A 144,179-nucleotide genomic window follows, 5' to 3' on the forward strand; every position below is an offset into this window, starting at 1 on the left:
TTTTAACTCTTCATCATTAACTGATGATATGAAATAAATTTGAAAATATCTTGGTCAGTTTGTGCTGAAGATATTGCATAGATAGAGAATGCCAAAATGCAAGTGTTTCTTTGAAAAAGGTTTATTAATAAAGAACAGGACATTGATAAATAAATGTCACACAAAGTAATGTATTTAATGTATATTTGTGGAATGCAGGACCAGTCATGTCGTATACCTGGTGGTGTTTGCTTCTATCTTTTGAGCATGTTCAAACAGGTATTTTCTGTTTTACATCAGCGGCCACAAGAAAAAAACCCAACAAATAAAACTGTTTTGTCCACATAAGTGTGGACACCAAAAGGTGAATAATTGATTTTACTTTTTTAGTAAAATAATTTATTGGGCGATTTTAGTAAAAATGCATGATTTTGATAGACACAGAACAGTGTGATTCCTTTAAGCAGAAAGTCAGTCACCCACTGACAGATATGCAAATTGTCTTTTGACTGTGTAACTTGCACCCTTTTGAATATATTCATCACTATTCCACGTGTCTGCATTGCTGCTGTGCAGTTTGGGGAGGGGCTGGAGACTCAAAGACCTGCCAGGCTGGGATAATCCTAATTAAAATGGATTACATTGTATGTGCATTATTAGATAGGGTTTCACTATGACTTCAATCATGTTCTATTGTTTTTATTGTAAAAACTAGGACAAGCCCATAAAGTTCATCAAATATGGGAAAAGCCCTATTATGTTGAAGGATGTTTTTTTAATTAATTAAAAAAAACAGACCGCCATTCAAATAAACAAAACAGGCCTGAGATTAACATTTGTTAAACAGATGGCACCATGAATAGTTATTAATAAGTAATACTTTGCCCGTTTTTCTATTCTCAGTATGCTTGTTTTTGTTTTCTTGATGAAGAGGGATGTTGAGCGATGGTACCCTAAAGGGCCAGAAAACTGAGAGGAAAATATGAATTATATTTTTAGTGTACAACAAGAAATGTTAATCTTAATCAGAGAGTATTTTTGATGAACTACAAAGGAGCAATTTCGGCATACTGTACATTTAAACTGTCTATTTTTGCCTAATGTATCCTCCCAGGATTCATAAATTAATCATCACTGTCATGTTAATGGTGACTGCACCACATACTGTTATACTATATCTATGATAGTATTAATCATGTGAGTGGGTGATAAAAAAAGTGCAATTAAAATATACACAAGTCAGTCTAATCACTTGCATATTAGGCACTATTTACATGAAAGCCTTCTACATAAACTCTTTATATAAATATATAACATTGAGATTTGTATTTACATCTTTTGAAAACTGTAGTGCGGTGGTATTTGTGCATAGAGGTCATCAGTGCAGGCTAAATCCACACATGAATTGAAAGTCCAACTACTATCCGAATCAATTAATGTCGTTGCCCACAAAGAAACAGTCGGTGGCCGAACTGTGCTCAAAAAAACATTGCAAATTCTAAGCAACCACACACAGAGCACGGTTGTTTGTTTGACCCCGATCCTGTCACTCAAAAGTCAACGGAGTTCCCAGCAGCACACATAGGACCGTAGCCAAGCTCAAATGAAGCAGTTCAAGAGTTGGCACACTGGCTGTACCTGTGAGAGGCACCTGATGGAGTAGATAGAAAGGACAAAAAAATATCAATAACTGCCATAAACATACATGAGGATATATTTGTAGGTTTATTGCTTAAGCACAATCATGCACATGGTTTCAAACCATCCAGTTTGACTTATTGTTGTTCAAGGTCAAAGTCCCGTATTGTGCTGACGATAGCCTACCAGTGGGGAAGAGTTGAGGTGAGGAGGAGCGCGATTTCGAGGATGGGGAGCCCTGTCCTTCGTCACTGGACTGTGACCACTGTAGAAGTCATCCATACCTAGCAAACATATAATATAACCAAAGAAAATATCATCATCCGTCTGTTCAGCAACTTCATAGCCACACCTTTATTTTTGTCTGTGCACTCAAACTTACTGTATCCAAGTGATAAGAAAATTATTGAGCATAAGCATTCATGTTCAGACATACAAGAAAGTCACGTCAGCTGAAAACAGTAACATAAGCTGATCCCAAGAAGCCCACGTCAGCTGGTTTCAATAATTTCCTTTTAAATCTTTGATTGGTTCAGGCTCAAGGAGTAGTCAGTTTTGACAGGCAGGGTGGATGAATTATATAGTATGTGATGAAAATTATGATCATTTTAATGTTAAAAAACAAAAGGTGAGTTGCATTTATAGCCTTAACTCAGAGTGGTATTCCTTCACAAACAAACTTAAAGGATAGTCTTGACCAGCCCATCGAGGCAGATATGGTCTTAAAAAAGGGGCCTGATGGAGGTTAAAAAATACATTTAAAAAAACACCAGTGAACCAGGTGACTTGGGCTTCTGTTGCATTTAAGTCTGCAAATGGATTTTATCAGTTTAAACCATTCACTTGGACAACAAGCTGTACCTACACTGTAAATATCACAAACCTTGTACATGGTACATAAAAACCGTTCCACTGTTATGAAGCGGCAAACATGTAGATCCCTACACAAACTCAGGAGATCATATGCGTAGTAATATTTATTAAACAAAGGGACACAAGTGGAACAAAAACATCTCAAATTGAGTCAACTAACAACAAAAAAGAAAAGGCAAAATGACCTGAAAATTTCAGAATTAAGGAACAAAAAATCTATCAAAAACAAGGAAACAAAGTACGAAATTATCACACTAACAAATACTACCATACAATGCCCTGAAAACCGGGAGGAAATTTATGCTGCGCATAGCAGTAAGCAAAGTAACTGAGTTTGACAGCAGTCCTGGAATACTGACGGCTCCAAAATCAGTGTCACTTTGGCACTTCCATTCAGCTAACCCAAAAGAAAAAAAATCTGATAGCACGATACAGACATGAAAAATCAGAGATGGAGAGTGACAATGATTAAATAGTAATATAAATTTGTGATTTTTTTTGTAGACTGCAAATTCCAGGTCACCTTTAGTTCATGGCAATCAAAGGTTTTTGGCTCACAAATTCGTTCACGCCACCATTGCGGCACAGCTGGCATCCCCAGAGGACTGACATGAAGGACAGTGTACTTGCGACATACTTCAAACTGGCTAAAGAGGACAGATGGTAGGAAGAAAACACCAATTCTTTGGCAACTTTGCCTTTCTAAGCAAACAAATCTCTGCTGTTCAATTGTGATTTTAGATTAAAAACTTCTTCCAAAATAATTAAATAAAAAAGGAAGATGACAAAAGAAGTCTATGCCCACGGGTGACAGTAAGATTTCCGGGCAGGTGGAGGAGCAAAGCAATAAATCAGAACTTCAGTGACTCTGCACAGAATATACTGATTGCTATGCAGATAGGAAATTCCTAACAAAGGCACACACATATACACACACTTCTCTAACCATTAGTCTGAAGAACTATGCCTAGTTCCTGAAAGAAAATCGGTGTTTTGTCGCTGCAATTGATTCAAGGCCCAGAGAAACCAATGCAATCAGTTTGTGCCAACTTAACAGTATTGTGATACAAAAATGATGTCATCACTAAGGGCATGTTTACAGGACATAACCAATCTTTGTACTGACTCCTGCATTACAGAAGCCACTTGGATAAAAGAATTAGAAGCTATCTTTTTAAAAAATAATTTCTATTTGCATTCTACAAGGCTCAAATTAATTCATTTCATGAAATTATCAATTTTATAGGGGGTTATAAATGTTTTATACCACAACTGTCATTTTTTTCTAATATCGGTGCTCGAATAGTTAGCAAATCTGCTTCCCAGTTCTGAGATCAAGGATTCAATTCCCGTAGAGTTCTAACTTTCCTGCGTTTAGTTTTCATGTTTTCTTCATGCCTGCATGGGTTTTTCCAGGTACTCTGGTTTCCTCACACACCCAACAAATACATATGCCAGACTGATTGCACAGTCTTAATTCTCCCCTTGCACGAGTCTGAGCATGAATGGTTGTTTACGTCATTGTGCCCTGTGATTGGCTGGCAACCAATTCAGGGTTTCCCCTACCTACTGCCGATAGTTGGCTGGCATAAGCTCCATCACCCAGAATAACAACGCAAAAGGACAGGAATTATTAAACATTTAAAAGAAGCTCGACATCACAGTTTGATTGTCCACTTAATGTCTTATATCAAATGAATAAGGAAACTGACAAATGAGGCCCTTTTATGTCCACTGTCTTATTTTGTATGAATACATTAGCACATCCCCTGCCATCCACAAAAACACGCATACACTTACAAACACGGACTAAGAAGATGACCTTGAAAGGTGTCTGGATAGAATAACACATGGGTTTGTGGTTGGGTGTGTAAGTGCGTGGGTGGGTTGAGTGCAAGTATTTATTTGTGAGCATGTGCATGAGGTTGTGTATGTGCGCGCATGATCTCTTGTGTGGTTTGTGTAGTTTTGTAAATGTATCCTCAGCATTTCAAGCTGAATCAGTAATGAGCATTTCATTACTTTAGCCTCAGTTCCCTTGGGAGGAAATACACACACTTGCGACGCTCGCACACACACTAAAGTAGAGAAGGCGGTAGCTACAGATGATACACCATCTTTTCTATGTAAGTCAAAGGATTTAAAAGGGCAAGATACTAAGAAAGAGGTGCAAATTAAGGCAGCAAAGAAAGAAAACTAAAATATATTGATTACAATCTACTAGTACTTGGAGTTTAGACTAGATTTAGATATGGTATGGGTAAAGGTGAACGAGTAACAACCAACTACCACATTGATGCTGTGCATATTTATATGAAAATGGCATTGGTCAATAGGCATACTGATATTATTCTTATCATGTTTTTTAATTGCAGAGTTTATGGATGGACCAAAAAGGTAAATATGTTTTATGGTGCTGATCAATTTGAACCAAATACTTCCTCTGGGAAAATTGTATTAGTCTTTAGAGGGGATTGGATCATTCTCATCTCATCTCATTTTCTAAACCGCTTTATCCTAATTAGGGTCGCAGGGGGTTCTGGAGCCTATCCCAGCTGACTTTGGGCCAGAGGCGGGGACACCCCTCATTGGTAGCCAGCCAATTGCAGGGCACAAGGAGACAAACAATAACCCACGCTCACACCCATACCTTTGGGCAATTTAGAGTGTTCAATCAGCCTACCATGCATGTCTTTGTGGGAGGAAGCCAGAGTACCCAGAGAAAACCCACGCAGGCCCGCGGGAAAACATGCGAACCTCCCACAGGTGTATCGACCGAGATATGAATCTAGGTCCCCCACTTTGAGGCCGAAACGCAAACCAATCAACCATTTTCAACCAGATTGTTCTATATTTCATTATTATTTCTGATTCTAGAAGCTATAAAGAATGACATATTTAAATCAATTTAGCATGAGGCAATGGAAAATATCAGCATTGAAAATTTCAATAAGAGGGAGAAGAGAGGGAGAAGATGCATTTATTCTGACAAAAAGAAACAACATGAAAATGGAAATCCACAGGATTCTTGTATGTGATATGAGCAAGGGCATTTAAAACACCAAGCAAGAGTATAACAATATTTCTTGGTGCAAGATTTAGCCTTTTTTCCCCATCAAAGGTCATTTGGTAACCATGGTGACAGTGACTTACCTATTTTCGTAATGTTAAAAATGTTTTTTTTTGCGGTAAATAATATATATGGAATAGATCTATAGGATTAACCTGTACTTAGAAAAGAGTGTTACTTTCTAGAATCAAATATTATAAATTACTGTTGTCCAAGTTGTTATATAATAGTTTCTGATTCCACAAAGTAGAGAGGAGAGATAAAGCTGTGATTACATTTGCATTATTGATTTATAGAATGTCTAGGGAGGCAAAATGACTGAGGCAAGGATCATGCAGTGTCAGTTGGGGGGGGATCAATCAGTTTAATCTGTGAGGTGAGAGAAATTAGAACCGACCATATGAAGAAAGAAAGCTATAGAAAGGGACTCTCATATATATTACTGCTGCTCTTTATGTAATATCAACTGTGACACACCCATGTCGTCATGATGACAAATGGAAAGCAAACCCTTATCAGTATGAAATGTTCATTTCACACATAACAAGGTGGGGATGTTTGAGCCCTAACTAGAGACTGGAGGGAAGTGCTCCCCTCAAGTCAAATAGAAAATGGTAATGTGATCAATGGACCCTTCTTAAAATGTAATGTATAATAATAATGACTAAATTCTCTTCCAGTCTATGTAATGTGATATTATTGTTTTTTCCAATTAAAAGATAATGATAAGATCAGTTTTAAAGTGATAAAAAGAAGGAAATCCTCAAGAACATGATTCCAGGGGGATTTACCATTCAAATTCAAACCAGGCTGAACCACCATAACACGCCCCCATTATTGAGAGAAATAGGAGAGCCTTACATGGGTTCCAACATTGGATCTAGCATTTTCATGATGTTCTCTCTCCCTAAACCCATGCACCTTCTCTTAGGTCCTGGGCAGTTTTACCCTACATACTCAAAAACTCGAAATCTGGGCTTTTTGACCTTGTCTTTACAACTCCTAACCTTCATTGTCTGTATTATCTTGTCACTGCTTCCTATGAAAAACCTCAGCATCTTTGTTGCCGGTACTTCTAGATCCTGTCTTTCATCAGAGCTACTGTCTGTAGGCCATACATCATGGCTATTCTCATCACTATCCTGTAGACCTCTCCCTTCATCATCGCTGACATTCTACTATCCACATAAGACATCTGATAAGGGTTTGTCAAATTGTATGCTTCATCATACAAATCTGTCTGTGAAATGCTTGCAGGAAAGCATTCTTCAACATTCCTCTCCCATAGCTCATTTTCTTCTGCAAAATGCTGTGAATAGTTGAACCATGCACAATAACACCATCTGAAGCGGTGCTCGGACGTTTGGTCGCTGGTCTTTTGGTCGCCGGTCTTTTGGTCGCCGGTCTTTTGGCCGCCGCTCTTTGGTCACCGTTGGTCGCTGTTAGGGTTAGTGCTATGGTTGTCAAATGTACTTAGATATTAAACCCTAACCTAACCTAACCCTAACAGCGACCAAAAGACCGGCGACCTACGGGGACCAAAGAGCGGCGACCAAAAGAGCGGCGACCAAAAGAGCGGCGACCAAAAGAACGGCGGCCAAAAGACCAGCGACCAAACGTCCGGTCACGACTGAAGCAACCTCAGTTCTTAGGTCTCGACCTGGTCTAAGAGGTTGACTGCTCTCACCTTCCTTCACCTCTGTTTATCTGAGATTTTTCTTGGCCTGCAGCTCCTGCCCATAGCTTCAACTATGCCTGTAGTCCCTCATCTTCCCCCAATATTCCTCAAAGTGACAATTGATAGCTGACATATCTGAGCTAGCTCGGTGTATCCTTCCCATAAACCATGATGATTTCTTTTATCTTCATTTGAGTTGTTTTGAGATTCCCATAATGCCACTCTTCAGAGGAGATACAAAGAGGAGAAAAACTTGCAAGTAGCCACAATAAATACCCTTTCTGGTAATAGGCTTTACCTTTATGGATGTAAGTCGCGGGTCAGTGACTTTACCAAGCAATATTTGTCTTTCAAAAATGAGTGATACGTTTTCCACCAAGGAACAACCCCTTTACTATGGCCTTCTCTAGCTGGACATAGCATAACTGGTCAATAAGCAACTTTGGTGAACAAAACACATCTTTAGTCCACACATCTACATTAATTAATACATCAAATAATCCCATCTGTTTTTCCTCAATGTCTTACAATATGTAGTATAATTATGTAAATGAAGCTTTTCAATGGTTGTTAAATAACAGTAGAGATATTAAAATGTTGTTTAATTCAGGTGTGTGGGCAGTAAATTATTGATGAAACTTGTATATTGACCAAAATGAAGTATCGATCGATCAAGGGATGAATGAGCATTTAAGGGTTTATTTGAAACTTCTTTAACTTCTGGTGAGACTTACCATTCAACTCCCCAGAAGCATCACAACCGTCTTCGTCATCACATTCATTCCCACTGCCCATGTTCGTTTCTGCACTTCCTCCTTCGTCTTCCACACTCTTTCTTGTGGCTTTGCTCATCCAGCCAAGTTCCACTAAAAGTTCCTAAACACAAACACTTCATTTCACAGGTGTTTTCATTTGATTCATTTAATGACTGAACTACAAGAAACACTAAGTTGAACAATAGTAGTAGTAAAACTTAAAATGTCATTAGTATAACAGAGGTATACTTCTACTAAAGAACTTATAATTCATTCCAGCGGTGATTTTGTTACAGGGACATATTTTACATTGTTTTGTTCCACGGTCTTTAATACCACCCTCTAAACCCATTAAAAATTATATTCATTTATTCATTCATTTTCTCAACTGCGTTATCCTCATTAGGGTCGAAGGGGGTGCAGGAGCATTTCTCATCTGATATACGTATTTTCCAATGGGAAAATCAGTCTATACATTTCTGATACAGACACTTGTGTGAAGGAACAACTACATCCCCCACAGGTGACCTTTAAACCAAAAAACAACTTCATGCGCAGATAGACTCCATAAGACTTTTCTCTCTGGCCATTTTAATCTAATATCTTATTGTTTTAACTAATAGATGGATGCAAAGAACTGAGACCTCATCCACTCTTTTCTGTGTAAGCACAGCTATTACATTATGTTCGTCCTGATTGGCTGAGCATTATCCTCACAAGAGTCTCGAGAGCTAGCTACGGGCACTAGGGGGTGGACAGCCCCCTGAATCGGTGGCCAGCCAATCGGAGGGCGTAAGGAGACGGACAACCACTCACACTCACACTCATACTTAGAGGCAATTTAGAGAGTTCGACCAGACTAGTCTGCATGTTTTTGGGATGTGGGAGTAAACCGGAGTACCTGGAAAAAACTCATGCAAGCCCGGGGAGAACATGCAAACTCCACACAGTGAAAACCAGCCTGTGATCAAACCCTCAACCTCAGCACTGTGAGGCCGAATGCACTAACCACTTTCCCGCCGAGCCCCCTGGCTGAGCATGTAAACTGAGCATGTAAACTGAGCATAGAAATTCTAATTGCTTGAATAATGAATGACTAAGCTAACGTAATCCTATTAGACTGCAAAACTTGCATTAAAAAAAAAACACTGCTTCAAAGGTCTAATTTACACCTAAAGAGAGAATGGGGCCAGTAGAGGATGAGGAAGGTGAGGCAAAGAAAGAAACGACAAACCTTTTAAGTAAGGCTAATAAGAAAAATAATATTCCACAGATGCATCTTTGTTTAGTTTCTCTACTCACCCTTGCAATGTGGGAGTGTGGAAAGCAGAAATGACAGTCATGAATAATAATGAATTAAAGATGTGAATTAATGGCTGTCATTTAATTGGAGAATACTTGGGTGGCATGTAGATTCAAAGGTGACCTTAAAGTTGGTCACACTTACTAGCACAGTGCACTGCCCATATCACCAATGTTTAAAATAAAACAGTTTAAAGAGAATAAATAATACAAATTAAAGCAAATTACAGTATTTTTGGTATTATATGGCATTTGATGTATGCCACAATTCCAGGTATGTAATGTTAAATACCATGAATGTAATATGAAATGCCAAGAACAAATGCATTTTCAGACCAGAAATGTGTTCTGTCTACATGAAAATGTGTTTAGGGTATGAATTCACAATTATATCTTTTGTAAAACGTTATTTTCCGCACTCTTCGCATTTCACTGCGGGCATAATTCATTAATCTCTCGCTTGCGATTTATGTGGGTATTACAAATATTGCACAATTCTCCACCTATCATGAGGCAGGAGGGCCATGGACCATTCGTTCATTCATTCATTTTCTTAACTACTTTATCCTCACTAGGGTCTCAAGGGGTGCTGTAGCCTATCCCCGATGACTTTGGGCCAGAGGCGGAGGAAACCTTGAATCGCTTGGCAGCCAATCGCAGGGCTCGAGGAGACAGACAACCATTCACACATAGGGGCAATTTAGCATGTCCAACCCTTCATGTTTTTGGGATGTGGGAGGAAACCAGAATACCCAGAGAAAACCCACACAGAACATGCAAACTCCACACAGGTGGATCGCCCTAGATTCTAACCCAGGACCCCAGACCTGTAAGAATGACGCGCTAACCGCTCATTCGCCGGGCTGTCGTCGTGCAACATATTCATGATTTTTCATTCATTCATTAGTATTATTTCCAATAATGCCTATTGAAAAGGCTGGTGTAAGATACGAGGAATTTGAGTTAAGAGTACAATCACGAAAAGAAATAAACTGACAAGGTATCACTATTGATCAGTTTGAAGTGTTCACCAGTGTCACTGTCAATTAAGACTCATCAACACAACCGGTATCATTGCAAATGACCTTGATGGATGATATATGAATAGTTCTTCCAAATTCTGTCTGCATATTACCAACCTGTCAAAAGTGCTGAGAGTGCCACACATAAATCTGTAGTAATTGTTGAATTAATATCTCACTGAGCGTCATTCTCAATATATGCGTGCAATGGTGACATTTAAATGTATGGCATTAAGCAGCACTTCACTCAAGTGGTGATAACACGTGATTGAAAGCCAAGTGAAAGTGAAGACACTAAGACACATTATACACTCACTGACACACACACACACACACACACACACACACACACACACACACATTTGTCCTTCCAAAGTTGTGAGGACTTTGTTGACATTAAGCATTTCTGGAATTGCACTAATGAAAACTAAAGGTCCATTTATGATTCCTTCCTAAATAAAATCAAGTAGACTATAATGTAATGGGGAAATTATCTCTTTTTTTAAGTGCTGTTACAGAGATAAAAGAAAGTTAATGGAATGTGCCGGAAGTGAAATGCTGCACTCACCAAAGAGATTGAAGTATCTTTTCTTCACTTACAGTAATACAGCAGTGGTGGTCAATGAAAATGCTACACAGTTTTCAAGAATTAATCAATCTTGGAAGAGTTTATCCATTTACAAAAAATGGATGTTGGCTTGAATGGATTGGCTATTATTATTTGTGCCACATGATTGAGTGAATCTGACTTTGGATGGAAGTATGATTATTTCTCTCACATATCCTGTCTTATATGGCAGGGATTGTGTGTTTACCTCTGTTAACTGTTCCAGTCTTTGTTTTGCTGCTCTTAGGAGAGGATCTGTGTTACGGACTGTAAATTCCGGGTTGTCCCTTTGGGCTTTTAAAGTGCTGCCAACCACACGACTTGCATAACTGCAGAAAATGAAATAGATATTGCGGTGTTATATTATGTATCTTAGTTCATGGCTTAAGAATGGGAATGAGAAATAACAGTTTCTCAGTTAAACAAAATGCTTAGCCATCTTGTATGAATACAGTAATACCTTGTCACATCGCGGATTCACCACATAGCGGCTTGGCTCCGCCAAATATGCATGAGATGTTTTTAGTGTAGGAATAATAATACAAGCATAAAATGGGGAAAAGGGCACGTCACAATTGGAAAGTATTTCACTGGCCACGAGGACAGTGTCTACTTTCTGTAGTGTGACTTTAACTAGTGAGGAGGAGGAGGCAAATACAAAGAAAGGGAAATTTACGCTGCTATCGCTTGCCATTTTGGAGTAAATGAATCTAACATTGGCTACAACCAAGACGAAGCAAACATTAGTAAGATGTCTTGCGTCACTTTTAGTAAGAAAGCAAAGAGGGTTGTTACGTGTCATGACAAGACTAAGATACTACGTTGGATACCCGACTGCCGAAAAAAGAACATAGCATTGGATACAAATATCATCACATCAAAGAACTGTAGGTCTTTATTTTATTCAAATTTAAATGTTATTTCGCAGGCACTCTCGGTTCGATTCCCACGCAGTAGCGATTATGGTCGGTTGTTTGCTTCATTCGCTCCGCGAAAATTCGTCTAATTTTAGTTCTATTAAACACATTTTATTACTATTAAACCACTAGTTATGTGTTACTTTGTTAATAGATGGTGGATTAAACTTATGTTTGACTGTGTCTGTATATATTAATCCAAGTCCATTTAAATGTGTTTGTTCTGTTGATAGTGCATTATGTAGAGGTACCACTGTATTGCGTACAGCAAGTGCCAACATTGAAGCAAATCAGGGTCACTGTAATTTCACAGTGTATGTTTATTGCCCATGATTATTGTGTCAAAGTAGTGTACGTACTTGTACATTATGTCATTGTTTTTGTAAAAATAAGAGGGTTAAATTACATTCTTTTTGTCTCCCTCAATCAAGAAGACATTGCCCAAACGGCCACATCACTGCATGCTTGCAGCAAGACTCACACCTTCTCAATAGGATGAATAGCTCTTGATCAATTAATTGGACTTCTTTTGAAAGAAACCAGAAATACAACATTGGAAAGAAAATTCTATATGTATACAATCTAACCTGCTAATGATTCGATCAATTCATGCAAGACATAATGGCCAAGTTAGGTGAGAAGATTGTCTGTAAAATAGGAAAGCGATGGAGTGCTCTAAAATGAATGCCGTTAGCTATTATTGATTAGAAATTCAGTGAAAGTGACAGGTAGGCAAGCAGCCTGCAAATTGGAGTACAGTTACCAGGGTCAACGCAATCTGCACTTTAAGGCAAAGGAGCTGCAATCCATTCTCATGAGTTTTCTATGACAGATATAATGGAAGCGTATATCATTTATGCAGCAAAGTGTGAAAAAGAAAGACTCTAAATTGTTCTCTTATCAGGTGTCTTACGACATAGGGGCTTTGGGGAATCCTGTAAATAGGAAAAAAACTCAATTGCATAGCATATTTGGCTTAAATCATGTTGCTGGAAGTTGTTGTTGTAAGGGACAATGATTATTAGTATAATTACTTCTGAGAGTAACATGTAACATTTCTTTTACGGCTGTCCAAAAATTCATTAGAGAAGATGAGGAACACACTCATACGCTCTTTGCCGACATTTTATTTTCCCTTTCATCAAATTAAACTTCACAATTTGTTGAAGATTTTCCGAGTCAGCTTGTCGAGTCTAGGGTCATTGCGTCCCGAGTCGTGTCTCAGACCCCCCCGGCTAAAACAAGTCGGAGTCTTTGTTTATTATTTCTTCAAGTACAAGTTGGGTTCTACGTCATTACATTTGCGATTCAAGACTGAGTCCCTATAACTTGACACCATTTGTCTCGTAGACAGGACAATTTCAGTTGCTAAGAGTCCAAAGTCTAGAAATTACACTCATTTACAATGAAGTGATGCTTTTGTAACACGAACATAATTTTATGCTCCATATCCTGCACCAAATATATGAAGTGTTGTTGATATGCAAGGACAGACAGAAGCAAGCAGAAGTAGCCTACAGTAGTGTTAACACTATTCAATTGGGTATAATGATCATTTAAAAGGTAGTGTCATTAGTTTTGCAATGTAGGTACACAGTACATAGTGTCTGGTAAAATTTGAGGGGAGCCACAACAAAAAATAGTGGAGCATGTCAATGCAAAAAGTGCTCAAGGTTTATTTTAATCAACACCATTACAAGGCTACTCTCTTGTGGAATGAATGTGCTATTGCACAAAAATGGTCTAGTCCAGACCTGGCCAATTAATTCTAGAAAGGCACGCAGTGTGTGCAGGTTTTCGTTCCAAACCATTAGAGCAAACCTTTCCACCAATATGGTATGTTAGAAGTGCAATCAGTGCATTGCAGTCAGATTCTTCTTGTTTCATCAGAAATCGAATTAGTTAAACTGTCTGTGCTGGATGGGTTTGAGGAAAAAAAACCTGCGTGCCGGTGTGCCCAGGTCTGGTCTAGTCAGATCACTACATTACAGTTGCACTTTGTTACATATTCTGTTTGTTTAATCCAGAAATTCAGGAGTGCAAAAACCTCATGTCAGTATCTTGTGCTCATACTTTCTAATCATTCTATGAGATAGCTGGTTTATTTTCAGTGGGCTCTCTTGACAACCTCCAAGTGAATTGGGTCAGAGGCTCAAGAAGAAGAATGGAGGTCTGAATGGAAAGATGAATTGTGAGATGAATCCACAGATGAATAAGTAGATTGATAGATAAGAGAAAAAACGTAAGTGGTCGCAGAGATACTGACAGGTATGTTTCACAGTAAGCCCAAAGCAAGCCTAGAATACACTGACACTAACAGATTTCTCCATCTCAAAAGCTTTTTTTTTTTTTTTTACAATGAACATTTATATGGTTCATCACCTGGTCAAAATCTACAGTACATACATATAAACATGTACATATGTAGCCACTGTAGCCAACCAAGTATAAACACAAACACAAAAAGCTAAATTAACATTATGAGGTTTTCACATATTGTTTCTTAACAATATTCAAGTGTTAGTTCACCGCATACTCACATCTCAACGACATCTTGACCGCTCCAGCAGGTGTGCTGTTCAACCTCCATTTTACGCTCACACAGCATCTCAGGTAACTCAGAGAAAAATAATTGGTATCGTTGGATTGAGCTCTCAAACTCTCTGTAACAAGCAGATTTGTTACCAAAGTGATTAAGTTTTTGCTCTTAATTGAGTGGTAGAATTCCACTAATGGGACTGATTTTACCTTGATATTTTTTTAAGACTGCGACTCTTGTCACCTCTGGATCCTTTGAGAGGAAATGACCTGCAGAGAACCACATGGATAATATTAGAGTATAACCGCTGGTATGACTACAATGGACCACTATTTGAATGTTGAATTTTAGTTATATTTTAAAGGTTCTGTAAAGTCATTTAGATACTTAAATTTTAAATGCCTGACATCTGTTTAAAAATAAGGACTGAAAACATTGGCACAATTGGAGAACAGTTTTTTCAGAATTTATGAGTTATAGGGAGAAACTCTTTTTATGTGAATTTAAGTTTTTGTTTTAGGATGATGCTCTAGCCAAGAGTTGTCACCCCATTCTGGCCCATCCCTACCAATTTATGCAAAGTCTTTCGATTTTCCATTTTAGCAAGAATCAATACTAAAATGCCTTTAATATGCACATTTCCTAGATTTACACAATATACTAAACAATATGGAGACGTTATTTAAACTACCAAAAAGAAAGGAGATGAAAAAGACTTCATAAAGAAACACAGAAACGGAGACCTTGTTACAGGAGTTGATCCACTGTTAGGGTGGCCTAGCAGCTTGAGTGGTGGGCACGTTGGCCTCACAGCCCTGGGTTCATATCCAGGTCAGTCCACCTGTGTGGAGTTTTCTATGTTCTCTTGGTTGGGTTTTATTCAGATTCTCTGGTCCACACAGGAGGACAGACCTGTATTCGAAACCAGGACACCAGAATTGTGAGGCAGACACGCTAACTACTCATCCGCCAGGCCGCTCCCAACTCCAACAATTCATACATTTTTACTTTGAGTTTGCAGCACCTTTAACTCCTATGTCAATGCTATACAGATACTGATAACACTATTACCAACATACACATGCGCTCTTTGCATCTTACCTCTGCGACTGTAGCTGAAGACTTGGAAAAAAATCAGAGTCTGCTGGGAGAGAAGTCCTGGACACTGTCTTTGAGCTTTTGTGTGTCATCTGGGCTGTAGGTGTTGAAACATGTGAGCTACCAGGATGTCCACTAATCATCATGGGGCCAGCTAACTGTAAACCACACACCTTCTCTACCTGAGAGGACCAACAAGAGTGGAAAATGGTTAATGATACAATAACCTGCACCCACTCGAGGACCGGTTATCCCATCCCTGGCCTAGCCCCTATGGCAGCTGTGGGTTGCAGGATTTTGTTCCAAACAATTTAAGACACAGTTTAACCAACGGTTTCTGCGGAAACAAGAAGCACCTCTTTGCAATCCACTGATTGCATTTGCAGAACACCAGATTGGTGAAAAGGTGTCCTCTTGATTGGTTCAGACAAAAACCTGCATCTCACATAGGCCATGACGAGTGCTGGAGCTGATCCCGGCCAACTATGAGTGGCAGGCGGATGGAAACAGTGAATTGGTGGTCAGGCAATCGCAGGGAATGAAGATATGGACAAATATTCACAATCACACTCATACCTAGGGGCAATTTAGAGTGTTGAATCAGCCTACCAAGAATGTTTTTGGATGTGGGAGGAAATAAGAGTACCTGGATAAACCCCACACCTATATTACAATGCTGCTGTTAATTTTAGACTAAGATCATGTGAATTGTTCGACAGATTGGTTGTTAGTACAATCTTCAATGTGTAATGAATGGAAGACCTAATGAAACACTTAATTAAGTGGTATTCTCTATTTAGCACGATTACATGTCGGTGTGTTTGTTTATTTCCCAGGAATCTACTCCACGGAGTCCACAGTGTTCTCTCAAATGTTGGCCCGGCTTCTCTATTGCTTCCTACAACGGTGTGTGCGGGCTGTTTGTGTGCCGTCTGTTTGTCCAGAGATTAGGCACAGAAACGTTCTCATCACTCAGAAGCAAACAGCATTCTGGGTTTCGGTTGTCCTGCCAACCACTCTTTGTTTAACGCTGGATTTGAATTCACATGCACATTCACACAAAGACTCAAGGAAAGCCGAGATTCCCAAAAGAGTGAATCTGTTTTTAGAACATCTAGGTGTGAGGCTTTTGTAAAGAGGTCAGAATGACAAGTTGAAAGAGCTTTTGTGACTCTAGATCCGAAATTCTAATGCTTAGATAATACGTGTATGGAGGTGAACAGAATTACTATTATTTCCATTTACAATGAAGCCCTGTTGAATGGAGGATTGTGTAGATAATTGTTTTATTTAGTCAAAAATCTTAAAGTTAGACCAGCAGTCTGTGCGAATGCCTGTTGTCTCTCTCCTTACAATGGCAGTGATGCGAGGACCGTGCAGCTGGGCATGCAGGATGGCATCATTCACATGATTACGGACCGCCAACAGGGCAAGTTCCACGCTGTTCTGGTTGCTGCTGGCTGTTAACATAACAGCTAAACGTTGGAGCAATAGGACTAATTTTCTCCAGGGTACAGCAAGCTCTGATATCCCCACCTAAGAGAAATACCGACATTTCCAAATGGAAATTCATTATTATTATTTTTCACAATTAAAAGAAAAACAAACAAGTCTAGGCTCACACCAACACTTCCACCTTCTTTTATCATTCCAGTTGCTGTATAGCATTCCAATGCAATCACAGATCAGTTTTTAGCCTTTCCATGTTCTCAGCACTGCTAATTCTAGTTCTACAACTTTTAACACCATTTTACATAACAAATAATAGCAGGTCTTTACCATTCAAATTATTTCAAAGACGCATTTGTAGCATCTAGTAACTTTAACATAATTTGCTGTTACACAGCTTACTAAGTTACACTTTTTTTTTTGCAATGAGATAACCAACACACAAAAATATGTAATTATCATAATGAAAGACTGACACATTATATCATGCATTTCTGGCAAGAAGTACTAGCATACCAAGATTTACAAGTAAATATTTATATAATTTGCCTGATGACATCATAACCTATCCACATTCATCAGCTACTTAATTACAAGCGCTCTACTAAAATCTGTGAGAGACAAAAAAGGGGACACTTACCAGACATCCTCTCATAACATTGACACAGAGTCCAGTACAAGGCCTGATCAATGTTAGACCCCTACAATGGGAACAATACTGCATCCTTACTAAACCCCGTCCACACTCTCTGGATAATGTTGCCTTTTCTGTTGCATCTACAACATCCCCGGCCATTCTTAGCAATCGACTCAACGTCCGTCCTACTCCAAGTGCACGAGAAAGACTGGAGACGAGGAGTTGGGGATGTGGCCCGAATGGATTTATATCCTGCCGTGTCATCTGCAGGCAAGTTTCATAACTTGGCGAGGTGGAGGAGGAAAAAGACTGGGATGACGTTTGGCCAACTCCAGGGTTAAGAAGTCGACAGTAGACCAGTGGGAAGAGTTCATTAAAGAAATTCCCAACTGCGTGATCTAATGAGGAATTTGGGTCCCCCACAAGATGACGATGAATGTCACTGAAAAGCTGAAGTACATGTGGGCGACAGTCTGATGCAAGGCTGGAGTATGCACTATCAAACAGGGTGCTGGTCAAATTAGAAGTAAAAGACACGAGTGACTCAAAGGTATCTGGAAAACAGAGGACAGAAAAACATGTTTACAGCACTTTAGGAAACATATTTGTTCAATCATCCACAAACTTACTATTCTTCAAATTTAATATACAGTACATGTTTGCTCATTATTTCAGTTTTTGTTCAAATTCTAATTTGGACAGATCTATAGTATGCATGTTGACATCGGCCTGCATCTATTGGAATTATCACTGACTTCCCCCCAAAAAAAGTAAGATGTGAAAAGACTAAAAATAGTCATTCATAACTAATCCTGCACGAAGTACTTCAGAGATCACACCTAACACAATGTATTGTGCATGAAAAATAATTTTAATAGTGAACCAACAACCGTGTTCTTAATGAACCCAAAAGACTCATCAATATCAAAGATGATTATTTTTGGGAGTTGGAGTGCGGATTTTATAGTTGTTAGCTATTTTAGGAGGATATATGTGGGTGCACGTGACTATTACTGTATATAAGTGGTCTCCAAACTATTACACAAAGGGACACAGTGGGCGCCAATTCACCAATCTGGTGCCCTACAAGTGCAATCAGTGGATTGCAGTCCGGTACTTCTTGCTTTCTGCTGAAATCTCATTGGTCAAACTGTCTGTCCTGGATCAGTAAGAACAAAAACCTGCACCCACACCGGCCCTCGAGGTCCAGTTGGGAACGCCTGCTGTACAAGGTTAGTGGGCAAGTTAAAAATAATTATATAGCCATTTGAATCATTATCTTCACCAGGGAAACCAATATAAACAGCTCAACATTCACAAATATACATTTCTGACATTCCAAAACAAATCAGTGACCAAAATAGCCACCTTTCTTTGCAAGGAGACTCAAAAGCCTGCCATCCATGGATTCTGTCAGTGTTTTGATCTGTTCACGATCAACATTACATGCAGCAACGACGCAATATGACTGTGCAAGAGAATCCATGTGGATCAGCAGTTTCTCAAATACTCAGTCCATTTTAAAATAATAACGATAGCACGGTTAAAGTCAAACTAAATGCAATTTTTTCCATTCAGCTGCTCAATTTCAATAACAGCAGATTTTCATGACCATGTCCACATGCTTCAATGCACTGAGCTGCTGACATTTTATTGGCTGATTAAAATTTTGCGTTAACAAGCAGTGGAAAGTGGAAGATGATTATATGGTCGATTGTTGTGTCCATTCTGTATGCCAACATTGTGAATCTGTGTTTGAAACTTGGCATTCGAACATGCTGATGTCAATCCAATGGCATTCTTATGCATACACAAACACACACGTACATATAGAGAGAGGGAGGCGAGGTGGATTAACATACATGTTTGTGTGTGCTTAAACAAATTTGCACAGCTGTGGCCACCTGGCAACCCACATAATAGTGATATGGTGTGCATAAATGCACTATAAATCTACATATTTCAACAACAGCATATTAAAACAGTTTGCATACTATTTTTATATTCTCATCAACCACATTCCAACACATTTGTAAATTAATTAAAACTTCGACTACAGCTGAATGGTTCAGGATCAAACATTTTAAGTACTAAGTAAGAACGAAATCTGTGATTTGCATGCCCATGTCTTTGCAATAGGTACTCAAACACAAACAGCATCAAGTAACAAAGCTAAAACTGCTTGGTTCATGTGACCTTTGCCCCAGTCGAGGTGATTGGATGACAGCTGTGATGTGGGGGATAGGGCAATGGGGTCTATAGTGCTAGATGAAATATGCAGACAGCATATTTACAAGTACACTAATGCCCACGCACACCAGGGAAGTGGACACCTTGTAAAACAAAGTCTGACTAAAACCATTCTGGACATATCACAGTTACTTTGTGCTCTTTTATAAGCCATCCTTTGAGAGTCAGCTAGGGTTGACGTGTCAATTATGCATTCATTTTCTGAACCGCTTATCTTCACTAGGGTTGCAGGGGTCCTGGATCCTATCCCAGCTATTGGCACCAGGCCAATTGCTTGGCACAAGGAGACAGACAACCAATTACGTTCACATGCATACCTAGGAGCAGTTCAACCAAACTGTTTTTGGATTGTAGGTGGAAACCAGAGTACTCGGGGAAAACCCATGCAGGGCCACGGAGAATATGCAAAGTCCACACAGGTGGAGTGACCTGGATTCGAACCCAAGACCCCAGAACTGTGATGATTACACGATAACCACTCATCCGCCGGGTTGCTTCATTTTAACCACACACAATAAAAGATTAAATGTTTAAATTACAACACTTACATAGCCACAACTTCTAATAATAATTTATATTAATGATAATAGCAGTTACTAGGACAAAGGAAATTACATTTACGCTGGTTCTGTAAATTGGAGTAAGGTAAGTAACCCTTCTTGCATCATGCCAGGTCACTTATCTAAAAATTGGTGGCAAACAGCCTCAAAAATTGTTTCAATGTGTGATATATGCACCAGCACAAGAATCATTGCACCTGTTTGGAAATTTGGCAGTCTGCTCTGCACAAAGATGGGCGTTCCTGTGTAGCAACACTGTGTCTTAAAGGCTTCATCTTGTGGCTGCACATTTTGGTGGCAGTTTAAACCAGGCATGGCTCATATGAAACTTTCAGCATTGTTTCATGTTCATGTTAAATCGTCTGTTTGTCGAGATTACACTTTCCAAAACAAACTAATTTCACACAACAAACAGTGCATGCATGTGTACTTCTCAAATAAGGTTCTGAACTGCTGTGCTGGTCTGTGCCCCAGGTTACTAAGCAACCCAAAGAAAAGAAAACCCGTATGGCTTTATACAGAGACGGAGAAACACACGGAATGGACAAATTCCCGTAAAAACACATGGGCATATGTGTTCCACTTTGTGACTGTCCCGTATAAAATATGTATATAGAGACGGAATACTACAAAACTCAAAATCTCAATAAGAATGCTTAGAACCTTAATTTTTCACAAGAAAATATATATCCATCCATACCATTTTCGTCACTGTTTATCCTTGTCATGGTCAACAGGTATTTGCGCTTATACCAGATGAATTTGGACCAAAAGAAGACTACATCCTGCATTTGTCGCCAATTAGTCGCATGGCATACACACGCACACACGCACATACACACTCACAATTACACCACCAGTAAGTAGGACTCAATCCCACCGTTTGCACCATAGTCAGGCAAATGCACCATCACCATAACCTAACTTATAGTAAGGAACATGTGGTAATGATAACAATTTTGGCCAGTAAAAACATAAATACAATTAGGTTGGTATTTGTCGATACAGAAAGGATAATGCAGAGTTTAACGGTTTTAATTATCATTTCTTCATGGTTTAGGGGTTTCGATGCCCAGTGTACTTATAAGACATGCCAAAAAGAAAAGAAAAACGTTCTATATCTGCTCAGGTCTTATCAATTCTAACTCTCTAATAATGTGTGCACCCTATGCGAATCTTCAATTGTCACAATCAAACACAGACACACACACACACACACACAAACACACACACACACACAAACACACACACACACAAACACACTTACTAGTGAATAGTCCAGAGAGACAAGTGGACAAGAAGAGTATTCTCCGTTCTATTCAAAGAAGGCCGTTAGAGACGGGCTGTTGCCCATGACAACAACACTTTGGTCGGGATACGTACTGAATGTAAACATTCTTTGGCACTGGCACTTTCATTGGACACAAACAAAACCCGATTATCACAGCCTCAGATGCAGCTTGACACAGAAAGAGAGGCGAAAGATAGTAACAAAGTTTTCCACTTCTATTCTCTGTGAGAGTTTGCCTACTCAGAGACATTCGGACATCAGTTGTTTGTTTGCCTAGCCACTGTGGCGCCCCACTAAATAAACTGGTCACACACCATAAACCTGACACAAGCTACCTATTTCATGATGGACACACAAAGTGGAATGAAGCAGGGTCCTCTAAGCACTTGACAGAACTGTTTAGGCACTAAAATCGCAGAAGACACTTGAATTGTCCATGTCCCCTATGATATCTTTCAACTAAAATATGTTTAGGGCAACTTAAAATCTAAATACTTGATTTATTCATTGTCCAGTTGAACGGAATTAATTATATAGAGGACTTGTTTCGTAACTGTGATTTTTCGGAAGTAGAGCAGTATTTTACATATGTAAATTCTCAATTTCTTCCACGGTCCTCAAAAAAATTACCAACCATTCATTCAATAAACTTCATAAAATAACAGAAAAAACAAATGTGTTTACGTTTTGGGGAAATTCAAAACATAGCTTTTGTTTTCATTTCAGCATTTCCATATCAACATGTTTTGCAAACTGTATTTAGAGGAAAGCGAAAGTAAAGGTACCACTGTAGTATTCGTTTTATATAAGCATCGTTGTTTTCCTTGTTTCCTCGATGTATCCTGAATTCCTACCACACTGCTACAACATGTATGAAATTGAAAACTCTTAACTGTCAGTTGGTGTCATTAAGAACGGTTGTTTCTCCAGATTTTCCCACTGATTCGTTGACAAGTAAAACCTTGACATACGAGTCCCCCAACATACGTGAAATTTGAGATCCGCGGAAAATAAGGAGCAAATGTTTGCCTTAAATTTAAAATGTATGTTGTTACAAGCGTGTTGTCATCCATTACTGTACTTCAATGTCTACCTTGCATGTAAAACCGCAGCAGTTGGGAAAAGCTTTAATTCAGGCTTGACCGTAAAGATAAAAAAAAAATTCTAATATAGAAAAATTGATGGATAGATACTTTTTTATGTTAGTCATTGAGTTTTGAGCTTTTCCTCACCTTGGTAGGCTTTGCTGTGTCCAGCAATCAGGTACTTGAGCTCAAAACTGTAGGATCGCATCTTCTGCTGAGTCTCACTACGAACCGCAGCCATGTAACTGTCCTCCATCTTACTGGTGCAGCACCCTGGCCCAGAGTGGACACATACTCGGAGAGAGTCATCTAAGAAGATGAATATATAGATTTAGAATGGAGGGGGTTTATTTTCTTTCTGAAAAATACCATAAGCACCTTATGCTGTATTGTGACAAGTTATGTATTAAGGGAAAAGGGTAATATAGTCAGTGTGGTACTTTTGTTTTGGTAATTACTAGTAGTATCAGGCATCCATTCTTGAGTTATGAACCTCAGAATGTGTGATTTCACTAACCTGGGCTTTTATTCTATATAATGAATGTTAAATTTAAAATTGTTATTTGTGATATTTTTGTGTTTTCACTGAAAAACAATGGTTGAAATGTTTCACCTATTGAAACAGTGAGATAAAATTGTTAATGTACAAAAAAACAAAACAAAAAAATCTTCACTATAAATGGAAACAATGAGGGACTATGAACATAAAAGTTTTCAGGCTAGTCTAAAGTTAGAACTGCGACAAAAAAATATCAGATAAGATATCCATTTGTAAAGTTAGGCAATATGATCACATTAACAGCAGACTCTTCAGATACACCTCTTGTGGATCTGTACCGGGAGGGCCTCCATTTATTTTACCAGACACTGCACACATTCTGAAAATATCCATGATAGGTTGACGAAACAATCCAAATGATCAATTGTGTGTGAATGTGCGCATGAATGGTTGTTTGTATTTTGGTGCCCTGCGATTGGCTGGCACCCAATTTAGGGTGTGCTCATTCTCAGCTGGGAAAGGCTCCAGAAAGCCTGCAACCATTGTGAAGATTAGTATAGTATGAATAATGGATGAATGTAATCCATCATTCTATGATCTTCCGTTTCTCTAGGGTCTGGTCATGGGGGTAGCAACCTAAGCATGGAACTCTAAACTTCCCTCTCTTTAATCACTTTGTTTAGCTATTCTGTGGAGGTCCGGAGTTGGTCTCAGGCCAGTAAATACAAAGATGACAAAATTGTGTGCTCACTCTAACAGCTTTTATCTGCAACCTGTGGTAATTCTGCAAATGATTAGGATTCAGATCTGTGCTAAAAATGTTATTCATATTTTAAAGGAATGTTTGTACTTTTTGTAATTCTGGCTATTTTATTTGAAAAATAAAGGAAGCACAAGTACTACAAATAGCAAGTAATGGAGGAAGAAGCAAACTAATATTTTTTTTTCGAGGGCTCACAAAACAAAAAAATGGTGGCTCCAAAGATGTAGGGGTAGCCAGAAAATTCAAGGAGATTTGTCTAATTTATCTTGTCTTATTGTTTTCAGTCGTCAAAATTTGAGGCAGCCTACCTGAAAACAGTTCAGGCAGAAAACGACACTAGTTGTCACGTTTTTGTGAGTTGGCAAACAAGCAAGAACATTTTGAGTTGAATGGAGGCCTTTTTTTTCATGCAAATTATGTCATTAGTTTTTCTGTTTCTGATGCAAAGTCAAACTTAAGTCAATTCACAAAAAAACAAAAACAGATTTCTAAATATATGTTATGTTACAGTCATTTTAGTTTTTTTCTCATTTGAGTGTGTTGCATTAAAACCACTGCACATGCCTGTTTACATCTGCTATGCCATATATAAATGAAAATTAGCCATTGTAGTTTGTTGAGCCCTCACTGGAAACAAATCTGATTTAATGCCAATTAGTAAACCTCTGACACATATTGCATTGATACCCCTAATCCAATGTTCAATTTCTCAACAAAACATTTTCTGCAGAATCCTTGAATAGACCTTGTCAGGCAGGCTTAAGGGTGGGATTCCATTGTTACGGGAAAACATACTCCACTCCCCTTTTTTATATCCTTTTCAGTTGTGACTTCAGTGGACAGCTAGGTGATTATTTCTGCTCATTCATTCATTCTCTGAGCCGTTGATCCTTACAAGGATTGTGGGGCTGCTGGGGCCTATCCCAGCTAACTATGGGAATCAGGCAGGGGACACCCTGAATTCATGGCCAGTCAATTGCCGGCCATGTTTCTGATCGTCTCAGAGTTATAAAAACGATTGAAAAAAGAATCAGGGTGTAGATTTTCATAATTTTTGCATGAGGCTTTAATAGTCCAATCCAGAAGGAAAAAGCAGCTTAACTCCACTCAAGTGGAGTTGTAGATGTGTCTTTAGGTGATTCCAACTATATCTGCTTCAATCTTTTTTTCTGACAGAAAACTGAGATTCCACGTATTAAGTCCAAGTAAGAGAAATTGTATTCTACAATGTTGTGCATCATATGGGGTTCTGAGCAATTCTCTCTATAGGTGCCTCATTAAAGACCTTTTTTACTGAGTCTTCATACAGAAGCCTGGGAAAAAAATACATTTTTTTGTGGCAAAAATAAATTTTTCTCACCAAGTGAATCAATTTTAATTTTGCTGGCAAAGAAATAAATAAATTCAAAATTTAGCCGTCAAAAGCAATAATTGAAAATTATATTGCAATATATTTCAACTCCAGCTATTACATCTTTTGAAAATCGGTGTTTAACTTCAAAGGTTTTTTAAAAAAGTATTATTTTGATGAATTGCATGTTTAGTGTTTTTACTTTGTTTACAATGTGTAAAAATTTCAAAAAATCAACACAAGGTTCTGATAATCATAGTCTGCCTACTAACCATTAAATGATTCCCATACCAGGTCAAGTGGTCAGGGTTGTAGTCCCAAAGTTCCCATCTCAAATAGTTTTTGGGGATTTGCAGTTGTGGATTTACTAGGCAAAATTAATTTACTCCTCAAAGAGAAAAACTAAGGGGGATTTTCTGAAGGAGCATTAGATGAAATGATATGGGAGACAAACTCACGATCACAATTTAGCCGCTTTGCGATCCCGGGGATTAGGCATGCTGCCGTGTCTGTGCACTGCACACACTCACAGCATTTAACCTTGAGTGCATGAAGAAGTGCTAGAAATGTAAGTGCAAGTGTGCAGGTGCGTGTCTTGCATGTTTTTCTGTGCACATGCATTTGCAAATGTCTTCCGCGCTATGGAAAATGCCTGAGAAAAATGACTGCAAATAATTTTTGTTCAATGACTGATAATTGATCATTTTTCAGCGTGAAAACAGTCATATTTATATCACAAAAGCTCAACTGAAAATCTATTTATGGAAATATATTGCAATCATTTTCTACAAATTATGTATTGCTGACTCCTGCTCTGTACAATTTAGCTCCAACTTTAATCAGGACACACAAACAACTTTACCAGAAAAAAAGTGATGACATAGGAAGAATCTCACAATCCCAACTGAATTTGCATGTGCCGTTTTAACATAGCCTTTTAACTCCTTAACATGAATACAAATATATCCCTATCATGTCAGAGAAAGGGAATTACATAATCAAGACAATATGACCTGTCCGAAATTCTAAACTGGGCCTTCATTGGTATGTTGTTCATGAACCAGATTCATTACATACTGAGATGATGTCAGGCCATTGTTAACACAATTACATTACCGTATATGGATTCAGCCTCTTTTTTGGGATGCACATTCATGACCCAATTCCTAAGTGAAGACCTAAGATAAATGTATTGTTAGCAAAGTCATAAATTACAGTTATATTTAAGTCTTCAGAGTTACAGTAGATAAGCAATGTACTCAAGAGGTTATGGGAAGTTGGATATGTCTGAATGTGCCCAGGTTTTTGTGTTTTGTGAATTATGCGCATGTGTCCGTGTGTGTTTAGAACAGCTGACAGAGATCAAAGGCAAGGTGATGAGAGGAATGGACTATTTGGCAGTGTATGACCTGACACACATAAACCAGGTACCACCTCCCTACCCCACACATATATCGTCTACATGATATCCAGATTCTGAACTGACTTTAAAAAAGCAAAGCACTTGCGCTTTTAACTCAGAGTGATATACATATTCTTTCCTCATGTCCAGGGAAGATTTTTATCCATGACAAACACAAATAAACATAATAATAACTCCTATGATGATTAAAAAGAAAATAGTTTCACTGACCTTTTTGGGGTCTGTCTGGCACAAGGTCCACCTGGCCAATTTGTCGCATCATGTATGCTGTCTTCACCTCATGACAGCTGTCCGCATTTGCTGATCTCCAGGCTGGTGTGAAAGTTAAGTAGAAAAAAATCACCCAAAACAAATCGACGTGTTGTAAGGCAGCACGGAACATTGCAACATCTCAGAATAAAATTTAAAAAATAAAAACAAGGAAGAGAAAGGTGGACATGTGGCATATGAGTCCTGAAAAGCGTTTCAATCTCCACACTGATTGAAAACTGCATGTGAAGTCTGAGCCTGGCCGGTTCTCACTTTCAGCTTCATTGCTCCCCTGCCAGTAACCCCCCCTCTCTCTCCCTTTCTCTCTCACTCATTCTAGGTACTACATCAATTTCACCCATTCCAAAGGTATTTATTCTAGGTTTCCCAAGATATAAATTATAATTATTGATTTACTTTTTATTAGGAAAAATAAGAGCAGGAAGCATGATAATGTTTTATCTCGCCAGCCAGATTCTATGGACTTAGTTTTACAGTTTTATAAGTAAAACATTAAGACATTTCAGCATTGGCGCCACCAAGTGTGTGTTCTCTGGTTGGGCACCGAGTTTTCTCCTTTTTTCTTTCATTCCACAATAGGCTGAGAGCCCACTGTCCTTGCGGACAGAGTTGGTCATGGCAAATTTTGCACCCTGGGCAAACTCCCCAAAGGGGTGGGATATTTATCTTTCAGTAGATCCTATGCCAGTGGAGCCCAAGATGCATCTATCCTGGGACTGTGTCTCTCATTTTCTGAATCACAGTGGTCGTGTTGTGCTGTGGTTTGAACACTGACATTTTCAACCTTTCACAACAAGAAGCCACCATCCCACCCCGCCTAAAAATGGCCACTATCATCCCAGTGCCCGACAATTTATCCACAAAAAAACCTGGATGACTTCCGCCCAGTAGAAATCTCACCAATTATCATTAATTGCCTTGAAAAATGGGTACTTCCACACATCACTTTGCCTACCGGCCAAATAGATTAAAAAAAAGATGCAATAACTTCCACGCTGTACTGAGCTAAATTGAGCACAGAGAAGCTATGTCAGGATGCTCTTCATCGACTACAGTTCAGCCTTTAAGTGGTGCTAAAGATGTATAGAAGCAAACCGAAAAAGCCAGCAGAGGGTGATCAACACTACTCAAAAGACCCTGTCCATCATCTACAACTCCCAGTTCCCACAAAAGGGCAAAGAGCATCATAAAAGACAGTATACATCCCACCTTCCAGCTCTTCAACCTGCTGCCATCTGGTAGGGGCTACACGGTCATAGCAGCCAAATATATATTACAGACCATTGCCCCAAGTGAGGATTGGACTCACGACATTCAGATTATGAGACTGACACATTGCCTACTGCCCCATTGGGGCTTGTTTAAATGAGCAATTTGGAATAAAAAATCTATTTCTGGTTAGCCACCCTCCTTTTAATGGCCAATAGTTGTCAATTTCAATCTGGGATTAAAACTGTGTCGTATTTACCTTCACTGGAAATATTAGTAAACAAAACGTCCCATTGTCGTAACTCAGCGAAGTCCAATTCAAGTAATAATCTGAAGTAACTCTTGAGACGACAGTGGAAATAAATTGATTTTCAAATCTGAGGGGCCAAATTTACAAGAAATATATGATCAAACCAATGCCCCAAGTGAGGATTGAACTCACGTCCTTCAGATTATGAGACTGACACGCTGCCTACTGCGCCATTAGGGCTTATTTGTATTGTAAATTTGGAATAAAAAAATCAATTTCTGATTAGCCACCCTCCTTTTTATGGCCGATAGTTGTCAATTTTAATCTGGGATTAAAACTGTGTGGTGTTTACCTTCACTGGTAATATTAGTAAGCAAAACGTCCCATTGTCGTAATTCAGCGAAGTCCAATTCAGGTAATTATCTGAAGTAACTCTTGAGACGACAGTGGAATTAAATTGATTTTCAAATGTGAGTGGCCAAAGTTACAAGAAATATATCATCAAACCATTGCCCCAAGTGAGGGTTGAACTCACGACCTTCAGATTATGCGACTGACACGCTGCCTACTGCGCCATTGAGGCTTGTTTGTTATGTAAATTTGGAATAAAAAAATAAATTTCTGATTAGCCACCCTCCTTTTTATGGCCGATAGTTGTCAATTTTAATCTGGGATTAAAACTGTGTGGTGTTTACCTTCACTGGTAATATTAGTAAGCAAAACGTCCCATTGTCGTAACTCAGGGAAGTCCAATTCAGGAAATTATCTGAAGTAACTCTTGAGACGACAGTGGAATTAAATTGATTTTCAAATGTGAGTGGCCAAAGTTACAAGAATTATATCATCAAACCATTGCCCCAAGTGAGGGTTGAACTCACGACCTTCAGATTATGAGACTGACACGCTGCCTACTGCGCCATTGAGGCTTGTTTGCATTGCAAATTTGGAATAAAACAATCAATTTCTGATTAGCCACCCTCCTTTTTATGGCTGATAGTTGTCAATTTTAATCTGGGATTAAAACTGTGTGGTGTTTACCTTCACTGGTAATATTAGTATGCAAAACGTCCCATTGTCGTAACTCAGGGAAGTCCAATTCAGGTAATTATCTGAAGTAACTCTTGAGACGACAGTGGAATTAAATTGATTTTCAAATGTGAGTGGCCAAAGTTACAAGAAATAATTTATCAAACCATTGCCCCAAGTGAGGGTTGAACTCACGACCTTCAGATTATGAGACTGACACGCTGCCTACTGCGCCATTGAGGCTTGTTTGCATTGCAAATTTGGAATAAAACAATCAATTTCTGAATAGCCACCCTCCTTTTTATGGCTGATAGTTGTCAATTTTAATCTGGGATTAAAACTGTGTGGTGTTTACCTTCACTGGTAATATTAGTAAGCAAAACGTCCCATTGTCGTAACTCAGGGAAGTCCAATTCAGGAAATTATCTGAAGTAACTCTTGAGACGACAGTGGAATTAAATTGATTTTCAAATGTGAGTGGCCAAAGTTACAAGAAATAATTTATCAAACCATTGCCCCAAGTGAGGGTTGAACTCACGACCTTCAGATTATGAGACTGACACGCTGTCTACTGCGCCATTGAGGCTTGTTTGCATTGCAAATTTGGAATAAAACAATCAATTTCTGATTAGCCACCCTCCTTTTTCTGGCTGATAGTTGTCAATTTTAATCTGGGATTAAAACTGTGTGGTGTTTACCTTCACTGGTAATATTAGTAAGCAAAACGTCCCATTGTCGTAACTCAGGGAAGTCCAATTCAGGTAATTATCTGAAGTAACTCTTGAGACGACAGTGGAATTAAATTGATTTTCAAATGTGAGTGGCCAAAGTTACAAGAAATAATTTATTAAACCATTGCCCCAAGTGAGGGTTGAACTCACGACCTTCAGATTATGAGACTGACACGCTGCCTACTGCGCCATTGAGGCTTGTTTGCATTGCAAATTTGGAATAAAACAATCAATTTCTGAATAGCCACCCTCCTTTTTATGGCTGATAGTTGTCAATTTTAATCTGGGATTAAAACTGTGTGGTGTTTACCTTCACTGGTAATATTAGTAAGCAAAACGTCCCATTGTCGTAACTCAGGGAAGTCCAATTCAGGTAATTATCTGAAGTAACTCTTGAGACGACAGTGGAATTAAATTGATTTTCAAATGTGAGTGGCCAAAGTTACAAGAAATATATCATCAAACCATTGCCCCAAGTGAGGGTTGAACTCACGACCTTCAGATTATGAGACTGACACGCTGCCTACTGCGCCATTAGGGCTTGTTTGATTTGTAAATTTGGAATAAAAAAATCAATTTCTGATTAGCCACCCTCCTTTTTATGGCCGATAGTTGTCAATTTTAATCTGGGATTAAAACTGTGTGGTGTTTACCTTCACTGGTAATATTAGTAAGCAAAACGTCCCATTGTCGTAACTCAGGGAAGTCCAATTCAGGTAATTATCTGAAGTAACTCTTGAGACGACAGTGGAATTAAATTGATTTTCAAATGTGAGTGGCCAAAGTTACAAGAAATATATCATCAAACCATTGCCCCAAGTGAGGGTTGAACTCACGACCTTCAGATTATGAGACTTACACGCTGCCTACTGCGCCATTGAGGCTTGTTTATATTGTAAATTTGGAATAAAAAAATCAATTTCTGATAAGCCACCCTCCTTTTTATGGCCGATAGTTGTCAATTTTAATCTGGGATTAAAACTGTGTGGTGTTTACCTTCACTGGTAATATTAGTAAGCAAAACGTCCCATTGTCGTAACTCAGCGAAGTCCAATTCAGGAAATTATCTGAAGTAACTCTTGAGACGACAGTGGAATTAAATTGATTTTCAAATGTGAGTGGCCAAAGTTACAAGAAATAATTTATCAAACCATTGCCCCAAGTGAGGGTTGAACTCACGACCTTCAGATTATGAGACTGACACGCTGTCTACTGCGCCATTGAGGCTTGTTTGCATTGCAAATTTGGAATAAAACAATCAATTTCTGAATAGCCACCCTCCTTTTTATGGCTGATAGTTGTCAATTTTAATCTGGGATTAAAACTGTGTGGTGTTTACCTTCACTGGTAATATTAGTAAGCAAAACGTCCCATTGTCGTAACTCAGGGAAGTCCAATTCAGGAAATTATCTGAAGTAACTCTTGAGACGACAGTGGAATTAAATTGATTTTCAAATGTGAGTGGCCAAAGTTACAAGAAATATATCATCAAACCATTGCCCCAAGTGAGGGTTGAACTCACGACCTTCAGATTATGAGACTGACACGCTGCCTACTGCGCCATTGAGGCTTGTTTGTATTGTAAATTTGGAATAAAAAAATAAATTTCTGATTAGCCACCTTCCTTTTTATGGCCGATAGTTGTCAATTTTAATCTGGGATTAAAACTGTGTGGTGTTTACCTTCACTGGTAATATTAGTAAGCAAAACGTCCCATTGTCGTAACTCAGCGAAGTCCAATTCAGGTAATTATCTGAAGTAACTCTTGAGACGACAGTGGAATTAAATTGATTTTCAAAGGTGAGTGGCCAAAGTTACAAGAAATATATCATCAAACCATTGCCCCAAGTGAGGGTTGAACTCACGACCTTCAGATTATGAGACTGACACGCTGCCTACTGCGCCATTGAGGCTTGTTTGCATTGCAAATTTGGAATAAAACAATCAATTTCTGAATAGCCACCCTCCTTTTTATGGCTGATAGTTGTCAATTTTAATCTGGGATTAAAACTGTGTGGTGTTTACCTTCACTGGTAATATTAGTAAGCAAAACGTCCCATTGTCGTAACTCAGGGAAGTCCAATTCAGGTAATTATCTGAAGTAACTCTTGAGACGACAGTGGAATTAAATTGATTTTCAAATGTGAGTGGCCAAAGTTACAAGAAATATATCATCAAACCATTGCCCCAAGTGAGGGTTGAACTCACGACCTTCAGATTATGAGACTGACACGCTGCCTACTGCGCCATTAGGGCTTGTTTGATTTGTAAATTTGGAATAAAAAAATCAATTTCTGATTAGCCACCCTCCTTTTTATGGCCGATAGTTGTCAATTTTAATCTGGGATTAAAACTGTGTGGTGTTTACCTTCACTGGTAATATTAGTAAGCAAAACGTCCCATTGTCGTAACTCAGGGAAGTCCAATTCAGGTAATTATCTGAAGTAACTCTTGAGACGACAGTGGAATTAAATTGATTTTCAAATGTGAGTGGCCAAAGTTACAAGAAATATATCATCAAACCATTGCCCCAAGTGAGGGTTGAACTCACGACCTTCAGATTATGAGACTTACACGCTGCCTACTGCGCCATTGAGGCTTGTTTATATTGTAAATTTGGAATAAAAAAATCAATTTCTGATAAGCCACCCTCCTTTTTATGGCCGATAGTTGTCAATTTTAATCTGGGATTAAAACTGTGTGGTGTTTACCTTCACTGGTAATATTAGTAAGCAAAACGTCCCATTGTCGTAACTCAGCGAAGTCCAATTCAGGTAATTATCTGAAGTAACTCTTGAGACGACAGTGGAATTAAATTGATTTTCAAATATGAGCGGCCAAAATTACAAGAAATATATGGTCAAACCATTGCCCCAAGTGAGGGTTGAACTCACGACCTTCAGATTATGAGACTGACACGCTGCCTACTGCGCCATTGAGGCTGGTTTATATTGTAAATTTGGAATAAAAAAATCAATTTCTGATTAGCCACCTTCCTTTTTATGGCCGACAGTTGTCAATTTTAATCTGGGATTAAAACTGTGTGGTGTTTACCTTCACTGGTAATATTAGTAAGAAAAACGTCCCATTGTCGTAACTCAGCGAAGTCCAATTCAGGTAATTATCTGAAGTAACTCTTGAGACGACAGTGGAATTAAATTGATTTTCAAAGGTGAGTGGCCAAAGTTACAAGAAATATATCATCAAACCATTGCCCCAAGTGAGGGTTGAACTCACGACCTTCAGATTATGAGACTGACACGCTGCCTACTGCGCCATTGAGGCTTGTTTGTATTGTAAATTTGGAATAAAAAAATAAATTTCTGATTAGCCACCTTCCTTTTTATGGCCGATAGTTGTCAATTTTAATCTGGGATTAAAACTGTGTGGTGTTTACCTTCACTGGTAATATTAGTAAGCAAAACGTCCCATTGTCGTAACTCAGCGAAGTCCAATTCAGGTAATTATCTGAAGTAACTCTTGAGACGACAGTGGAATTAAATTGATTTTCAAAGGTGAGTGGCCAAAGTTACAAGAAATATATCATCAAACCATTGCCCCAAGTGAGGGTTGAACTCACGACCTTCAGATTATGAGACTGACACGCTGCCTACTGCGCCATTGAGGCTTGTTTGTATTGTAAATTTGGAATAAAAAAATCAATTTCTGATTAGCCACCTTCCTTTTTATGGCCAATAGTTGTCAATTTTAATCTGGGATTAAAACTGTGTGGTGTTTACCTTCACTGGTAATATTAGTAAGCAAAACGTCCCATTGTCGTAACTCAGCGAAGTCCAATTCAGGTAATTATCTGAAGTAACTCTTGAGACGACAGTGGAATTAAATTGATTTTCAAAGGTGAGTGGCCAAAGTTACAAGAAATATATCATCAAACCATTGCCCCAAGTGAGGGTCGAACTCACGACCTTCAGATTATGAGACTGACACGCTGCCTACTGCGCCATTGGGACTTGTTCATATAGTGAACCTGGAATAAAAAAAATCAATCCGATTTTAATCTGGGATCAAAACACGGATAAATAGACACTGTGACAATATTTTTCTCACAGCCATCCGGACTCTGCACATTCATTAGCACGACACACAATCCTGTCTATGCAATAACAATGTTCAATATCTTATATTGTGCAATATTTTAGAATTTACCTTGTCAGGATTTTTATATTGTTAACTTTTCTTATTTATGATTTTTCTTTTTTAATGGAAAACGCCTTTTGTGGAGTAGTACCACTAATTTCGTTATATGTAGCTGTGTTTGATGACAATACTGGCTTTTGATTGATTTGATTAACATAACTCAGCAAATTCCAATATAGATACTTCACTGAAGTAGCTCTCGAGATGGCAGTGAAATTAAATATTTTTTTAAGTGAGCGGTTAAATTTTCAAGGAAATTGTAACAAACCAGTGCACATTTGTTTCAATGTTTTGGAAAAATTAAAAGCCATTTCTGTTATCTGACCCTCCTTTGAATAGCCAATCGTTGTTAATTGAATTTTGGATTAAAATTGCGTGTGGTGGTGACGGTGGTAGTTAACATTTCTATAGGCAGTTTTATTATTCCTAAGCAAAGTAAAATACGAATGCCCCGAGTGAGGATCGAACTCACGACCTTCAGATTATGAGACTGACGCGCTGCCTACTGCGCTATCGAGGCACATGGTAGACTCGGAAAATATCAAGATTTTTATCAATATTTTCTGTCTTCAGTAACTATCATACACAAATTTATTGCACATTGAAATAACGCACACGCCCCGCGCGATGAATACAAATATAATGGTCCAAATTGATTTTGAGTTTCTTATTACAACTCCTTCAACGTCATCACGCATTGTGATTCGGCCCCTTTAAAGAAAATCTCCCGCGTTCAGAGTTGGGCGGAAATAGAGTGCCTCTTTTTCCTCTATTTAAGCGCGCCAACAGACGCTTTAACACACCACACAAGACTTATTCCACCGTCACGTTTTTTGGTGCATTTACCTGGACTATTTCTTCTGCCAAGACCACGGAAGATGCCAGAAGAAGCGTCCATTGCGTCAAGTTCTGGAAGGTAACACTTGTAATTCTGCATTTGATTGTACGGAGCACAATCATTACACTTGCTACCACTATTAGCCTCGCATTGTCACCATATAAACAATTGGCACGTGCAAATATGTTCGTGCAGAATATAAATGGTTAACTAAATGTATCTTGCATTGTATCCTGTAGCAATTCAGATGCTAACTAAGCAGCGCAATAGCTAATATATAGTCGCAACCCTGGTGCAATATGTCAATAAGTAAAACGTTTATGCTAACTAAATAGCGCAATAGCTAATAATACATGGTCGCAACGGCGGCGCGAAACGTCAATAAGTAAATCGATTAAACGTTACGTTAGGTAATGTTAACTCATTAAGTTGTAAATCAATATGAGATGTACTTGTTTTTCAGCAACATGGACGAGAAGCCGTGTTCGTCGTCAGCAGCTGTTACGGATAGGTGAGCGTCCAAGCGTCCTCACTCGCTGGGCCTTCACGAGGACATGAAGTAGACTTTGACTCTACTGCAGTGGTTCTTAACCTTGTTGGAGCTACCGAACACCACTATTTTCCATTGCGCATTCACCAAACCCCACCAGTTTCATGTCCGCATTCACCGAACCCCACTTTAATGTAAAATAGAATGTGATTATTTTCAAATTCAAGATCTACAAATTCCGTGCAGCACTGATTGGCTAAGCAATGTCACGTGACCATCTGCACCCAGTGGCCGCCAAGCAGGGCATGTCATTGTGAATAGACAATAAGTCAATCTGTCTTGACCTCCGTGACAGAGGCTTCTCTGAACCCCTGGGGTTCGAGCAAAACCAGGTTAAGAACCACTGCTCCACTGTTTATATCATTTTGACAGCTCTGTTGACGTCTTGGAGGAGGCAAAGAAACTCATTGGCACAGGGAACAGACATCTAGTGATGGGTGATGTTGTCTCTGCGGTTCCCGTCTTTCAGGAAGCCTGTGGCATGCTGTGAGTATGCATAAAAATTTTAATTTTGTCGGATAAGCATTTGTCCATCTCTCATTTTCGGAACTGGTTTATCCACACTAGGCTTGTGGGGGTGCTGGAGCCTATCCCAGCTGACTTCGGACTTGAGGTGGTGGGCGCCTTGAATTGGTGGCCAGTCAATTGCAGGGCATGAGGAGATGGACAGCCATTCACTCTCACTTTCATACCTAGGAGCAATTTAGTGTCAAATCAGGCTAACATGCCTGTCTTTGGAATGTGGGAGGAAACTGGGGTTATCATATGAAGCCCACGCATGCCCGGGAGAACATGCGAACTCCACATAGGTGGATTGACCAGGATTTGAACCCGCGTCTCCCACTGAGGCCGATGTACAAACCACTCTTCTGCTGGGCTGCCCCTCCATTTGTCCAATTAAACAAAATATTACAGTTCTTCAATTTCTGCTAAAGTAGAACTGGTAGAAATGATTGTTGAATTGATTGCCAAATGAGTTTTGGCATTGGTCTACAAATTGGCTCCTATTTACTTGCCCTCTGTTTTCCAATAAATCTGCTAATTTAAATGAGTGGTTTGGGTGTGGCCTTACATTTCTGAGGTCAGCTTTTGACCCCAGCCTGGGTCCTCACTGTGTGAAGTTAAGACCGATTCTCTGACCATTCCCCTTGGTATATGTGAGTGTGAATGGTTGGCTGTCTCTGTGTGCTCTGTGATTGGGTCTCCACAGATTCGGGGTGTCCTCTGCGTTGTCAAATGAAATTAAATTTTGAGAAAAATTACTAAATCAGCTTTCATTGACAAAAATAAGAAAATCTTTTCAGTTCCGTTGATAAGAAATGTCCTATTTCTTTTGGGCGCTTTTCAGGGTTGTAAGCCCGTAATCTGTTATCTGGATTTATAGATGACTGACATGCAATTTTAATGATATTTTTCTCTATCTGCATGTTAGCGCTGCCAGGTATGGAGACACTGCAGATGAGTGCGGTGAGGCCTTTTTCCTTTGTGGGAAGTCCTTACTTGAGCTTGCCAGGTAATCAAGTTGTTTATAACATTTGTCTTGCATTTACTGTCAGATTGGTATATTCTATCATAAAATGAAGTCATTGTTTCCGATTAAAAAAATATATATATAATAATAAAATAAATATGTAATGCCTTAATCTTGGGGAAATAAATAATTGACAAAACGAAAAACCAGTAGGATTGTGATGTTCATTGAACTCTGTTCTGATAATAATTCCAGTTCTATCCAGGTAGTAACATCATTGTCAACTGACAAGCTATCGAAGAAAAAAACTTTTTTTTTTTTTTTTTTGGTCATAATCATGCCAGTGATATGGACAATTCAGTCATCATGAAAATCAGCAATTGTCCCCAGTGTTATTTGAAATGCAGCTTGTCATGTGAATGTTATTGTTGTATGTTGAAAATATTCCATTCATGTTTTGGGTAAAATCTTGACTTGAAATCACCATCTGCCACCAAACACTTACAACCCCGACCCAACTTTCACCCTAAGCTCAACTGGAAGCGCTTGAAATGTCAATAGATGTGGTTCAGTGTTGCCATATAATCATTTAATCAGTTTTACCATTTTGTGTGTGTGGAGGATGGAGAACACTGTCCTTGGAAATGCACTGGAAGGAGTCCCAGAAGAATCTGAAGATGAGGTACAGCCGAGTGACCCCAATATTGAGAGTGCCAACAACCTTGACGGTATGGGTTCAATATTAGTCTCTGTAGGTTAGAAAACTAGAGGATAAAATCATCCATATATCTCTAAATGATTATTCTCGCACAATTTTATAATTCAGTTAATACATGTTTGCTTGTTTGTCATTGCCTCATGGAGAGAGTCTGGTGCAGGTTAATGGTGTTCTGTGGCTACATTATAAACAGACATTTGACCATAACATTAACCCTAATTCCACTACAACCTGCTATAAAGTCTTGCAACAGTAGTGTAGCAGCAAAACTAATCCTGCCAGTGTTGGCCATTATAAAACTATAGTAATTAAATGACATCGTATGGTTCTCTCGGGCCATTTTTAACACTTTTTTTTTGACACCCCATTAGATTTATTTTCGTTATTCTGGTTGACCCATTATAAAATCGAATTACTGCACACTGGTATTTTTCCGTCCGTTTTGATTGTCATTCCGTAAAAGATTGCATTTCTGCAAAAATGAACCAAGGTATCCTAATTTAATATATTGACTAGCTCTGTTTACCATTTTAAATGCCTCATTGGTATTTATCATGCTTATTCTGGAACTAAATAATACGATTATGCTCGTATTGCCAAGTGTCATTTCTAGTAATTCCGAGAAAATGGAGCCAAACTAATTTAATATGCCACTCTGGTGCAGAAAACACTCGCAGTGAGTTACGAAGGCAGGTGTATGATGCAATGGCCGAGAAGTCTGAGGCATTAGATTCAAAGCCTGAATCCGGGAGCTTGGAGAGCAGCACGGAGGTCAAGCTAGAAAACGATGTGGCAAAGCCTCCTGCTCCCCAAATGAATGGAGATGAGGGAAATCTCACTGAGGGAGCTCGAGAAGATGGAGTTGTGAACGGGACTGGGGAAAGCCTCACGGAGTCCCCTGGTAACAAGTGCATGGCAAAGACCGACTCCCCTCCAAAACACACTGGTGCGGAGACTGAAACAGATGAAGAGAATGACGACTCCAAAACTGAAGAGACAGAGGGCAGGCAGTAGACCTTATCATTCAAAGCACTAATTCTTTTTGCATGATTGGTGCGTCACAATACTTGGTGTTTTTTTGCCGTTAACTGGTAGTTCACATGCTGGTGTTGAATAGAATCATAATTTTCAACATTGTAATCTTGAACAGTTTTTTGTGCATTTTTCTTGCTTGTAAACATGAATTATTTTCTTGTTCATAAAGATGATGGTGATGATGATGAGGACGATGACGATGAGGAGGAAGGGGATGGAAGTGGTAACAAGGTAATTTCACTCAACTCCTGCCCCTGTTTTTTTTTTCTTATTTTCCCCCTTGTTGCTCAGGAAGAGGATGAAGTTGGAAATCTGCAATTAGCATGGGAAATGCTAGAGGTGGCAAAAGTTATATACAAGAGGTAATTATCAGATGCAATGGATAGTCCTTTTTTTTGGATCATTATGTTGGAATCTTATTTTATTCAAATTAATTCAGAAAGGAAAGTAAAGAGGACCAGCTAATGGCCGCCCAGGCCTTCTTGAAGCTTGGAGAAGTTGGTGCAGAAACGGGTATGTTTGCCTACCTATTTCATAGAGATGTTTGAAGAGGTGAACCTCTAATTGGGAGTCTTGAGTATTAATTTGAGAAGCTCTTGAATGGAACTTCTGTTACAGCTATTTCCTACTCGCATTTTATAGTTCACAGTAACTTTGAGGCACAACATGGAACAATACTGAAGGCTGGGGATTCCAAATTTAGATTTATTTATGCTTTAAATGTGAGATTGTGGGATAACACACTTCAGTTTGAGATCACAATGCAAATCTTAAGGTTCGTCTTTATGCCTTCCCTGATTGGTCGGTGAAGACGCAGCAATTGATTTTTGATGGCATCATTGTTGCAGTGCACAAAAATATTCAAAGTTAACTCCTGTGCTGTCTCCCAAAGGCAACTATCCTCAGGCACTAGAAGATTTTCAGGAATGTTTGACCTTGCAGCTGAAGCATCTTCCTTCTCATAGCCGTTTGCTGGCAGAGACCCATTATCATGTTGCCACAACACTATGTTACATGGATCAGTACAGCCTAGCAATTCAGCACTACAACAGTTCCATAAGAGTAATTGAAACCCGCCTTGGTAAGAGCATTTTTGTAAATAAAGTATAAAAAAAAAAAAAAAAAAAATTGGAACGAAACTTCAGAGGTTCAAACTAAATCCAATTGTTTGTGTAGCCATGTTGCAGGACTTGCTTGATGCTGCAGATGGCAAAGAAACGACAACCGAGGCACGAACGGAGATAGAAGATCTTAAACTGCTTCTACCTGACATAAGAGAAAAAATTGAGGATGCTTTGGAGACCCAGAAAACGGCCAGTGCTGCCTCGTTGGCCATCCAGCAGACTCTTGTAGGTTCACACTGAAATTAACAAAATATTCAATATATTGATTTGAAGAGTTCTTTAACTTTTACTTGTTTAATTAAGTTTGGCTAATTGCCTCTTTCAGGGTGGTGCTTCAACCTCATCGGAGGTCCTCAGTGAAAACAAAGCCCCTCCTTCAGCATTTTCTCTCCCCACACAGGTAAGATTTGTGTTTTAAATTCAGAACTGGTGGATTTTTCTCCCCTAATTTTTAATTTCAGAACCGTGAAAAACCAGCTGATGGTGCATCGTCTTCCAAAATGGCCTCAGACATTTCACACCTTGTCAGGAAGAAGGTGAGATGAGTTGTTTGGACTTGGCATTAGTTTCTAGATGTATACTTTTATGGTCAAAATGGGAAACGCATTGTGATTGTGCTGATCTCTCAGGCTTTGACAGGTTTCAAAGCAAGATGTTTGTTATGTGCTCTTTACCCCATTGTAGTGAGGTGGTTGGTGCTGTGATTTGGAGTGTCCTTTGCCTTTTGGGAATGAATAGTAGTTGTATTAAAGATTTTGTAGCAGCCCTTCATTATCTCAAAGTGCATGCAAGTGGTTATGACTTTCTCAGAAGAAATTGAACTGGAATGCAGTTTTAAGGCTTTTGAGTCTTGTCTTCCTTCCCACCTTTCTTTATATTTTTACACAGAGGAAACCAGAGGAGAACACTCCAATAAAGGACACTGATGCTAAGCAGGCCAAACAGGAAGCCACAATTTATTGCGGTGGAAATTCTAGTGCCAACAATGGAATTGAGGAGCAAAAATCACAGGAGGCGAGTGATAGGCTTGTATTGTTCTGCAATACGTTTAAAGCTAGCACTGTTAGTTTATTGCGAAGGCTACCATATAAATTGGGGGGCCCTTAGCTAGAATGAAGGTAAAGTTCACCCACTCCCCCTGACTGCTTGAAAATCCCACTTCAGATTCCCTTCAAAGATGGCATGGAAACCTTTTGTGATGAGTGCAACAATTTGTTCACATGATCACTTTTTTTAGTTGTTGCATAGCCTTTTGTTGACTAAAGGTGTCCACACCTTTTTTATTTGTGCAATGAAATGCTGCTGACAAAATACTAAACACATGAATCTGAAAGTTATTTGTACTAAGCCAACATTTCATTTCTTGCAGCCTGCTGTCCATTCTTCTGTATGACAAGCCACACCTCCGGCCGGGGCTGAGAACAGTATGCTTCCTCAATTCACTTACAAACATTTGTTGTAAATAAGATCCCCTTTTCATAGATTTTGTCTCCAGTTTTGTACACTTGCAGTAAAACTATTTGCAAATATTTGAGATGAATTTATTTGCCTTCCAGGTGAATTACTTATCTTACACAGATTTTGCAATAATGGGATTTAATGACAAAAAATCCTTACATCTAACAGAATTTTGTTAACCTTGCCCGCTTTGAGTAATTTTCTTAAAACCTGTTGGCACCCTTTTTTAAATGTTTGGGTGATCCTAGTAATTTATGTGCAGTTCTCAATTTGCATCTGATTTGGATCCAATTGGAATACATTACAATTCTTTACACTGATTTGGCAAGCACATTGAGTAAAGGTCATCAGTCTAAACCTGGGCTGAGCAATTTGTTCCTTGGTGCTGTGGGTGCAGGTTTTTATTTCAACTGATGCAGCACAGTCAGTTTAACTAATTTGATTTTAAACCAATGGTGAAATAATGAACAAAATTTATAATTCGTATTAATTTCTCGATTATAACCATTTGATGTTTGTATTTCCCCAAAACGTTGAGTGTAGGACTCTTTACTAATGGAAGTTGCACTTGCGGCACTTTTCCAGCAGAGGAGGTAAATACCTTAATAACCTTTTTCTTCAGTCTCACAAACCAAGTACTGAAAAGTTAATCAACTTTTTGACAAAAAATGCAAAATGCACAGCCTTGATATTAAAAGTTGCATCAAAGTAGAACAGTAAGTGTTCTAATAAAACATACATTAAATTATTTTGAAGTACAATATCAAAAGTAATTTGCACTTGCACATGAAAAGTATTAAAAATAACCAATATTTCCGAAAAGACAAAAAAAGGTTATGTATAAATGTAATTTTATCTACCTGACATTCACTACCACGTGGCCCTCGAATTAAACAACAGATTCAAAAAGGTACATTTCCTATTGAAATCCTTAGTTTTACAGACACACTACATGAAATACAGGTTTAAGACATTGTTATTTTTAGTCATAATTCCCTAGTAATGTTTCCTTGTGTTACTATCAATTAAATGCAGACTAGTAATAATATAATAAAGTGTAAGGATAATGACTTAGTTGTTGTACATTATTTTCATATTCAAATAATCAAAGTTGAAACTTTTGACTTTGATTATGCAACTCGATTCATACAAAGATTGCACAATTTATTAGCAATGTACTAATTTTTGTATGAGTTGACTTTCATGCTGATAAGTGAAGACACTTGGGCACTAAGTTTCTATCTTCAATCTTTTTATGATTTCTGGCCTTTATCAAATGTGTCAAATCAGGCTGCATAGCCCACATGTACACCTTAGCCTATAAGTCATTTTTTTCAGGCTCCCCAGTGCTTTTTGTAAGAACGAAAAAGCACTCCTGCTTCAACATTATGTAATTCCTACACACTCTTTCAGCAAACCTGCCCATGTTAACCCTCAAATAGTCTGATCACCATCGTCAAATGCATTCCTAAATACGGATGGTCTAACCTCAATTTTCCACCTACAATGTCTGTTCATTTGTTTAAACGCAGTTCCCGAATGGAAAGGTTCATGGTCGTGTATGGTTTATCTGAAGGGGATTATTTGCAGCTTTCATTTGTTGAGCGTGTAGTTGTTTTATGCTGCATGGTCAATTGGGTGTGTTTTTTTATTCTACCATTTGCAGTACTCCTATTAGATATGCTGTTGAGGATGTGTTGAACTGAAGCTGCTGCAGAAAACTAAAATATTCAACACACCTCTACAGAGAGAGAGTGTCTTAAGGACTTGAACTCCTTCCTCTCTTTCTCCCACATCTTTCATGCTTTGGCGGCATACGTTCACATCCCTGTTCGCATCTGTTGCTAGGCAACTATTAAATCAAGGCTCCAGCATCAGGAGAGAGGGAGAGACCGATATCTCTCACAAGTGCCGCCATTTGCCACTGTTTGTTTGGCTCTGTACATGATCTCGACACAGCTATCAATCTCCAACTGTGGATCCATTTTGACTTGTGACTCTGAGTCCGCCATTGGGCAACCAATCAGGACAGGATAAGGGCGGGCAGAGTGGTTTCCAAGGTTACCCTTGTGATTGACGTTGAGTCTCCTGCAGCGGAGCGCGCAGCAGCGTATCTCTGATGCTCCCACTTCTAACTGGAGACTGAAGAATCTGGAAGCAAGGAAGAAGGATGCTTGTTCTTTCAAATTTTCCCTGCCTTTCTTATTGGAAAAGATGAACATGGGATTCCTTGAAAAAGCCAGTTAAGGAAAAGAGGTGGAATAAGAAGAGATAATTCTTGGTGAGAGTTGATTGTCTTGGCCTTGCCTTTATTGTTGAACTCTTAATGGCAATGCTATGACTTATTGGGACAAGCTTTGGATGTTTTATATGTGCGTGGGAGTGAAGGAAAGGTTCTTTACTGTGTGGGTGTTGAAATTCTTTATACAGTATCACTATAGTAAATGGTAAAAATAATTTAAAAAAAATATACTAGACAATATTCCACTATTTTTGCCACAACTGCATATGATCCATATTTTAGCATTTGATACGAGGGCCTGTGAACTAGCTGCATAAGAGGAGGAGGAGTATCAATTACATAATGCTTCATCCCCATCAGGGAGTTTTAACATAAACAGGCAATAATTGTGTTTACCTTTTGATTTAAAGCTATAATGTTTGACTACAGTATGTCTACTATTGTAAGCGGTTTGGCGGAGCAGTGTTTAGCGCGTCGGCCTTACAGTTCTGGGGTCGAGGGTTTGATCCCAGGTGGTTCCTCACTGTCAAGAGTTTGCATGTTCTCCCTGGGCTTTTGTGGGTTTTCTCCGGGCTAGTGTCATCAGATCTTGTCCTGAACTGCAATTCATTGTACTAAATAAAAATACGCACGACCAGGCTTTCCCTAAAACTGTGAGTGACCTCGGGTAAGATGACAGCTGCTTCCCCTGTGCCCTAAGGGCTCAATTTTGCACCATCAGGGACTTTCTGCTAAACTGCTTTCCCCAGCAGGAGCCCTATTCTTTACCATCTGAGGACACTAGCCTTTGGGATCAGGTGTGTTTATGCAACAAAGTCATTTATTTCTGAACTTTTTTTCATGAGAAGCAAGTTGTATGCTAGCATTGCATTAGTTTGAGACTTCGGTTCATTCCAGAGATGTTTAGGCACTTTCTGACTTCAATGTTACTGCCAGCAGTGGATGGAACAACACATCTTCACAAATTTGTCTACTGCGGATATCTAGGCTTCTTTTCTGCTTCAGTAAACAGAATGCAGCGCAGTGGCATAGAAGACTTCAGAATTCAACCTGTGAGTCATTTTTGAGTAAAAAAAATGCACCTGTTCACCGCCAAGAGATATGTTAGGGAAGCAGTTTTGTGTTTTTACTCTTCTTTTTTCAAATTCAATTGGCCCTTTATTCTTAAGGCACACATATCTGAGATCACGAGTTCAATGCCGGGCTGCAGCCCTCCTCTTTGGTGGAGTTTGAATGTTCTGCCCATGCCTGTCTTGGTTTTCTCCAGTTATTGCAGGTTATACACCACCAATATTCCTTAAAATTTTTCATGTCTGAGCGCACAGAGGACCAGTGTGAGCAACATCTAAATACTCGCTATTAGCAGACACCAGTATCCCACCTTCCATTAGCAGATCCATGTCTACTACCCATAAATGATCTACTCATAATAAAATTTAATGATTAATATCTATGAATAAAGAGCCACCTTATGGTGTGAAGGTTCGACTTCGGTAAGGCTCAGGTTCAATTTCTGCTGTTGATGGTATGATTGGGAGTACCGATGGTTGTTTGTCTTTCTGGGTGCCCTGCGACTGACTGGCGACCAGTCTAGGGTGTAGTCTGCCTTTCACCCAAAGACAGCTGCATCATATCATTGGCTGGATACAGTGTTCATCATAGTTTTCTCCGTAATTACTGCTTCTTGTCGTTTGTCAGTGACAGTGAATTGTGGGCAATTGTGTTCGAAATGTTGTATGTTTGAGTGTTTCTTCTTTTTATTGCATTTCATTACTTCAGTCAGAGAGGTTGAGATTGCCTTGCATATCAATTTCATAATGAGCTCATAACACATTGGTAGTTACTGGCCTTGCTTGTAATAAATCTTTGGCCCTTGTTGTTTCAAACTAAATATGATTTAAAAAGAAAACTGATGCTGTAGCTGCATTGAAATGACCCAGTCTTGAGTGTAGTCTGTATTTTGCCTGAAACTCAGCTAGGATAAGCTCCAGCATCCCATAGCCATTATCAGGATAAGCTTTGTTGAAAATGAATTAATGAAGATTATAACGTGGATAACTTTTGAGCAAGAGTTAAGTTTTTGCTTGTTTTGATTTTGTTGTAATTGAGTGCGTGTTGGTCCCATTATAATATTTTTTTTTTTTGGGTTAATGATTTCGGATGGTAACAAGTCCTAACTTCCTAGCTTTAGTAAACTGGGTTTAAATTTCAGGGTTCAAAATGATGTTGATTATCTTCGCTCAAATGCCTCGGTCAAAACCACATCGTCTGCCTGTCTGAATCGCCAGTGGCCACTGTTGACCAACAGTCTGACTCACTTCCTTCAAAAATACTCAGAGGACACACAAGCCCAGACAGTAAGCCATGTGAGTCAAGAAAGTGGGCAAAAAGCATTGGCAAAGTTACACAGAATATAGCTTTACTGGGTTTTAAGTAAAAAAAAAAAATACAAAAAAAATAAAATATGAAAAAGGAATGCATTAAAAGGAAAAATGAATTATTCCATGTTGTAGAGTGACCCACACAAGAGTTATAGGAGAAAAATATTTGATCATATTATTCATAGTAATTGGCGCTGTTGACTGTGTTCAGCAGGTTTGCCTCGCATTTCTGAGTTCAAGGGATCAATTGTTCTGAGGACTTCGACCTTCCTCTAAGGAGTTTGCATGTTCTCCCCGGGACTGCGTGGGTTTTTGTTGGTTACTCTGGTTTCCTCCCCATCCCAAAAACATGCATGGCAGTCTAGTTGAACACTCTAAATTGCCCCAAGTTATAGTGTGAGTGTGAATGGTTGCCTGTCCCCTTGTGCTCTTGTAATTTTTTTTATTTTGCAGTTTATACAGTTGCGGTCAAAAGTTTATATACACTTGTGAAGAACATAATGTCATGACTCTCTTGAGTTTCCGGTTATTTCTACAACTCGGATTTTTCTCTGATAGAGTGATTGGAACAGATACTTCTTTGTCACAAAAAACATTCATGAAGATTGGTTCTTTTGTGACTTTATTGTGGGTTAACAGAAAAATTGATCAAATCTGCTGGGTCAAAAATATAGATATAGCAACACAAATGGGCAATTTTGGTGACTTAGAAAGTTGTGTCAGTGAAATGAGCTTCGAAGCATGGCCTCTTAACTTCTTGTGAGTGATTATGAGTGACTACAGTTGGTGACTTCTATGAGGCCAATTAAATAGGGCTCATTGGATGCAAACGCCCGCAAGAGTTACAATGGGAAAGTCAAAGGAGCCCAGCATGGATCTGAAAGGTGGAGATTCAACCAGATTTAATCCAGTAATCAGGGATATCTGTCAGGGTTTGTTTTAGTTTGCTGCTTTGCTTAATTTCACTTTTGTGTGTATGCTTTGCTCATACGTTTCAGGGATAGTGTATGGTTACAAATTCCGTGTTTGGTGCATGTGTACATTAATACAGCTGCAAAAAAATATGTTCATTCTTCATAGTATACTAGCCACCTGTTTTTACATTTAAAGATAGTGTGCTTGAAATCACATTTTTTTTAAATTTGTTGATTCTAGTAAATTTGCTGTTTTCAAAAACTGGTCCGCATTCGAGAACACTGATAAAGAACAACGTGAAGGACGGTTCCATTATCTTTGCCATTTTACTTCCATGGCCTGTTCTCCTTTCAAGTCTGCAACGCTGCATTTCCCAAAACATCAAGCAGAAATTTACCTTTTCTAAAGGGTGTGTACGTGTAGTATTGACATTTTCTGTCTAATCAGATGATAATACCAGAAAATAAGTGGATCAGTTAACAAAAAATAACAACTGCAACTTGTGCGAGTGACCACAAACCTATTGAGGCTATACAGTGTTTTTAATCCCAAGCAATGATGTGTCTATTGTTGCCATTTATGTTACAATATTATGGCAGAACACTACTTTTTTGTGCGAAACTCCTCAATACATTTGCACAAAAATGCGTAGAGATGGGGACGAAGTCATACTTTTATTGGTTTGGCGCAATTTTATTGCTTTTGAGCACAAAAACAGCAGCTAAAAGAGCACCTGACAAAATGTAACAGGGAGTCAAGTAGTCGGACTTTTCAGGCGTGCAAAGCAGAACACTTAGAGGCACACATTCTAAACTGACTCATACAGCAAATACTCTAACAGCTCATCTTTGCATTATGCCAAATAACATTTGAACTGAATTTGGACAGCTAGAAATTGATCAAATATTACAAATAAGGAAATTTGCGAATCACTCAGGTGTGAGTCAGTTAAACATTTAATTCCACTGTCAAATATTACATGAAAAATATGCACATACAGACAGACGCTCCCCTACTTACGAACAAACGGTACATACGAACATGTCTGAAAATTGCGTTTAAAGAAGCTTGATGTGCATGAGAAAGTGGTGAGCGTTGCACGAGAATACTACAACTTGAATCGTTCGACCGTCAGTACCATTTACAAACAGAAATAACGAGCAGCAGGACCCAAATATTGAACGTTGCACAAAGGTTGCAAATCAATTGAATGATGCCATTCAGTGCTACTGCATCATTTATGATGGAAAAAAAGAAGAAAACTGTGCAATCGTCAGTTTCTAGTAAATCTCGCTCCATCTCTAATGTATGTATACAGTACTGTATGTTTTCTCCATTTTATTTTAAAAAAAATCAGTACAAACCAATGCTGGTTACCTATACAAGCCTTAAAGATACAAATGCACTTATATAAACCTTCAATATACTTATATAGGCCTTAAACATAAATTATAATAAAAAATATAGCACTGAATCAACTTCAATTTGAACAATTTCAACTTATGAACAATTTCAATTTATGAACAAGCGCTTGGAAAGTAAGTCGTTCGTAAATAGGGGAGCATCTGTACAGGCAGTGTTGTCATAGGTTAGTTGTTTTCCAGCAATGCCTCTGAAAATAATTTAATGGAAAATCATGTATTAGATGCACCATCCTACTTGTTTTTTTGCAAGGTGTGACTTTATGGTACTTGTATTTCTTGCATCATATCATGCTGCTTCTATTTTTTTTCTTCCGCGGCACTACACAAAAATTCATCCCACACGGTTTCTCCTCCGTGTTACTGATTCTTTAACCTCTTCGACTCAAGCCAGCAGTGACTTTTCCTCTTCTTGTTCTCCTCCTTCCCTGTTAGAGTTTCTTTTAGTGGCTTTTATAGCTGGTGGTCTTGATAAATGATAAAATATGAGATTTTTTGCATTGGTTTATATGTGAATTTGAATATGCAGATATGTTCTTTTCTGCAAGACAACTCTGATCACACACTGTCCACCCACACACAGAATGCTCATGGACATGCACACACGCACAGATCCACAGGAGTGAACACCCTCTGACTGGCTCTTCAGACCTTTAAAGTTGTTGATGATTTTCACACAGTTTGTGATATCCTCTTTGAATCAAGGAAGTGTTGATACCCCCCCCCCCCTGCTAACAGCATTACTTTGCTGATGACAATTTTCACTTTTGTTTGTCTGAACAGAACAATATCAAAGACATGTTGGTTTTATAGTATTCAGCAGTAATTTATGACATGATAATGCCCAGAGAAGATATTTTGTTCCAATTTTATCTTCAAATAAGCTAAATGTTTTTTATATTTTTAGAAATGCATCGAAATTGATGTAATTTTTTTCTGCCATGACATGGAAAAAAAGAGCAAAATATTTGAATTTTTGAGCTTTCACCTTTAAATCTTGTCTTCATTATAATAGCAGTTCTGTAGTGTTAATACAATAAATGGCTTTTTGTTAAACATTATCTTTTTAAAAATTGTTTTACCGAGTAAAGATTCAGAGTATAAAACATTTACCGACAATAAAATTATTGTCCAAGATCTTTTTAAGCGAAATAATATTTTAGAAAAAAATTACCCAAACATCGAGTTTGATCTTGTTTAAATCACTTAACTGTATTTGGATAACTTAAAGATCTCGGTTTGGATGCACGAGATGTTTCTAACACTTCAATGTCTTTTTAACACAGTCAGGGTGCTCATTAGCATCAACACTAAATGATAGGGATGCAAATTTATTGACAGTACTACAAATTGACAACAAATTTATAATGAGCAAAATGTTTTATTTAAATCAACTTTAACTTTGCTCATGGTTATAACAGCACAGCTGCTACACATACTGTTCATATATTGACTCATTATATTCACTTTGATCAGGATAATTCACAAGACATGTTCTTCTCACGCCACCTTCCACATTCTAATTAGTTTCCATGGTAACAAAGTGTTGCTGAGCTGATTCAGCCTGCGCAACAATGAAACTCCCGCATCACACCACACAAATAGGTTTTTATACATGTACACATTTCGTGCACACCCACACATATGGATAATTATCGTATTGTAGTATACTACATGTTGGATACACATTGCCTTTTTCCCCTCACTACATTGTTAATGTCTTGCTATCCATCTTTTCTATCATGTATTTTTATTTGTTGCATTTGACATATATACAGTGAATCTTGTTAAAGCCAAGCACAATATCTGAAAATTGTACATTTCTCGAACTGGTTTCAAGAGAAGTGAACTCTAGAAATGCGCACACTACACAAAAACTCACTCAGCAGCCCACTCAGGGCAGAAAAGAGACAAAGACAGAAACAGAAACACAAAGTAGGTTAGAGCAAAGCATTCTGGGAATGCAGGATACCCCCTGGGCTTCTGAAAGACACATTCTTCTTCCCTCTTTATATTGCTTCAAGATTATACTCTTTTTTTCTCCATCCTTTCCTACATTTAAACCTGTATGCACAATACTAGCACTATCTTTTTATTTTGTGGCATTTAATGCATACAGGCACTGAAAGAAGATTAAAAAAAATCAAGTCGTCCAGGCACCAGATTCTTTATATTCGTCCCAAACCATTAGATGTTGCTCTTTCTATTGCAACTTGATGCCTGTTTATTTTCTACTTATTCATGCAGTTCCATCTTTAGCCACTACGTGGTGTAAGTACACTATATATAAGGACAGTACTTAGGACAACACGCTCAACCTTCGCACACTGTTGAAGGAGAGCCACTTGAAGAGATACATCAAAAGCAGGTTAACCATTGCAAATGGTAGGATGTAGAAACGATTTAAATTGTACCTCAGTGTGAATGTGAGAATATATTTTCATCTCATTGTCCTTACCGATCTGTTGGTGTCCCCTGCCTACTGCCCATAGTAATCTAGGATAGCCTTTATAAACCCTTATGAGGATAAGTATAACGGAAAATGAATGAATATTGATGTATTAAACCACTAGTCCATCTATTTACGAAGGCGGTTCGTTTCAGATGTGGTATTGTAACTCGGATTTTTGTAAGCAGAAGCGTATTTTACCTTGAATTAGCATAATTCGTTTGACAATTAATTCTTTCTCATCTCATTTTCTGAACTGCTTTATCCTTACTAGGGTCGCGGGGGATGCTGGAGCCTATCCCAGTTGACTTCGGGGCTGAGATGAGAATTGGTAGCCAGCCGATTGCAGGGCACAAGGAGACGGACAATTATTCACACAAAATCATACCTAAGAGTGTCCAATCGGCTTACCACGCATGTCTTTGGAATGTGGGAGGAAACTGGAGTACCCGGAGAAAACCCATGCAGGCCCGGGGAGAAGATGCAAACTCCACACAGGTAGACCGACCTGGCGTGACCGGACGTTTGGTCGCCGGTCTTTTGGTCACCGGTCTTGTGGTCACCGGTCGTGTGGTCACCGGTCTTTTGGTCACCGATCTTTTGGTCACCGGTCTTTTGGTCACCGGTCTTTTGGTCGACGGTCTTTTGGAGGCCGGTCTTTTGGTCACCGGTCTTTTGGTCGACGGTCTTTTGGTCGCCGGTCAAATGTACTTAGATATTAAACGGTACTTAGATATTTAACTCTCTCTTAGATATTATACTCTTTCTATTAGATATTAAACTCTATCTCATGAATACCACCATTTGACCGGTGACCAAAAGAGACCAAAAGACCGGTGACCAAACGTTCAAGCACCCCGACCTGGATGGGAACCCAGTACTCCCACTTTGAGATCAGTTATTCACTGATAAAATGGAGAAGAATAGGCCACATGGGCCATATATGTTAACATAAGTTTTTCAGGTAAGTATAGCGTCAAAAACAAAAAACACAACATAACAGGTGGTCAGTGAGAAAACCCTAAATAAATCAACTTGAGTATTAGTTGCAGATGTTGCACCCTGTATTTACGCTTGAAACTGAGGGAGAAATAAGCACAATTGTGATTCTTGTTGCATGTCACAAAGACCCAACCAAACTATGAAAAAAATGTGACTTATAGCCCGTTCTTGCATACACTCAAGTGTGTGTGCGCGGGTGCATGGGTAGAACGTGTGTATTCGGTCTTTTCTCTGTGTGACCGTCCCAGAAAAGCAGACCTCAGGGACCTATGTTCCATTTTAATTCCTTTATTATTTCACCCATCACTGACATGATTCTATGATGGATAGGATAAAAAGAGCAGGAGTGTAATAGATGTAGGCTGTAGAGTGGAGTTTAATGTATTAAAATCCTTATTACTTTACGTTATGTTTTGGGACAAAATATTAAACTTCACATTTTGGAAAGATTGAGGATTTGGAGAAGAATACATTTCCCGATATTAAAGCACATACTAAAAAAACTTTTTTAAATTCATTTTGTAATCTGATGCCCTTTGGCTCACTGGGGACCAGTCTAGGACACGTGTCAAAGTGGCGGCCCGGGGGGCAAATCTGGCACGCCACATCATTTTGTGTGGCCCGGGAAAGTGAATCATGAGTGCCGACTTTCTGTTTTAGGATCAAATTAAAATGAAGAGTATAGATGTATATCAAATTTCCTGATTTTCCCCCTTGAAATCAATAATTGAAATTTTGTAATCTTTTTTTCTGTTTTTAGTTCAAAAATCCTTTTGTAAAATCGAAAAATATATTTAAAAAAGCTAAAATAAACATTGTTTTAGATCTACAAAAAGCGGAATATTCAGGGCTTTTGATCCAGTTCTTTTAATCCATTTATATTTAAAAAAAATCTAAATATTATATCTAAAATGGTGAAATCAAGTTGACTTAAAAGCGTCCCGCGAACCAACCCGAGTTTGACACCCCTGGTCTAGGATGTAGTCTGCCTATGTCCCAAAGTCAGGTGGGATAGGCTATGCTGAGATAGGATTTACTATATTTGAGTGTAGATCTGTACAGGTTGTAGTTTACCTTTACTAGAAGTCAGGTGGACATACTCCAGCTCCCCACAAATCAATATTTTGATCAACAGCATCAAAAACTAAAAGTTGGAAGAAACTAAAATAATGCCATATTTTTCTTACCATGGGATTATTTCAAAGTTTAAGTTGACTTATTAACTTTCATGTTCATTAGTATTATGAGCATTGCCTTCCACAAACACCTGCTTCCAGATTTTGCTTCATGCCAATGGTGGAATGTCTCCATTTGTGAAGAACAAGAATTGTCAGTTGGTTTTTGCTATGGTGATGATGTTGGCTTTAATCAGGTTGGGTGGTGGTTGTGGTGTTGGGTATACTGTTAACTTTGCCAATAAAGTTATGCCGAACTATCACTCTAACAGGAATTAGACTACCAAAGTAAGCTGACCACATTTTTTTGTGTTCACAGAGGACCTATATGACTCCAGCAGGAAGAATCTGCACCAAGACTACTTTTAAAAGGAAAATCATTCATGGCCCCAGTTCTCCTCGACATGTTCACAAGAGCTTGGTACCCATAAGCCCTTGCCAGGGGCCACTGGGTAGAGTCACAAAAAGGTAGAGATGAATCTGATCAACCATAGGCTGTCACCCGGAGATATAGGCTCCAGTCATCATTGATCTCCAGGGTGGCAGTCACTAAAACGTCAACACCAGAACTTCACCGGCCATCACGGTAGGTTGGTGATAATGACCTGAGCTTTTGTTTAATTTGGATTTTAATTTTCTAGAATTTATACTTTTTTTTGTTTGCACAATGACATACAGTGAGGAAGAACCTTTACATTTTGCCTACTATACACGGATGCAGGGATTATATAAATATGATGTATATGATGGGATAAGCTTGAGGATAAAATATCTATACGTTTTATGCTTTTGCATCCTCTACATTCAGATGAGTTCAAAAGTATTTTTAGTTTCCAAGATGCTGCATTTCAGCGAATACCATTTCAGATTTAATGGTTGGACAAAGATTTGAGTAGAATTTTGCATTTAGCAAAAAAAAAAAAAAAAAAAGCTAATTCAATTGACTGCTGCCGTCAAAACTGATCCTTTTTTTTGGTTGAAAAGTCACCAAATGTGGTTTCAATAGTTGTGTGTTTAATTATTCATATAAAGTATATTCGTTTCGGGTCAGCCCGGCGGCCAAGTTGTTAGCGCGGTGCCAGTTCTGGGGTTGATAGTTCGATGACTGTGAATGGTTGTCCGTCTAATTGTGCCCTGCGATTGGCTGGTCGCAGGTTCAGAGTGTCCCCCGCCTCAGGGATTTCGATAGGCTCCAGCAACCCCTCACAAATCTTATGAGGATAAGCAGTTTGGAAAATCAATGACTGATTATTTATTTCAGTGACCATTAAGTATCACAAATGTTAAAATATTGTACTTACACCAACGATCTGAAGGGATTTTTTTCTACTCCCCAAGTCTGGTAGATGGATGTGATGTAGCTGTAAAACGGAAGATGAGTTCACACTTTACAAGAAGTATTGTTGAACATAAAAAGTATTCATCATTAAAGATGTTTAACGCATGCTAAAGGCCTGCCTTTGCTTCCCAGATACAAAAAGGCCTCAGTAGTGAACATAATGCTAATATGCTGTCAGTGAATGAAAGAAATCTGACTTATGAGTACTTTCTTGAACATAGAACAAAGTGAATGATAATACTGGGGTTTGTTAGCCCTTACTAACATTCTGGTAGGAGTGACATCATGGACGTATGTAATCTTCGTGCATACGTGCAGCCAGTTGAGTGTAACATTTGCTTGGTGTAGGTTTATTCTCTGCATGTCCTTCCTTTCTCCTCGCTCCTTTCCATTATCTGCTGTTGCTATAGTAACTTCCTAATCATGCATGTTAGCTGAGTCAGGAAAAAAGAAAAGTCTTCCAACAGGAGAGTGTCAATCTGGGTCACTAGGTGGCAGTCAGTTACCGAAGAGTGTAAAATTTAATGTTGCTGTTATTTGAAAGGTTTCTTCTCATATGTTTTTATTCACAGCACTTTCCATATATGCTGTTGGCTGCTGCTTTAAAAATAACTCCTTTTGTGAGTGGAATTTACTGTAATGACTTTTTTTTTACCAAACAATGCCGACGTTGCAGAGAATATTTCATGGTAGATGAAGCACTGACAAATGATTCTTTGTGACTGCCTCTCCCGCCCGTGCTACTTAATGGCTAAAGTATGGGAGAAAAAAACACAAGGAAAAAACTCCTGGGACCATATTACAAGAACATTCAAATGAGAAAATCATGTATATATCCACTTTTAGCAAGCAATTTCAAATTTTGCCAGCCTTGGTAATGTTGGGAAATTGATGTTGTAATCTGTGCGAGAAAATAACAATCTGCAAACTACCCTGAATGCAGTAACGGTGTATTTTAAATGTTTGAACATGTTATTGTGATTCCTGAATGCCTATGCTTGGGTATTGTTTCGTGCTTATATAGCAAAAAGAAAAAGGCATACAATAGGCCAAAAAAACTTTAAATCGTTCCTTTCTAAATTAAAACTAAGTTTAAAGACTTAAAGCTAGGCATAAAGTCTTTCGACTGTTGGTTGAAAGCCCATGAATGCTATTTCCCGTCGAATCCTCTTGTCGTAGCAAACAGTGGATGTTCATCTTTTTAAAAATTGTCTTTTTTTAAGCATCACATAGCATCAGATGGAGTCTTATTCATTTGTGACTTCTCCAGAGTTTTTGATGAAGTTTGACAAAACTTCTGGCAAAGCTTTGCAGGTGTTACTCGGGAAAACACACCTGGCTTGCTACGTTGCGTCTGCATCACGACTACGAAATCGTGGATTTTTTAAAAGGAGAGATTTAAAAAAATATTTGAATATGTACTGTATAGTTATAAAAGCTGCATGTTACAAAAACATATATGTAATGGAATTGGTTGGGTCTGCTAATGAGACATTGTGGATCCTTTAGCTACTCTTCTCACAACATGTGTTGAATCAGGTCATTGCTTTAATGTCATATGAGTTACAGTCAACAGTATATGCCACAGGTGTCAAAGTGCCGGCCCGGTGTCCAAATCTGGCCCACCGCCTCATTTTGTGCGGCCCGAGAAAGTAAATATCAGTGCCGACTTACTGTCTTAAGATCAAATTCGAATGATTATAGATGTACATTACATTTTCTGATTTCCCCCTTTTTAAAATCAATCACTGCAATTTTTTCATCCATTTTTTTTCTTTTGTGTTTTTAGTTCAAAAAGCATTTTGTAAAATCTAAAAATAAATATACAAATATTTTCCGTTTTCCAAAAAAACATGATTAAAGGACATTTCCATTACTGAGAAAAAAAAGCTCAAATAACCATTGTTTAAGATATAAAAAATTGACTAATTAGGGCTTTTTTAATCCAGTTCTTTTAATCCAATATAGAAAAAAATCAAGATATTAGATCTGAAATGGTCCGGCCCACTTGAAATGGCATTGACGTTAATGTGGCCCGCGAACCAACCCGAGTTTGACACCCTTGGTTTACGCTGTCTGACAAGTTTATATACTTGTTTATACAATGTAGCAATCTAATTTTTTTTCAACAAAGTGCTTCTTTTTGTCACTGCGTTAAATTCTCCCACGGAAACGATATAATTGCGTGTGTCAAGTTGTCTATCTATAAAGTAGGGATTGATAGAAGTGAGAGGCAGAATGTTGCAGTGCCAGCAGAAAATATGATGTAATATTCAGTACATATGAATCATAGACGATTCCCAGAACGAAAATTGAAGGGTGAGTCTGGATCAAAAACAATGGATGGAGGAATAGATAGATAGATACACTTATCTACCGTTGGATACATGGATTGATATAAGCTCTCTGTGATGCACTGCTCTCCAGTTTCCTAGCAACTCCCATTCACAAAATGCCGGATTAAGAAACAACATCCAGTCTAGAGGCTCAATATACCTTCCGACACACTCTTAGAGTAAGAAGAAAAACACATAAAGGTGGCTTCTCCAAAAAGAAATTATAAAGAGATTAATGTATTTTTTTTTCATTTAAACTTTTCCCTTCAGGTGTCACCACTGCAATTCTGTTTCTTCTCTCTAACCATGTCTTCTGAATCCTCTTCTCCGACACCAATCACCTTCATCTTCTCGCTTACAACATCCTTGAACTTGTTTTTGTTCTTCCTCTAAGCCACCTGGTTGGCAGTTAGAGAGGCTTAGCATCTGTTGTCGAATATATTCACTATTTCATCTCTGGATACATCCAAACCATTTCAGTCTGGCATCTCTGACTATCTTCTAATCTTCCCAACATGTAACTCTCTCTCTCTGATGAACTCATTCCTGATTCTCTCCATTTTGATCAGTCCCAAAGAGATCCTTAGCATCTTATACTCTGCTACATCTAGCACTGCTTCCTGCACTTTCCTCAGCAACATTATATCTAGATCAAACAACAACCCTGTTCTCATCAAATAGTTATTTTTATTTGAACTAAAACTCTTTTATCACATATAAAACCTGACCCTATTTTCCGTCTATTTCAGCTTGCTTACACATACTTTGGACTGTTGACCCCCAGTGTTTGAGCCTCTCCAAATTATTTCTCTTTTCTCCCTGTAACCTCACTCTCTCACTTTGTTCCATCTCATTCATACATACACGTATTCTGCGTCTTGCTTTCATTCCTCCTCTTTCTAGGACAAAAACTCCTTCCCCTCCACCCATTCCCGTCTCTCACTATCGATCACAATGTTATCTATGAACAACATAGTAAATGGAAATTCCTGTCTCATCTGGTCTGTCAGTCTATTATTCACCATATCGAAGTAGAAATGGCTCACTTTAAACTCCTCTGACAAAGCGACAGCAGGACTCACCAGTTTTACACTCATCATCATAGATACCCCAAACTGCGTTAGGGTACATCATTTTTACTAACATCTGCAATGCAAATACACGATCAGATCTGATACTTCCTTTGTGCATGAAACCCTAACCTGTTGTTCACAAATTCTCACCTCTGCCATTAGTTGAGCCTGAAACACTCTTCCCCTTAACTGAATTGTCTGGCTTATCAGCTGCATTCCTCTTCACTTGCCAAAGCATTTTTACCTTGTTTTTAAAAATGGGCACCAGCACACTTCCCCTCTTTTCCTCAGGCATCTTCTCACCATGTAAGATCTTGTTAAATATCCCAGTCGGAAACACCTCAGCTCCATCCCATAGACAATTACTATACTATATCATCAGGACCGAGTTGCTTTCCATTCTTCATTCTTTTCACCTTCCCATCCTTTTCAGAAAAACATTTAAAGGAGAGTTTTTAGTGATTTATTTCAGAGTGATACTGGTGCGAAATCTTCCATATTAAGGCAAATACCAATATGGCCAATATGTAGTGGAAGGTTAGATTTAAAACATAAAAAAATGTCAGGTGGTCGGCTGCTGAGTGGTTAGCGTGTCATCCTCACATTGGGAGATCTGGGTTTGAACCCAGGTTAGTCCACATGTGTGGAATTTGCATGTTCTCCAGGTCTGCATGGGTTTGCTCTGGATATTCGCCCACATTCCAAAAACATGCATGGTAGGCTGATTGGACACTCTAAATTGCCCCTTGGTATGAGTGTGAGCGTGAATGGTTGTTTGTTTTGTTGTGCCCTGTGATTGGCTGGCCACCAATTCAGGGTGTCCCCTGCCTCTGGCCCGAAGTCAACTGGGATAGGCTCCAGCACCCCTCGTGATCCTAGTGAGAAAATGAGATGAAAAAAATGTCACAAACTATTGGGGCAAATAGTTTAAAGGTTACATTTACAACAAGAAAGCGGCTGGGTTAGTAAGTTGTCCCTGCACAAGATGTTGGATGAAAAATAAAATATATTCAAGGTGCTTAATTGGACACTATGCTTACTTAAAAATAGAAAGTATCGGTTTAATGTTAGGGCAGTCATAGGGGGAACAAAGTGAAGTTAACTACCTAGTTAATGAAACAGCTATAACTTGTCATTATGTCATTGTGATGCCCTTGTTGTAACATATTTGAGAATTGTAACTACAGCTATAATATCCACATTTATACATTTTAATTTGTGTTTTGTATTTGTATTTTATTTTTGGCCCTATCATATCCTTTATCCACTGAAGCCACCATTCAAGATGCAATCTTGGCTTTGGAAACAGAAAGAACCACGTTTATCCCAAATAAACTCTTTGGGTTTCTTGTCTCTGATTTACATAGGCACAACCACTCACCATTTTGGGCACCCGCAGCTTCTTGATTCTTTCCTGGGCTTCTGTAAAGTTCTATGACTGGACGCATAGCAGTTTCTATTCAGTTTGTAGGCTCCTGTTCACTTAAAGATCCTGTAAGGTTAATTTTACAATTTTCTTCTAAATCTAAATGAAATCAGTTTGAGAATAACTGCTAAAAACTTAGGCCCAAGCCGAGACAATTACTATATGCCATAAGGATATCTGAGAAATAGCCAGAAACTGTTTCGGTTGGATTGTTGAAGTTTTTGTTTCCCGAAAAAATTAAGTGATGAAAAAAAAGTGATTTGCATTGCAATTGTCTGTGACCCCCCTAAAAAATAGAACAACAACATAGTGTCAGAAGTGGGACAAAGACATTTGTAAGAGCAAATGGACAAACGTGAAACGTTTTCTTTTTTCTCACCTTAAAAAATGGCGCTGCTGTAGTAAATAACGGGGCATACCAACTGTTCCAATAAATAGAGGTGCGAAACCCATCCCTGCAGGAAGTGAAAATTTTACAAATGATAGTTTTGTAAACATCATGTAGAAGCAACAAGGCATTGCGTGTTATTTTATGTTAATTATAGAGCATTCTCAATAACAACATTTATAATTTCACCTTCAATTCCTAGTTTCAAAGTCATCACTCTATCTGGCACTCTTTTTACCCTCAGGACATTCCTAATAAACTCTTCGTTCAAGATAGCACAATTCCATTTCTCCACTGTCTACACAATGACAGAACAACTTGAACCCTGCTTCTTCACCTCTTACTTTAATACCTACTCACTTGGTCTTGTGGAATCATAGTGTGTCTACTTTCCTCCTCTGCATCATGTTAACTGTCTCTCTGCCTTTTTATATCATAGTTCTAATATTAAAAGTCAGTACTCGCAATCTGAGACTCCTGGTGTTGCGCTCCTATCTCTTTCTATGAACACATATTTACTCCTCTACTTTTCCGATCAAGTGTAGTCGAATTTTCACCAGCACCCTGTTGTCCTACAGCATCAAAGGCTCGTTAACGTGGGTCTCGACTGATCTGGTATGGAAGTCATAGCTTTAATTAAAGCAGTTAATATGGGGACCTAGCTTCAAGCCCAGGTCGGTCCACTTCTGTGGAGTTTGCATATTCTCCCCGAGCCTGCGTGGGTTTCCTCTGGGTACTAAACATGCATGGTAGGCTGATTGGACACTCTCAATTGCCCATAGGTATGGGTGTGATTGTGCACGGTTGTCCGTCTCCTTGTGGTCTGCGATTGGTTGGCCACCAATTTAGGGTGTCCCCAACCTCTGACACCGAAATTCAGCTTGGATAGGCTCTAGCACCGACTCTAATGAATTTTCAGAAAATGAGATGAGATGAGTGTGTGGAGAAGCGATCATGATAAAAGAAGATTAACACCTTTTTTTTCCTGGCACATTTAGCTTAAACAGCATTAAGCTTTAACAGCACATACACTAAACTTGACCATGCAGACTCACGCACAAACATAGCTACGTCCTCATTCCATCTTTATCCATCTGCCCGGTCCGTTTCCAGCCTCCCCCCTACCTCCACCCTCTATCCCTCCCTCCCTCCCTCCCTCTCTCGGAGATAGATGGGAGGAGACGCTCCTGCTGTATGCAGCGGTCTCGTGCAGAAGGACATAGCTTTCCCCCGCGCAGCTTACAAGATCTATCTCCTCCTCTTTAGTGCATGTTGAATTGTCTTTCATGGACCCTTAGCGGGCTGCGTTTAATAATTTATCTCCATTTCATATACTGACTGGAGGCATCTGACTGGTGACACCAGCTGGATTTAAACCACCTCGCGGTGATGGTGACGAGCCGGACTGATGAGCTCATCTTCGCTCTCGGGCTACGGGGGCGTTAAAGATGCGGCTGGTGGACTGGGTCAAGGTGCCTGTCTTCGAGTCACCTCGGCTCGGTTCGTCTGAGTGATCCAACACTGCCTGTCTGCAGGACCACTATTTTTTTTCCTTCCCGTTTTTCTTCCCTTTTTTTACTGCAAATTGGATTCTGCACTGATAGTCCAAAGGATGGATAACTATTCTACTTTGCAACGTAAGGTGCCACATTTATCTTACATGAGTTGGGGATACATTGTGAAGGATGAGATAATATTTTATATATAAATATATATAATTTTTAGCATGGTGCATGGGATACAAGAATTATGGTTAAAATACATTAATTGGTGCATCGTTTGTGTGATAAAACAGTCCTCCATTGTTACAATAACAACAATACATATATCGTGCCGTCATCAATGGCACTTGGTATACATATACTGGAAAATTGATTCATTTTCTTTCAATCATATTTCTAAGGCCTTGCAACAGGCTGCAGAATCAATTGGCATTGTGTTGATAAACACTGGACAGAAGGTGTCTGTTTATTTGATCTCTTGAACTCATCAATTTCACTTCGCATACCTTTCTAAGAATTCAAAGAAGCAAGCATGACTGCAGTATGAGCGTGTACGTGTGTTTTGTTAGCGTTTGTGAGGGGGTCTGATGCAGTATAATTTGATCGAGTCTGGAGCATGTAACCAAATAAAGTTCCAACCACAATTCTGTTGTGTACCTACACCTGATAAATGGTACCCTCAGAGGTTTTATAGATAATTAGCTTAATAACCATAGCAGTCTCTGTCCCCTTTTATGAAACCCAACTGCCACTGCATAATAGTTTATGGCACTTCAAGTTGAAATCATACCACTTTTGTTGCAGTTTGTAGTGGGAAAGCATATGCTTCTGTCTTATTAGCCAGATTGCAGTGTGTCTCTGTGATTTGCAGGTCACTAAAATAATGTACACAAAAAGCTGCTTCTAATCAAAGGGAATATTTAATTACCATCTTCATTGCAATACATTTCAATGTTCCTTTGTCTGCACTGGCTCATACAGTAGATGGAGTCTATTAATAAATATTTCTCGCCGGCCTTTCTACTTGCTTCTAATGTCCTCATTTTGAAGCATTTGAAAACTGCCCATTATTCTATTTTGGGAATGGTTTATTTATGTGATCTTCTCTAGCAACAATTTATCTATTTTCCCTCCCAGAGAAGAGATGATGAGTTTTGCTAACTGGTATATTCTTAAAAATATATATATATACATATACTATAATATGCTGGGGTTGGCCCAGAGAGCCAAGTGGTGAGCATGTCGGCCTCACAGCTTTGGGGCTCTGGGTTCGAAACCAGGTCGGTCCGACCCTAATGAGGATAAAGCAGTTAAGAAAATGGATGAATATAACATGGCTCCCAGTATTTTTGACATTGAACACTCAATTTAGGACTCCCATCAGTGATCACCGCCTAGCCTATTTGTCATCTATTTTGGAGGCCAACGTGCATGATCTTTATCTATGGGCATTTGTTTAATAATGGAGTGTTTTGCTTTCATGTCTCGCTGCATACTCAGTGCTTCGTCCTTGGTTGGTCCCTTGAAATTAGCCTTTCTGTCATTACAGCGATGAAATAGAGGTGCTTTAAGCTGACTTAATCATACTAACATGCTTCCGGTGCCTTTGCTACGATGATAATTGAGTGGCGGGGAGTCTATATAAATCATTTTTCTAAATATACTGCTATTATGACAGCATCATCTTGATTCCATATTGCTTGTTCTAGCTACATTTGTTTCACTATGGATGTCTCTCTCACAGTCTAAATTAAGCAGGTTTATTATAAGGATCTGTTAAATGCATGTTAGACATATGACTAGATTCTCCGCTTAGAGGAAAAATGCATGTGGCTTGCAAACAATACTGGATCAGGATCTCAGCTGCTCCTTTTACAAGATAGCACCATGACTGCTGCTGCTGGTTGCCTAGTGACTGCATCCGTGAAACCGGCTCCCATCGTCATGGTGATGGGCCAATGGAGGAAGGCGTCCCAGAGATTGTAAGAAGGACACATATATCAGTACATCTGATGTACAGTGATGCTGAATGAAGGGGTAGCTTGAGATTGTGTTGATGAAGCCGTGGATTAGTGGTGGTAAATAAGCATATATACAGTCGTTCATTTACCTTCTATACCGTACATCCTACTAAGTGTTGAGGGGATTGCCGGAGCCTATCTCAGCTGGCCTAGGGTGACAGAATACAACCTAGACTGGTCGCTATTTAGCCATAGAGGACACGGAGAGACAAACGGCCATCCACACTTAGAATCATACTGCCCCCAGCAGGAATCGAGCCCACACCTGCCAAAGTCAGCCGAGCGAACCTGCACACCATAGCGTATATACATTGAAACATAATTACTGTGGGCATAATCCTCTGTGAGCCTGATCACAACTCCAAAACTCATGGTAGATCTATAGTAATTCTGGAGGAGGTGGAAAGCCGTTAAGGACAGTCATTTTTGGGACAGCACATACCCTCCTGGAGGTACAAAGACTGCATGAAACTGCTTGAAACCAGTCTCATGTCAACAATTACCAAATGCATGATAAGTAAAGAAGTCACCATAACTATATTTGTGTCGAAACACTCAGTGTTTTTTTTTAATATTGTATTCATGTATGCATAAATCGTGACAGGTATAGTGTACATAAAATACAACCATTGCCTGTTGTGGCAGCAAGTCAAGCATTGTCCCTACTGACAACGTGTCTGGTGTATGAAGTGACTTGTCAAACCACAAGGACAATAGAAGGGTCACATCTGAGCCCCTTTGCTGCTAGTAACATGATAAAAATGTTTTTTTATTCAGATTATTTAAATATTTTTATGTATGTATATGTGTATACATATACAGTTGTGGTCAAAAGTTTACATACACTTGTGAAGAACAAAATGTCATGGCTCTATTGAGTTTGCAGTTATTTCTACAACTCTGATTTTTCTCTGATAGAGTGATTGGAACAGATACTTCCTTGTCACAAAAACCATTCATGAAGTTTGGTTCTTTTATGACTTTATTATGGGTGAACAGAAAAAAGTTATCAAATCTGCTAGGTCAAAAATATACATACAGCAGCACTAATATTTGGTAACATGTCCCTTGGCCATTTTCACTTCAATTAGGCGCTTTTCATAGCCATCCACAAGTTTCTGATTGAATCTTTGACCACTCCTCTTGACAGAATGGGCGCAGTTCAGTTGGATTTGATGGCTTTCTGACATGGGCTTGTTTTCTTCAGCATTGTTAACAAGTTCTCAATGGGGGTTAAGTCAGCACATTGGGAAGGCCATTCGAAAACCTTAATTCGAGCCTGATTTAGCCATTCCATTTCCACTTTTGATGTGTGTTTGGGGTCATTGTCCTGTTGGAACACCCAACTGCGCCCAAGACCCAAACTTTGGGCTAAAGACTTGAGGTTATCTTGAAAATTTGAAGGTAATCTTCCTTCTTCATTATCCCACTTACTCTCTGTAAAGCACCAGTTCCATTGGTAGCTAAACAGCCCCAGAGCATAACATTACCACCATCGTGCTTGATGGTAGCCATTGTGTACTTGGGGTTAAAGGCCTCACCTTTTGTCCTCCAAACATATTGCTTAGCATTGTGGCCAAGCAGCTCGATTTTTGTTTCGTCTGACCACAGAACTTTCTTCCAGCAGGTCCTATCGTTGTCCAAGTAATCAGTAGCAAACTTCAGTTGAGCCTTCAGGGCATAGAATGTCTGTAGGTGAAAGCTTTAACTCCCATTATACTTGTATAATTACAAAAAAACATAAATTCAATTCTGACTGCATGATCAGTGGTGACCAATGAAATAATGAAACAACAGGACAGGAATCTAGGAAGGTGTTTCACACTCAGCAGTAGGCTGAGAAGCTGAGGAAGTATAAGTGCAAGTTCTTTCGTGTAACCAACACACCGAAAATATTAACCTCTCCACTCACACACACACACACACGCACACACACACACATACACCCCCCCCCCCCCACGCACACACACCTAAAACAAAGCATGAGAGTACCTTTTCAAGGGCAGCCACCATATTAGCCATTTCAATTTCAAAATCCAGCATTGTGTCCTCAGGTCTAAATATAGAACATTTGTTACCTAATGAAAAACATTTATGTCAAAAACTTTTTTCTATTTATTTAAAATGTTAAACAATAGCGCTTATGAACCCCCTAAAAAGGCATTAATTTAACTTACAAAAAAATCTTGGGCTAAACGCCACAAGTCACCACATGTAGGAGCTTTTTAGTTTATACTTAAGGTCATTGACCTTTGGTGTTGCCAGAGCAAATTTAAAAATATCACACGTGATGGATAATATAATTATACTAAATGTTTTGAATAACTCCAACCCCCACAAAAAGGCATTCCTTTAACTTTTTTTAATCAAATCTTGGTCCCAACGCCACAACTAACCACATATAGGAGCTTTTTAGTAAATACTTAAGTTCATTGAAATTTTTAACATGACCTTTGGTGTAGTCAGAGTAAATTTAAATATATGACACGTGATGGTTGTTACAATAACTTAACTTAACTTAATGTTTTGAATAACTCCCCAAAACTCAAGCTTTGTTCAGTTATTCCAAAAGAGGTTGTGCAATATGTGACAGTATCCTAGGAGATGGAGGGGTGTCTTTCTCCTTTCTTGATCGCTCTATGTGTTGCAGTGGGCAGCATAAACAGCATTCTAATGGGGAAAATTTCCCAGCAGCCTCTGATCGGACTATTCTGTGAAAATAGCATTTTTTTAATGTGAGTGCTACAGCAAGTCTTTAAAAACCGCCCATCCATTCATGATTTGCTAATTTAAATATTTGGAGTCTATCAATGAACAGTGTTCTGAATTTTACTGTTGTCTCTCTCTCTGACTGATAAATTCAGAAAACTCTAAATGACTGCACAGTAAACTCTGTTTTGTTTGATAGTAACATATGGTGCATTAAAAAACAGAATTGCAATACTAAGGAGGGAAATAAATAAATATAAACTGAACCAACAGACATCTGCTGGTTTCCTGTTCTGTCTGTTTCAGCTCATAGGTCATTGACTATTAGAATGGAAAAGAGTGATGAGATGCGCCATGTGACAGTGTTGAGCCCTGAGCCACTTGAGACAGTTCTTCAGCCATTTTCTGTACCACTTATCCTTACCGGGGTCGCGGGGGGTGCTGGAGACTATCCCAGCCAACTACAGGCACCAAGCGGGGGACAACATCCTGAATAGGTGGTCAGCCATTTGCAGCACTTGAGACTGTATACACAATCTCAGTGTCAAGTCAGCATGATTTCTTTATCTTCTGCACCAAAATATAGTATTTCATTTGCTTACTGTACATGCTACATATCCCGTTTAGCCATTCATTCATTCATTTTCTGAACCGCTTTATCCTCATCGGAGCATCATTGCCATGCACCAAATCAAACTCATCATTTTTATTTCAAAAACCCATGACTAATAGATTGTTCATAGTTCATTTTCACTTTCATCCTCACAAAGTTCTCAAGGGGTGCTGGAGCCTATCCAAGCTGACTATGGGCCAGAGGCAGGGGATACCCATCCATTTCTGATAGTGCAAGCCCTCGTTAGGGTCAAAGTAGTGCTGGTGTCCCTGCATGTTTAGTATAGGCAAACGATGAGGCACAGCATGGACTGGTTGCCTGTCAAACTCAATATACAGTAAATAAGGCACTGTTGGACCAAAATGCCTCTAGTCAAACTGCTAAATAATGCTCATGTAACAATTTTTAAACTGAACTTGCGTGCATGGAGATAAGGGTCAACGGATGCCGAGAAAAACTAACATTAAACTGGTTTGTGCTCCTTGGCCTTTTTGCCTGGAGGAGACTGTTACTGCTGTGTCCATTATCCTCCGTGCCACTTCTTCTCACCAGGATTGCAGGGGTGCTGGAGCCTATCCCTTCTAGCGCTGGGCAGAAGGTGGGATGCATCTTGAATGAGTTGCCAGCCAATCACAATACCATCAACCTTTCACGCACTCACTTATGCTTACAGATTGTTCAATAAGACTAATTTATAAGCTTTTAGAATTTGGGAGGAAACCAGAGTATGACGAGAAAACCCATACTGTCAGGTGGTGAATATACAAACTTCACATAGGAAGGTTTGAGCCGGGTTTTAAACCATATATCGGTGGGCATTTTAACCACTCGTTTTCATGCCATGGTTGAATAATTCATTTCCTCAATTTAATTTTTTTTCAGATAAAAATACCTCTTAGTATATGTATGGTCATTTGTTCTAATGGATATCAAGAATAATAGGACTTGGCTTTTACAATGCAACAAAAACAAATAGATCAAGTCACGTAAAGACGTAATTCATAAACACCAAAAATAGAACAGAAGGCTGCAGCACATTAATTAAATAGTTTGTTTGAAAGCTGCTCTGTGATTGCAGGTGAGCAAGTGACAAACAGTGTATTGTGTATTAAGCTTGAGACAAAATAACAATAACGTGATTTACACAGTCTCACAGTGTAATATTAATATCACTGTACAGAACTGATGCATTAACATCCGATATTAATACTTCTGCTAAACATGGAACTTGCACACTTAATGACATGTTTTAGATTGATGTGAATCTAGCTGTTCCCACTATAGTCGGTTTGTTAATTTTGTTTTAATCAAGTAACAGCAAACAGGACTGGCCCATTGCTTTATTTTAAGAAAAAAAGTAGAGAAAAACCCAATGGGCCATGATTTGAGTTGATGATTGGAAATTAATGTATCCTGTGATTTCATTAAATTAAGCGTGATTGATAGTGGGTCAAAACATTACATTAGACATGACATTAAAATAATAATTTATCCGTTACCAAAAGTTCTAGTCAAATTCTGTCTCCCCTCGATGTTTATCCTCGTGACTCGGCTCATCAGGACAAGTCAAGTCGCCACTTAGGATAGTGCTGTTCTTTTTCTCCTTGAGGGAGTAACTTTCAAATCTTAAACCTCTGTCATTCATAAACCGACCATTTTAAAACGTTGAAGCTGTTTAGCATGGTATCTATCAATCCTTGAAGCCTGATTTATTTTGTATTTTCTTAGGGAAACTGATAAAAATTACATTTCAGAATTTACCTGTAGAAGGTAGAAGGTTATTATTGTTTCCTGTAGGTTACACGTTGCCAATAAGTGATTTGCTACAAGTAAATTGCAGATTTCACCATGTAATAGCGCACACTGATTTATTTTTACTATCATTCCAAATCCACCCCAAGTAGGTCTGTGACCCATTTTTAGTCCTTAACCCACCAACTCAAAATAACTTATTCAAGGTACTGCAATTTCTGTACAATAATCTCAGCCAAATATAACGTAAAAGTTGATTCTGAAGAAAGTACGGTTCATAGATAGCTTTCAAACACACTGTATTGTATGACTTGATCATTAATGTTCCAAACCCCTTAGTTCAGGGGGCTAACTATCACCATTTATTTCACATGCTCAAACAACTAGGAAAAATGTTGATAAGATAAGTGGCACAGATGCCCATTGAAGGCCACACATTGAGTAAAGTCACACTGCTGGCCATGTGTCAGTTGTTGCATGGGTGCTTGTCACTCGGTTGTGGTGCTGGGATGGATCCCGGGAGGGTGGGATTCGGTCAACCCTTTTTCTAAGCCAACCTCACGCTCCTTTAAAACACTAGCAACGATGAGACCTACTCTATCCATATCAAAGTGTAACATCACACGCCATGTTTACACTGTTGTGAGGCAATACTTCTGTAATATTGCATTCACGAGTAATTGGAGTGTAATAATGGTATACGCATGTGTATTTCAAGGTTGTAGTAAGTCGTCAGAGCCCAGTGATAGAACACGGCATCTATTTCAGAAATATATTGACTGAGAAAAAGATTGGCTGGAAGTGTTTTGAATGTGATTTAAATAGGGAGAACTCTTCTCTGCAGTGAACATTTGCTGCATTTGAACATTTTTATTATGGCGGAGGGGTCGTGGGTCGAGTTGGTTGGAGTTGAAGCAATTAGCTGTGCAAACGACATACTCCAAAGGCACTATTATATTTGATCCCTCCCTGATCAGAATAGATTCTTCTTATTTGACATAAGAAAATTCCCTGCTGTGTAAGGATAAACATATGTATTACTGCCTGAGTCCTGCATGTTGATGAGAGCTGACAGCTTCTACAGTCAGTGGTGTCCCACTGTCATCACTTTGACAGGCATATACATCTGTTTAGCGAAAATGTGTTTCAATCTTTCTTTAAATCAGAAATGAAAAGCATTTACTTTAGTGTATTTATAAATACCCTCACCGTTCAAATATGTAACATACATGAATAGAGCTTAGTAATAATATTTTTAAATTACTTTTGTTTTTTAACTTTGCCACATGGGGTGTGAATGAACAGGGCTTTGTTGATGCATAGAGCAGCTTTGGAATTGCTCGCCTCCAGGACGACGGGGTTGTTGCCCTGCTTGCCCGTTGGCGCCTGTGCAGCAGTCACATTCTCCGCATGACTAACACACACGTTAGAGAGGGCATACACATGATTAGATCCACTGTTCGATGAATTCGATTGATTCGTACTCACAGGTGATTATATATATATATATATATATATATATATATATATATATATATATATATATATATATATATATATATATATATATATATATATATATATATATATATATATATATATATACATATACATACATATATATATATATATATATATATATATATATATATATATATATATATATATATATATATATATATATATATATATATATATATATATATACACACACACACACACACATCATCTCATTTTCTGAACCGCTTTATCCTCATTAGGGTCATGGAGTGCTGGTGCCTATCCCAGAGGCAGGGGACACCCTGAATCTGTGGCCAGCCGATCGCAGGGCACAATAAGACGGAAAACCATTCACTCTCACAACCACACCTAGGGGCAATTTAGAGTGTCCAATCAGCTTACCATCCATGTTTTTGGAAAGTGTGAGGAAACCGGAGTATCCGGTAGAAAACCCACGCAGGCCCAGGGAGAACATGCAAACTCCACACAGATGAACATGACCTGGATTTGAACCCAGGACCCCAGAGCTGTGGGGCTATTCCCGTTCTATTATTGGTACTTTGCATTCTGACACTTAATGATTTACAAATATAGCAGTGCATACACTCACCTGTACTATATTGAGTATAGTCTTACATGCATACTGTTCAAACATAAATACATACTATTAAGCAGTCAGGTAGACTTACATACCACACATACTGTAAATTGCCTACCTACATAATTAACTTATGTTAAGGGTGTTAAAGGGTAGGTTTATCCGGTGACTGGAGCTTTTACTGCAAATGTGTGATTATTTCTGTGTTATATGATGTGGAATTTGGAACGTTTTGTGATGATGAAAAAAAGACTTAAAAATAACATTGGGGAAAATAAAAATAGCCATGCATTTATTTGATGTTGGTGTCAGACTGTGTCAGACGGCCAATTGGAGTGCATCTTTGATCATCACCTTCAGACAGTGGTAAAGTTGAATTGCTTGCAGTAGGCCTTCAGAGTGAGTCATAGGAGCTGTGGAAGTCTGGGAGCAATAAATAACAAGTACAGGCTGTCGGAAATATGATGGCACAATTTGGAACTGACTTAAATATGCTACATATCAGTGTGCTTTCCCAGAACCATAACATACAAGTGTAAAAAAAAATGTAGTGAAGGAAAAATGATTTGGTCAAATTTTTCTTCCCTTGTTCTGAAATACTCTAAAGATACTGATTACTGATTCATTTTAATACAGTTGTGTTATTCCTAGGTATGTGGGAGTGAAGTGTCTAACCTTTGACTTAGTGTTTTTTTTTTGCCTTGTAATTTCCATGTTGTTGTGGCGATAGCCTCGTGTTAAAAAAATTTCCTCAGCAGCATTGTGTCGTGACTATTGTGCTTCACAGGAGTGTGTTCACGCTAAACTTCCTCCTCATTGTGACTGCAATCCTCTAGTGTCTGTCTATACCCATATATGCTACTATTTAACAGATGTCGTATCTAGCCGACTCTGTGTTGCATTCTAAAGAATGTTTCAAATATTAGTGATATACTGTTTTGCCAATAGGCGACCCGGTGTACTAGTGGTTAGTGCGTCGGCCTGGAATTATTTCCCAGCTAATTGCAGGATGTTCCATAGCATCGCTACAAAATAAAACCCATTTGATAAAAAATAAGTTTAAACAAGTCGTCATTTGACAACTACAAATAGAGGCCTGTACTAATTATTCACACCAGTGCATGTCATAACAATAATTTTGTTACAATGGATATATAATGCTAAGGGTTATCAATGCACCTTTAAGTAAGATGTTATAACAGCAGTCTGAATGCAAAAAAATCAACGGCACCTTGACAGCTTTGCTACAACATTTCTGCATTTCCCCTCATTAATTCTTGCTGGACATAATTTAAAAAAAAAAACAAAATAAATACTGTCATAAGAAATGTAATATGCCTTTACCGTTATGTGCAACAACAGTTGCACTGACTACATTATGACTCATTGAGTACATGTAAAATCCTCAAAATAATTGCACATAGATCATTTCTACTCAGTTCACAATGCATTGAGAGCACATTGTTCTGCGGGTGTAAAAATACTATTGGTTCCAGTCTTTTTTTTGACCAAGGGACTGTTTTCTCAGTATCGTGAATATAGTGCTTGTCAAAATGGGACTTCAGACATGACTGTTTAATTAGTGTTTTATGGTAATTTGGAGAAATTTATTCTATGTTACCATGGGAACCACTCTCTATTCAATTTTTACAGCCTGTTAAATAAAGCTTTATGGATAAAACTTGCCAAAAGCTGTTTATGCAAATATTGCTGTCATGCGGTGTAAGGAAAACATGTAACACATGCTGTTAAGGTTGGGTTCATCTCCTACAATAAGCTATGTGCACCTGCATTATATTGAAAGCGGTGAGATCTTGAACCTGATCGTGCTTCCTCCAGATGGCCCAAATTATGGAGGCAGTGATGCAGTAAAGTTTTAATGTGTCAGTAGATTGCTATTTTTTCCCCTGAAATACAAGAGGCAAGTAAAGAGGAAGAGGAACTATGACAGAGGCAGCAGGTGATAGATGGATTGAATGCATGAATAGAGATCCAGACAGTCATGCACCACTATCGCCTGGCAGTAAAAAAGAAAGATTAACTCCCAGCCATGCCGAAACCCAAAGAAAGAAATAGAGTGGGATGACAGAAAAATAGAATGTTTTTTCCAAATCGCAGCAGGTTTCACAGTGTGACAGAGGGAGTGAAGGTGATCTCTTCTCTGGCGACCGCAGCTCTTTGTCACATTGGAGGGAAAGAAAATTAAAAAGGGAGAGACCTGTTGATTTGGAAATATAACTTAGAGGCTGTCATTTATTGAAGCTTGAAGTTATCGAGAAGATGAACATTGGATTGATCATTTTTAGACTGCTGCTTTTGTTTAGATTTTTCAGAAAACAAATGAATAAAATGGGTTGTTTATCACCTCGTCAAAAGTTTAAGTCCACAGGCAGGTTAAGCCAAAATATGCTCAAAATTTAAATTTTTGGTCAGGCAGTCACACATTATGTATATACTATTACTGATGGTTAAAAAGTTCTGTATGTGTAAAAAGTTTTTCTAATGTGAATGGATCGTCAAGTTGCATAAGCAATGCATATAATATATATATATATATATATATATATATATATATATATATATATATATATATATATATATATATATATATATATATATATATATATATATATATATATATATATATATATATATATATATATATATATATATATATATATATTGACTCATTTTCAACTTGTTAATCTCAAACAATTTCACTTATACCAGACTCTTGACATATTGGTTCACCACACATCTTTCCGTAGGCATCAATATACATGTGATACTCTACACGCATCAACCCAAAATATAATATGCCTAGCATGGTTCATGAATATTGTTAGTTTGTGTGTCTGTTGGTGTGTGCATGGTGGTGTGTGGTGAGTGAGGTTCAGGGTCGGGGGGGGACACACGTGCATGTGTCATCTCCATCTGGCTCTGAATTCTGGACAAGCTGCTGGGATACCAGCATGGCAAAGTGACCTCATATGTCAGGACAGTTATTTCCCCATCGCTTAAGGAGACTATACTATCTTCTCGAGAACAAACAAAAATCTATGCTCCTTGTTTCTCACAGGTGTTTGTAAGAAATTGAGCATGATATCCATTGCAAGTAAAGCTCGCACCAAACTTTGGTTTCTGCTGATATACTGCTACTATTATATGTACTCATTTATTGTTGTATTCAAAATGTGACAGATCGTTTTCCTTTGGAGGAGATACCCAAAAATGAAAGACAAAAATTGGATGGAAACACACTTGAAATATTTCAGATTAAGTTAGTGATAGGCAACCTGGTGGTGCGAGTGGTTAGCGTGTCAGCCTTACAGTGGGAAACCTGGGTTCAAATCCAGATCGGCCCACCTGTGTGAGGTTTGCATGTTCTTCCTGGGCCTGTGTGGGTTTTTTTGGGTACTCTGGTTTCCTCCCACATTTCAAAAATATGTCCCTAAATTGGTGGCCAGGGCAAAATGTCCCGCTCACACTATTTAGTGTTCAACTAGCCTATCCTGCATGTTTTTGGGACCAGACAAATAAAAACCCTCTACTGGTTATAATCATCCACCCCTCCATCCATAGTTGACAGACTTAACTTTAGATTGGTAAGCAGCTAACAGCATATATAACAGTCAGTTATGAGTGATTTAACAAAAGTGGCAACAGATGTCAACAGAGAATCATTGTGTAAACAATGTACCACTTGTTGTGTGGAGTATGTGCAACAAATTAAATCACCTGAATAAGTGAAAACCTTTGACAATTTGGCTGGGAATGTCAGAAAAGAAGATTCTCTGTTTAGATGGTCTATTTTTGGAAGACCTACATTTTATTTTCACCCACTAGATTGGAGGTAAAACAGAAAGGGGAGGGATCACTGAGGCTCATGTTCGCCAACATAGAAGACAGGACATAGTGAAATGCTGGGGTGTCTCAGACAGAATTGGACCAGTGAACTCACTCCTGGAAAAAAAAAAACATGCGGGAAAAAAATACTTGTGTGGTTTGGATACGAGAGAGAGACAAAGTAAGATAAGACAGAAGGGGAGGCTCGACTAAAGCATTTTTTTTTTTTACTAGCGAGACAGTGGAACAGTTGGCTGGTTTAAACATTTGGATAAGGATAAAAGCAAATATTTCAATCTGGAAGGGTTCACAAAACTGATGACTGTTTGCTTTGCAGTGAACATATCAACAAAATGAGACTGATATGATACTGTCTGTGGTCCCGGACCCTGAATTGTTTTTTTCTGGCTACTGGAAATGTGTATGAACATCCTCCTCGATATAACTTTTATGATAGCCCGTTTAATATCCCAAAATATGCAATTATTATACCATAATTCCCATGTTATGGCACACATCAGCCAGCAAATATTTAAAGAATAATAAAAGTGAAACTTTTTTGAACCGCTGCACAAAATTGCAAAGACATACAAAATAGTAAATTTGATAGAAATAATTTAGCCGGAAGTCAGTCTTAAGTAACGGTGCCACTTATTTTCAAAATCTGCATAGATCTCTCAATGCGATAAAAATGATGTTTGACAATATAAATATTAACACTGATCCCTCGGTACCAGTCATAGCTATTGTTTTTACACAATAACTCGTTGAATATGTCAAACAGTGGGGTTAATAATCAGTTATTCTAGTAAATGTGCCCTTTTCTGGAAGCCACTTTCTTCAGACATCAATTCTTTTCAAAGCGTGCAAGTTAATGCAAACAATTTGAAGTGACAAAAGACTTGCTACAATGTCTGGCTCTTGTAATCATTGGCAGCTTGGAAGCGAAGGTTTTCTTTCAGTTCTGTTTACAATGTCTGTGATGGTGAAGAACCCCTTCCAATATGGTGGCAATATGTAACATAAACTGGTTTCAAACTATGTACTGCAGTTCTCAGAGCCCATAAGAGGCATCCTCAGTACCTGCAAGCAGATGCAGTTATCTTATATTTTGACTATTTCACTCTCTTTTAACTTTAATTCCCATTTTTGGATTGTAATGGAAGCATTTCAAAGTTTAACAGAATGTATTCATTTATTTCAATATTTATTTAAAGAGGGTGCTGCAAAAAGTAAACTATTTTTTTTAAAACTAATATTCATGTTATGTAGTCATTCTTATTGAAATGCATGTGTTCATCCAAACTCTTTTGTGTGCCAGTGTGGGGTGTTGAAATGCTCGGTTCTTCATAAATCCTCCTTAAACATAACCTTTTTCTGACGTGTTCAGCAACTCCCACTGTTGGACAGCTCCTAACTCCCTGAAGAAATGATAGGAGAGCTCAACTAATACAACTATATGCAGATTTATGCAGGTCTTTTATCAAGATTGATTCCCATTGCCAGTTTAAGACAGCCACAAGTCAATTTTCTATTAAGTTGTGAATGGTATATTTACCTTATACAAATAAACTCATTTAAAATTCGTACTTGAATGTGCTTTGGAATGGTAGTAGATGCCTAAAAAAATATGAAAATCCCCCTCCCTTTATATAAAGTAAAATTACAGATTTTTTTTCTAAACAAATCATAGCCCAAAATTACAAAAACTTGGAATCATGAGAGTATAAATTCAATCTGTTACTTTCCACCATTGATCATGAGTTTTTGTTAAGAATGAATGAATAAAAAAAAACCCCATCTTGGTAAACTATACTGCAATAATTCAAAAATATAAATATTTCATTTTTAGATATTTTTTGTTTGTTTGTTTGTTGTAACTTTGCTAACGTAAGATCTCATTAATTTGTGTTGAACTCAAAAATCCAGAGTAATAGTAACGTGCCCCCTCTAAAGTAGTCCACAGTTTTTTTGTGACAGTCACCATAATTTTTTTTAAATTTAATCTGGTTTACCAAATTATTTTTGTATTAAATTCGGGGTCATTTTTAGTGTTTTTAGTCTTCATTCTTTATTCCATACCCATACATACTCACTGGACTGCTACACAGAGCACAACTGGTAATGTTTCCTGTGGACAAACAATCTTTGTGTCATCTGACAATAAGATTATTGTAAAAAAAGTTTCTTCCACCGTGTGGAAAAGATTCAAATTCAGTGGAGCTTAAAGCTATTTGAGTAGCAGACTCTTTCTGTAACATTGAGTGTGATTGGTTTTCTTTCCAACCTTTTGTACGCAAGTATATTTCTTTCTTGTAATCTCTATAACATGAAAACATTGTAGCAGCCTGGCGGGTCAGTAGTCCAGCTCTGAGGTCCTGGGTTCAAATCCAGCTCAGTCCACTTGTGTGGAGTTTGCATGTTCTCCCTGGGCCTGCGTGGGTTTCCTCCAGGCACACTAGTTTCCTCCCACATTCCAACAACATGCATGGTAGGCTGATTGGACACTTAAAACTGTCTCTTGGTATGGGTGTGAGTGTGCATGACACCACCCGCAACCTAAAGAGGATAAAGCTGTTCAGAAAATGAATGAATGAATGTCATGATGTAAAGATTTGGATTGTTTTGTAGTGTGATTGAATTAGGTGTTGTAGTCTTTCCCCACTAAATAGCAGTAAAGTGTACTTCTTTCTGGTGTTGTAAATACTATGGCTTTGTATAGTTTCAGAGGTTTCTCAAATCTATTAAAACTTAAAAGTAGAAGTCCTTGGTTATTTTTTTGGCCATAAAGGAAAGACAGCAAGAGAAGAATTTTGCCTGCGGGTGTATTTTAAAAGTGTCCGGTATGTTTGCTTGTATGAAAAGTGTCATCAAATGTGGAGCAATCACCCACTGAGAGCAGCATGTACTGTTTTATGACAGAGAGGATGTGTAAAAATACTCCTAGCTCTTGGGAGACCGTCACTATGGCAGCAGTTACTATGGCGATAGCAAGGCTGCATGTGAAATGATGGCTGCCATGGGACCCAGAGGGTTTCACACTCTCCTGCTAGACATAGCTCACATGTACATTCGACTAAAAAAACAGCTGCAAGAGACTACTTAAGGTGAAATTCAGAGAGGCGATCACGTGATGTGGGTTTGCTCGTGTGAGTACTTTATTCTGTGTGAGTGTGTGGCATGTGTGGGCGGAATTGTCTTTGCGTGCCTCCATTAACTGTTCTTGCTAAGTGTCTCAACACATTTTTGATTCAGCCATTGCTTTGAAATGAACAAGATGTGTTTGCACATCCGCATGTAATGCCGCTTCTGCTGTGTCAGTCTGCTCATTCATCCTGTTGCCATAGCAGCAGCAAGAGGCGATACAGTTAACCACAGTTACGTTTACCCTATTGGTGCTCGTATTTTGTTCTCACTTACTTTTTCCTTTCTTTTCATAATTCAGTTGGGTTTCTAATCCAATCAAAATGAATTGAATTACACTTAGATTTTTAAATACAGTGCTTAAGATATATTGTATATTGTTCAACAGTCCAGCCTGTTACATCGTATCTTCATTTATTTTACATATCGGTTTAAGGTTTGCAGGGGGCTGGAGTGAATCCAAGTCAACTGCGGTCAGTAGGCGGGGTTCACCAAGAATTAGTTTGTTTAGTTACATCATCATGAAAATTGCCTTTCACGTTTGCAAAAAAAAATCATGGCAATTTGGCTGTATAATGGCCTACATTTTCTGGTTTATTCCTGCTGTGAAAGTAACTATTCTCAGTTTTTTCTCAATGCTATCGCTCTCATTCACACCAAATGTTTTTCATTGTTGCTGATGTTGTCTTAGTTGGTGAATTTTAATGGGCTTGTCTGCCCTGCTTTGCCTGGACAGAGGCTGATATGTTTCACTAACATTGTGTTTGCATTCAGAAATTATCACATCAGAAAATGAATGAGGGTGGCTTGGTGTCTTAGCCCTAGGGTCCTGGGTTCAAATCCAGGTTGTGTCCCTTTGTGTGGAATTTGCATGTTTTCCCTGGGCCTGTGAGGGTTTCCTCCGGGTACTCCGGTTTCCTCCCACGTTCCAAAAACATGCATGGGCTGATTGGACACTCTGAATTTCCCCTAGTTATGGGTGCAAGTGTGCAGGGTTGTCCAACCTCTTGTGCCCTGTGATTGGCTTGCCACCGATTCATAGTGTCCCTTGCTTCTGGCCCTGAGTCAGCTGGGATAGGCTATGGCACCCCCCATGGCCCTACTGAGGATAGAGCGGTTCAGAAAATGGGATGATATGAGAGAAAATTAATGAATGAATGAAAAAGAAGGAGCGGCACTTAGAAAGAAACTTTTAAAAAAATATTTATTTGGCTCTTTTTACAATTTACTACTAGGAAGAAATACTGTAATTCGGTTGCCTTGTGGACAACCATCTCATTATGAAATGTTAGAGGAGTAAAAGCAAACTAAAATGCCTTTGCAAAGCAGCAGACATATGACTGCGCATGAATGAATAATAGTGATTAACGTATGTTTGCAAAAGTAGTAATAAGTATCTTGCCGCTGGATGACAGAAATTGTTAACTGCCAAATTTGTTTCCATACAATATTTTATGCAGATATAATACACGAGAGACGGCACGACAAGCGAGTATTTAGTGTGGCTGCCTCACAGTTCTGAGATTAAAGGTTCAATCCCTGATGGGTTGAGGCCTATCTGTGTGGAGTTTGCATGAGCCTGCGTGCGTTTTCTCTGGGCACCCCATTTTCCTCCCACATTCCAAAGACATTCATGGTAGGCTGATTGGACACTAAACTGCCTCTAGGTATGAGTGTGAGCGTGAATGGTTATCCGTCTCTTTGTGCCCTGCGATTGGCTGACCAAAAATTCAGTGTCCACCATCTGGGGTACACCGGTTTCCTTCCACATCCCTAAAAAAAGTATGATAGGCTGGTTTTAGACACTAAACACTTCTTAGTTAAGAAAGTGAGGAGAATCCTCGTGTGTCTCGTAGTTTTTTGCAATTTTGCACCAATTTAGTGTGTCTCTTGCCTGGTACCCTATTGGACTGGCATAGCATTCAGCACCCCTGCGGCCCTTGTGAGGATAAGCAGTTTTGAAAATGAATGAAATAATCATCCACTACAAAATAAACAAATTAAAAGAGCAAAATATATATATAGATATCCAAGGTAAGAAAACAAGTCTGTTTTTATTCATTCAATCATTCATTTTTTAACTGCCTTTAACCTCACTAGGGACGCAGGGAGTGCGGGGGCCTATCCTAACTGACTTCAGGCTAGTGGTGGGGGACACCATGAATCAGTGGCCAGCTGATTGCAGGGCATGAGTAGATGGACAACCATTCACACTTACATTTTACCTAGGGGGGATTTAGTGTGCAATCAGCCTACCATTAATGTTTTTTGGAATGTGGGGGGAAACTGGAGTACCTGGAGAAAATCTGTGCCAGCTTGGGTAGAGCATGCAAACTCCACACAGGTGGACCGAACTGGATTCAAACACAGGACCTCAAAGCTGTGAGGCCGACGTGCTAACCCTTGTGAGGATAAGTGACACAATGCATGGCAACACTGTGAGCATAAATGTGCCCTGGCTGGCCACCAATTACGGGTGTCCCCCACCTGGTGCCTGTAGTTAGCTGAGATAGACTCCAGCACCCCTGCGTCCTATGAGAGAATTAGTTTCATAAAATGAACTATGAACGATCTGTTTGTCATGGGCTTTTGAAATAAAAGTTATGAGTTTGATTTGTAATATCTGGGGCAAAACTGGTGCTCCCATCTAAAAATATAACTGATTTTCCAACAAGGTTTTATTCAATGCTGCCATAATTTGCCACAGAAATGATTTAGGCTGTGCCCCACTTGTGTGTAAAGTCTGCAGCTCTATGCTAAACCCAAAAATGTAGTTCAAAAGTATGCCATGTTGCTAATTGTTTTCTTCTTCTCTTGTGTTTATAGTACAGTGTCTGGAAATGACCACAAAACGGAAGCTAATTGGCCGGCTGGTTCCATGCCGCTGTTTTCGTGGGGAAGAGGAAGTGATCTCAGTATTGGACTACTCTCACTGCAGCTTGCAGCAGGTTCCGAAAGAAATTTTCAGCTTTGAAAGAACTCTGGAGGAGCTCTACCTGGATGCCAACCAGATTGAGGAACTACCCAAGGTAATGTAATTTCCAAGATGAAAAATATATGGTTGATCACTTTGCTGACCTATGCTCTGAGATTTTAAGTTGTTCTTCTTAATTTGAAGGCTGCATCTGCTTTTCCATTGAGACTGTTACCAGTTGACTAATGATTGAATTCAAAGCTTTATGGTCATTGTATATACATACTTTGCATATAGTACTTGGTACAATGCAATGCATTCCAGGTACTGTCCAGTAGGACAGTAATGACATACATACATGCTTTTAGAATACTGCCTGCTGATTCGCCCTTAATGGCCCCCGGAATCAGTCTTAAAGGACAATAGTAATACTAAGTAATCTTCAAAATCTTAATAACAACAACTAGAGATGCACGAATCCATCCTTTTCCATGTATTTATTTATTTATTTATTATTATTATGTATTTTAACAATTCACATATGGAAATTAGATTGTAATAATAATAATAATATCAATTGGACATACGCTTTGTCATCATCATTAACTCGACAAAAGCCTAATTGTCATACGCAGTTTCTAGGTATGATGACAATTAGGTTTTTGTCGAGTTAATGATGATGACAAAGCCTATGTCCGATATTTATTATTATTATTACAATCTAATCTCCATATATGAATTGTTACATTCTTTTATCCTATTTTGGGCACATATTTGGGCACCTGAAGGTTCCTGAGAGGAACTGTGAACTCTTTTAGCTGGTGTACTTCTAAATACATGAAATCTGTTTGAACATAAGAGCTGGAAACATGAGCACAAATACCAGAATAATTAAGTGCTATGTTATAGGCAGAACCTCTGCCTTAAGGTTTTAATTTAACCATTGTCTGTTTTGAGCGGGATAAAAGACTGAATTTGTATTTTATTTTATTTTTTTATTCCCTATCTGACTGCCATTGTCTGAACTCCTGTCTGGCTATTTAAATACTTTTCTTAGTGTCCGCCCCCTGGTCGAATCGTTTGATTATGTCCTCCTATTGTCATGTCAGTTTTGTATCTTTCTCGTGCCCTGTATTCCCTCGTGTTTCCATACCTCATTAATATATTTGTTTTTCACTTTCATTTGTTACCTTGTACTTTTCCTGGGTTTTGTCTTAAACTTTAGTTTAGACTCCGGTACCCCCTGCTTGTTTAGAACCACAAGACAATTGTTTCGCTATAAAGATCTCTTTTGAAAAATGGGTTGGATGAGAAAGGGCAATTTCCCTGAAAAGTAGATCTTTCAGAAAAAAAGTTTGAACTGATTTTGGGGAATATGCCAGGCTTTCCTGTAAGTGGGTCCATTCCCCATTGCATTACCGCACACTTAAATTTACCAGTTAATCTCCCAATCACTGTTTTATTTTATCATTATTCAAAAATTGGATTGTTGTAGTAAATAGACGAGTTGGATGTTGCAATATTTCTTTCTCTGTTACGTATTCGTTTGGTCAGATTTTGGTGGGTTTTTCCCTCATGTGTCCATGTGATTGCCCATTGAGTTCACCTGTCATTCCCTCGCTCCTTGTGTATCTCCTGCTTCTCCCTCTCATGAGACACATGTGTCTCTGATTGTTTTCTCAGCCCATATCTGTCTATTTAAACCTGGCGCATTTGACGGTTCTCGTAGGATAGACTTGTATTAACGTGTGCTCTACCTATGTCCAGTGGTCCTCGTTTCCCAGTGTCTTCCCTGTAAGGTTTGTTTTTTTCCCTTTGGTTGTTATGTCCTTGTTGCTTTTGAGAACCTCCCAAGTCATAACATTTTGTTAGTGCACCTTCACTTCCCATCTCTGCCTGCTTCCCTGCATTTGGGTCCTGCTACACACCCCACACAACGCCATTCTAACAAAATGATCCGACCATTGATGGACCCAGTGGGAAGACGTCGGCGTAAGCGCCGACTATGGCCTACCCATCACACACGCACTGCCAGCTCTCCGCCCCATCGCCCTCTGTCTACCAATGGTTCCATCTCGTGTTAGATTTGGATTTTTCTGAAGGATAGGATTGTTTGAATCTAATTGACCTGCTAGACTTGGACCCAGTCTCTCTGGCAAAGTTTTTTCCCTGGCTCCTGCCTGTGGATCCAGGCGAAGATGGCATCATAGAGCTTCCTCCCGTCCTACCGTCTTGGACTCCCAGCCGTTGACGCCCAAGGAATTACTTTTCTTTCTTGACGACAACACGGTCAACGCCGGTCCCTGCCCCTCGCGCATCAACGCTAGTCCTTGCCCCTCGCTCGCTGGTACCCCCCTGCAGCCTTGCCTAACCCAGGTCAATTCAGCTCTGAGGTCTCAATCTCATGAAATGAGGAGTTGAATAAGAGGAGAGAGTAAAAACATTTAAATGATTTTTCAAACTTGCAACTGAGATCATTTCTCTTATAATAACTGCCATAGTTCAGGCCATGACAGTTCAGCATTTATTGGCAGCAGGTCAGACTACAGGCACGTGGTGGGGTTCACCTTGAATCAGTGGCCAGCCAAACACAGGGCACAAGCAGACGTAAAACATTCACATACAGTGAGGACCAACCTGGGATCGAATCCTCAACCCCAGAACTGTGAAGCCGACGTACGAACCACTCATCCAACGGGACAGCCATGTTAGTGACTAAATGACACCACATAGAAAGGGGCGATTTAAAAAGTGGAAGTTGTCATACTATCATTTGTTGAGTACAGCTAATGTCTTCTGGAGAATGTTGCATTACCATAGACTTACATTCTATGATGTAATTACTCAACGAGACATGCTGTGAAGTATGCAAAACACCACAGAAATGAGAGAGGGAACCAGGGCAACAATTTTGTTTCTGCTTTGTTGAACTGTTAATGTCTAAAATGTTATTAATAAAGATCAAAGAGATTTGATTAGCTGTCCTGCCCCAGCAGAAAGAAGAAGAAAAAAGATATATAATTTTGGGAGTATAATCCACTACTATTTGTCCGATACTGAACCCCAGTGGAGTTCATTTATGGATTAATACAGGCTATTGAGCTCAATGTTTTTGGTGTAACTGTCAACTACAATGTGGACATTTAGGGCTAATATTCTAGTGGATCTAGTATATATGATATGATCTGGAGAGTGTGTGGATTATAATCAGATTTTACTGTGAGTGCATCTGGTTTGTTTTATCCTGAAAAAGTTATTTGCACGGTAATAAAGTGGAGCAATATTTTTTGCATTTCCTATAAATCAGCGAAATGATTCATGTGGAGGATCACAGTGGAGGCAAAGACACTGTTTTCACTAGATTTTGAGTTCCCATTACCAAGTGAATGAATCCACAGGTAGTGTAAAAACACATAAATGTGTTTTAGAATACTTGAAGTCATGATTTTCTGCACAGTATTTTGGTGAGTACATATGCAGTAATTTGGAAAGGAGAGTCTAACATTGTTAATTTAAAATTGGCTTACCTGTTTAACACTGATCCTCTGTCATTTATGTTGTAAACATATTTAGGCTAATGCATCATTCATTTAGGATATACATTTACTTGACAAAGAAGATAAATTAGTGCATCATGTTTTTATGGTAGCATTTGTCTATCAATGGTTAATATTTTAACCATATTTAGATTTACAAAATATCCATTGATATGGACCCTTAAAAAAACACTTGCTCTGAAGGGATTAGCAGCAGGAGGGGCATTCTAAAGCTTATTTTGTGTTTACATATTTTGGCAGAAAACCAATTTTGCTAAGTTTTTAAAAATGTCATAATAACCTCTGTCATTCTCCCCATTTTTTCAGCAACTCTTCAGCTGTCAGGCCTTGAAAAAACTGAGCATGCCTGATAATGACCTCTCCAACCTTCCAACCACAATTGCCAGCCTGGTTAACCTGAAAGAACTTGACATCAGTAAAAATGGTAAAACATTATTTTATTTTTGAAAAAAATGCAACGCTGTGCCCAGTGGTCGCAAAGACACAAAGAGGTAGTTGCGACCAGAGATATTACACAAGGACTTGCGGGGGAGAGAGCCAGTTCCCCTGATGTTCTTATGAGCAGCCAACAAGAAGTAATATACTATACACCTCGTATTAGCGATTGGTCCGGCATTCGCGCTGAGTGACGGAAAAAGACACTGAAAAAAAATGCAACGCTTCACCCAGTGCTCGTAGATATCTTTTATACACGAAAGAGATGCGGCAAAAAGACAGCTCTACAATGATAAACACCCTCTCATGTATTGGCAACCTGGCTTTCTCGTATCTCGAATTTTTTCTCGTTTCTAGAGATAATTATTTGCTCGAAATTTTACTCGTATCTCGAAATGCTCGTATGTCGAGGTACTCCAGTATTGCATTCATAAAATTCAAAATGGCTGTATTTAAAATCATTTAGTATTGTCTCTTAGCGTAATAATTTGGGCAGATGTTGAAAGAATGTGTGAATCGTTGTTTTATATATATAAGTTACTCATATTTCGCGACACTTAAGAATTTATTCATTTTTCTAATCGCTTATCCTCACAAGGGTCGTGGGGGTGCTGGAGCCTATCCCAGCTAATTATGGGCACCAGGTGGGAGTCACCTTAAACCGGTGGTCAGCCAATCGCAGGGCACGGGGAGGTGGACAACCTTTTACGCACACACTCAAACTTAGGGGCAATTTCAAAAACTACCATGCATGTTTTTTGGGATGTGGGCGGAAACTGGAGTACCTGGGGAAAACCCCTGCCTGCCTGGGAGAACATGCAAACTCACACAGTGAGGAACCACCTAGGAAGGAACCCTCAACCCTAGAACTATGAGGCCGTCGCACTAACCACTGGATCAGAATTGCAGCACAAAAATGTCATGCTGAGCTGAAATGTCCTGTTTTTAAATTCAATGTCTCCATAACTGGAACAGCCCAACAACAAAATAGAAAATTACTTCTTTCTTCAACCTTTAAAATTGTGTTCATCGCTCCTGCTATAACAATCTCATTAACAAGACGGAGCAAATGGAGAAGGAGCAAGAGAACACAATCACCATTTAGTTTTTTTTCCCTCAAAGATCCACAGTAATTAAACACATGGCCATTAAACATCGTAATCTCAGTAAATTCACAATTTAAAATGACAAAAAAAAGACATTTTAGAGTTGATGGAGTCTTATCGTACTTTCTTACATAAAAAAACAACAATCATAGATAATCACAGTGCTCTCTCTCTCTCTCTCTCTCTCTCTCTCTCTCTCTCTCTCTCTCTCTCTCTCTCTCAATCTCTCTTTCTCACTCTCTCTCTCACTTGCTTTTTCTAACAGGTATACAGGAGTTTCCCGATAATATTAAATGCTGTAAAGGACTGTCAGTGGTTGAGGCCAGTGTCAACCCCATCACCAAGTATGGCATGTTAAGACATCCTGCAACAAATTTATTCAAAAACATTCAAATATTAAAATACTTTCTTTTTTAGATTTTTTCTACTATTTACTTTGTATGTGTCTGAAAGTGCTCGCTTGTTTTTCTTACCCTATAGACTTCCAGATGGTTTCACGCAGCTTCTGAATCTGACTCAGCTCTTCTTAAATGATGCCTTCCTAGAGTACTTGCCAGCTAACTTTGGCAGGTAATTCCATACATGATATAAGCACGGAGTGTCTTGAATGATGGCCTTGTTGGGAGGTATTTACTTTTTTTTCGTGTTTTGAAGTGATGGTTTTGGCATGAAACTGACCATTTCTATGATGTGGAAATTACCATAATTTATTCAACTCTACTCAGTCCCTTTTATCGACATAAGTATAATTTTTGGATATTTGTCTCTTAATATAAAATTCCAGATGGATGCTAATTTTCAACTAAGGTATCATGCATGGTGGTGTTTTTTGGTTGGTTTTTTTTTGCACTTTGGTGGCCAATCTGTCAAAACGTATTAATGTCCTCACACACTTGGTATATTTTAGTGCAACATTTATGTTAATAAATACAGCAACACATAATTACAACTTTTTTTGTGAACAAACAAGATTTTTTTGCCACATAGATACTTCTGTTGTGGAAAGTTTTACTAGGAACATGTTGATCCTTTTATTAAACAATGACAGCTTTTAAAAATTATACCATACCACAATTCCTGGTGGAAATATATGGATAAATGATACATTTGAATATTGTCACACCACTACTCTGCAGAGATTGCAAATTTTCCACATACCTGCAAGGGTTTAATAGAAAAAAATAATCTGGGGTCTCTTTTCTTATGCAACATTTGAATTTTGAATAACCCTGTTGAAGACTATATTTTTTCTTAGCCTGTTTTTTTTCTCCCTGACTGGAGGAAATACAAATTTGACTGATTAAGTTTGATCTTGGTAGACTCTCCAAACTTCGGATCCTGGAGCTGAGAGAGAACCACTTGAAAACCATGCCAAAGTAAGACAATCTCTATCTCAATTAGTTTGACACAGTAAAACCACATAGGACCTTAAACCAACACATGCAGGCTTTGAGGTCAACTGCTCAGAAAGTTAATGACATGTTTCAGAAGACGTCCATTCAGCTAATGATAAATGTTCTGGACTTTACATTAGTTCTGAAAGATTTTTGCACCTCAAAGCTATTTCTTTACCTTGGCTTTTTGAATTACTGTTTATACTGAATATGTCCAGTTCTTTTTAGCAGTTATTCCTACAAAGGGTTACAATAAACACTTCTGTGCTGTGATTTAATTTCAATTTTCCACAAAAGGCATTATTTTATCTTACTATGAATATCTTTATTAATCTTTTTGTTCATCTTTTGCATACAATCCCGATGTATAGTGACAGGCAGAATAATCAAATAGTCTCCATTAGAAACTTGCAAAATTTAATATATTTGTACATTGTCTTGTCATTCATAGACTGGAAAAGGTTGTGCAAAAATGTTGTTGATTATATCAATGTAGTAATTAAGGTCAGTCTAGAAACAAGACAAAGTAACAAAATAAAAAAGAAAATATTTTAATAGACTTCCATATCGCTTTCATATTTGAATAAAACTGAAAGAAATATGATTTATTTGATTAGTATGTAGATTGAATAACATTTTAATTAAAAATAAAACCCACAGTATTCCCAAATTTAAATATTAACCCCTGACATTATAAATATAGGAGGCATGATTGCCAATTGTGAAAACGAAATCTACCTGCACTCAAAGATGCAAGCATCCTTTGTAATAACAGCTGTCTGCATTCATTCATTACAGGTCTATTCATCGACTGACACAGTTGGAGAGGTTGGATCTGGGTAGCAATGAATTCTCTGAAGTGGTGAGAATGTTTGCCATTCTATTTAGCATGTTTTCTTTTGATAAAATATGGATATCTAAAAAGTAATTCTCTTTGGCCTGTTGAATTGTCTGTACTGGAAGGCAAATATGGGAGAGAAAAGAGAATTACACTCGTAGTTGGCAAGTCCAATTTCAGAGGCAGCATCGTGAGATGTTCACATTTCAAAAGCCATCGCAGCATACAATAAATCTTCCGTAGACCCATTGAACTGTAAGGCATGGGTTTGGTTGAACCATGAAATGGGAAACAGTACCATGAGAGGACTGAGGGAAAGAAGACTATATAGGAGCTGACAGAAGGTGACATCTGGGTCAGACAGGAAGTTCCCCGTATGGTTTGCATCCTGCCAAATGACTTTCACCCACTGATTTATGCTCACTACACGCCACAGCCACAACTTTCTTTAAGATGATAGCCAATTCTGTTCTAGCATGCCAAATGTATCTTCCTCTTTATTACATAGTAACTTAAAACTGATCATTAATATATTTAAATGTAAATGTAGATGTTATAATGTTTCTCTATGAATCAAGTGCTCAGTCAATGTACAGAACATTGCGGCAATATTGAAAATTGTCGGTAGGAGTTTTTGATCCTAAATGTTTTGAGCATTTTTATATGATTTTGTTGACATCTTTGGTCTCTTTTCATGTCAGCCAGAGGTGTTGGAACAGATTCACAACCTAAAGGAGCTGTGGATGGATAACAACTCACTACAGTCCATACCTGGGGTATGAGGACACAGTAAAATATGAGGCCCTATTTTCGTACGTCATCTAAACCTAAAATGGGCTGGTGTATCTGGACATTAAATAGCACGTTTTGATCATTTTGCAGACTAGCATAGACTTGATTTTTGGTAAAAGGAGGAATTCATTGGATCTAACGGGTCATTCCGAACCAATCGGCAAGCTTCATTTCATTGTCTTTAAGTGTGACAGGCGTTGGTGCAGCTTCTACTCTACGTGATGGATTGACAATTGTTTTGGTTCAATGGAACAATTGACTTACACTTGGCCTGATAAAGTATAGCCGGTTTACCAGGCAGATTACAATAATTTAGGCAGAGAGATCTATGTCTCAAAACGAGTATACTTTGAAACCAGATTTTTCTACTCTCAATCACGAGTATGACAAGAAAAATAAAAAAGAAGAAAATATAATAAAGACAATAATCTCTTGACATTTTCTAATGAATGGAAGTGATATGTACGACTTGTCGGAAGGCATCAATGTACAAGAAACACACAAATATCAAATAAATATTTTATAAGACTGTCTTTCCACACATGCACCTGGGCAGATAATCAAGAGCCTATCTTTCGCCGAAATGTAGAACTCCCCTTTGGGAGTATCGTAGAAGTGTGCTTTTCATCCAAAAATATTTCACTTGCACCAGCCATGCCCTTAAGGAACACACATTCACTGTGCTGGTATACCTAAATCGATGCAAATCGACTTACTAAATCCCGAAACATGTGCGCTGTGGGCACCACTGGGCTTCCATCACACTTGTGCAACATTTTACGCCAGAGGGCCTGGGTGCCGTCTATGAAAATAGGGCCCATGTTCTCCTTTAATGTTATTGATGTGGTTTATCAATGATTTGCTTTCCATATCTCTCTGACTCTGCAGTCACTAGGAAAACTTCGCCAGCTGCGCTACTTAGACTTAGCTAAGAATCGTATTGAGAATTTGGACATGGATATTTCAGGTTGTGAGGCTTTAGAAGATCTTTTGCTTTCCTCCAACATGCTTCAACACCTTCCTGATTCTATAGGTAAGTCCTATATACCTATACAGTTGTGGTCAAATGTTTACATACACTTGTGAAGAACATAATGTCAGGGCTCTCTTGAGTTTCCAGTTATTTGTACAACTCAGATTTTTCTCTGATAGAGTGATTGAAACAGATACTTCTTTTTCTCAAAAAACATTCATGAAGTTTGGTTCTTTTATGACTTTATTATTGGTGAACAGAAAAAAGTGATCAAATTTGCTGGGTCAAAAATATACATACAGCAGCGCTAATATTTGATTACATGTCCCTTGGCCATTTTCACTTCAATTAGGTGCTTAGGGTAGCCAGCAGATTTGATTACTTTTTCTGTTAACCCATAATAAAGATATAAAAGAACCAAACTTCATGAATGTTTTTTTATGACAAAGTAGTATCTGTTCCAATCATTCTATCAGAGAAAAATCTGAGTTGTAGAAATAACTGGAAACTCAAGAAATCCATGACTTTGTTCTTCACAAGTGTATATAAACTTTTGACCACAACTATATATGTGTGTTTGTGTGTGTGTGCATATTTTCCAGACTATTATATAGTTTGGCTGTGATGTGTGTGTGTGTGTGTTTTCTCTGTTTGTTAATTTTATGTATGTTTATTCCTGGGTTTAGTAAAACAAAAAAATAACCTCCCAAAAATTAGACTTACACTCCAGTGTAACAAATATTGTATTTTCTTCCTCTTTATTAAGTGTTGTTTGGCTTGTGCAACTTATGTTCTGGAAAACACTATTTTTATAGTGTAAACATGAACACTCAAATGTTACACATTTATACTTCTAACAGGAATGCTGAAGAAGCTCACAACCCTGAAAGTTGATGACAACCAGCTCACCTCACTGCCGGGAACCATTGGGAGGTAAGAATCCTCGAAAAGCATGCAAGTTATCAAGGTCAACTAGTATGATTTATTCAGTAGGTGTTATTGTTTGAAGGGTTGTGTCCTTTCCTTGTTTACTACTTTGTGTCATTTTGCTGGTTGATAATTTGGGGGGATTCTGTGTGTTGCTTGCTGCGTCGCCGTGGCATAAGTGCGAAGCCCAAGCAAGGGTGAGTAACTTTAGCACATTAGTTTGTCGCTCCAGGGTGCGTTCAGAAACAACAGAGTTGTTCAGTTGACTCACAGTTACAAACACACAGTTTTAGAAGCTAAAATCACTACCAAACCAAACTTTAATTTAGTTTTAGTGCATCTTTGTTTCCTCATGATTTCCTTCTTAAAACTTTGTTTTTAAATGTCACACAGACTCCAAATTAAAATGACCTGAAGCTTATCCAAAGGAAAAATAAAAATGTCTATATTATTTGACCAAAATTCGTACTAATCCGTCTAAGCACTTATTCAATTATGGAGGTGAAGTGACTTTAGAATGTCATCAACATGATTCATGTAACATTTTAAATGAAAAGGTTTCATTGCGTATGATGGATCAGCTCACAAGACAATCATTGCGCTTGTAGAATGACAATAAAAACAGTCAATTCAAATCTGTATGAAGACGGACAGAATTGAAAGTTTTATTGTAGCACTTATATTGTTCCAATCTTACATCTAAATATATTTTCCCTAGAGACAAAATCATGGCTATAACTATAATAGATTATCTTTGTTTTAACATTTTCATTATTCCCTTTTCATTGCGCTTTGTATCTGAATGCTCTGAAAACAATGTATCTTTCTGAACGATTCCTTGGGATTAATTTCATTAAGTCGACGTGTAGACTGTAGCCCATTATTTTACCTATGATGATTTCATAACTACTTACAACATAGCCATCCTTCAGTAGTAATTTTATTAAACCAGTATGTTCCCATTTGTGTTCCTGTAAACCAGTATGTTCCTGTATCTGTTCCAGTTTCCTCATATAGTATATTTGCTTATTTTTTCATTTCATTAGTTAAATAATATTTAGACAATGGAAAATGACTTCTACTGTATTCAGACGTTCCCCAGCAATTATATAGTATTTTAATTTGGCCTTTAATGCATATAAAATTTTCCTTCTTGAAAAATGGTCCTACAAAACATGATTTAATTTATTTCTCAGTACTTTGAAAATGCTATAGTTTTTGGAATAAAGGTTGCACATGATTATACACACATTTAATAAATGATTACATTTTTCTGACACACAGTGCACCTGATTGTATGGCGTAATAGTGCATCAATATTCTTAATTTGTCTTTAGTTCTTTATTTTTTTTAATATTTTAATTACTCCTCAATCAAGTGATTTTTTTAGTATTTCTTTTCATGTTATTGGAGTGTGTAATGCAGTTGTGCTGCTACAAAAAATAGTAAATAAATAAATAAAATAATGATGGATGTCAGTAAAAATAATCAGAATTCATACGCAAGTCTTCCTGTTTTGTAGGCAAACCTTTTGGGAAAAAAATTATGTCTTTTAGGTAAAGATACTGTGAAATCATAATTGTTTTAGGTGGAAATACAGAAACAGTATAGCAGAAGCAAACCGATGTTTGCTGAATACATTATTCAGTGTTGGAACCAGGTCATAAAACTTCTTAGTCAGTGTGGCTAAATGGTAACAAAAAAATGGAGAGCAAGGTACAATTTCCAATGTTGTCATGTGCGCATAGTTTTTCCTTTCATATTTTTGATGTAATGAACCACCTGCCTTGTTTTCAAAATTTTCTACAATATCAGTGTAATTCTCAAAAGTTAGGTTAACTTCGATCATGTTATATAAAATAAGAGGTGAGTTTAAAAACTTTAACGGCAATAAACTGGTATCGTAGCTTGTTTTTTGGTTGGTTAGATTAATTTTATTTGGTAATAATCATGTAATTTCAGCGTTTTATGTTTATGCATTACAAAGTCGTATAAACATCCTTCAAAAAATACAGCAAAATATTTAAATATAAATACTAGTCAGCACATGGATTCCCATTTGATAAATTTAATAATTCAAAAATGTATCCTGATCTTACTATTTAATATAAAGTTCATTTTAATACCAATTTAATACTCATCGTTATGATAGCATAGCATTATTTTTCAGATATAAGTAACATAGGCTTCTAGTACATGTCGTCATCATAATGTTAGTGTTTTAAGAAATCAACATTTGTTGGGATCCTTGATGACTTTTGATGCATTTATTTCCCCCACATTTTCACGAGCATTTTTCTACTCATTATGTCAGACCTATAGAATATTTCATAGTACGGTATATAGTAGTTCCACAACAATTCGTGACATTATTTATAGTTTCATATGTACCTGAGGAAGAACACATTTTTTTTTCAAAATTATTTCCTTTTTTAAACATATAATCATGGTGATGCTAGAATTTTTTTTACCGATTCTAGTAACTTTTGGTTTACATTGCTAGTACTTGTTGAGGCTGTTTTTTCCTTTGGAAATGTATTGCAAAAATCCAAAAGTAGGGCACAGACGTGGAGAAATAGTCCACTCATGTTCTTCGAACGAGAGTTTTTCTCTGGAAGCAAAACATGGCTTTCATTTCATGTCATATGCTATTTTAGGAAAAAGTTCAAAAATGAAATGCCGTGAGAAAAAAGGAATCAAGACATAATAAGAACTGACACTTTGCACACAGTGTGGCATTTAATCATGCATAATGATAGTTCTAATTCTGAGGTTTTGTGCAAATTAAAAGAATGTTGAACTAAAGAGTGTTGTTTTAGTACAAATGAATCCACTCTTCATTTCCTTAATAAGTACAGTATATGTTGGGTGATATGTGGTATAATTACCAATTCATCAAAATGTATGGTTAAAAAATTGTGAAACATCAACATCAAGACGCCATTTACTCACAAATACTTCTGAAACTGCATGTCCATGTGATGGATATATTACATAGTTCTTAATCTGATTTTTTTATCTTGAAATCCATCCAGATTATTTTTACGTACTGCGACTCATGTTTTTTTTGTTGTTCTTTTAAAGAGAACATCTTGTACAATGTGCTGATTTTCAGCCTGAGGAAATGTACATTAGTGACTAAAATACAATTTTTATTAATGAGCCACAGAAGTAGTGCTTATACAACCTTCGGTAGTGGTGGAAAACCTTGCAGGGCCTTCTTGCTTCAATGAGACACCTGGCACTGCTTTAAGGATATCTAGGCTGGGCTGCTAAGACATCTAAATAAAGGATAAGAAACACCCCTCCTCTCTTCCCACCGTATGTTGGCCCAGATGGTCCAGGCTGGTGGGAATAATAATGACAGACTCTTGCAATGTTAACAATGACAGAACACAAATGGAAAATTGTAGGCTCATTAACATTGGTCTGCTGTTAGCCAGGCAAGTGATGTTCAATGGCAAGAAGGTCAAAGAGTCTTTTTAATGACCATGCATAAAACTATTAATACATTCAGCACCATAGACAAGCGCAAAATGTTTGGTTGGAGAATTGAAAATGAACTACAATGTGATGAACAGATTAATGTAATGAATTATTGATGTATCCTTAGGTGATCTTTAACTTTTCTTCTGATTGTAGCCAACCCGGCTAACTACGGGTATCAGCTAGGGGACACCCTGACTTAGTTGACAGCCAGTCGCAAAACAACCAGCCACACACACACACTCACACCTAAGGGAATTTCTGAAATTGTCATTCAGTCTACGATTCATGTTTTGAGATGTGGGAGGAAAACAAAATACCCAGGAAAACCCATGCAAACACTACATAAAAAGTTCTGACCCTAGATTTCAGAACTGTGAGGCGTACATCATCTCTCTCTCTCTCTCTCTCTCTCTCTCTCTCTCTCTCTCTCTCTCTCTCTCTCTCTCTCTCTCTCTCTCTCTCTCTCTCTCTCTCTCTCTCTCTCTCTCTCTCTCACAGTATACTTCACCACTCATGCATATACAGAATATAATAAGAATCTTATTTTTCACTGCCTTGGTAAATAAACTCACTATATTGTCTTAAAATTAAAATAAGCTTAAGGATAATTACTTTCAGAAAAGCTGTTTTTTCCCTAGCTTGGTAGTTAACTACTGAAACAAGTCTTTACACGATGAAGAAGTTATATCAAAAACTTAAAAACAGTAACACCAACAATAAAAACCACCGGCCTTATGTATTATTACCATCACATCATTAGAAAATGTCAGTAGCGATACAAATATTTTAAAGAAACATCTTATTTACTTCAATTTTATCTGTCTCCCTGTTATGTCTTTGACCCAGTCTGTGTCTATTGGAGGAACTGGACTGTAGTTGCAATGAGTTGGAGTCCTTACCTCCAACCGTAGGCTACTTGCACAGTCTCCGGACTTTTGCTGCTGATGAGAACTTCCTCATTGAACTTCCCCGAGAGGTGTCTACCCCTCTTTTCTTCTTTATCCGATATTATGTGTTTCATGACTTAACCTATTTTATTTGTGTTTAGATTGGTAATTGTAAGAATGTCACAGTGATGTCACTGCGTTCCAACAAACTCGAGTTTCTCCCCGATGAAATTGGACAGATGACCAAACTTCGAGTTCTAAACCTCAGTGATAATAGGTAACCACAGACGCAAGACACCCCCCCCCCTCCCCTCACACACACACACACACACATCGTGAAGGGAATTCTTCATCAATGATTTTGTAGTGGCCCTTTTTGCCTACAGTTGCCATGACAACTGGTGAGTGTGTTGCTATGACTACTTGCTCTGCAGGCTGTACAGTACCTAGGTAGAGAAACATCTCTTTTCTCATTATTTTTATTCCATTTACCCCCATTTCCAGGTTAAAGAATCTACCGTTCACCTTTACAAAGCTGAAAGACCTGGCAGCTCTCTGGCTTTCTGACAATCAGGTAGCTTTTTCCTCCTTTCCCATAAATCAGGTTCTCCCTATCAGTGGAGGAACGTAAAAGCAGTAAATGTACAAAAGTTGTTGTTGTTTTTTTTCCTGCTTCTATCAATTTGGTTTACTTTATTTGTTTATCAGACTGGTCATTGTGTCTTTAATTTACCCAACAGCAAGCAAAGCCTTTTAAAGTAAATACTGCCTGAACCATAAAATATAATCATACAAAGTTCGTTAATGACTCAATTGATGTGTTTTAGTAATTTTCATTGTTTTTTCATCTTGAATATTTGGATTATACACTGAAAGACCAGGAATTTGGAGCAACAATTAAATTTTTTGACATGTGTTACAACATTCACAAAGTTGGATGTTTTTCCCGATGTTCTGATCATGATTGAATGAGTGGTGTACTTTCATGACGTACTGTAATCATGAAAAAGAATACACATAATGTGTATTATCAGTCAATCATTCAAATTTCAATTTGTTCATTCAAGCATATAAATCGAATGTAGCATTATGTAATTTGTATGCGTTAAGGAAATGCTCATCACACATGAATGTTGACAAAATACAAGGAAGAGCCAAGTTTCTAAAACATGTGAGTCATAAAAGATGATATGTATTTGCGTGAATGTTGATATGCTTATGTCTATCCTTGCAGTCCAAGGCCCTGATCCCCTTACAGACAGAAGCCCACCCTGACACCAAACAGAAGGTTTTGACCAACTACATGTTTCCTCAACAACCTCGTCATGATGAGGGTACTAGCAGTGTGGATGTGTTTCTCTTTGTGTGCTTGTGGTATGCATGTGATTAAAAAGAGCATGGCAGTAATCCCATTTCATTTAAAAGAAAACATGATAAATATAATCTTGAGAATGTCCTTGACTGTTCGGTCAGGGGTGTCCAAACTAGGTCCTGCCGCCCACCATAGGCCCGCTGCCCAGTTTTTATTGACTCGCACTATTTGATGAAAATATTGATTACGAAAGAAAGTGAAGCATATTTTCCGTTGCATTTCTCAGGTTTAAGACTGGGTGGAGTTAGTCACTTTAATTGTGCCTCTTGTTTTCTTGTTTTCCCTAAATTTCCCGAGTACGGGATGAATAAAGTTATCCAATCCAATCCAATATAGCAAACAGTAGAATTTCAGTATTTTGTTTTACATAAATGAACTTAAATCAAAAATCACCTAATTTGAATAATTGTGTGTGTGTATATATATATATATATATATATATATATATATATATATATATATATATATATATATATATATATATATATATATATATATATATATATATATATATATATATATATATATATATATATATATATATATATATATATATATATATATATATATATATATATATATATATATATATATATATATATATATATAGACCCTGAATTGATGACCATCCAATCATAGGGCACAAGTAGACGTACAATCACTACACTATCGAGTTTCATGTTCTCCCTCAAATCCTTTGTTTTTACTGAAAGTGGGCTTCAGTGAAAAAAAAGTTTCGACACCCTGAAAAAGCTGTCAAACTTTGATGATGCTATAAAATTGATCCAACTATTTTCTTATGCTTCAACGATAAATAATGGCTTACTATAACATTTATAAATGCACCAAATTTGTCTTTGTCCTATCAACTGGTTGTTAGTTTTACGCTTTCATGGTTTACCCATGTTTTTTTTTTGTCCTGTGTACAGATTATCAATCAGACAGTGACAGCTTTAATCCTACTCTGTGGGAGGAGCAGAGACAACAGAGAATGACAGTGGCCTTTGACTTTGAGGATAAAAAAGAAGAGGAGGACCACGCCGGGAAGGTCAAGGTCTGCCGTTTATCTGTCTGTCTATATATACAGTTTGTACTGCTACTAGCAATTAGCTCCCTGAGTAATTTCTACTGAATTTATTTTTTTCCCCTGCCCACTTCAACACCTCATAGATTCTGTATAAAACATTAAAAATAACCACTGATGGCATTGTGCCACATTTGCCAGACTTTTTATGTGGGTGTGAATGATTGTCGGTCTCTACATGTTCTTTGTGATCGACAGGCAGTCAGTCCAGGTTGAAGTCCCCTCTTCACCTTGAATTACCTGAGCAGAATAAGTAGTATAGAAAAATAGAACAAACACCGTATGCTATACTTTATATCATTGAATGGTGTTTAAAATACTATATCACGATTTCATCTCAAATCCATCAATATAAAGGAAATTGTAGATATAATATCAGACATAGGCATTTTCGTTATCATTGACTTGACAAAAAGCCTAGTAGTCATCATACCCTCAGCTGCGTATGACGAAATTGTATAGTGCTTCTCCACAGGTCCGCCATCCCAGGCAAGACCCCTTAACTGACATATTCCGACTTGTTAGCGCACCGCCACGATGGAAACATCGCATCACCTCTTGAGCGCCATCAAATTTATACCCTAATATAACCATATTTTAAGCCTTCACTTTAAAATGACTACATCAGCCAATTTCTCTTGTTGCTCATTTATTACTTTTTACATATTTACTTTTTTGCGAAAAAACAATTGGGATCAATACTAAATTACAGTATACAACAGATGTTCTTGAATGAATATTTTGTAAAACATTTAATACCTTTGTGCCATATTTATCTTTTAATATATACTCGAGACATTGACAAGGTTAGAAATAAATAAAGGATGTATAAACTTTTGAACGGTATTGTACATTGCGTTGCCGCAAAAAAAGTATTACGCTCCATATGAACCAATACATTTATATAGCATGTGTAATAGTTTGATTAGATTGCGTGGGTTTACTCCGGGTACTCCGGTTTCTTCCCAAATCCCAAAAACATGCCCATAGCTATGAGGCCTGAATGGCTGTCTCCTTGTGCCCTGTGATTGGATGGGCAGCATACCAGGGTACCCCCTGCTTGGTGCCCATAGTTAAACAGGATATGCTCAAGCACCCTCTGCGACCCTTGTGAGGATAAGGAGTTTGGGAAATGAATGAATGTGTAATACTGTGTTTTTCTCACTTCAGGCTTTGCTAAGGTTACATGTCAAGGATGCATACTGATACATTTTACATTATTATAAATGACAGAATTGCGAATATTATTTGAAAGTCCTCTTTTAATGGAAACCCTTCAGAGTTTCCCAACATTCATTATAACAATAGCAATACAAATCAAAGCTGCTAAGACTTAATTTTGCGATTTAAATTAGCCTCATCTTTTTCAACAGGTGGAGATAAATCTAAAACGCTATCCAACACCCTATCCCGAGGACTTGAAGAATATGGTCAAGTCAGTGCAGAGCCTTGTGGGTAAAAACGTCCACACTGGGCATGGGCACCAACACCATCTCAGCACAGGCACTGCCACATCAGCAGGAACCAATATGGAACTTACACACCATAGCAAAGAACTGTATGAGCCACCATGGCCCCTGCCTCCCAAAGAGGTTGAAAAGTGACACTGCACCCAACAATGCACAATGAGATAATGAAATAATGACCACCATGATTTATCTGATCTGACTAGGTAACAGACAGAGAGATGCAGGACTTCTCTCAGAATCAGCTAATGGATCAGGGGCCGATGCATAACTCTGGCATGGAAATCCCAAAAAGGAAGGACAAAGAGGACCTGACGGAGAGTTCAGAGGTTTGTATCGCAAGAATCACCACCCGAATCAAAAGTAACTTTTTATTTGTGTGCAATAATATTGCAAGTAGAAGCACATTTATTTTCAACAGTTTGTTTATAAACTGGAACCAGTTCTCCACATGCAATGTTAGATATTAAAAGCATTTATTGTTGTCAATTTTGATAGAAACTTTGATAAAAACAATATTTGAATGTTTCATTTCACCAATTAAAATGATCAGATAAACACTGAAATTATTTATACTGGCAAGTGTATTATGGTAAGATGCCTACAGTATACTTTGTTGTCCTTTGCATCAATTACAGCATCATAGCACTCATAAAGCTTCGAGGTAATCTTGGGCACAGTTCTAGTGGGTTCTACCCCCAGTATTATATTGTGTGTTTTCTTTGTGCGTTTTGCCTTAATCATCGAAATTCAAACAATTATGAACGATTGAAATATTTAACGTTGTGTGTGTTTAACTAATATAGCATAAATGATTCTCACATCTTCAGCATACAAGCATTGTATACAATTTCAGGTCTACAGGTATATAACACTGTTAGAAATTCCATTTTAAGATCCATGAATAGAATGCTTTAAAAATGCTCTCTTTTTCCTCCAAACAAAATGTAACTGTCCAAGAATGTTCTTCGCTGATTATTAACATGACTAATGACAGACTTCCAACAGGATTCAATGGGCGGCTCACCCAATGACATCCGAATCTCTGACATGAGGCCCACCTTAGTGGAGCCACCGATGTATAAACCAAAAGTCGTGCTGCTTGGCAAAGATAAGAAAGGTGCCGTATTACACTGAAACTCATACTTATACACATTTGATATGCTGTATTATAATGCACTTGGGGCATGTAGTTATAGTGTCCATTAATTAATAAGAGCCACACAAATTAATTTCACAGATTCATACTGACAGTGAGGGAACACTATAAAATGATACATTTGAATGATATTAATTATAAAGCTGTACGCATTTTGCTTATTATATAACTCACCTCTGCCCATCACAGCACTGGCATCACATTGGCTAAACTAGAGTTACTGTAAATTATACAAGGATATATTATTTGGAAGTGGTAGCTATACACAAGGTAACCACTGTTGAATGAGATTATCAGTACATAAAACAGCTTGATTTCAGCACAACACGAAACACGCTTGATTACACGTTTTTGATCTATTTTGATGAACACATCTGTGCCAAACACCTGAGAACTGGAAATTCTATTCATGCATCATTTAATTTAAAAAAATGCATTAAAATCATTCCTTAGTTGACCATATTAGTGAAGTAAAAAGAAACAAAGCTAACTTTGCATTTAGTGGGGTCCTATTTGATCTTTGGTAATAAATTAAGTAGTTTTTGCAGTCTTGCTAACAAACAATTGGAAAAACAACATAACCTCGCCAGTAGCTGTTTGAATGTTTAATTGTCAAACTGTGATTTTATCCTAAAATAACAGCAAATGTTAGAAGTATTTGTGATATGCTGACACTAAATTCCTGCATGCATCTCTTTGGTCAAGTCCTCGTGGTTGAGAAATGGAACATGCCTGTTTTGACAAATTAGGGAGTAGAACTAACAGAAAAAGGTTTCTAAATCTTGTGGGTTTAATACATTTAAAAAATATATCCTCAAAGTCAATATACCTGGAAAATTCTACTTTAACTACAGTAACAAAGTACTTAAATCATTCACTACAAATTCTTTGACTACTAAAGGTTTTCTTACACCACAGCAGTTGGGAGGTAACTTGTTTGAGAGTCATTTAATGAGTTGTGCCTCCTGTCACTCCCTGTCTCTAGAATCTACAGATGAGGATGTGGATAAGTTACACTGTCTGAACCATAGCGGCTCCTCAGCCACTTACTCTGATTACTCTCCGTCCGTGGGATCCTCTGGCTCCTCCAACCCACCCACTAACACTCACTCCCACCCTCACTCACACACACACCAACACAATCCTTCAATATCGGCACCCAATAAGGATCAAGCTCCCCAAACACACTGGACAAACAGGTAGCCTAAATGTCTAAATATTTCCTCCATTTTGTCACTTTGCCACCGCTGTCCATGATGTCTTCTCATTCAGCTCCAACTTTTCAATTTTCCCCTATCACCATCGCCTGTCTCATCACTCTATATTTTCCATTACATCTCTCCAAACCTGGGTCCCACTCTGTCTCTTTTCCATTTCTCTGCTTGCTCTGTCAAGGTCAGAGGACCTCATTAGAATGCAGCAGACTGGTCACGATTTGTCCTGTCTCTCTCTCATCTCTTTACTGCACCACTTTTAATCTGACCAGTGCAAACATCAGTATACAGTGAGTGTGTTGAGGTCATTAACACAAAAAATAAAGCAGCTCTGCAGTTATTTGGCGCAAATTCAATATGCACATTAACATTTAAACCCACTGGTTTGAGGCACAGGATACTCTCGATATGCCTAAAAAATTATTAGTATTTTAAAATAACAGGGGGGCTGTTGGAGCACAAAGATCCTGACTGATGGCTCTCTATTCTTGCATAATCAATGCTTGGAGTCAGAATTTGTGGATTTCTGATTGTCCTCTCGCCTCTTGAGGATTGACCATAGTTTCCCAATGGGATTAAGGTCTGGAGAGTTTCCTGGTCAAGGGCCCAAAATCTTAACGTTTTGTTCCCTTAGCCATTTTGTTATGACCTTTACTTTATGCCATGGTGGTCACTCCATCATGCTGGAAATGGCATTCTTCATTACCAAATTGACCCTGGATGGTTGGGAGAGAGGTTCAATTGAGGCCAAACAGGCACCAGGGTGCCCAAGAAAGGCCAGTAAGCAGCTTGACTATCTATTTCTTGAAGTTGTTTCAGCTACAGGATCGAAACACACCAATGAACAAAGAATGGTACCAGAATGTCCTCCGAGAGGAGCTTCCCCCAACCATGTTTTTTGGTCTGCTCGTGCCCTGCGATTGGCTGGCCACCAATTCAGGGTGCAGTCAGCTGGGTTAGGTTCCTTGTGAGGATAAGCATTTCAAAAAATGCGCATGGTTGTCCATCTCCTTGTGCCTTGCGATCGGCTGGCCACCAATTCAGGGTGTTCCCCACCTCTGACCCGCAGACAGCTGAGATTGGCTCCAGTACCTCTCTAAACCCTAAAGAGGATAGAGCGGTTCAGAAAATGAGATGAGATGAGACAGTTTACCTGTGTTTGGCCTCAACGTCAAACCCCAAAAGCGAAATATGGAATTTACATTTTATTGATGAGAAACAAAACATATACATGTATTTAGCATTCAGCATTAAAATTTTACTGAATCATTTTTCTGATCAGGTCCTGTAACACTATACTATCCATTTTCCAAACCATTTTTTTATCACCCCGCCAATGGTTTTCCATTGTATTATACATTGTACCACACATATCATAAGTCTCGTTATACAGTACTGGTACAGTATTGTGTACCTTGTTGCTGCTGTGTCTTTTTCAGTGTTATTCATTGTCTGATTTTAGACTGGCACAGTCTTTTCCTAAACCTATTGACTCCAAGCCCCTGCTGTCACAAAGGGAAACTCCTCCATCAGGGACCCTGCAGCAACGTGGAGATAGACGTCCATTGAGTGAGCCTTTTGACTGGGCAGAAGCCCCTCACTATGACAACACCGGTTTTGATGCTGAAGAGTCTCCCCTGGAAACTTCATCCACTACCAGCCAGGGTAATCCGCCACTGGGTTCAAAACCACGGAGTCAGTCAACACACGGCCGCCGTCCTCTCTTAAGGCAAGAGCGAATAGTCGGTGTCCCATTAGAGCTGGATGCACAGACACTCCCCTTTCACAGCAACCAACGCTCCACACATGAAAATGAAGCACAGGCTTCTGGGCAAAGTTCTCAGAATCCTTGGCAGAATTGGACCCGAACTCCAAGCCCCTTAGAAGACAGGACAGCCTTTCCCTCCAAACTAGACCTTACACCAACCTCAAGCCCAAACCCAGACCGCAAGCTGACAGACCCAAGGTAAATGAAGCAGAGTAGGATTTTTTACTCTTCATAAGTCTCTCACTTATGACTGTTTTGGCAATGGAATTTCATTGGACACAACCTAATGCTATGTGCAAAGAACCAAATGCAAAGAGACAAGCTTTCACACACACACACACCATTGCGGACAGATTCAAACGTTTGAAAAAATAAATTCTTTATTATTTTCTAAATTCTTCATCATTTCTATCACAAGACCCAAGGTTAGCTCAAGAAAAAAAAATGTCATATAAATGTGACAAATACTAAACATTGAAACACTAAACACTGCACTACATCAATGCTTCTCAAATAGTGGGGCGCGCCCCCCTGGGGGGGCGTGGTGCGATACCTGGGGGGGCGCGTGTAACCCTGGGGAATAGGATTTTATTTGGCCATACTAGTATAAAGTGTAATTGCGCATCCACAACAGTAGCTGACAGTGGCGCTCTCATTGTTACTTCTGTCATGTTTGTGAGAGTGCAACATTTCACATGTTGTACCTATAACACTTTTATAAAATGATTTTATTTATAGTCACGGTGGGAAGTGGGGGGGGCGCGAATAGTTTTCTTCTTGCTAGGGGGGGCCTAACAGAAAATAATTGAGAAGCACTGCACTACATGATATGATATGCAAATATGCCCTTCATTTTTCTATAACATATACATAGAAAGTACTGTATGTTAACCAGGAGTACATTTTTTAGTAATTCAGAAAGTCAAGCTGTCAGCGCATACAGCGAGCAACATCCAAAGAATCTTGAATTTAGTGCATACAAAATGTGCACCGACTGATTGGGCACCACGTCCACTTTGGGTAAAGTTTCAGACTTTTAAGTGCACCCTATCTGAATAAATATGTGCCGCGTTGCTTTTGTACGGTTTATTACAATCAATAAAAGGAGAGCAATTGGCCGAGGTTGACATGTATGCAAATCCCATTTCATTTCAGTCAAGAGGCACTGTGCACTCCTAATCTCTGAATCCCAGACAACTGAACTAAAATCTTTCAACTTTGGACAAATGGCTTTATTATATTATTATGATGTTCTACAAAGATGGCACATGTTAAGATTTTGCTTCTCTGTTGAAATCTTGATACATTTTTGGTCATCACACTTACCTCTTTTTTTCTTTTTTTTACAAGGCGGGAGCAGTCATCAGGGCCTCTTCCTGGTAGCTGGTCATACCACAATAATCAAGGGGAGCAAAACAGGAAAGACCAGCTCACTGTCAGTGGGGGCAACAAAGTAACCGTGGTAATGAGTAAAAGCTCTGACCGACTATCTCCTATGATGAAAGAGACACGATCCAAGTTCAAGAAATCCCAGAGTATCGATGAGATTGACATTGGAGCTTACAAAGTATACAGGTATGTATCTGTATTGTTATGTATTAGTACAGTGTTCCCTCTCTACTTCGCGCTTCAGCTATTGCGGACTCAGAGCTTCGCAGATTCTTTTCAGGAAAAAAAAATTAAAGATATTAAGTTAAAATTATAAATTACATCATTTTACAAGAGGTGGAAACAAAATATTCAATAAGAATTAGTAATTGCATCAAAAAAAGGCCAAATAAATGGTTAATAACATGGTGAGAGTTCAGGAATCGCATTGATGACGTACGTCATGGCTGTTTACAAGCGCATCTTCACCGCCCAAAAAAACAATTCTCACAACTCCCAATAACAATGTTTCTTACATGCAAAAAAAACTGCAGAAGATCCTCCATCCGGACTTCTATGATGTTTTTTCTTGGTGGTGCTTTTGTGCACATGTTATACGTTTCTTTAAGCATTTTTGAAGGGGCACGCCTACTTCGCGGAAATGCAGCTATTGCGGGGGGTCCCGGTCCCCATTAACCGCGATAAGCGAGGGAAAACTGTACTTTCATTCCTAGCAATGTGATTGCAAGTATTTCACGTCTTCTTTATCTACAGCATTCCCATGGACAGCTACAGCTCATCCATTGAGCAACAGAGCAGCTTGGACCGCCAAGACATGCCAGGCTCCATGGAGCAGACCAACATTGCTCGGTCCCAGTCGGCACCTATGCTGGATGAAGACCTTGTATTCCCAACACATGGCAACCATAACCATCAGGGGCGCAACCAAAAACCTGCAGTACCACATAAAGCCTACCACTTTGACCAAAATTATAATCCACAGGTTAGCAACAGACCGCGTATCCTCAAAAGTGTTGCTTTTGGTTGAAAGACCCTGAGCCTGAAATAATGATATACTATCTTGTAAATTACAATATAAATGACATGATACTCACTGTCAACAATTCTGACCAATCAGATGGCTATGGACCGACGAGCCCCTCCACCTTTCCCCAATACACCAGATTATGTCAACCACTCATCAAAAGCATTGGAGTACATCAATCAACCAGGAAAAACATTACCAAAGGAGTTGGTGAGCCCTCGGTATCGTGCTTACCCGCCATTGGAGATGTTTTCCTTTCCTCAATCACCAGTCAATCAGGATGCTCCATCGAGCCAGCAGCAGCAACCAATACCATCTCTACGATCTCGGCCAGGGTTTTTGAGAAGAGCAGACTCACTGGTGAGCTCTACCGAACTTGCTTTGTTCCGTAGAGTCCATGAAGCTCAGCAGGAGGCACTGCAGGAAGCTCACTACAGACAGCAAGTATGAAATAAGAAAATATTAATCAGAATAATTATCATTTTTTCTTTTTAAAGTTAATCTAATGTTCTGAAAATGATTGGATAATGTGTGAATGTCTCTTCTGCAACACCAGGGGGACCCTCCACTTTATTCTCGAGCTCTTGCTTATTCCTCCCCCATGGATCATATGGCAAACGTAGTAGAAAACCAGAATCAATTGATGCACAACAAGAGAAATGGACGGTATGATGATGATTATCCTAGCTACCAGGAACAGAAAAAACCCATGACTGGTTATCCAACCAAGAGCTTGACTCAACGTCGCCCCCTGTCTGCTAGAAGCTACAGTTCTGAGACCTACGGAACATCCCAGGTTTCAATCTTAATATGTTATGATATACTACAATACGTTATATGAATTCCTCATTAAAATCCAACACATAGCGCAGATTGCAAAGATTGCAAAAAAGTTTTAATGCTACAAATTCATATTTGGGTATTGACAGTTTCCAAGCCTCTACCCCTGATGTAAGTTAAATATTTATCCTCTTCCAATGTAAATGCTACAACCTGAGAAAGAACACGTAGATTCCCTCTAAAATATCTCAATAAAAAAATTTAAATAGTATTTCGATTGTACTTTGGGGACTAGTGTCAATTTTCAAAACCCTTCAGAATTTACCGTTGATATTTTTAACTGATGTATGATGTAATACTAGTTTTCCAAGTTACAACGGAAATTAAAGAGTCCAACAGATATGTTAAGAAATTAATTTGGTAGGATTAACTGTAATTCACAAATTTTATTTGATGAGGTTTTGTTCAGGCAGCGTTGCTTTTTCCTCAAAAGCTGTTATTTTTCCTTAAACAAAAAGCTAAATTTCCATTGACACATGTTATCCAATTTTCTGAATTCTTGGAACTATACTATGTAGGCTGTTCCAACCATTCTGTACAGCTATCAAAAATCTGAAAATCTTGTCACATTCTTGTAAATGTTATGTAATTTTTTTTTTATCTCCAGCCACACGGTCTAAACACAGCCATTTTCAAGTAATCTTTCAATATTGTCTTGTGGATCAAGGTTTTTTTCTCCCCCCAAAATATCGACAATTTTCCAAAAGTTACTTATTACTGTACTGACTCTGTTTTGAATGAAATGCAAGACAGAGTATAAATGAATTCTGGATTGGAAACTAACATACAACACTTGTGACTGATGTCATCTTCTTTCAGTATTTTAAATTACATATACAAAATCTTAAATTTACAAGCTGTAGTGAAATAAAATGTCCCCTTCAACTACCATAAAGCTCACCTGCAATTTAAGTCTAGTTAGATGTGGTGTCTGAACAATTTAAGTCTTTGCACAACCAAAACTCACATTTTGTTACTCTCCCCCTTCGATTCCATGCTTACATAGAGCAAACAATAAAGGTCACCATTTAGAACAAACAGGTGTTTTAGTAAATGTCTGTTTGACCATGATGTAGAATATTTAAAATGATGTCCAAAACTGCAATGTCAATCCAATTGACTGTCATTTAACCATTAGGCACGTCCAGTGTCAGCTCGTCCCACCATGGCGGCCCTTTTGGAGAAGATGCCTCCTGACTACACTCTGGCCACATGCCCAGAGAAATCTTCCGATGACACCATCAAGGTGCGACCTGTGGTACCACAGAAGCCTGAAGACATCACGTCCAAGATGCCTGCTGATTGGAGGCAACAGCTGCTGAGGCACATCGAGGCCAAACGTCTGGACAGGGTACGTTGAAAGGATATGCACAAGTGAGATGTCACACTCACACATACATACATACACCATGTCGCGTAGGGAAACCCCTCCTGTCTGAATCTATGCAGATTTGTTATAAAAATTGAAGAGAGAATACAGTGTGTCTGGCCGCGTGTTTGTGTCCACCCCACACTGTCACCACTCGTCAGCTCAACCTACTGCACAGTCACAACTGTGTGAATGTCTTGAATTCACCATGTCTTAATGCAGTCCCCTCTCACTTTTCTGTCGCATCTCTACTGTATAAATGTTCTGCTGCTGGCAATTAAACAGTTACAAGTAATTTAATGCTGCAGCTTTGCCCTGTTACTTTATATACCGTATTTTCCGGACTATAGGTTGCACATTTTCTGTGGCAACTTATGCCTTTCATTTTTTTCTCTCTACGACTGCCAACAGCTTGTTTTGTTCAGTTTTTTTTTAGGTTATAGTTATCTAAAAATATCTTACATTAACAATTTAAGGACCTGCAAATAATGTGCTTCTTAATGTTGGAATGACATTGTCCACCAATTGTTGCTTGTCTGACCCAATATTCACTGTTTGTATGACCCGACACAAGCTAACATTTTTCTGTGGTTTCAGCATTTCTGCACTATTTATGTGTTTCTTATTAGCGTTGTTGATGGCTGTGGAGTTCATTGTGTTTTCCCCATGCTGCAGCCCTCTTTGTTGGCTGTGCCTGCCATCTCTCCCCATTCACTCATGTCATGTGATGTTGTCTTCTTCAATCAGAGTGGTGTCCTAAAGCACAATATGCTCACGCTGGGCATGCTCTGTCAGGGCGGGGGTCACGGCCAGGGGCGCAGCGGCACTTTGAACTTTAACGTTTACAATAACGCTAAGCATGAGTCACCTGCTGGCCGCTGGCTGCCACTACCTCCTCCTCCATCTGCTGTGGCCGTGAGTATCCCAATAGGATTATATAGTATAGCATCAATGGTATTATACTATAAAGATATATATTTTAGCTTAAATAATTTTTACATCAAGGATGATCAATTTGCATAATATATAAACTACTAGTAAAAAAATAAGCGTAAAAAAGTAGCCACAGAAATACACACTAAATGCACGAAATGTATTTTGTCTTTATTGCAGAGAATCATTTTTTGGGGTTATTTTTTGGGTTTTATCTGTATTTCCATCCATTTCTATGCGAATGATAGAGTTTATACTGTGAAAGAGCAGACCTTCTGTTTACATCAATCACTTTGTACTAAAATGCGAGCTATTCATTGATGGAAGAAGACAAAAGTCATCACATTAATATGCCAAATATAACATTTAAGGCCAGGTTTTTTAGTTAAATTGCATTTTCCACTTGCCATCATATGTTTTACTTGACAACCCAAAAGTTGAGGAATTACTTTTTGGTGTTGAATTAACATATATATTCTTAGTCCACTTTTGTATTCTCTACAGAGAAATCGGTAGATAAAAATAGTCATACTTGACAATGGTTGCTTGGACTGTTGTAAAATACTGTCTCCTAAAACACAAAGAAATGTAGTTTGCAGCACCTATTTTTTGTTCAAAAAAATAATAATGAATAAATTCATGTGGTTTTGTTTGGCACTGTAACATTTAGATCAGTCATTATATTTTATTGCAGGATTTTGAGGATTAGCATTCATGTTTTATATAAGGAAAACCTTTTAAACGTGATAAATCCTGATCAATATTAAAAGGATGAGAATCTTAAAGTGTATCTCTAATGGCCAATTGTAACATATATACACTGGGCACGGAAAATGAATGAATGGTTAATTTTAGTGCACTCAGCTATATTTGCTCAAAAGGGGCATGAGTTGAGAGACAAATCTGCCATTAAAAAAAAAAAAATGCCAGCCTACATTGGATTCTGAGCTATCATGGTGAAATGCTAAGTGTAGGAACGTCTCCATAGCAAGCAGTGGAGAAAAAAAAAACAAGAATGAACACTTCTTTTTGTGCCTAATTCTTTTCATCCATACTACAATAACACAGATCTGGAATATCACTAAACAGCAGCTAGGGGATGCACAGAGAATTCAGTTAATTACTTTACGTCACCATCCATCCCTAATATTATAACACCATCTATTTATCAAACTTTATAACATAGGGAAAATAAGGCACAGATCGTTGAGGGGTTCTTCCATTGATCAAAGGATTGAGGCTCTAAATCCAGCTGCCTCTTTTGCACATTGTCCATGTGTTCTTCACTATGTAGTGTATAGCATAAAAATGAGTGGTTGGTGGTGGTCAGAATGGTTAGTAATGCAAATTGGCAGCCTCGCTTCTGTTAGTCTGCCCTTGGGCTGCTGTACCTTACAATAGGAGCTCATTAAGACCTACTGTGGCATGAATAAATATTGCGTTGTAAAGCATCTTTGAGTGTAGTGAGAATCGCTTTTTAGCCAATGCACTTATATTATTTTTTTCTCTAGGATTGGATAACTTTATTCGTCCCGTATTCGGGAAATTACATTGTGGCAGGAGCCATATATTGTAGTATATATGATTTTCAGATGGCCATAGCAGGTACACTATAAGTCCAGGAGTAATGTCGAGGACTTTTTCCATGATAACAAAAATTTACACCAAATTCCTAAGTCCTATTTATCGTCCTCACATTCATAACTTAAAATTTGATGTCCAAGTTGGCAAATTTTTAAAATTAATAAGCTTTTTTTTTATTGTAACTATAAACGCATCATTATTAAACCTCATGGAATGCTAAGTCACAATCAGATAAGTTCAATTGTATGCTATTAATTGTTCCTGTGTTTATATGTCACTTTTAAAATGAAAATCTAAACAAATATGATTTTTCTTCTTATTTTCTTATCTTGTAGACCCCCTCCCAGCAGTCTGCCATGCTGGATAATGACCAGGAAGGTGTGTCAGGAAGCAATCAATGGGTTCCATACTCACTTGGCAGGAGGGATGTCCCACCTGACAACCTTATCAAACAGGTGAAAGCCAGCACAAATGTAGGAAGTGAAGAGACGTTGTCTCCAGTCCTAATATGTTCATGTTTTCCCAGGGAGTTCACTCCCACAACCCTCCACACCAATCCCACAACACCATGATTGTTACTTCATCATCCTCGTCTTCGGCCACAACACCTCATCGTATGGGTGGCCAACAGGGTTATGATGGTGGAATGATGAATAAGGGGGTCCAGTACCAGCCAGGAATGCCTTTATCACTTGTTCCATCTGGGAGTCCGTATCAAGGAAATATGCCTCAAGGTAAATAGTAATACAGTGTTCCCTCGCTTATCGCGGTTAATGGGGACCGGGACCCCCCGCAATAAGTGCATTTCCGCGAAGTAAGGGTGCCCCTTCAAAAATGCTTAAAGAAACGTGTAACACGTGCACAAAAGCACCACCAAGCAAAAACATCATAGTAGTCCATATGGAGGATCTTCTGCAGTGTTTTTGCACATAAGAAACATCGTTATTGGGAGTTGTGAACATTGTTTTTTTTTGGGCTGTGAAGATGCGCCTGTAAACAGCCATGACGTCATCATCGCGATTCCTGAACTCTCACCATGTTATTGACCATTTCTTTGATGCAATTACTAATTCTTATTGAATATTTTCTTTCCACCTCCTGTAAGATGATTTAATTTATAATTTTAACTTAATATTTTTTCCATTTTTTAATATTTTTTTTCCTGAAAAAAATCTGCGAAGCTCTGAGTCCGCGATAGCTGAAGCGCGAAGTAGCGAGGGAACACTGTACATCTAATGGGTTCCAATTTACTTTGGGCATTCTAACTACAGAGTGACCCAAAAAGATGCGTACCCATGAACATTTCTATTTTGACTTTGATTAAAAAGCTATTTATTTCAAATTACAACCACACAATATTAAGTTTATGGAAGCCCATTCGCCAGAGTTTCAGGTACTTGTGTCAATTTTTAGTCAATTTATGGCTTTCCCAAGATGTGTTCCAAATGTCCACCATTCCGTTGCACGCAAACCTGTACTCGTCTGACAAAGTTGTCAATCACTTTTACACACTCTTCTTTCGGGATGGCTTATTTTTGCTGTGATAGCAGTTTTCAGTTCCTCAATTGTTTGAGACATTAGTTAAAAATTGTTTTTTTATCGAATAAAATATGGGTACGCATCTTTTTGGGTCGCCCTGTATGAATATATACCAGAAAACTTGAACTGCATGTGTAACGGCACAAGTCCGAAGGTCATTTCTTTTTTTCCATCTAGCCCTTAACAGTCCTGGCCAGGTCTACACCAGTGCTGGTCACCCTATGGCCCTATCCTCATCTGGTAATCAATCCCAGTACAACATGCATACCTCCCATACACCACATCAGCCTCCACACCCTTCCAGCAACCCCCACTACCACAGCAACCAGGGAATGGTTCATAGCAACCAGGTTGTTGTGACAACTCATACCAACCCTCGGCCTCAGAGCGCTCGTTGTCTTCTCCAAACTAAAGGCCAGAAGAGCACAGATGGCTTTCAGGAACAGGTACATTTCCCTTTAATTTCATCTTTCTGTCTGAAGCACCCATATCTGCCTCCATTTTAAAGGTCAGTTTTGAAGCTCAGTGAGCAAATATATTCTAGATATTGTCGAATGAATGTTTGTTTTGTCTTGGAAATGGTGAAGGACGGTATTTCTCTCACAGTAACTCCTAAACTTTAATACCTTTGTTTTCTTTAATCTCAATCGGTTAAAAGTTACTTTTTCTACCATTCAAAATGTTTGCGTTTTGCTATCCTAAGAATAACATTTTTAAAAGCACAAATGCCTATACATTTTTGCCATGTTATTTTGAGGCCCAGATGTATGATTGTGTTAAATTTAACTGAAGTTTGTTGCTTTCAGGTAAATTCTAATTGTCAATTGCATTTTTTTTCTAGATGTGTGTGAGAATAGAGAAGAATCCTGGTCTCGGTTTTAGTATCTCTGGTGGCATCAGCGGTCAGGGGAACCCCTTCAAACCCTCTGACATGGTACGATCCGAACCAGCTTGCCAGGCAACCATGGTCTCCCCACATTTTATTAAGATTTGCAATGGAAACTGCTAATAAGTTTCAAAGCATGTTCTAATTATTCTTCCTGTCTTTTTGCTTGGGAAACAGTTGTTCTGTATAGTTTGTAGGTATAGTACATACTAGTAGGTGCAATTTTGTCTTGATTTTGCTTGAGAAAATTAAAATCAGAACTTTACAATGGACAGGTAAGTTTCAGTTGCACTCAACCATTATTTCCAAAAATGGTTAAACAAACAATAGAAAGCATTTTGCTACTAAAGTGTGGTTGCTTACTTCACAGCTATTTTAAGAAGGCGCTTAGATTCTGTCTGCCTTGTTCAAGTTCAGATCTTTCAGTTTGACAGATTATGTTGCTATTTATTGCAAAGTTTAAAACTGAATAGACAGCTCATCCTCAGATTATTTATGAAACACTTGTGTATTTTTACACAATTTTCTCAGTACTGATTTAATTCCAGGCAGCGGCCTTTTTACAATTTGGGTGTTTTTTTTTACCCCATTCATATATAGATAGAACTTTTACATTACAAACTGAAATTGTACCATACTTTCTCTTATCTAACGCCTTTTTTCAGGAGCTGACTATGAGTTTTGATCTTTTTTTCAAAAGATTGATTTTGATGTCAGCAGTGAAAATATTTTGTACTATGTCAAAATGCATACCTGTGTTGGCATGCATATGCTTTCTCTGCCATATTTATGTGACTAACACTTCACAACTCCAACTGCAAAAAAGCACATTTGTAAATATGTGATGTACAGTGAGCTCCATATAACTCAGAGAAAACAAGTATGCTTGAATTATGACTCAAATTTAACATTCAATACCCTTTGCCTCCTCTCCGTAATAGTTCCAAACAAATTACAATATCACTATCAACTTAATACAACTATGAGGCTCACTGTCCTAATGCCAGTTTCATAAGTGAACTAATACTTCCTAAATGTCTACCCTGTGTGGTGTCATGTGTACATGTTTACCTTGTCTTTTGGTACATAGTACTGCCATTACTGCGGAGTACAGTTCGTTATTAACTGGCATTCTTTTCTATGTGGCCCATCTCTCAAATCCTATGTTCAACTCACATAGGATAACCAATTGAAACACATTGAGTTGATACAGCCACATTTTGTCCAAACTCATCTTTCACCAATCCGTGAAAAGATGTTGGTGTTTTTATAATCTCTGCCTTGAAATGTTTAAGAAAATATAGGACAATTTACCTTCTGCCCTCCCACTACCTTCTTTATGCCTAATATATGCCCATTTCACACCTATTGTTCTCTCCCCATTCTGTATTTGATGCATCCGTATTACTATATCTGCATCTCCTCTTAGGTAATTTTCAGTTTTTTCTAAGAAAGTTATTTTAAATGTCTATAAATATTTCTTTTAGTAAAATATAAGAAATGTGATTATTTAAACATGTAGAAATAATGACATCTAAGTTTTAGACAACAAATCTGACATTTAAGACGATATAGACAATAAAAATGTATTTTAGTTTGGCATTTGGCAGACATGTTATTTTCTAGTGGTGGGGGTAGATATTAAAATGAGAATAAGAAAGGCAAAGATTCTAAACCATCGTGTCCTTGTGTTGTCCTAACATTGTATCATTTTGACTTATAGGGTATCTTTGTTACTAGGGTACAGCATGATGGGCCCGCTGCATCTTCCCTGCAGCCCGGAGACAAAATACTGCAGGTAACAGCTGCTCTCTTGTCAACTGATGGACCAGAATCAACCATGTTTTCCGTTCCCTCTCATACTCAGCCCCAAACTCTTTCCTTCTCCATAAAACAAATAGCACGTCATGATAAGGTTTTTTCATTTTCTTCTTGCGCCCAGTAAAATGGATCTAGAAACAAGCTGCTGTTAAACTATTGTACATATTAATGCCACAACAATTTTTTGAGAAATCGCTGATAAAAATCCACAAATAAGTCATAAAATCGATAAATAAGTCATAAAAATCAATAGAAAAGTCAATAAAAAATAAAATAAGTCACCAACATAATAAATAAGTATGAAAAACGACTGAAGGTGTAGTGGTTGCTCGCCTGATTTCGAGCTGGCTCGGGTTTGATTCCCGCTGGTGTCGGTATGCTTGTGAGTGAGACTGGGGATTTGTATCTCTGTGGGTTCTGCGGCTGACAGGCGACCAGTCTAGGGTGCGTTTTGCCCAAAGTCAGCTGGGATAGATTCGTGCAATCCCCGCAACGGTATGGGCGATGAATGAATAAATAAAACTACTAGTCTGATGCCATGGCACATCATTAACAGTATATAATATGAAGGTAAACCTCAGGATTTACACTAAATTCACCTGCAATTTGATAAAACACCTGAACAATATTGTATTTGGGGAGTAAAAGGTTGAAAATACCAACATTCTACATTAACGCATGTAAAGAGAATTTCAGATGGATTCCAGGATTATATTTTTATAGACAGACATTTTTGGGTAAATGTATAGAGATTACAAATGCAAATATTGTATCAAAGAACAGAATCTAAACAAAAAAATATTTCTTACACAAAATCAAAAAAATGAGAAACATTTTATTTTATTTTATCTCCTTCCCTTTTCCTTCCTTTTTCCTCTTCCTTCCTCCATAATTGTTGAATTCATCCGGAATGTCCTTTTTGTCTTTACCCCTTTCTCTTTCAACAGCATGTATGTAGATCCTCCACTTCTCTCTTTTTTTCCCAACAGTGATGTTTACTGAGCTAATGATGGCAGTGACCCTCCATCCTTCCACAAACACACAAATAGACATAAGGAAAACTGCAATGCACATATCTATCCATGCATGCGCACACACATGCTGCTTACTGTGCTGCGTGTTTGCCTTGCAGGCTAATGGACATAATTTTTTACACATGGAACATGAGACCGCCGTCTCTCTGCTGAAGAATTTCCAAAGGACGGTGGACTTGGTGGTTCTGAGAGACAGCAGCACTCCTTAATAATACCTTAAAACTAATGAATACACTATCACTCCAGTGCTCGTCACCATCACCAACCACCCCACCTGCTCTATTCTGAAGGCTGGTGGAACTGGAAAAAAAAAGAGTCGCCTTTAAGAAATCTTTTAAAGTGATTTTTTTTTGCCTATTGCTGGACTATAGGCAAGTACATGTGCCATATTATAAAAGCATATCGGCTTATATCTCGAAATGTGGAGACCTGGATTTACCCAGAAAGAATACTGCATAATCCTTGAGTTACAACAGGGCTGCTGCAATTTGGATTTTGTGTTTTTGTTTACTAACTTTGAAATGGTCAAGTCTGTTTTGTTGGTTGGTAACTCGAGACACACTGTATGGCTTAGTTTGGATTTTTTTTTAAACCATTTATTGGTTATTTTTTGGCATTTAAGTGTTTCTAAACACCTTGTATGTCCTTTTGTTTTCAGTACATTATTGAGTTCTAAATTGATCACTCATTGATTCTGTACTGCTGTTGTCTGTTCCAGACTACAGCAATTGTGTAGAGGAACTAACGTCTTAAAAGAAAAAAGATCTGCCTTGTGCATATGTATCTTTTTGGAGAATCCCCTCAAAGTCTGAAGTATTTTTTATCCTATGAATTTGAAACCACAAAATAGTCTACCTGGTGTCTTTGAGTGTACAGTGATCATTTTCTTGATAACAGGGTTGTGTTTTTCCATTGAAGCTCAATTAGTACATTTTTTCTGGTATCACATCTGCCTGCTGTGCTTGTAGAAAACTAAGGCAATATTTTGAGCCGCTGTCCATTGAGCAGATTTGAACCTATCCTGCAGTGCCATCTACTGAACCACTCATGCTAATGTTTACACAAAACAATGCATAAAGTATATGCAATGCTGCATTCTTATTATAATGTGTCAAAACCTTTCAATTTGGGAATTCAAATGCACCTTTTAAAATAAGCTACACTCATAGAAAGCTTCAGATGAATAATGTCTGTATCACACTTTGAAAATTTGTAGTGATTTGTACTATTTTTTCCAACATCATATGCTTGTATTTTTATGTTTTAGCTATTATGAACCCACAGCATGCATTCAAGTCACTATTTATTGTTAAGTGGATATGTTTGCTTTGTGGCTTCTCAGCTTTGTAGCTTACTGGAGAGAATTATCATCTATATTTGGTCCAATAGGAACCCTTTCATCCTCCCAAGTGATATTTACACAGGCCCAAAATACCAGAACCTACATTTTTGCGGCCCACATCTGGTCTGCCCACAGCGCCAGAGGAAACATGGCTACTGTGGGTGGGGTAACTGTTGTCTGCATGCATATTCTGCTAAACTAAGGCTCTTCTCTGCTAAAAAGAGAGAGAGAAAAAAAAACAAAAAACAATGTACAGCATTTTGAATGCGTTGATACGTCTAAACGAAACATAACCAGGCCCTGATAGCTTCCCAACAATTCAACAAAAATATTCATGTGAAGTCTCAAATCGCTCAATTGCCAAGACAATGTCTCCCAATACACTATTATAATGCTTGAAGACAAATGAAGATATATATATATATATATATATATATATATATATATATATATATATATATATATATATATATATATATATATATATATATATATATATATATATATATATATATATATATATATATATATATATATATATATATATATATATATATATATATATATATATATATATATATATATATATATATATATATATATATATAATTTTTTTTCTATTTTGTTTTTTAATGATATGCTTAAAACAACACACAAATGACCACACGTAGGATAAGAATAATAATAATTTCATGAGTTTTGTTGTCTATGTATGGTACAATATGAAACAACAAGAGAAATTTTTCATGCCATCTCTTTGCTGAAGTCTGAGTGTCATCTGGTGACAATTGTGTTTCCATATAATCGCCATTTATTGGCACAAAATGGGACAATTCAGTTATGTGGCTGTAGTGACGGCCACCTACACCGTTTAATTCTAAGAAGTTTAAAATATGAAATGCATTATAATGCAAAAACAAGTTTAATAGTTAAATTATTTTTACTACATGTTTCAGGTAATCATTTCTAAATATATTGCTATACATTAGAATAGCTCAAAAGTTGTAATATTTTCTAATGACTCTTATAACAATGTATTAGAAAAAGGAACGCACACTATTACATGGAAACTCAAACAAACTATCCAAAAGTGTACAAAATGTATTTCTACTGCAATTGTAATTTGTGTTATACAAATATATCATATATATATGAAAATATAAATATATGTATATGATTATAAAAAAATCTTTTTTTTAAATGTGATAAGCATACAAAAGAGCTGAGACAGTTTCACTGTACATACAATAGCTGTGAACGATGAAATTGAACGTGACTCCTACAAATTGTGAATGTACTCATGCTTTCTGCAGTCTACACTTACTCAACTTGAATGCTGCTTCTTCTGTTGTGTGACGAAAAGTACTTTGACCTCTAATGAGAGACGTTCTTAAAGTTGGACAGTTTTTAGTGACAGTTTACAGCACTATTTGTTTATTTATTTATTTAAATATTTATTTGCAAATGCAAGTTGAAAAATCCTTCCACTTTTAATTGTGAAAATATATGAAGAGAATTGTAACTGCCGAATTATATTCAGCATATATATATATGTATATATATATATATATATGCATATATATATATATATATATATATATATATATATATATATATATATATATATATATATATATATATATATATATATATATATATATATATATATATATATATATATATATATATATATATATATATATATATATATATATATATATATATATATATATATATATATATATTTATATGCATATATATACATATATATATCATGTGTTTAGAATGCATTTTGCAGGTACTCATCTGTACATACGATTTAAGATACAATTTTTACAAAAAAAAAGTCTATGTAAAAAATTTAACATGCTGTGCAGCAATTATTCTAAAGCTATTTTTGGCTTTGGAACATACATTTTTTCAATATATAAGAGGTGTTTTGAATAATGTACTAAAGTCTCTATTGTACAAATAAAAAAAATGTCACTATTGGTAATCTGGGGTCTTTACATTCTGATGTTCTATGTTTCTTTACCCACCTTAAATGATCATATAACAGTGTCCACCCCATTTTCAGACAAAAATTAAATGTATGGACATTTAAGACCCTATTATAAATATACATATACATAATTTAATATTTATTCATGACAGTTAGTGCTTGAGGAGAAAAAAATGTATCAAATACAAAAAGGAAAAGACAAGGATAATGTGGATTTTTGCTTTGTGGGTTTAATTTAGCAGCTTTCAACATCTCGACAGATGCTTCCTTGTCTATCTCTCCATTATTGTAACAGCCTTCCTTTTTTGTATTCATCTATGGCGTCTATTGATCCTTGGCTTAGCTTTGTATCACACGACATATGTTATTGCCTTGTAAAGTCACTTATACTTAGCTGTTATTAATATTTTTACAATCCAACTAAAGGATTTCTGCAAGAGCATCAATATCCATAGATGACAAAATCTTGTCTTAAATGACAGTGAGAACTGATGCAAGTTATTGCTATATCATAAAATGTCTACACAGAAACTATATATCAATAACAAAACAATATAAATATACTCTATCTTGACAGACTGTCCAGCATGCATATGTAAGTGCATTTTATCAAACCATATCAGGAATAATATCGCACCAGCACAATCTGGTAAGAAACATTAATACCTCGCCATTCGGTTTGAATTTTCATTTTTTCATCTTTGGAGACACTCGACGTAATTAGTATCATGGTCTAACTCTGTTCTTCACAAATAGTGGGGAGTCTGTCTTATAGATGGTGGTAAATGAAACTGGACCCTATGTAGAAATGTATTCTTCTTACAGACCACATAGAATCTTCACAATGGTTGCAGGGGTCCTCAGGCCAATTCCTGCTACCAATGGGCAGTAGACCCTGATCAGTCAGTTGCAGGGCACACACACAATCACAACAACAATAATATTTTGAAAAGTCATTTAACTTGCTTTTATTTGCATGTCCGTGAGATGTGTGAAGAACCTAGAGCAGGGGTGGGCAAACTTTTTGGCCCGGGGGCCACATTGACTTTAAAAATTTGACAGATGAGCTAGGTCAGCACAAGATACGATACATATAAAAAAAAAGTGCATCCGTTAACTGTACATATGAAACATAAACAGTAAAATAGGATTCAAGTATTAGCATACTCATCACTCATCATTAAAGTAAAAAGTATCAAGTACAAAGTAAAGTAAAAAGGAATGTATTAAGAAATATTAAAATGTAATTTAAAAAAAGATAGAGGGGCTGTAAAACACAAAACAAACAAATAAGAGTGGACACAGCTACTGCCACTGGCTTCCGCGACATCTTGAGGAAAAATGAAAAATAAAAAACATTATTTGGATGTGGCCCGCGGGCCGTAGTTTGCCTGTAGTATGTCTGATCTAGAGTATACTGGGGGACAACTCACACAGTTATGGGAAGGACATATAAACTCCACAGAGGAAAGAAACGAAAAAGGCAACTGAATATATTTCAAATGTGGTATGCAAGCTTCTTATGTGAGGAGATTTTATTAGATTCCTTAGGCCTTATTTTTTCTCCAAAGATATGTAAATGTTCGGCAGTAAAATCTGGTCACACAATGTTTGAAAAACACTAATTCAAATAAAATTGGGATATTTTGTCAAGCAAAAAATCTAAATGTAATATTTTGCAACTCATATTCACCCTATAATTAATTGAATACAATAGAATGATATGAAACTTCAAACTGATGAATGTTATTGTTTTTAGCAAATTGTCAACTTAAAATTTTATAGTTGTGTATTAAAATATAGGTTAAACAATTATGTATTAAAATATAGGTTAAACATGATTTGCAAATAATTTTATTGTGTTTTTATGGTTGACAAAACCTTCCAACTTCATTGGAATTGGGGTAAAATTCTAAACTTGTGGTCATTTTATTTGACTAAACTGTCATTCTGCATAATTATGCCGCGCTCTCTGGTCTTTAACTGACATCCTTTTGTGAAGTCCAACAATCAACAATGGTCATGTGCACACAAACACGTTGGTAAAAATAGTGTTCATTGTTCCTTCTCTTTGACATGCTTGTATGGACAAAATGTTAATTTTGTGCCCTGACTAAACCCATTTAGATTCTCCTACATACATTTCTGTACACATTGACAATGTAAGCCCCCAAACCCCACAGAGGCAGTCAATATGTTAGTGTGACCAAATCAATAACAAAGCTAGGGCCTATGCCCATGACCTGCATTCAACTGCTGTGTGGATGCACGCGTGCACGGATCTTTATCTTTGTATCAGTCTGGTCGTTTCCTGAGGTCACTCCACTGCACGATTAAACAGACATGATAGCCTATATCCTTTACATCCCAGTAAACTAATGTGTGACCTACCGTGACTAGATTAGATTAGAATAGATTAGAACTTTATTTCATCCGTATTCGGGAAATTTATTGTTTGCAGTAGCAAAACAGACACAAGACACACAAGACAATGTAGACCTAGTTAAGAAACTGGAGCCACACACAGGAAGTCCACAAGGTAGGGACTTTCTGCAGACTGAGACTGAGGTTAGCACACAGTCCCTCAGTTGTCTGGAAGTTTTAAAGATCTAAGACTGTATTATCAGTCTGCAGTAGCAAGAACTGAAAAAGCAAAATATACATTGGAGCAATGGGACATAATTAGGATTCACTCTTTTGTATGATTTACTGGGGAAAATACTCAATAAGGAGTAAGGAGATGAACAACCAGCATGCATGTTTTTGGGAAGTGGGAGGAAACCGGAATACCCGGAGGAAACCCACATAATCTCGAGGAAAACATGCAGACGCCACAGAAAGGATGCACTTGGGATCAAACCCTCAATCCCAGAACTGTGAGCCAGATGCTCTAACCACTCACACACCAGACTACTCTTAGAAGAAAATAAAATTACCTATTACTAAAACTTCTAGTGGGCCACCTGATGGTGTTGTACAGGGGTGGGCAAACTGGTCCCGGAGAGCCGCTGTGGGTGTAGATTTTTGTTCCAACCGATCCAGCACAGATACATAAACTAATGAGATTTCTGCCGAAAACAAGAAGCACCTGAGTGCAAACCACTGTTTCCACTTGTAGAACAATTGGTGAAAAGGTGTCCTCTTTATGGGTTGGAATGAAAATCCCCACACACTGCAGACTTTTGTGGAATACTTTGCCCTCTCCTCGTGTAGTTTACTTCCCTGACTTCGTTGCAGGTAAGTGTGGGATCGATTCCTGCTTTGTGTTGGTATGATTGGGTGTATGAATGGTTTTCTGTCGCTCTGTGTGCCCTATGGCTGTCTAGGCTGTAGTCTGCCTTTCGCCCGAAGTCCGCATGGATAGACTCCAGCAACCCCCACAACCCATATAAAGATACATGTTATGGGAGATGAATGAATAAAATTACTAGTCTGAGGCCATGGCACTTCATTGACAGAATATAATAGTAAAGTAAATTTAAGGAATTACACTTAATTCACCTGGATTTGGTAAAACACCTGCTCGATGATTTTGAAAGGTCTACAAAAAAACCACAGACTGCTCAAATCTGTTTCATGCTTCACATCTCCAATAAGGCTACAAATAAAATAGAAGAATAAACTTTCATTTGCAAACCCATATTTTCGATGGAGGGTTGGCAGCAATCATTCACTGTCAGCCTCATCAAGTCAAAATTGAATGAACAACTGGTTAGTAGTGAAACAACATGATCATTTACTTCGAGCACTCGCAGTTCAATTATATTAAACGTTCATTGGTGTCATTGTCAGCAAATGAATTAAGTTGTGTATGTGACAGGCTAAAGTGTGTAAGTTATTAATGATAGAGGGTGACATGCTAAAACTGTTTAATTTATAAATGATTGCATGTGTGATGTAAAACTAGTTTTGGGATTGGATGTTTATCAATTTTCGATTATTGATGCCTCCAGCCAAATAGCAAGAGCAATATGTTAAAGTATGTATCGGTATTCGATTATTCAGGTCTGGGTACATATAGTTTGAAGCGCAGGGATCTTCAGTCATTACAGTAAAAGTTGGCTTGAAGATAACAACAACTGACCACTGTATGATTATTTCTCCCTGTGTTTAAAGCAAAAACTGCAAATGCAGGGTGCAACATGTATACATAAAACAATGGTGAGGGAGAGAGTAATTCTATAGTTGCTTGATGGGTATTTAATTTTCTGTTGTGCAATACTGCTTCTTCCTTCATGAGATTGTTGACAAAAGGACATAATGTAAGGACATAATGTAAGGTCGCTAATGCGTACTGTGCCTGATCACTGAAAATAAAAGTAATTATTTTTGTCAGATGGTTTCATATTTTCATGTTGACTGACACCACAGAAAATTTGATTTGGTTGAACTACGTGACTAACTTTTGCCCGTGCTGACTCACGTTTGTTATTATGATATTTGTAATGACAGACTGCTTAAAAAGGCTTACCAAAACACGCCTACTGGCTGAATGAGGAAATTAAATAGGGTGTAGCTCTGAAACTGAGTGTAGACAGTGAAAAACTTTAAGTTCATTGAACGAAGTCTCCTCCTGACCTGTGTGGATCCAAAAGCTTGGTGGCTAGCATAACAAACACATTTTTTTACTCCCTTTTGATTGGCTTTTTACGAAAATTGGCAGTGCAAAAAGTTCTCATATCCAACATGAAAGACATGGCATGAATCAGGGTTCACAACTCTTGTGCTTATCTTCAAACATAGTTTGTTTTTAGCAGACAGTTCATCAAAATAAAGTGTTCTTACTCTTTTAAGGAGTGATTCAATCCAAACATACCCTTTGCAAAAAATGTTGTAACAACAACAAGAAAAACCACAAGCCACTCATTATCCATACCCTCATAATTGACCGTAGAAAAGTAATCTGGATTTTTCTTTACAATTTAGAGACAAGTGTGGGAAGACAATTTTATATATTGTGGACCCATATATGCAGTGGTAGGTAAAATTTTGTTCCTACCGATCCAGCACGGACACTTTAACCAATGAGATTTCTGAAGAAAACAAGAACCATCTGACTGCAATCCACTGATTGCACTTGTAGGACACCAGATTGGTGAAAAGTTGTCCTCTTTATGGGTTGGAATGAAAACCCGCACCCACTGCGGCCCTTTGTTTGTGCACCCCTGCATTAAAGTAATGGAAATGCTGCTGAAAACAGAGTAAAGCAGTGAATTTAACTTGCATGGCCCAAGACTCATTAATCTCGAATGGTGAATAACAGCATCATCGAAATATCCTTCAAAGGTTGGCAGATTCACTGTATCAGCCAAATTCATGGATCCATTACCGTAAAAAAATGCCTTTTTTTGCCACTGAACATTGTTAGCGTGTCTTCTCCATAGTCAAGGTATGCTTTCATATCTTTGTTCAGGCCAAAATTGTCTTCTCCATACGCTGGTGTATGCTTTCTTTCCAAACTGTAGTTTCTTACCAAGCACCAAACACATAAACATTATATCAAATGACGCCTCTCATAGCTTTTGTGTGCAAATGATTGTTTTTCTGGATGGCTCACAGTCCGAAGCCTAACAATTTAGGTTTTTTTTTAATCTACACAGAATCTACTAAGACAATATTCATTTCTTGTGGTTTTGTTTGCAAATGAACCATCCAGCTTTCCACGGAACAATGGAGAAAAAAAAAAAGAAACTACTAGTTGAATCTTGGATTTCTAGTCTTTTTTGCTACGTTATCAAACGGCACACAGATGATATTGATAATAGTATTAATAATATGCATTAATTTTCCATACCCCTTATCCTCACGTGGGTTGTGAGGGATGCTCTAGCCTATCCCAGCCATTATGGGCATAGGACATCCTGAATTGGTGGCCAGCCAATCCCAGGGCACAAAGAGATGGACAGCCATTCAATATTTATTCATACCTAGAGAAAATTTACAGTTCCCATCCCCCTAGTTCCATAATACTAGTAAAGATATTTAAATGTTATTCTCTACTTTAAGGCACGCTACATGAATAATGCAATGAAAACACTCAATATGATGTTCAGGTGGATATGAAAAAACTATTTTACACAGATATGGTATAAAAAAATGTACTATTCTCGCTACCATGGACAATCTCAGCGGAGGTCTAAGTAATATATACATCCAGAGATTACTACATACATGTGCAATAGGCGATATCATCACTGTTCTTTAGTTTGTATGTACAAGTGTGCTGAGATAAATGTACAATGACAACAATGACCATTTTAATCCGAGTATTGAGTCCTTTATGAGTAGCCGAACACTTTGTGGGGGTAACTATAATGTAAATTAATTGGATTGGTATGTAAGAGTAGGGCAGAAATGCAAAACTGCTTATAGACACATTCAGAAATTAGCATTCATAAAAAGACATTGCACTGTGTAAAAATTACACACAAATATATTTTTATGTAGATGCTCAAGTCATCCACAAATTTCATAGATATCAGGATTGGTGTAATCCTTTTGACAGAGTCACAGTCAAACTGCACAAAAAAATTAACCTCCTTGCCACATGCAAGCAGAGTTACATCACAGATACATATTCAGGGGTAGGGAAAAAGAATTAGATACTGCAACTCTAATCCTGTCTAACACAATGCTCAATCTCCTGACAATACCAGTGAATTCTTTCAAAAATGGACCACAGGTGAGTGAGCCATTTCATCTTATAATTTTCTAGTACCCCGACTCAATTGTTATTGATGTTGTTGATGTAGTTTGTATGTTCTCCCAGGGCCTATGTAGGTTTTCTCCGGGTACTCTGGTTTCCTCCCAAATGGTAGGCTGATTGGACACTCTAAATTGCCCATAGGTATGAATCTGAGCATGGATGGTTGTTTGTCTCCTTGTGCCCTGTGATTGGCTGGCCACCAATTCAGGGTGTGCCCCGCCTCTGGCGCAAAGTCAGCTGGGATAGGTTCCAGCACCCCCTGCGACTCTCGTGTGGATAAAGCAGTTCAGGAAATGAGATGATATGAGGGATATACAACTAAAATCGTCCCCATGTAAACGTAGATTGGGTGTCTAAACAAATACTTTCACCCTCTTCTTCAATAGTGTTTATAATAACAAGGCTTTCAAGCTACTTTGAAGTGCCACTAATACCAGCTTTAATAGTTTTAGTGCTGTCCGATGATTAGAAATGCCGAGAGGCGTGTCTGCGTGCGTGCGTGCGTGCGTGCGGTAGTGACTGTGTGAGAGAGAATGAACCGCGTTCCACTGTACACCTCCTTAAAACCGGTCCGACAAAGTCTAATGTCACCTGAGAGAAGCCAAAGAAAAGTGTTTGAACTTCAAACAGATGCGGGCGTTTAGTGGAACAAGTGTTCGAGCTCAAAGTCCGCGTGCTCGTCGTTGAAACACTTTGTTTTGAGCTCACTCCGTTCGTGATCTGTTGACTCATTTGTTGAACACAGACAGCCAGGCTACAAAACTCTGCTTGTGTCCTTGTGGTGTCCCATTTTTTTGGAGCGAGGCGACAGGCAGTTCGGGTTAGGACGTAAACTGACTTTTGGAATTGCACACACAGGCAGCCATCGACTGAATTCTCGGGAACCGTCACCATGCCTGTGCGACAAAAAGGTACTTTCTCCGCAGTTTACTTGTTGTATTTTCTTCATTTGAAAACAAGTTTGTTCACCTCAAAACTATTTACAAAAATGTTGGCTGCCCATGTGAAGTCTTGTTTAGTTCTGCTAGCTAAACTCTGGTCGTTGACAAGATTTACTGCCACGCATTTTTTTTAAATGCATTAATTTATTTTTCGCATTTTTGCAGCGTTATTCTTAAACGCAGAGGTAATTATTTTATAGTGGCACAGAAAACATTTGACAGGCTTCAAATGCATTATTTGTTGCACCTGCCTACTGTAATTTGCTTTGTTCTGTCATGTTAAAGTGCTATCCACTACGCTGAACCGCTTCATCCTCATTAGGGTCGCGGGGGTGCTGGAGCTAATTCCAGCTGTCACCGGGCCAGAGGCAGGGCACACCCAGAATCGGTGGCCAGCCAAACGCAAGGCACAAGGAGACGGACAACCATGCACACTCACACCCATACCTTAGGAAAATTTAGAATGTCCAATCAGCCTACCATCCATGTTTTTGGAATGTGGGAGGAAACCGAGTCCCCGGGGGAAACCCACGAAGGCCTCGGGAAGCTATTCACTACTTGACGAGTCGGTCTAGATCCCTGTTCATCTGTAACGCTAAAGAGTAAAAAATATGACTGGGCAATTAAAATACAGTTTGCATGGATGTATAAAATGTGCTAGATTTGGATAATTAAATGCATTGCCATTGAGCAGTAGTGCTAAACTCATTATCATTCACGGGAAGATTTCACACAATTTAATGTCTCAAGATTTGGTCTTGTATATATTTGCCTTTTGACTTAAGATATTAAATTAACAGGTGATTCCATCATTTTCATTTTTTGGTGCTATTATCATACATTTTGGGAATATAATCGCATTTATTTGTGGTTGAAGTGCTGTAAAGCCTATTTCATCGGTGGCCAAGTCCGGGCATCGAGAGCCTCGATCCAGTGTGTTTCCCATGTCTCCCGCCACCAACACACCTGAATCAAATAATCTGGATCGGCATCAAGCTTCTGGACTAGTTGCTGTTCAGTTGATCATTTGATTCAGGTGTGGTAGAGGAGGGAGATATCAAAAACAGACTGGATAGGGGCTCTTGAGGACCGGAGTTGGCCACCCCTGGCCTATTTAAAACCATAGTTGATGATGAACCTGACTTTTTTTTAAGTGGCATTACTTTTGCTTTTTTCCCTTTTAAAAAAAAAACATAATTTTGGATGCCATTTGGCCAGTTTGTGTTGAAAGCGTCCAGAACAGAATGTCATTTTAGCTAGTCATTTTTTTTGCCTTTTTGCAAAGACCTAATTCTAAGGTGACTAGATCCAATTTGCAAATTCAACATTGAAATTTCAACTCTTTCATTGACCGTCAGTGATAAGATAGTTTGCATTTCTACAAAACCACAGCAAATACAAAATTTAAATACTGCATTATCCATATAGTTTGTGAGGCCCAGTTAATACCTGCGAAGTCGAAATCTCTAGGTCTCTAAGCGACCTTTCTGCTGGCACATCATGCACAACGTGAAGACAAACACTGTAAAACTATCTTTTGAATTGGGTAAATCGCGGTTCTCCAAAGATGCCCCAAGTTAACCCAGCTTGAACCAACGGTACTCTTATTCTGTGTTACTTCATTGAATAGCACCAAGGAAAAATATATATTTAATTTGTCTTCATTTTATTCAGATGCTCAACGAGCCCTAGAGCTTCTCCAGCAATACCGGGCCAAATTAGATCAGAGGCAGCAGAGCCAGACAAAACAGGGTCTTGTTGATGAAGATCACCAACTGCATCAGTCTCTGGACAGAGTCATCAATGTGTTCCAAAGCAAGCTCTTTAGTGCTCTACTTGGTAAGTTTTTCTGTATCTTCTTGACAACTCACAAAAACGGTTACAAAATCCTTTGCTATGCAAATGGATGCTTCAAGATACGAAAAACAAGATCCAAGTTACAAAATGCCCCAAAAGGTCAATACATCCGATATTTTATTTTGAAATTGTCACGGATGCATTGCTTCTTGCTTTAAAATCTCGCTACACTCTGCTGTGCTCCCATTGGCTTTCTCATAACAACTCTCCATGTTTTAAGATTCTCTTATGCAATGTTCCCTCTAATTTTTCGTTGGTCTGGGCAGAAAGACAACCTCCTTGAGCGCACTGAATACCAGTATAAGCGACATCATCATTGCTCGCTATGGGCACACCGGTATCACACCTGCCACAAACAGGTGCATGTCAATGTTCTCTCTAAATTTTCATGCATAACATGCTGTAAAACACGAAAAACATAAGAGTGGACAGAGCTACTGCCACTGGGGAAAGAGGAAAAAAATGTATATATAATAAAAGTTTGGATTTTATTTACTGCGCGCAATATGATTTCTGCTGCGCAGAGAAGGCGAGAGTAGTGCGCAATTGCGCACGCGCGCAGCTTAGTGGGAAAATTGCTCTTATGTCCTTTTAAATGTTAGGGCCGTGTTCGGGTGGGCCTCATAGGTGCAGACCTGGCTCCAGAGTGGGGCCCTGGTGACCCGTGTCCGGTCGAGGGGAAAACATGGTTCATTTATGTAACTCGTCATAAAAGGTCTTCTGAGTCATTCTTTTTCTAGTCCGTCAGCTCGGACCAGTTTGCCATGAATGACACTACCAGGGCTCCAGAAAACATAGCTCCTAGGATCATTAGGACACACAAACCCCACCCCCACGATGAGGTTATTACTCATCGGTGGGAGCACTAGCCTACCAATTAATTTTAAGTAGTCTTATGTATCAACTTTTGAACTGCTGTACTCTGTAATCACCTCTGTCCCTGAAAATTGTAAAAATGCAAAAAAACAACAACAAAAAAACAGTGTTACTACAAAATACTAAAACATACCTGTCAACCTCGGCCAATTGCTCCCCTTATTAATGATTGCAATTCCTTTTATGACAGCTTGACAATCTGAGTACATTGCTTGCTGACGCGCTATATATGTATATTGTGAAAAGCCAGAAGTGACTGAGGTGCGTGCACATATCATGCTCAAAGCATGACAACATTAGCAATCGATGATGACGTTTTCGTCTGCTACCAGTGACCGAGACGGCCCGGATTAGAAATGGAAAAGACGAGATTGGTTTTACAAAAAAACGTACGTTTTATAAAACATTTTTCCCGTACAAAAGTTGCTACACGGCATACACAAACTGAAATGATAAAAAAATGTATAAAATCTGGACACAATTGTGTATAAATATTATTATCATAAGGTTTTTTTCCCCACGGGACAAGAAAAAACATAAATAGTCCAATAGAATGTGTTGAGAAAATTTATGTCCTTGCTTGTATTAAAAAATAAAAATGTAAAGCAGTTATGGAGCCTTCTATACATTTCTTACTTTACCTTAAGCAACCCTGTTATGACCAGCTGTGTGGCATCACTTTGCCACTAGAGGTCAACAGTGTATCACAAGTTAACCATGTAAATAATTGGTCAAAAAATTCCATCTTTCTCTCCAAGAGAGTAGAAATTTGTGAATTTTATTTTACAATTTTGTTATAACAAAAACAAAACACATATATATATATACACACAATAATTTGTGAAACAAAAAAGAATACAATGATTTGGGAAATATGTTCAATGTATCTTTTATTTATTAAACTGCACAGACATGGTATTTAATGTTGAAACAAACAAATAAATGTTATTAGTTTGAACAATAAATGTCCTGACTTTGTAGTATATTCAATTAAAATATTGGTTGAACATGATATGCAAATCATTGATGTTTTTTGCTTAAACACACAACAGGCTGTTTTTTCTGACGCACTGTTTACATGCCCTTTATTTTTTGCATGGTATTCTACTGCAATATAACTTTTTAAGCAAACTTGGAAAATGTGTTGCTTTTTTTTAGACTCTATTCCCACCGTTTTGATCCGTGTTAAATATTAACTCATATATACGCATACTCTATGTATCATCTCAGATTTGTGACCTGCCTAAAAGTTGATCATGATTTTGTGAACCTGTTTCTTTCCTCACACACTTAATTTGCAACATATAACCTCCAACCAAGTTGGAGAATTAAGTAATTCTCCATATTGGTTTGTTACCAATGAAACTTGGTTTAAATACTTTGGATTTCATTTTGTCTTGCAGATATTCAAGAATACTATGAGTTAACGATCCTTGCTGAGAGTTCGACTGGACCTATAGTTGACAGAGTGCCTCCTTCCTTCCCTGACAAGCTCTTAGCAGAATTTACAGAACTGCCAGAGGCCACTTCTAATCTTCCCCCCACTCCAGCTTCTGGAGGAACGGCCGAGCCCACAAACATATCTCCAAAATCCAAGTTGATTAATTTTCCTGCTTCTACAAGCACACCTGCAACACCCACACAACAACCAGTTTCCCCCCCAGTGCAACCTTCTAGTCCTCTCTCACAGCCAGGCAAGTTCAAGTACCGTGCCCCTCCCCCTCCAGTTCAGGATTGGGCTTTGACCTCTAATGTCGTGGAGACTTCCAAGCCTCTGTCACCCTCTGAAACGGAAACAGCAACTGCAGTAATGCAGAAAAGTCTGAATGATCCTCCATCAGTTTCACAGAATACAACATCAGAAAATGGCTTAACGAAACCTATTGATACCACAAACATCGCCTTATCTTCCGAATGTTCTTCCACTACTCCTGAACAACACAAAAGTCACGCCAGTGCCACCGATCAAGTGACTGTTTCAAGCCTGGTCTTGGGTACTGTCCAAGGCTTAATGTCCAACTCTGTGGATGACAAAACCTCCCTCGATCCTAACGTAGCTACGGAGGCTGCCACAGATAGTCCATACCCCCCTGCAGGCAAAGAGGACGAAGTTTCAGGCAAAAACACAAGTTCTAAAACTCCCGCTCAACTTAACCTTAGCCCAATTTCCACCAGTCCTTCAAAGCCACAACGCCAAGGACACCAAAACAGGTATTTAAGCAGTCCATTTGACTTAAATTTTAATTAGGAAGTACTGTATAAATTAAATGCCACGCATGGTGGAGGTTCATTTAGTTTAATTCCAGAAAGTTTTGATTCTGTTTCCACTCAGTGACTGTGTGGATGTGAGTGCTATTTGTTGCTCTGTGACTATATGGTGATCAGCTAATGGATTAGTCTGCCTTCTGCCCAATTGATTTCTAATTGCAATAAATGAATGGTTTGATGTACAAATGAATAGAACTTTTTTTTTCCTCACTGCTTTTATTCTGTAACCAGCACCGGGCTACTGAAAGTCAGCTCTCCATTGAGCTCTGGTCCATCCAGCCCCACAGCTGCTTCAAGTCCAGGAGTCAAGGTAGGAATTCTCTTTTGTATTTCTGCTGTTAATAGAGAGGAACGAGTTCAGGTGACACAACGGACTGTATAAATCAATTGCAACTAGTTGTTAGAGGAATCAATGTCTCTCTCCTGACTCCTGTTAAATTTCCCTTGACCACAGCACCCAAACCCAATGGAATTTAGCTCAGTGATTGCCTGATTGTTTGTACTCCATTTTTTCTGGTTCTGCTTCAATGCATTATGTACTTGTTTTTTTACTTTAGTGTTTTTTAACAGGCTGAAGCCTATGAAATTGCTACTCTAGTTGTTGTTGGTTGTTTTTATTTTATTTTTCTAATTCTTGTTGAGACCCACATTGAAGTTCCACTTCTCCATTATCCATGAATCGAATTCATTAAGAAATTTTGCATTGGGAGACGAGAGACAAATTCTATCATTGTAATATTTCAGAGGAAATGGAGTGCTTGGCTCAGATTGATAGATCAGTAAAAAGATGGTAAAGTAAAATGAGTTAGAACACGGGGCAGATTAGATGGACAGGAAGCAAGAGAAAAAGCTTCATTGAGACCTAGGAAGAAAAAATCTCTGTTCATCATCTCTGTTACCCATATATAATATTATAATATTTTTTCCTTCCTTTAACCTATACTAGTAATTACATGTCATTCGTTGTTGTTGCTCCTGGCCTCCCGTGCACCAAGAGAGGATTGATCTCCTGTAAGAAGCTTAGTGTAGTCTGATTATTGACTTTAGTGAGTTAGTGCTATTTTTGGACAAAGAGAGAGACGGAGAGAAAAATTTCTGGTTCGCACAGGTCATCCCTTCCACACACCTCCTAAACTGGTGGTGCAGTCTAGTGTTTGTTACCGGAAAGAAGTGGCCTTCCTGACAATGGGAGGACATGGGAGAACTTTCTAATAAGCAATACGATTTTTTGGACACCTATAATAGGACTATTGTTTTTCCCAAATGAGGAAATCACTTAGACACTGCACTCTAGTTTTGAAGAATTGGACTGAGTTACTAGATTTTGGAATGACTGCGCCATGTTGGGCTGACAGCTTTTGGCCAACTACGAGTGCTACATCTCGAGATGGACCCTCATAATGCTACATCTTCACTCAATGTAATGTACCTTTTCTGTCATCTATGTAGCAAAGATATTAGCTTTATGAAGCTATCTTAATATCACCTGTGAACAGAGCACAAACAATTTGCAGTTTTAGTCAAGGCAAGGAAGATATTGATTATTAACTCTTCATTTGTACAATATTCTCAAATGCGGGTCTGTAGTTCTTATAAAAAAAAATCCCAAGAATATTTTATTCAATTAGTAAAAAACTAATACAGAAGGTGAACATGAAGACATACATACATATGTATGTGTGCTTCTACATACAGTGGGGGGTGGATACAAAGTGTCAATATTTCTTATATTTGCTTTCATGCTCGTCTGCTGTTTAGGAATTTTGAGGAGCTCAAGGAAAGCACCTAGTTCAGGGAGTGCAACACTGTTTGCGTCTGTTTCACATAGCCATCTTGCCTTGCATCCCTCTATATGAGCATAATTACTAGGTTATATGTGTAGTGTGTAGCACAAAATATAAGGTGTGATTTTGCCCTTGTTGCAGTAATGCAGTATGCATCATAGAGTACCGCTGCTGCTTTGAAGCAAGGAAGTTTTAGGGTGAAACCCTTGCGGAGGACGTTCCTTTTGCCCGGGTCCTGCAAAGTCATTCCGCGTGCAGAATCCTAAGTAATTGCAGTGAAAGCAGAAATATAAAGACTGAGTTGAATCAACTCCTCTTGGATTTTCTAATGAGTCAATTGTATAGGTATAGGTATACATATAGGTATAGGTATACATTTAGGTATAGGTATACATATAGGTATACGTAAATGTATACGTATAGGTATAGGTGTGGCGCTTTGGACTTGATGGACTTTCTCAATCAGTTTTATGTTTTATTTGTTCGCATACGCGTAGGCATTTGCATAGGTATAGCTCCACTCCTAACATGTAAAAACGAGTGCTTAATATCCAATGTTTAAGTTGAAATAGTCAACTGACTTTAGTTAGTTGCTTTTTGCAAACAAGCCAAAGCCGCGAGTCACACTTTCCTTCTTACTCGACTGGCTATATACTACTGTAGGTTCCCTCAGGCGACATTGCCATCTATCAGTGACATTTCCCCACTCTTCCAACTTCAAACTAAGCAAGGCTGCAAAAACAACCCTTCAACTATTTACTTTAGAATACAGAGAGTCATTGTATTCATATACAATATTTTATGCCTGCGTATCACAAAAACAAACATTGGTGTCTGATGTGTAATGATAAATAAATTCCACTCAGCAATATTAAGAGCATCCACAAGCTTCTTATTTGACAGAAAACAACATCACCTGTTCCAAATTCCCAAATTTAGCAAGGAAATGAACAAAACCTTTTTGCTCTTTTCACCAGTCATGATGAAAACAAAATTATTGTTTTTATACTACAGATGTTGTCAAAATCTTGAAATCGTAGCATGTATGACAGTTTTTAATCACATTTACAATCAGATCAAATAAATAATCAAATGTAAAATCGACAAATGGAATTCATGACATTACAAGTCTTAATTTGATCTGATTGTGAACAACAATGCCATAATGGTTGAACATTTTTAAAATAAGAATACGTATACAGAAAAAGGCTTCCATTACCAGTGGCCATTTTTTTCATAATATATATGACTTGATAATATTACCCTTGTCTGTCAAACTGTAATCTTAAATAATTACATAAAATACACAAAGAATAAAACTCCATGAGGTTTTTTTTTAACAATCTACATATCAACAATATTCCAAATCTTGGTGCATCATTCTTCTTTAATTTAAATATGTCTGCTTTTCTCTACCCTTCTCCTGGCTAGATAAGTTGGACAAAAGAAATATTTAGACAACACACTTATCAACTACAATAACAGCTGTTCATTTAATTCTATTTCAGATTATTTATTGTATGATGAATTGTAATGAATGCAGTCTTTTAGAATATCAGATATTTTCAATGGGTATTCAGTTGACAACCATGCACATACACACGCTGCATAGTTATTTCTGTGCTGGCTGACCTACAAATGTTAACATGTAGTACATGCCTGGGAGGCATATGAGGTTGCATTCTCTCCTTTTCCCTGTCACTTCCTTTTCTAATTAAACACATCTATTTGACTTGTTCCTCAACTCTCTGTGGACTTTCTCATGCAAAAATATTGGTATATTTACATTTTAAAATTGTCCACATAATTTTAGTTATCATATCATTTTATCACATTTATCATAACACAATAACACACAAAAAATCATGAATATAAACTAATATGATTATGATATCCATACATTGTTATGAAAGCAGCATTAAGTGCATAATTATAATTTTTGAATTTTAGTGATAAGCCACTATGCTTGCGGGAATAGCAGATGTAGTCGTGTGTGTGTGTGTGTGTGTGTGTGGTTTTGATGCATGTACACAGCAGGAACCGCATCTGCTTAATAGCAATCAAAGGTTGAGATCTTAAGCCGTTTTGACTGATCACATCTGAACAATAATTAGAAACCACTGAATTGCTATCTGTTTGAGAATGCATGCTCATGCATCATATGTTTGCTCTCTTAGTACAGGTTTTTGTGGTGTTAATTTATCAACAATACAGTGATTTTACGGTGCCGATTTGTGCCAAATATCATTAGTGCACCCAATTAAAGAATACCTTCACATACAGGTGGCCCACTATCTCCAATTCCGTAGATAACAGAAGAAAGGAGGTATAAAATAACCTATGATGTCACAAAACAGAAGAGAGGAGGAGAATGTCCCTACTCTATGTGCAGGTCTGATTCTTTCTGTCACTCACTGATATAGTTGTTGAAAGGCGGGCCAAGGGAGGCAGTGGAGCAAAGAGCAGGGGGAAGAGAGTGAGCGGGAGAGAAAGGGAAAATCGAGAGAGAGTAAGAGAGAGAAGGATAGCGATTGAATAACAGAGGCAAACATTTAGATAGTGGTAGGAGATGAATGGTTGGGACGATTGCTGCTGAGAGACCACATCCACACTGACAGTTGCATTCTTAGATTCATTTTGGATACACAGGGATTCATCTTCACATATGCACACAAATGCTGACAACAACAACAACAACACACACACGTGCTGACATATTTTTGCACACTCAAGTAGCTCGGGCACCTTTCACGCTGCTTCCTAACGATCTTTGAGGATTATGCTAATTAACAAGATGGTGAAGATGAGAATGATGAAGAGCAAGAGGGAGAGGATGCTGGCCTGTCAAAGCTGAGGACCACACCAGGCGGTGGGGGGGCACGGCAAGGGAATTGAAGGGCAGGATGGAGCATGGTTAGAAGTTATGGATGTTTGCGTGAGTGCGTGCGTGCGTTCGTGCATGCATGCATGTGTGTGTGTGTGTGTGTGTGTGTGTGTGACAGGGTGCATGCATCTATGTAAAGTGTATGAGTGAAGGTGATGATGCCCCCCCAGCGCAGAATCAGCTAGCTAACGTTAGCCACATGTTGTGCCACTGCAAGGTAGCATGCACCAACAACACCATATCTTTGATGTTTGGATGCAAGGTAGGTTAAAAGTTTTTTCAAAAGTTTGAGTGTAAATGTCCAAAATTATTGGCTGGCTCATGGTGGACTGTATTTTACTCATGTCAAATATTATATTGATTTTTTTTAGTAAGTAGAGTTATGATCACATAATTGAGATGTGATATATCTTTTAAACCGCAGATCAGATTCAGATATAGAGTAGTTTGTCCTATCTGCCTAATTGTCTGGAGCATTCCTAGCAGATGTGACATTTTTCAAAACCTGGGAACATTACTATTTGTGCTCTAAAGAAAAGAAAAACAAGCTAAATAGTTGTAAAACAAACAAAGACACCCATTCCAATAATTCAAAAAGTAATATTACGATGGCATACACTGAATGATGGCTAGCATCTAACATCAATAATCTGAAAAGAGATGACAGGCAGAGCAGAAATGATGGTCTGATGGTCAGCTGATGGGCAGGGCTATGCTGAAGCGATACTAAAACTCATCACACAATATTGTGCATCCCTGGAGTTTGGATTTTTTGGAATCAAACATTTTCCAAAGCATAACAAACATTCTCAAGCTCTAAATCAGAGACCCTGTACACGTTTTCACGTTGGAAGAGTTTAAAAGTTTTCTGTCATTTGTGCTGCTTGATTATGTATTTTAAACTATGTAAAGTAAACTAACTCAGATCTGTTCTATAAGAATGAACAAAATCAATCTGGAAATATTTAAAAATCAGGTTAGGACAGATGATGAAAAGATGACAAATTATGTGTTGGCCTTGTGAGCTCCAGTCCATCTACTAAAACACAAATCTGTACAGTTGTACCTCTTGGTTCCAGAACTGTTTTCCTAACTTGAAACTTTCGTAAGAAAAGCAATACTTAATATGTAAACTGTCTGATTCATTCCACGGTCCTCAAACAATTGTTTTTTGAAGGAAAAAAATACTATCCAAGAACAACTGCCTCTGGCGACTTTTAATCATCTTCCCATTTTGCAACAGTTGTTATCCTCCTCTATTACCAGGTGTTGCATCAACCTTAGAGAGTTTGTTTTTATGCCCTTTGACCAACTCGTCATTGTCCTCCTCGCTGACCATTTCTTTTCATTCTTACTGGTAATTTTCTTGGGAGGCTTCATGATATTATCAGAAGCACCTGCTATATCCACACTTGGAAAAACTCAACGACAAAAAAACACCGTCAGAACTCTGTGACAATGAACGGTGGTCAAAAATAAATAAGTTGTTGTTGTGAGACAGCCAACGATAGCCTAGTACAGTGTAGCGAGGTTCCAAAGTGGGAATCAATGTATCTGTGACAATTTCAAAATAAAATAACGGACAACCGAATGCATTTACTTCTTGGGGTATTCGTAACTTGGAGCTTTTTCATTTCTCGGGCACTCCTTTGCATATAAAAAACTTGCGTTCCCTGAAAAATTAGTAAGTAGCGGTATGACTAGTTTAATATCAGTCAGGTGGAAAATGGTCTGACATGGGCGGGAATCTGGTGATTATTTAATTTTTCGTACTTGAAATTTTAGGAAGAAGAATCAGGTGATGACGGACATGCTGACAGTTTACCCAAGGTCTCTTAACAATCAGAATCATGGTTTTGTACCTTTTGGAGGCTTTTGACATCAAATCTGGCAACCTATTTCCCATTCCAAACTCAAAGGAAGTATTTTAAAAATGCAGGTTGTACTCTCAAGTGAAAATACTCCTTCCTAGAAAAGGGAAGTTCCCGTTTGTTTCTTACCCATGGCTAAGGGTAGAGCAGAAGTCTTACATAACATCAGACTACTCTTAGAGGACAAGCACTGACAAAAACTGGCAAACAAGTCTTCTGAAATTCTGGAGTGGAAACAAGCCTATAAAACATTAAAGTGAAAATAATCCTTCCTAGAAAAGGGAAGTTCCCGTTTATTTCTTACCCATGGCTAAGGGTAGAGCAGAAGTCTTACATAAGATCAGACTACTCTTAGAGGACAAGCACTGACAAAAACTGGCAAACAAGTCTTCTGAAATTCTGGAGTGGAAACAGGCCTATAAACATTAATCTTTCAAATAGGAAGTGAAAGAATGTTGCTTTTTTAGGGAAAAACTGTATACTTGATGAAGCTAACCTCAAATGACTTTGTAGAGGGTTCTACTATCTGTTAAAAAAGACACTGCTTAAACAGTGAGGAAAAATACACAACTATTTTTACCTAATACGTAGATGGTCTCTTGTCTCAATTTGTTTTGTTAATAATAATTTTAACTGAACCGAATATTATAGTGTGTCTTTGTGTTTAAATGCTGTTCAGCTCGTGGTAGTTTGGAGCTAATGGAGTGAATAGACCTCACTACTGTCCTATTAAATTACTTCATTGTGTCACTTCAATAGATGGAGGCAGGCAGAAAGTCAACGGGTGAATGAGTTACAATATCAGAGAGAGAATTGAGGTCATTAGAACAATGTGACAAAGTCAAATCTGTGTTTGCAATGTGTCCAATCTAATGTTAGATATTGTTGCATTTCCTTTTATACAGTTGATGCAGTAGGATAGCTGCAATTAACTCTTTTCTAGTCTTTTCTTTAGTACCTGATATTAGAGGGCGGCCCAGTGGAATCAGTGGTAAGCATGTTAGCCTCACTGGTCTGGGGTCCTGGGTTCAAATCCTGGTCACTTCGAGCTGTGTGGAGTTTGCATGTTCTATTCGGCCCTGTGTGGGTTTCCTCCTGATACACCGGTTTCCTCCCACATTCCAAATACATGCATGATAGGCTGATTGGACACTCTAATTTGCCCCTAGATATAGGTGTGAGGTTGAGTGTGCATGGTCTCCTTGTGCCCTGCGATCGGCTGGCCACCATTCAGGATGTCCCCTGCCTCTGGCCTAGAGTCAGCTGGGATAGGCTCCAGCACCCCCCGCAACCCTAATGAGTATAAAAGTGGTTCCGAAAATTAGATGAGAGATGAGATCAGACCTGATATTGGGTTTTGTTTTGTTTATTTTGTTAACTCAAGGGTTATCTGGATAAATCCTCTTGCATTTACAGTTTGTTGCTTTAGTAATTCACCATTATAATGAACTTTCTCTAATTATATTTACTTCCTTTTTATGGAAGGGCAAGTGGATTTTAAATGTGTTCTGTGTTTTTTTTTTTTCCCCTTTCTGTGTTGGACAATAGATAAAAATGCGTGTGTGGTTTGAATAACGTTTCTCAGCTACTTTAAAGTTTACAGTGAACTTGTAGGCAGTGTAGCTTGCTATGACATTAGTTTGCGCGTGTTACTCTCAGGTTTTGCTTTATTTGTTCTTCCTTTATAAATTTTATGAACTAAGAGCAGATCTTTTTTAGAAGAGTTGTTTTTAAAATCAAACTATGACCAATGCGTCATCTTTGAAGTTACTAGAGATAACCTTCCTTTGCATTCAAATATATAGTTTCAAATGGACACTTTTTGGAAATAATTCAATTATTTTGCTGTGTGGATTACCCTCCGATTTGTAGTCTGCTCAACTGTTGAGGGTGAGCTGTGCTATAGCATTACCTGCAACGAGTATTGAGGGGGTGGCAGTGAGCTGGGCAGCAATGCAGCACATACGTCAGAGCAGAGGACGAGTTCCAGGGCAGACGGAATTAGGTAGGACCGAATGTTTTAGCAGTTCAAACCGGCAGACAGTAGAGACTCAAAAAAATGTCAATTGTATTTTTAACCAAAGATGATCACATATCCTGAATATAAGCTTTAAAAATATTTTTTACATGAACCACCCAACCCTTTAAACCTAAAATAACTAATTACTGATGTTCCGCCTAACTGTTTTCCCAATCCTGTGTAGTCCTGTATGTCCTCCATTCTTAGTATTTAGCAAGTGCTATGGCTGTTTTGTGTTCTCTACATGTACGAGGAAAACCTGTGTGTGTGTGTGTGTGTGTGTGTGTGTGTGTGTGTGTGTGTATAGATATATAGGGTTAGGATATAGAGTGAGATAATGTTCACTTCAATTTGCAGAATTGATCTGGCTCGGTCCAGTTTTCCAATGTATGATTACAGTACTGAGAAAGCAAGTGCATTTGGATGATGTAAGAGCTTGACTATAAAGGAAACGATGCAGCGATGGAGGCACATTTGTGCGTGTGTGAGAAGTCCCTTACGGCAGAGGATCCTCTGCGCTTTCATATCTGACGAAGCATGACTAACACTGGTTGTTATTCTGACACACATTAACACAGCTATGTAAACCAATGAGGAAAAATACTCTGCAATGTTTTATCTGCTTACAGTCCACCCAAGTTTTTACTAATTGACAAAACTGGCTGACAAATATGCTTTAGTTATTTTTCTTTGTGTAAAATTTGATTTTTTTTTGGTTTGTTGATCATCAAATCATTAAATTATTCAGTAAATTGCAAATGCCATTCAAAAGTCACACAATATTTAGTTTCAGTATACGCCCTGCTCAAAGAAAATGCTAAAGGGAACACATTGGATACATCATATCTCAATATGAAGTTGGGCATCTATACAAATTACGATGTAACACTGTCTTAGGAGCAAAAGGATGCCAACTCTGTTTATGGTAATACGTTTTCTGCCAAAAGCGCTCAATTGTGTAGACACCCTAAAAACTGATTGTAATGAAGATGGAGAATGATAGTCCATTATCTCAAAAACCTAATTCCTGCAACTGCAAATGCTTGTATGTTTGGCCCTCTAGAGCCACGAGCAGTGGTCTGCCTGTTCCGCCTTGCACAAAGGAGCAGGTTTCCTTCCTGTTGATGGGTTCAGGAACTGTCCAGCTCTCGAAAAATAACCATCAGTCTCCCTATATTTTATGTGCTGAGAGAAACAAAGCTGTAGGGTTAAGGAATCGCCTCTTATTCCCAGTAGAGATAATTACTCAAGCCAAAACTAGCAAATGGAAAAGCAGCCCAAAAACGACTAGAGGGTGAAACTTGGAATGACCTCCACATGTAAAACCAACCTGCTTTGGGTTTTTTCTTTCTGTTGCTACTTTAGAGCACAATACAGTTGAACGTGATAAACGATAACCTCAGCTGCTTAACCAACCAGAAAAGTATTAGATGGGTTTAATTGATTTCATGCCTGGACCAATGAAAAAATGGTTCCTTTATTTTTTTTCTAGCAGTGTATGGAGAAAAGGATTACGGCTACCCTCAAATGAGGACAGTGGGTTCAAATGCGTTCACCAAAAGTAAGATAATGTACAGAAAATTACAAAGACTGGTGGTAACGTTCAGGCAAACATGTTTAGGGCTGGAAAAAAATAAACTAGAGGAATCAAATGCCAGTTTGTTAATCGTAGGCTCAAATTATTCTGGACGTTTAGGTTTTCTTATTAATTGTACTTAATAAACATTTAAGAGCTTGCACGGAATTGATCCTTGTAGGTTGTATAAATTGTAGACACAAAGTAAAAATGAGTGATTTGAAATAAGATTAATTGGATTTATAAATTACGTTATTGTCATTGGATGATAGAAAATTTATATTATACTTAAAAATTATTAACACATCCAAAATAGCCATTTCACAATGACACTGCTGGCCACGAGACAAAAATAAATAAAACATCCATTACCTGCAACAACGAAGCATGATGCTTGTTAGTTTGTAATTAAGCCATTTTGGTTTGAAAGCTGCAGGGGAGAGAAAAAAAACCTAGCCTGGCCTCTACAGTAATACCTAGACAAACGAGTGTCACAACATATGAGAAATTTGAGATACTGGGAAAATTCAGGGCACAGTGTGTATCATATCGTAACTTAAAGTTTGTTACGAGCTCTCTTTATCTTCTCCTCTCTCTATCTATCTCTCTCTCTCTCTCTCTCTCTCTCTCTCTCTCTCTCTCTCTCTCTCTCTCTCTCTCTCTCTCTCTCTCTCTCTCTCTCTCTCTCTCTCTCTCTCTCTTTCTTTCTAGTCAGCGCACTCCGTTACTACTGTCTGTACTGAATGTCACATTTCAGTATTGAACATCATAACCACTCGATAGGTATTTGCTACTTTGTGAGTAGGTGGTGAATTAGAACAAATAAAAAGATGTTTTTCCATGGTAATCACCAGTTTTTGGTGGTTTTTTTCAGAGGGTGGGAACGTATTAATATGTATGTACTTCATTTCTATGGGAAAACTTGATTTGAGATACGGGTAAATTGACATACAAGCTCAGTCCCGGAACCCATTAAGCTCATATCTCGATATTACTGTAATTTGATTAAAAAGAAATAACAGTACTTCTTTAAATTCATCTTTTTGCTTTCTAACATGGTCTATCTTTTGTGCTTGTCTTTTAATTGAAGTGAAAATCTTTTAACATTTCTCTCTACTGTCTTTATTAAATATAACTAAAAGCTTATGTTCTTTTGTCTTTTTCTCTCCTTGCTTTCCTGCTACTTTCATGCCCTCATCACCATGATGTCTCACCGCTTCGTCGCCAACTTTTTTTCTCTACTTTTACTTTCTTACCTCCTTACTGCCCAAACCATCCTAGAAGTATCAATACCCAGAAGAGGAAGGGGCATCACTAGGCCTCCCAAAATTTCACCAACATACCTGCCATCATCACCCAATGGGAGGTATCAAAGAGCTGAGCGATCCAAGGATGCTCACAAGGGAAGGAACGGATCAGGGCACTTGGAGAAAAGAGGGAGGGGGTACTGGATCTATGGAGAGAGAGATGAGAAGAGACATGGAAAGTACCCTGATGAGAGGTGGCTCTCTTAGGCGCCATGGTGATCTCCGCGGGGCAGAGCTGGTTCAGGTGGCTGAGCGACAACTCTCTCAGATTCAGCATATCCATGGATATGTCACTCATGCCCATGTCACACCTGCTCAGGTAACTCTCAGGTTTTTCTCTTTTCCTTTTCTTATCTGCAGTAATTCACATGCTGAAATTGAGAATTCTGATATTAAAATAAATGATCAATCATTTAATCATTTATTAAATAATTCAAAACTCATATGCCACTCTGGATCCCTGTAGTATTTTAGATATTTAATGCCTTTATTAAAAAAATAATCCTCATCACATACAATGTTTAAGCCAAAATAATTGAAGTAAATCTGGGAATAGGTTTTATGTGCCAGCAATATTTACTTATTTACAGAAGTTTGAAGTTTCAAATCTAAAAGACAAAAGATGTGTTGGTTATCTTGATAATTATCGACTTTTTATCGTAATAACAATTGTCATATCACCTGTGCCTAATTTTACCTCATTAGCTTCATGGAATGTCAGCAAGTTTCATTTAGGAAGAGCTAGGAGGGTCCAAAGGAATTGTGAAAAAGTTTTGCTGTGTGCACAGTTTTTTCTTCCACTCGACTCTTCTTGATTTGATGAAATGAAAACCTGCACACGCACTGCAGCCCTAGTTAGACAAGTTTGCCAAATTTAATTAGCAGTGCTACTTAGTTACATTGTTTCTATGCTGAAGTGACAGAAAACAAAAGGAAAATGTACACATATCCTGATAATAAGATCCTAGGTTGGTAGAAATCCAGATCTCGATTGCGAGCAATACGTTTACGATCCCGACACGAGTCAGTGTCTAAGATTTTTGTCAAAAGATTATAAACAAATATTTTGCTTTATAGCTCTATTTTTGTGGCTTGAAATCCGCTCCCGTTTTTAAATTATTTCCTTTTACTGTGTGCCTGTGTGTTTGTGTGCGTGTGCGTGTGCATGTCCGTTTTTGATCAGGACTGTAGATATTGTACAGATCTGTTTTGAGTCATGTGCACTCTTTATTCCATGTCTTTTATCATTCTATATCCCGTTGGACACCCACCATTATGATAATATAAATCACAATACTTGCATGTCTCTTTGTTGAACATATGCAAGTTATTTCAATGGTTTCCACCTTCCCATCAAATGCTTTAACTGGCATGCCTTGGTATGACAGATGGGACTGCCATCTTGTTCTCCCCATGTAGATGTTCCCTTCTCGCTCGCTACCTTTATTGTAATCACTTTTTTTCCTATATTGAGTGGATAACACTATGTTTTTTT

At 38.1% G+C, this 144,179-nt stretch overlaps 4 protein-coding genes and 18 non-coding genes across 40 annotated transcripts in view; 3 read left to right on the forward strand and 19 right to left on the reverse strand.

Annotated features, from left to right (window-relative positions):
- Positions 1 to 355: 355 nt before the first annotated feature.
- LOC144196720 (glypican-5-like) lies at positions 356 to 27,319 on the reverse strand. The gene is made up of 11 exons (XM_077717127.1): positions 26,997 to 27,319; positions 22,898 to 23,059; positions 17,568 to 18,118; positions 16,832 to 17,014; positions 15,482 to 15,660; positions 14,590 to 14,649; positions 14,382 to 14,504; positions 11,133 to 11,253; positions 7,973 to 8,114; positions 1,804 to 1,901; positions 356 to 1,630 (listed from the first exon to the last, which is right to left on the reverse strand). Exons 1-11 carry the CDS (start codon positions 27,166 to 27,168, stop codon positions 1,526 to 1,528), a joined length of 1,896 nt encoding a protein of 631 aa, XP_077573253.1. The 5' UTR covers positions 27,169 to 27,319; the 3' UTR covers positions 356 to 1,525.
- A 1,363-nt stretch (positions 27,320 to 28,682) lies between these two features.
- On the reverse strand, positions 28,683 to 28,755 carry trnam-cau (transfer RNA methionine (anticodon CAU)). The gene has a single exon. It is a non-coding gene; the product is annotated as a tRNA-Met (tRNA).
- A 270-nt stretch (positions 28,756 to 29,025) lies between these two features.
- On the reverse strand, positions 29,026 to 29,098 carry trnam-cau (transfer RNA methionine (anticodon CAU)). The gene has a single exon. It is a non-coding gene; the product is annotated as a tRNA-Met (tRNA).
- A 270-nt stretch (positions 29,099 to 29,368) lies between these two features.
- On the reverse strand, positions 29,369 to 29,441 carry trnam-cau (transfer RNA methionine (anticodon CAU)). The gene has a single exon. It is a non-coding gene; the product is annotated as a tRNA-Met (tRNA).
- Positions 29,442 to 29,711: 270 nt separating this feature from the next.
- Positions 29,712 to 29,784, reverse strand: trnam-cau (transfer RNA methionine (anticodon CAU)). Its single transcript has one exon. It is a non-coding gene; the product is annotated as a tRNA-Met (tRNA).
- Positions 29,785 to 30,054: 270 nt separating this feature from the next.
- Positions 30,055 to 30,127, reverse strand: trnam-cau (transfer RNA methionine (anticodon CAU)). The gene has a single exon. It is a non-coding gene; the product is annotated as a tRNA-Met (tRNA).
- Positions 30,128 to 30,397: 270 nt separating this feature from the next.
- trnam-cau (transfer RNA methionine (anticodon CAU)) lies at positions 30,398 to 30,470 on the reverse strand. The gene has a single exon. It is a non-coding gene; the product is annotated as a tRNA-Met (tRNA).
- A 270-nt stretch (positions 30,471 to 30,740) lies between these two features.
- trnam-cau (transfer RNA methionine (anticodon CAU)) lies at positions 30,741 to 30,813 on the reverse strand. Its single transcript has one exon. It is a non-coding gene; the product is annotated as a tRNA-Met (tRNA).
- Positions 30,814 to 31,083: 270 nt separating this feature from the next.
- On the reverse strand, positions 31,084 to 31,156 carry trnam-cau (transfer RNA methionine (anticodon CAU)). The gene has a single exon. It is a non-coding gene; the product is annotated as a tRNA-Met (tRNA).
- A 270-nt stretch (positions 31,157 to 31,426) lies between these two features.
- trnam-cau (transfer RNA methionine (anticodon CAU)) lies at positions 31,427 to 31,499 on the reverse strand. Its single transcript has one exon. It is a non-coding gene; the product is annotated as a tRNA-Met (tRNA).
- Positions 31,500 to 31,769: 270 nt separating this feature from the next.
- Positions 31,770 to 31,842, reverse strand: trnam-cau (transfer RNA methionine (anticodon CAU)). Its single transcript has one exon. It is a non-coding gene; the product is annotated as a tRNA-Met (tRNA).
- Positions 31,843 to 32,112: 270 nt separating this feature from the next.
- Positions 32,113 to 32,185, reverse strand: trnam-cau (transfer RNA methionine (anticodon CAU)). The gene has a single exon. It is a non-coding gene; the product is annotated as a tRNA-Met (tRNA).
- A 270-nt stretch (positions 32,186 to 32,455) lies between these two features.
- Positions 32,456 to 32,528, reverse strand: trnam-cau (transfer RNA methionine (anticodon CAU)). Its single transcript has one exon. It is a non-coding gene; the product is annotated as a tRNA-Met (tRNA).
- A 270-nt stretch (positions 32,529 to 32,798) lies between these two features.
- trnam-cau (transfer RNA methionine (anticodon CAU)) lies at positions 32,799 to 32,871 on the reverse strand. Its single transcript has one exon. It is a non-coding gene; the product is annotated as a tRNA-Met (tRNA).
- Positions 32,872 to 33,141: 270 nt separating this feature from the next.
- Positions 33,142 to 33,214, reverse strand: trnam-cau (transfer RNA methionine (anticodon CAU)). Its single transcript has one exon. It is a non-coding gene; the product is annotated as a tRNA-Met (tRNA).
- Positions 33,215 to 33,484: 270 nt separating this feature from the next.
- trnam-cau (transfer RNA methionine (anticodon CAU)) lies at positions 33,485 to 33,557 on the reverse strand. The gene has a single exon. It is a non-coding gene; the product is annotated as a tRNA-Met (tRNA).
- Positions 33,558 to 33,827: 270 nt separating this feature from the next.
- Positions 33,828 to 33,900, reverse strand: trnam-cau (transfer RNA methionine (anticodon CAU)). The gene has a single exon. It is a non-coding gene; the product is annotated as a tRNA-Met (tRNA).
- A 270-nt stretch (positions 33,901 to 34,170) lies between these two features.
- On the reverse strand, positions 34,171 to 34,243 carry trnam-cau (transfer RNA methionine (anticodon CAU)). The gene has a single exon. It is a non-coding gene; the product is annotated as a tRNA-Met (tRNA).
- A 634-nt stretch (positions 34,244 to 34,877) lies between these two features.
- On the reverse strand, positions 34,878 to 34,950 carry trnam-cau (transfer RNA methionine (anticodon CAU)). The gene has a single exon. It is a non-coding gene; the product is annotated as a tRNA-Met (tRNA).
- Positions 34,951 to 35,178: 228 nt separating this feature from the next.
- Positions 35,179 to 41,695, forward strand: LOC144197164 (nuclear autoantigenic sperm protein-like). Of its 3 annotated transcripts, XM_077717782.1 has the most exons (15): positions 35,179 to 35,346; positions 35,732 to 35,779; positions 36,191 to 36,304; positions 37,251 to 37,331; positions 37,911 to 38,017; positions 38,672 to 39,010; positions 39,212 to 39,273; positions 39,334 to 39,404; positions 39,482 to 39,555; positions 39,935 to 40,123; positions 40,219 to 40,391; positions 40,492 to 40,566; positions 40,628 to 40,702; positions 41,055 to 41,180; positions 41,536 to 41,695. In XM_077717782.1, exons 1-15 carry the CDS (start codon positions 35,309 to 35,311, stop codon positions 41,557 to 41,559), a joined length of 1,596 nt encoding a protein of 531 aa, XP_077573908.1. In that variant the 5' UTR covers positions 35,179 to 35,308; the 3' UTR covers positions 41,560 to 41,695. The 3 variants fall into 3 exon arrangements, with proteins under 3 accessions (XP_077573908.1, XP_077573909.1, XP_077573911.1); XM_077717783.1 differs by lacking the exon at positions 41,055 to 41,180; XM_077717785.1 differs by lacking the exon at positions 38,672 to 39,010.
- Positions 41,696 to 43,540: 1,845 nt separating this feature from the next.
- Positions 43,541 to 116,997, forward strand: lrrc7 (leucine rich repeat containing 7). 10 transcript variants are annotated; one of them, XM_077717089.1, is made up of 34 exons: positions 43,541 to 43,905; positions 53,529 to 53,795; positions 80,283 to 80,485; positions 84,234 to 84,351; positions 85,734 to 85,812; positions 85,949 to 86,038; positions 86,788 to 86,844; positions 87,661 to 87,724; positions 88,402 to 88,476; positions 89,381 to 89,525; positions 90,326 to 90,398; positions 90,572 to 90,589; positions 94,728 to 94,857; positions 94,930 to 95,045; positions 95,273 to 95,342; positions 96,003 to 96,102; positions 97,070 to 97,194; positions 98,598 to 98,816; positions 98,897 to 99,019; positions 99,699 to 99,810; positions 100,835 to 101,048; positions 102,526 to 103,029; positions 104,182 to 104,406; positions 104,974 to 105,202; positions 105,338 to 105,688; positions 105,801 to 106,040; positions 107,223 to 107,435; positions 108,201 to 108,368; positions 110,306 to 110,425; positions 110,497 to 110,704; positions 111,687 to 111,955; positions 112,351 to 112,443; positions 114,119 to 114,193; positions 115,349 to 116,997. In XM_077717089.1, exons 3-34 carry the CDS (start codon positions 80,297 to 80,299, stop codon positions 115,457 to 115,459), a joined length of 4,923 nt encoding a protein of 1,640 aa, XP_077573215.1. In that variant the 5' UTR covers positions 43,541 to 43,905; positions 53,529 to 53,795; positions 80,283 to 80,296; the 3' UTR covers positions 115,460 to 116,997. The 10 variants fall into 10 exon arrangements, with proteins under 10 accessions (XP_077573215.1, XP_077573218.1, XP_077573217.1 ...); XM_077717092.1 differs by lacking the exons at positions 43,541 to 43,905; positions 53,529 to 53,795 and adding an exon at positions 60,976 to 61,408 and having other exon boundaries at positions 115,206 to 116,997; XM_077717091.1 differs by lacking the exons at positions 43,541 to 43,905; positions 53,529 to 53,795 and adding an exon at positions 60,976 to 61,408 and having other exon boundaries at positions 110,602 to 110,704.
- An 8,639-nt stretch (positions 116,998 to 125,636) lies between these two features.
- LOC144196255 (discs large homolog 1-like protein) overlaps positions 125,637 to 144,179 on the forward strand; it is a 78,912-nt gene continuing 60,369 nt past the window's right edge. For 2 of the 8 annotated variants that reach the window (XM_077716209.1, XM_077716210.1), the window contains exons 1-5: positions 125,637 to 126,211; positions 127,916 to 128,080; positions 130,378 to 131,185; positions 131,474 to 131,552; positions 142,659 to 143,003. In XM_077716209.1, coding sequence (XP_077572335.1) covers positions 126,193 to 126,211; positions 127,916 to 128,080; positions 130,378 to 131,185; positions 131,474 to 131,552; positions 142,659 to 143,003 — 1,416 coding nt within the window. In that variant the 5' untranslated portion in view covers positions 125,637 to 126,192. Of the gene's footprint in view, positions 126,212 to 127,915; positions 128,081 to 130,377; positions 131,186 to 131,473; positions 131,553 to 132,362; positions 132,663 to 135,517; positions 136,173 to 142,658; positions 143,004 to 144,179 lie in introns of those variants that run through there. The other 6 variants (XM_077716211.1, XM_077716212.1, XM_077716213.1 and 3 more) reach the window with 5 other exon arrangements.

This window comes from Stigmatopora nigra, chromosome 5, assembly GCF_051989575.1.
Source record: "Stigmatopora nigra isolate UIUO_SnigA chromosome 5, RoL_Snig_1.1, whole genome shotgun sequence".
In the NCBI taxonomy this organism is placed as follows: Eukaryota; Metazoa; Chordata; class Actinopteri; order Syngnathiformes; family Syngnathidae; genus Stigmatopora; species Stigmatopora nigra.

Bases quoted from the DNA above. Each gene is read 5' to 3' on its own strand.
- LOC144196720 (XM_077717127.1), bottom strand. From the start codon at position 27,168: ATGTTCCGTGCTGCCTTACAACACGTCGATTTGTTTTGGGTGATTTTT. The intron at 15,661-16,831 runs GTAAGGAGAGAG...TGGTCCTCTCAG, and splicing joins GTCCTCGCATCACTGCCATT to GTAGAGAAGGTGTGTGGTTT. The intron at 11,254-14,381 runs GTGAGTATGCGG...CATTTTCTGCAG, and splicing joins GGTCAAGATGTCGTTGAGAT to TTATGCAAGTCGTGTGGTTG.
- LOC144197164 (XM_077717782.1), top strand. From the start codon at position 35,309: ATGCCAGAAGAAGCGTCCATTGCGTCAAGTTCTGGAAG. The intron at 40,703-41,054 runs GTGAGATGAGTT...ATTTTTACACAG, and splicing joins CACACCTTGTCAGGAAGAAG to AGGAAACCAGAGGAGAACAC. The intron at 41,181-41,535 runs GCGAGTGATAGG...CATTTCTTGCAG, and splicing joins AGGAGCAAAAATCACAGGAG to CCTGCTGTCCATTCTTCTGT.
- lrrc7 (XM_077717087.1), top strand. From the start codon at position 61,384: ATGGATAACTATTCTACTTTGCAAC. The intron at 97,195-98,597 runs GTCTGCCGTTTA...CTTTTTCAACAG, and splicing joins ACCACGCCGGGAAGGTCAAG to GTGGAGATAAATCTAAAACG. The intron at 98,817-98,896 runs GTTGAAAAGTGA...TGATCTGACTAG, and splicing joins GGCCCCTGCCTCCCAAAGAG to GTAACAGACAGAGAGATGCA.